The sequence below is a fragment of the Lynx rufus genome, unplaced genomic scaffold, assembly GCF_022079265.1.
Source record: "Lynx rufus isolate CCGP_SWC_20201006 ecotype Redwood Valley unplaced genomic scaffold, mLynRuf1.p SCAF_12, whole genome shotgun sequence".
NCBI lineage: Eukaryota > Metazoa > Chordata > Mammalia > Carnivora > Felidae > Lynx > Lynx rufus.
Window position 1 is genome coordinate 6,454,767 of NW_025814826.1, and position 144,179 is coordinate 6,598,945.

General features: G+C 41.3%; 1 protein-coding gene across 3 annotated transcripts; it reads right to left on the bottom strand.

Annotated features, from left to right (window-relative positions):
- Window positions 1-35,186: 35,186 nt before the first annotated feature.
- On the bottom strand, window positions 35,187-103,813 carry PCMTD1 (protein-L-isoaspartate (D-aspartate) O-methyltransferase domain containing 1). Of its 3 annotated transcripts, none has more exons than XM_047073918.1 (6): window positions 103,571-103,813; window positions 72,516-72,946; window positions 60,582-60,684; window positions 48,629-48,800; window positions 46,677-46,800; window positions 35,187-39,427 (listed from the first exon to the last, which is right to left on the bottom strand). In XM_047073918.1, the coding sequence occupies exons 2-6, from the start codon at window positions 72,820-72,822 to the stop codon at window positions 39,060-39,062; spliced, it is 1,074 nt and encodes a 357-aa protein (XP_046929874.1). In that variant the 5' UTR covers window positions 72,823-72,946; window positions 103,571-103,813; the 3' UTR covers window positions 35,187-39,059. The 3 variants fall into 3 exon arrangements, with proteins under 3 accessions (XP_046929874.1, XP_046929875.1, XP_046929876.1); XM_047073919.1 differs by lacking the exon at window positions 103,571-103,813 and adding an exon at window positions 81,887-82,103; XM_047073920.1 differs by lacking the exons at window positions 60,582-60,684; window positions 72,516-72,946; window positions 103,571-103,813 and adding an exon at window positions 54,229-54,420.
- Window positions 103,814-144,179: the final 40,366 nt, after the last annotated feature.

The window sequence follows — 144,179 nt, forward strand, 5'->3', positions numbered from 1 at the left end:
CTTCACGTGATTTACCCCCTTGTCCGCGAGACTCCCTGGGAGAGGAGAGTCCAGCCTGAAGGAAGCCTCTGTTAGGACCTCTGTCAGCAGGGCTCCTGCCTGACGCTCAGCTTGTGCCTGGAGGAATGTGGCCAAGGGCAGAGAGGCAGACTCACTGAGCCAGCTGGACGCCCAGAGGGTGGACCCGTGGCGAGGTCCTTCCGCGCTCCCCCTTCGGAGTCTGTCCCCGAGTCCCCATCCCAGGAGACGAGAAGGGCAAGCCAAGCCGCCTGCATGCTGCTGGCGTTCCTCCCGGAGGTCAGACGTACCCAGCGTGCTGTGGTTTTACCGTGAGCTACTCTCATCTACCACTGATCAAGGTCAACATTCTGCTAAGAAACCGTGCATTGTAAAACTTTGATACTGAAAAGTCCCTCCGTGAAGCACATGGGAATTAAGCCATTTTCAGCAGCCGTTCCTTCCTCGTCCCTCGTTATTCAAGGCTGCTCACGGAACTGAGTTTTTACGTGTAACGTATGATGGGGCGGTTTGTAGTTAGGTTTGCAAATCCTCTCCTTCTTCAGTGAAATACTCACTTAAATTAGCGTCGTTCCTGGAATTAACAGTCAGAAAATCTTAGAAAACATGTAAAATGGTGTATAAAAAGATAGGTACTCTGAAGAAGATAACTTGAAAAGCCCATCAAATACTGTCAGTGTAACTTCAAGACAGCACTTTGAAATGAATGTCTCCTTTAATCCATGGTAGTATAACTTACAGGAAAGTTATTTAAGATCTCTGCAACATTAATTGTTTCATGGTAATAGAAACAACAGGACTCTTTCATTTCATAATATTCAGAACTTGAAGTGCGTTGTCAAACTGTGGTCTGTCTTACCTGCTACTTTGTTTCGAAAGAATATCAGAATTTTTCTTGCAGCTTGACGGTAACGGTGTTGGACCTCATTAGAGTAAAAGGGGATTCCTTCCAGTGGTACTCACTAGTTAATTCATAAAAATGTTTTCTTAACTGACAGTTTTAACAGCTATTCTTTATTACTTTCCAGAGAAGTATCATCAATGTTACATTTTCTAAATTAGCCAGGGTGGGAAGATTAAAATGTTAATAACTTTAGGTTGATTCGACATTTAAAAGAACCATGTGAACGTCTTGCCTCTGTTAAGTTCACAAAAAAGAGTTTTAAAAAAGATAAATTAGAAGTCTGTGGATTGGGTGGACACAAAAGAACAGACCTTGGTTATTCTTGTTAGAACATCAGTTTGTCTTTTTATCGTTTGGTCTCATATGATACAGGCAAAAATAAAGGAAAATAAAGAAACAAAAAGAATACAATATGAAGTAGAAAATGATGCAACTAACTCCCCCATATTGTTTTATGAAGGTTACGTAAGAGGTCAGGAAAAAAGCATTTAACATCTTAACACACTTTCGTACCCGAGAGTAAGATACACGGGTATTTTCAAGCCATCAAGGAACTGTGCTTCACTTACAATTCACCCAAGTACGAGGTTTTTAAAAATCTATGATTTCAGAGTGATTCATTTCCTCCCCAAAGTAAAAAATGTACATAAGAACAATATAGCTTTTTTGGGTTTTGTTCTTCCATTAATCATGTTGAACATGTCCATACAATAGTTATTTACTTAGGTAATTTGCTTACTAATTAGTATCTATCCATCCACAAAGGCCCTTAGTGAAAATTACAGACTGATCTGATTACTAAAAGAAACCCAAAACTCATCAGTTTAAGAGTAGAAACAAAGCTAACGAAATTTCGTACCCTCAGTAGACATGTATTTGGAGAATAGGTAGAAAATCAATGGTTTTAGCATTTATTAACTTTATCATGAAATTAGTCGTGAAAGAAAAATACCAAAACCGACTTAACACACCCCTCCATCCACTAACATTCAAATGCGTATTATAGTCCTGTCTTCAAGTCTGGATGTAGCACATTTCCCTGATTCCTTATAGGACTCCCCAGTGCCATCCCTGAACAAACTTCAGTCGGGCTCCTTTGAACCCTGCTCTCAACCAGACCCTGTCTTTTACTTCCTAGTCCAGTTGTAGCACAAATCTTACTAAGTCAGTTTCAAGAGATTATCCCCACCCTTAATAGACGATCGTCGTCTTCTGCCCCCAGCAGGAATTCTGTTAAATCAGTTTAGCAAGAATTCCCCTCACCCTTGATGTCTCTTAGCAACACTCCATCTACTGACTCCCTCCTTCTGCTCGAAGGCTGTAAATCCCCAGCTATACCCAGAGGTGAACCTGCTCTCTCTCCCCTATCATGACAGTCTTAGGACCTACCACAGTGCCCCTGAATAAAGTCTTCTTTGCCTTTCAACAACTGTCAGAAAAATTTTTTCTTCGACACCCCCTCTTGCTTTGTTCTGGTTTTAATCTTATCAGCCCAGCAATAAATGCCGTTGTAAACAGCCTACACCATATACCCATTACCCACCTTACCGTCGGCAACTTAAAGTGCTTCACTACAGGTTTTCACAAGCCCTGATTCAAACCTTTAATATTTTCACATTAAAGTGAAAGTAAAGGGGCGCCTGGCTGGCTTGGTCGGCTAGGTGTCTGACTCTTGCTTTCAGCTCAGGTCACGATCTCACAATTGTGAGGTGCTAACGCAGAGCCTGCTTGGGATTCTCTCTCTCCCTCTCTTTCTCTCTCAAAATAAATAAATCAACACTTAAAAAAGTAAAGGTAAATATGTACGTAAAATGCACTAACTACTCCTTTCCTACATGATGTCTTACAGCCACATGCCCATTAAATATATATAAATATAATATGAACATACATATCTGTATTCATGTATATGTATATGTAAGTATATGTATACATATGTGTATCCATGTATATGTGTGTATGTGCATATATAGATACACATTTATATGTGAATGAGAATAGCCTCTAAAACCTCTGTTAAATATCAATGCTTCCTCCCAAGGCAGAAAAACAAGTTCCAATTTTCCACCATTTACCCAGTAAGGTGACTGGTCAAGTCCCTTCGCCTCTCTGAGCCGATTTCCACATTCCTAAAATGGAAATTGCTTTATTATCTACCACATAGAGTTGTGAGAATCAAAACGTGTTGACACATGTCAAGTGCCCGGGATGGCGCTTGGAATGTAATCATTCTCCATACATTTAAACTGCACCAAAATCCTCAAAGGGAGGAAACAAATCCGTGTCTGACAGAGTACCTCGTGCCAGGTAAAATCTCATCAACCATTACCCGAAAAAAGCGATCAAATTTATTGATTACATTCAGGTCTGAAGTTTCTGTTAACTGCCTTTTCTTTTTGGTTTGTTTTATTTTTTTCCACGACTTTAGTCAGTGCCAAGTACTCAACGTTTCATCAGGTCAGGTCGGGTGTAGAGAGATTATCCTTCAGCGTGTACTGGGAGAATGCAGTGAATAGAAATATCCAGAAGTGAGAGCCACGGATGTCAGTAAATGTTCACGAACTCGAGCCCTGAAACGAACACTTACCAACAAGGTAACAAATAAGTGAAGCCACTGCATTCCTTAGGAGAGTTTTCCTGCACCGGGAACAGGCCTGGGGCAGGGACCTCGGGAGGGGGCTGCACGATGGGGCACTCTGCCGTGCCTGCAGCGACAGGTGTCAGGGCCGGGCGTGGCTCGTCATCACGACCCCCTTCGCGCACACAGAGCGACCACAGGGCACGGTCAGTCCATCACCCTCGCCATCCGTCTGCACGGTTTCTTAAATGCACGAGTCACCGAGGGGTCACTGGGGACGCGGCGCCCTGGTCGCCGTAAGCTCATTGTTTGCTTCCCACTCACAGGCTTCCACGTCAGATGTGATTACAGAGGGAGGGATGGGCTCCAAGACACGGAGCAGCTGCCCTAGGCCACCGGGCTGCCACCGGGCAGAGCCAGGGTTCCAACGCAAGTTGTCCGACTTGAAACCCCAGCTCTCTTTACCTGCCGCGCAGCCTCCCTCGCTTCTGCTTTCAGTGAAAGATAACGGCAGTTCTTAAAATAGCTCTGGTGTCTTCTTTTTGGCGTTGCCGTTGCTGCCAGAAGCTATATTTTATTTATGATGCAGTTTTTGCAAGTATTCTGATCCAAAAATATGCTCTTTTACTTTTTAAAGAACCCAGTGTTTTTTGCTATTCGCGGTTCTGAGATTTTGAAAGCGTGCAAACACTACAACCTGGGAATAGCTTGAGTGTCGTTGGCTAGTTTTTATCGAATCTCTACTTTAGTCCTATCTCGGAGTTTGTCAACCTGACCTGGTGCTGAGCTGACTCTAAAAACACCCTATGCGTTTGAAACTGAAAACAACGAAAAATTTTTAAATAAATTAGTGCTAATAAAAAAGGGGGTAAAGACATAATACTGTTAACAGATCATGGGTGAATATTAATATTTTATGTTCGTCGGCTTATGGTCTCTCATCAGTGCGCCAGCTCTGTGTAATGACCCTGTCCCCAAACACACACACACCATAAACCACTGTGTAAGTGTTCTCTAAGCGAGGCCACAAGGAAAGGCCACAACAAAGCACAGTCTGATGCAGGGGGGCAAGTCCACACGGCATTTGTGAGTTTCCAGGGTGTGTGACAGGGAGCCTCCCATCTGCCTCCAACTGCTTATCACCAAATCCCAAATGTAGGGGACACCAGACAGTAGGAACCAAAACAGGCCCGAGCCAGATGATGCAGTGATGGAGGCTGTAGTGAAACCTGAGTGCTGACCTTCCTCGTTCCGTGGAGAAGGCTGTGTATCTGAGGAGGTCAGGCCAAGCCCACAGACGTGAAGGTCGAGCAGAAGTGGAGAGCGTGGGCGGCCTAGAGCTTCGAGTTCCGGTGCACCCTGGGGCCAGGATTCGTCCTGAACATGCATGCCAGTAAATGCCATTTTGCCTCTTCTTCACTGACAAGGGTGCCTGTCCGACAAGAAGTTGCCATCCCACTGCTTTTTTTCAACCGTGACGGCCCTGGCAGTGCAACATGGGTCACATACGATCACTCAGACACAAGGCAGGCAGTGACGCTACTTGAAAAGTGGCACCTCAATCCTTGTGAGTCCCAGACTCACACCGCTGTCCTCACCGGACAATGTGTTGGACATGCGGTAAGCCTTCCTAAGACCTCCCGATCCAGAACGCGCTCTGTAACCGCATCCGCCGGTGATCTGCTCGCACGGTCAGTTGCGAGAAGCACTGAAAGCGGGCGGTTCAGAATGCCAACGGGATGAAAAAAACGCCACAGCTTTTGTCACAGAAAATCCTCAGACCGCCAAGACAACATGTCAGTCCCCGTGACTCCAAGGACCTCAGCTCAGCTCCAAGGACATCCCCTAGGAGAACGCGTCCACGACCATTTACCCTAAACCGATACAACTTTAAACATTACGGATGCGTAGGTTAAGTAACTTACACTATATACAGACAGTGTGGAGGACAACATCTGTAAAGCAAAAGGGTGTTTGCTTTTGTGGTGAGCGTTTTAGGTTTGGGAAAAGGGAAAGTAAGATGCAACGTCTTTTTAGGTTCACTTTGGACGATCTGTGTACACGCATGGGGCACATACACACACGTGGCCTTGACTGGCTATTTTCAAACACGTCAGCAAACGCGTGAAAGAACGGGGCACCTGTGGCAGCCGCAGAAAGGCTACTGATTCGAAGTCACACTCAGTTGGAACTTCATCATCCCGGGGGACTTTGAGGCATGTTCGTTTCCCTGTGACTCTTCATCCAGTCACATGTGATGTCATCTTTTTGGCTCACTTTGGCTTGGCTCTGAGTCTCAGTCCTTCTCAGTGAGAACGCTCACTCCCATCTACTGGCAAATAGCCACGTTCCCATAAAACATGTTTCTTGGGACCCTCTCCCTCCGGAGAAAAGGAACTTCTTAGGGAAGCTTGTCACCAGAGGAGGGGCGGGGGTGGTCTTGCGGACAAGGGGTGCCCGCTGTCTGCTGCTCACAGGAACACGTGAACTCGTCATCCTCTGTGCTACGAAACTTCCATTTCCCGATGCGATGCTCTAATGTCATAATTATTCCAGATCAATTTTTTTTAATGTCAGAAAACAGGTGCATAAGCGTAAGAGTAACTTTCTTTAAAAACAAACCAAAAAAAGGTTTATTTATTTTGAGAGACAGGGAGCGTGAGCAGGGGAAGGGCATAGAGAGAATCCCAAGCAGGCTGTCAGTGCGGAGCCTGACGTGGGGCTCAGTCTCACGCACTGTGAGATCGTGACCTGCGGGCGCCCCTGTAAGAGTGACTTTCGACGCCGGCCTTTGCCGCAGCCGCTCCTGCCTGCAGGACTGTCCTCCTGCTCCTCACCCAACTGCTTCCAGGACATTCTCAGCTACCACCACCATATAAAACATGTTCAGTGCAGAGACTCCAAAGCTAACCACCCTCAAATTTAGTGACTTAAAACATCGTGGTGTCGTGGGTCCGAAAGGTGGGCAGGACACAGCAGGGGTGGCTGGTGTCTGGGGCTTCTGTGAAAACATGGAAAGGCTGACCTCCTGGGGACTATGGTCTGTAGTGACCACACAGGCTTCAGGGAAGCCAGACCCTTATTAGGGGCCCCGGTGCTCCAGCAGTGAGGGTCCCCAAAACTGACCGGCACCACTTGGCCTTTCGAGTGGCCTCAGGATTCCCACCACACGTTGTGGGTTGGAGCAGTCATGATGCCCCAGGTTCAAGGAGAGGAACACAAGCATCATCTTTCAATGGCAAGAAGGTCAAAGAATGAGCCACTGTGTTTTAAGGTCACGCAGAAAGAGCAGTCTGCTGCAACCTGACATGTCTGGAGAAAGTCAGATTAGCCCCTCCAACCGCAGGCCTCATCATGCCTTTCGGTGGGTTTACTTTCATTCTCAGTAGATTACAAGCTCCTGAAAGAATTGACTCATATTCTCCTCCCTTGTTCTTACTACAGGACAGGGCCCCCGATAGTCGCTGATCAAATATTCGTTGAATAAATCATTCCACATAAGAACACGGACGGATGCTTCTCAGTCACCTCTCGTATTTATTGAATTATGCCGAATAATCCCTCCAGCATATGCTCACTGCTTTACAGCACGTTAAACAAAAAGAATTTCGCTCGATAGCTAAACCATAGTAGCTTCTGGCTAACACGTCAAGACACGTACGTATCCGTGAAGCCAAGATTACCAACAACGATCTCCCAGAGTTAACAGAACCTTATGCTTTTTAAATTTTCCTTCCGGGCAGAAAATTTACTTTGGGGATTTATAAATGTCCTGAATATATCAAACAATCTCCCTACTGAGCATTCCCTCTATACTCAATTTAAGAAGCGGAGGGCATGGGGCGCCTGGGTGGCGCAGTCGGTTAAGCGTCCGACTTCAGCCAGGTCACGATCTCGCGGTCCGTGAGTTCGAGCCCCGCGTCGGGCTCTGGGCTGATGGCTCAGAGCCTGGAGCCTGTTTCCGATTCTGTGTCTCCCTCTCTCTCTGCCCCTCCCCCGTTCATGCTCTGTCTCTCTCTGTCCCAAAAATAAATAAACGTTGAAAAAAAAAAAATTAAAAAAAAAAAAAAAAAAAAAAAAAAAAGAAGCGGAGGGCAATCTGAGATTTTAACATTCATGCAGCAAATTGACTTATAAAGAAGGTACAGCATTCTCGGATCTGCGATGGCTGATCATTGAGGTAATGGACAGTATGCAAACGGGTAGAAAGTTTTACAAAATTTGAGTTAAAAAATTCGATATCGCACAGTTACGGCTCTAGGCTTCCTCTAGGGTAAAAATGTACCAAGATAGGTTTAAAGTAGTATAGTTTTAGTTGGAGACCATTTCACTCCAGTTCGTTTTGCCAAAAGATGGAGTTCTTAGACCGCAAGTCATTGGTGTCCGGAACTAGCTGGCCTTGGGTGGGTATGCACACCCCCGCCATCAAAATGGGAAGTGCTTTATTCTCTACACCATGACGAACACAAGGTTGAAATGCCAGTAACCACTGGCCGTTACAGAAAGCCTCTTTATGTTGCTGAGCTCAGCAACACTTAATGCCTTCGTTAACAGAGAATCCTGAGGCAAGAAATAACAGCAACGGAATCACGAATCGTGGCAACGTGTTTTTGCTTGGCTTTCTAGAGTATTCACATCCCTTTAAAACTGAAGCGTTCACACCAGGAGTCAGTAGACCAAAAGAGAACACAGGGAACTCTTAATTTCAATGCTTTCCTATTCATGTCTTATGATAACTAAACTGTGTAGAAATAATACTCTCCTGTCTTCAACATGGGATAAACGGAGGATAATCTACTAGAGGCCATTACTAAAATATGATACGCATCTGATATTTAGGGGAAAGGCCCTCTCCACGCCTTCTGTCAACCAAGAGAAATTCCACAGGGAGTGGGCATTCTGAATTGTAAGAGTTTAATCAGTCAGATGGCTGGGCTCCTACTATAGCACCACCAAAAACAACTGATGCTATCTATGTTCAGTAAGGCTCAGAAGGAGTCCCGTTGGAAAGGAATTGGTCAAGTGGAATTGAAATATTTTAAATCCATAGTGCTAAAACTGGATTCCTGAGATACATCTGGAGGTTCAGTGCTTGAAAATCCCAAGTTGTGGTTGTCCCTCTCTTCTGGGAGACAGACGGACTTTGATTAAATATATTCTCTTTCAAAAAAGTAAATTTGGAAAAACATTAATAACCATTTCTTGGTAGAACAGATAACAGCATAATGCAACTATTTGGAAATCCCTGCTCAAATACTCATAGTTTAGCAGACTGTAAAGTCCTCTGAGACCAAAATATTTAAACCCCCCCCTTTTTTTTGCAGCAGGGAGTAGACATATTTAATAAATAATTTTACTTTCCTCGTCCAGCTCTTGAGAAGGCATTCCAGTGAGACGTGACTTTCACGTCTGTGAATGGGTGAAAGATCCATGTACAACTGCCAAAGAACCGACCTGCAAATGCCAGCAGCCAAAGACGAATCATTTCTCCTTGACACATCGTGCCTTCTTATCATTTCTGTGAATCCCCAGATCAGCATAGTGCACTCCTACCATAATCTCATTCACGGATTTCGTATGCTTCTTTCCCGTTTATTACAAGTACAACACAAAATTATTGTGAGTAGCAAAGAAGCCTCGGGGCCTTTGACAGTTCCTATGACATCGAACAGAAAATCAGGCAGTCGGATGGCCGGTCTGATGCACCCTCTTCTCACACCCCCTCTTCACACCCTCCACTTCTTTCTACAGGAGCCTTACTCCTAGTTGCATCAATATTACAAAGAAGCAAATACAACTTGCTTCTAGTAATAAAAGATAGAGGAATGTCTGAAGACACAACAAACAGTATGTTTGTTCATCGGAGGAGCACTTAGTAAGCAATACAGAACGTTCTCCTGCAGTTAGACACCATCATTCCACATGGCTTCCCTTTATTATGTTGCTATACATTTTATAGCATAGAATGATACATGGAGAAAAGAGCCATAATTTAGTGCCTAAAACGACTGAAAAACGAGATTCAGTTTACCCTTCTTTTTAGTAAGAAGAATTATATTTCGGTTAAAATGAAAACATCTTCATCATGTGTCTCTTGCTTGTTGAAATAACTGAAATACTCCAGACTGCGGTGTTGCTATGATGCGTAAAATTATGAATAAACACCCAAGACGCACTTCTCTCAGCAAATGGTCTCCAGTGAAGTCCTGGGCTCGCCATCAAGATCTTTAGTGGCACTAAATATTTCATTGTAGATAGAGCAAGCTGTTTCTAATATGTTCTTGCATATTGTACTTCACACTCTCTAAAACTTCTCCTCACACTAAGTACAGAATTCACTGCTTGGGTTTCATTACAAACAATGTAATGCTGGCTATTTGTTTTGGTCAAAGGACTTGAATGAGAGAACAAGCAAGGTTCATTAAATAATCCTTGAGATGTGCACATTTATAGTTGTAAGAAGAAAATGGGATTTTATGGCTATTCTGATTAATACAGTAACTACTAGCAATAAATGTTTGTGAATCAGCTAATAATTTTGAGGATTCATGGAAATATTACTCTGGAGCTAGGAATGAAGTTATTCTCACCTAAAATGTGTGGTTGAGAATAGCGCAAGGGTGAATTCTCCAAAGGAAAGGCCCCTGTGGGGGAGGAGCGGGAGAGGGGACGCGGAGGCCCCCACCGACTCATTCATGGCACAGTTTCACAGTTCAAGAGATGATGATCATGTCACTTTAAACACAGATGATGAAGTCAGAAGTAGAAAGTCACAGATAACATGTTGATATTTCTACAAACAAACAAACAAACAAACAAAAAAAACTGGAATTCAGAGAATGCCCTGACCATGATACAATTTGGTTTTTCTCTTCCTGCAAAAAGATACTCATGGGGGCGCCTGGGTGGCTCAGTCAGTGAAGCATCGGACTTCAGCTCAAGTCATGGTCTCACAGTTGGTGCGTTCGAGCCCCGCGTCGGGCTCTGTGCTGACAGCTCGGAACCTGGAGCCTGCTTCCGATTCTGTGTCTCTCTCTGTCTCTGTTCCTCCCCCACTCGCACCCTGTCTCTCTCTGTCAAAAATAAAGATTAAAAAAAAAAGAAAATCATTGAGTTTCGAAAGTGCAAATGGTGGATGAGGGTTTGGGCAGGACACAAGAGTCTCCAGGGATAAGCCGTGATCAGTGTTTAGCAGAGTCTCGTGCAGTTATTGGTTATAGTCTTCAGTTTATATCTTGAGGAGAAAGAAAATCCTGGAGGCTTGGGGCTTAAATGGTTTGCCCAAGATCATGTACTTTCTTAGGGTCAGAAGAAAACAGGTATTCTGATTCATGGCCTTCCACGATGCCATGCCTGTGTAATTTTATTTAGTTTTTCATGTTTATCTATTTTTTGAGAGAGCACGAGTGGGGGAGGGGCAGAGAGAGGGGAAGACACAGGATCCGAAGCAGGCTCCAGGCTCCCAGCTGTCAGCACAGAGCCCGACACGGGGCTTGAACCCACGGACTACGAGATCATGACCTGAGTGGAAGTCGGACGCTCCACCGACTGAGCCACCCAGGTGCCCCCATTCCTGTGTAATTTTAATGCTGTATTGAAACAAATCACGCCACAGGAACTAGGAGCATTATCTTCTCCCATTTTCCCCCTTTTTTGGCTTCCATATGGCCTTCACTAGAAAAAGGCTTTTCATTACGAGATAGATCCCCCCAGGAAGTATCTTTCAGGAAAAAGAGCATACAAATAAAGGGGGTTGGAGTTTAGAAATAAGAACACGTATTTGAAAATGAAAGGGAAAATTGTGTTTCCTGATGTTCAGATTTAGTCATTTTTATAAATGAATTATTGTAACCATTATTATTATTGCCCTAAATGTAATATTTTTCTACTAAGTTTTCCCCTATTTTTCAATTCTGGGAAGTTTATAGCAAATCTAAAACGGAACAAGACTCATAATGAACAAGCCAAGACAGATGCTTTTCTCAAAATGCTTCTAGTGTATTAAAATCTGTGAGATTATTCAAGGTACATTAAATATAGTATTTTTAAAAAGGAAAAAGGTATGATGTAACTTTACGGGAAAAGAAAAGAAAATTATGAAATTAGAGCCAGGGATGGAAATAAATCATAAGATTTACTTCCATTTTAACTTTCTTTTTTTAATTTGTATTTATTTTTATTTTGTTTTTCTGTTTTAAATGGCTATTTTTGAGAGAGAGAGAGGGAGACACAGAATCTGAAGCAGGCTCCAGGCTCTTCACTGTCAACAGAGAGCCCCACGCAGGGCTCGAACTCACCAACCGTGAGAGATCATGACCTGAGCCAAAGTCACCCACTTAACAGGCTCAGCCATCCAGGTGCCCCTCACGTTAACTTTCATTAATAGATTTTTTTTTTTGTACAAACCCCAGTTTGAAAGAAAAGTGACAGAAAGGATCCTGGATAGACAACCTTCTAGAGGCAAGAGTAAGAGGCAAAAAATTCTTTACCAACCTGCATTCAAACAGCAAGTATGATATTTTGTCAGTCACCAATTTCCCAGGTGAAACTTGCCTTAGACTCCTAAGAGTCGATGTTCCCCAAAACCTTTATTATATTGCTTTTAAATTTTGCCGTTAAATTTTTATCTCATTTGTTATTATTTTGGCGGGAGTTCCTACCACTTTTTTTTTTTTTTTTTTTTAAGATAAAGGCGAAGCCTTTCTAAGGCTATGCCTTTTTTTATTCCCTCTTCCCAGGAGCAATCATGTGGAGCCCTTATTTTCCCTCTGAGGGGAGACCCCAGGACTCCTCTGCTCCTTTAGGGAAACAATGGTGGGGAGTCTGCTCTCTCAAACACTGCTCTAGGCTCCCAAGGTTAGTGTTTAAGGGCAAGACAAGGGCCTGGAGACAAGGGAGATGGGGAGTCTTGGCTTAGAACAAAACTAAAACAAAAGCAAAGCCACACAAGGGACACGAAGTATGAAGACCAGTTGCCTGGGTGCAATGATGAAGGAAGGGGACAGGGGGTGATGAGGTCTGGGGACCCAGTCCCAGTCTTGGAGAGAGGCGTCTGGAAGGAGACCCTTCCCCGGAGGGCCTGGGCTGATGGTGTCCAGGAAACCCAGCCCCAGCTCATGGAGAGAAACTTCTGGAATGTGCCGTGCACCACCCTCGAGACCTCAGGGCCCAGGTGTTGGTCCCCCCACCCTGACCCACCTTGCACCTGCACCCCCTGCCGGAGATCTCCGCGTCACCGTCGCGGAAGTCCTGCTGGAACGAAGCCACTCCACGTGCCTGCTAGGTTCCTGCCTATCTTCTCGCCTCATCTGGTTTTGGCCTTTCTTTCAAAGGCACCACGCCGGTCCCTACCTTTGGCCCCTGCTCGGCAGGCTGACCCCAAACCTCGGAAACCCGCTCCTGCTGGTCATTCAGATCCCATGACAAACGTCTCTGCCTCAGTGGGCCTCTGGGACCACTCCATCTAAACAAGCACATCCTCCCGCCCCAGACCCGCTTCTGTCTGTGTCGTGCGTTGGAATGAGGGGCAAGGGCCTTCCCTGTCTCTGTCCCAGCAGGGTGCAGGCTCCAAGCCGGATCTGTACAATGACAGAATAGTGAAGACAACGCCCGTCTCCCAGGGGAGCCGTCAGATCTTCCGGAGGATCTGCCTCCTGCCTTTGGTCAGGCCTGGCAGGAAGCCACTGTTGTTCATGGTAAGGCTCCCAGGCATTTCACCTGACAGATGCCTGTCGAGCATCCCCCAAATTCCGGACACCGTCAGGAGCCGAGGAGAGGGTTAACAAAGACCGAATGATCGCTTCTTTTGTGGAGCTTAAAAGTCATAGGGAAAACGTTAAGTAAGTAAACGTAAACCCTTGTTGTTTACATTTGTTGTAAACTTGTTGTAAACAAGTTGTCAAGAAGCTTGGGGAAGCAGATAGCAGAGGATCTAAAGTTCTAAAATAAAGTTAAATTTACATATGCTTTACTCACATCTCGAATTTTGATGACCACCTGGTCATACTATAAACAGGCCCACACCAGGACGCTTGGTTGCTTTGTAGGCCCGTCCAGAGGCTCCCTTCCCAGACACTGGACCTGGCTTCACTCTGCTCCTGGGCCAAGAGATTTTAGCTCACAGGTGGCTTGCTTTTCCAGCCCTGTGCCCACCCCCTTGCTTCCAGGTACTTTCTTGATCTCTAGAACTTCCCTGCTCCTTTCCAGACTCCTGCGCCGTACCTCCCCAGGGATCTTCTTTTATTTATTTTATATTTTCAAATAAACTTCATTTTTCCGAATTTTCATCAAATTCATGGCCAAACTGAGCAGGAAGTACAGAGTTCCCCAACTGTCAACATCAACACCAATAGCCCCATCAGGGTAGTGCGATTATAATTGAAATACTTGATGAACCCACAGTGACACATCATTACCACTCCACAGTTCAGGTTCGGGTTCACTCTGGGCGTTGTACATTCTACAGGTTGACACGTATCCACTATTGTGGCATCGTAGAGAACAGTTTCACGGCCCTAAAAATCCTCTGGGCTCCACTATTCATCCCTCCTCCCTCCGGCCTCTGACACCCACTGATCTTTTCACTGTGTCCATCTTCTTTTATTTTTAACAACTCTAGAGTTTCAGACTCCTACAGCGGTGTGTGTGTGCACGCACACACAAACAAACACACACACACACGACTTAAGCTTCTCCTCCTTCCCTACACATATCTCCGAGGGAAAGATGAAGAGAGCATTTTCCCACAGCGTAAGTCTCCCGATTTAATACACACTAGAATCTGAGGAAAAAAATGTACAATTCACAATCTACGGTTTTAAGTGGTATAAAACTCTGCTCTAACCTATGACATTCGCTGCCGGAACTAGGAATCGTTTCTGTATTGTAATCAGCGGGGACTTTAAAGAATTTCCCCTTTTCCATTATACAAAGCCGCTTGCTAAAAAAAATAGGGTGGTGGCTTTGGGACCAGAACAAAATCTGAGCGGGGTGACCCTAATGTCACAACAAGTGTAACTCTATACCGGAAAAAAGCAAATCTACAAATCTTACCAAAAGGTTACAATCCACTAACCCTCCTCTCTAGGCTAATGATTTGACTCGCACGTAATTCTCACACCCTGTAAAAACCTGAGTTTCAGAAACAAATAACATTTTCTGAACATCAAGTCATCGTTTCACATACAACCTTAGTAGAGTCATGCTTAAGAGTGTTTCCAATGCTTTCTCAACAAAAGTAAGTTTTTAGTTTCAAGAGACAGGAGTCGGTCATTTTCAGAATCTTTGTAAATAACATTTATATGCTGCCTTACACAAAAGGGAGAAAGAGAAACAGAAGATCTTTTAGAATTGACATCTGTACCTCCAGACTTCAATGGCCATAATAATATTAGTGCTAATTACAGCAAGTAACATTTAAACAGTTCCTGACACATGGTAAGCACTCTATTACAGGGAAGATAGAAGCCAACGGACTTCCGTTACTTGTCCAAGGATGTGCGCTAACGAATCGTGAAAGGAGAATTCCAATGTAGGCAGTCTGTGATCCTCGCTGCTGAGAACAGTGCCCTCAACCGGACCTGTTAGTCTGAAATATATTTTAGGCAAAACATAAATTTACTAAATTTACACACTGACACGCCATGCAGTCATAATGCCTTCAATGGGACTTTATTCCCAGCGTGACTGGAATCATATTACAAGCACCTGGTCCAAACTGGCCGGGAGGTACCGTGCACCCTGCATGGATACGGCATAGCGTCATTCCGAATGACCCCTTTTTAGAAGCAACCATGTAGGACTTGAAGGTCATAAAAGGAAAGGCCATTCTGTAGCAGAGAGAATGCCCAGTGGCTGGGGTAACCCAGGGACCCGTGACAATTCAGCCCAGTGACTTTCTGCCGTCCTGGCCAGGACCTCACTGCTCAAGTCTGCTGGAGGAAGAAAAGTGAACGCTGCACCAGAAGTTTGGCCTAACACGCAGCCCTGCCAGTTTGGGCAATTCTGTAAAAGTCAGAGTGCTAATTTCGACTCCCCTTAGTACAGTTAGTTAGCTTCCTGCTGCCTCTAGACAGTCCAGGTTAGAACTCAACTTGACCTACTGCGCTGGATAAAGGCAAATGGAAATTCCGTCGTGGATACAAAATCCTCCGTATGTTTGGTAATGATCGATACTCTTCGATATCAGATTCTTTGTACAGGTTCCCTCTCGGTAGAATAACCTGGGTGTCTGACTAACATTCGGCACGAGGTTACAACTCTGTTGATGTCACACTTAGCACGGTATTCTGTTCTGACAGAATTCTACTTCCTCTTCTTTTGCGTTCAGTAAGTCCGAAGAGATTAGTATTTAAAAAGAAAAACCTGAGGGCACCCGGGTGGCTCAGTTGGCTACGCACGTCATGATCTCGTGGTTGGTTCACGGGTTTGAGCCCCAAGTCCGGCTCTGCACTGACAGCTGAGAGCCTGCTTGGGCTGCGCTCGCTCCCTCTCTCTCTGCCCCTCCCCTGCTTGCATGTGCTCTCTCTCTCTCTCTCTCTCTCCCCCCGCCCAAATTAAATAAATAAGCTTAAAAAAAAGGAAAGAAAAACATTATCAGAAACAAGTGCAAAAAGGGAAAATACAAGATTTAGAAAAAGTAGATGGGAAACATTGATTTTTGTCTTCTCCTGGAACTAAAAATAGCTAGTAGCCACTCGAAATAGTTTCTAGACAAATGTGAGGTGTAAGTAAATAAAATACTCCTGAAACTAATTTGGAGAAGTTTAAACGGTGTAATGATGGACGGCCCTGTTTTCTTGGGATGTTCCTGTGAGCACTGACAAGAACTCCCGTGGGCCCTGAGTTATAATCCCTAGTTGGTAGCTGCTTTTAGCTGATTTTGAACATTTTAAAAATAAATTCTCAACATTGCACCAGCTCTTCATCTATGCTCATCTTGAGAGATGGTCAAATATAGATGATAGCAAAGTCTGGTTGTCTCCAACAGGGAGCTGGGCGGGTGACACAGGACGGGGAGAGCTCCAGGTGGGAAGGCACTCCGTCCCACGTACGTGGGGTGAAGAAGGAAACAAACCATCTTTTTGTGCACCGACATCTTGTTGGAACCGAGGGGATCCCCTGGAGAAGCGACGATCTTCTTAAGTACCTCCTCCCTGCCCCCGCACTACAGTATGAGTCCGCGCTCAGATAACACACGTCTACGTGCTGGAATTTGGGCCTCCAATTCTCTTCTCTCCTCTCCTTCATTTCCGCCAGAGATGTTTGTGTCTAGGCACTGATTTCCTTCTCTAAGCCTGCGATTAAGTAGCACATCACATAGTGTGCTTACAAGAGTGGTGGTCAACACAGGCGAAGCACAAGGTCAGGGTCGCAGCTGTCAGAAATCATGTTAATCCAGGCCAAAGAGGGCAGTCTGCAGCTTTCATAGAAGGTAGGGCCTGCCCTACGTAAAGTGCCAAATGGGTGACGTTTTCACCACCTCTCCAGTTTCATTTTGCCAGTTGGCTCCTTTACACGTTCAACATATTTTATGTTGGCGGGCCCTCAGAGTTTGAAAAGATGCGATGTAATCTGTCTTCTCTGCCCTGGAGGGACTTGGTCTGTCAGGGAGACAGTTAACAACCCTAATCCCATGCGGCATGTTCCCTGGTCAAGGCGGGAAAAGGATCTCCCAAAGACTGGGAGGAAGGGAAAAGAGATGGAGACCAGTTCCCAGAGACGAGCTCGAGCTGACCTCTGAAGACTAAGCAGAAGCAGGCCAAGCGAGCACAACGGGTGTCCGTTCGTCGAGGGCAGAAAAAGAGCAGCGGGTACAAGGCCTGTTGGGTTCTTGCATCTCCGGACTTCCTGCTGCACCTTCCTAGAAACACAATCCACAGACTTTTTAATTGTCCAGGGGCTACACTCTGGTACGAATTTAATGAACCGATTCCCTGGTCCTATTTGGTCTGTGAGGGCATAACATCCCTGCAAGACAAAATGGGTGCTTTTCACTGGAGTCTTGGGTGATCTAACACAAGGGCAGATGGTGGCAAATGCTGGGATCTGGTAAGCTGTTGGGGAATCTAACTTTGGGATCCCTCTAGGTTTTTTCCAAACCACGTGTGCAGGCAGCTGCCTCGACTGATGACTCGTGGGGCTCCCAATCCAGGTGGCATTGGGAAATGAATTTTAAGATCTCTTCCTGGATTTGCAAAATGGCGGCAGAGTAGGAGGACCCTAGGCTCGTCTCGTACCACAATCACGGCTAGATAACTATCAAATCATCCCAAATACTCCAGAAATCAACCTGAAGACTGGCCAAGAAACTCCACAACGAAAGAGAGAGAAGAGGCCACATCCAAGAAGGTGGGAAGTGCAGAGACGGGGTTTAGGGGAAAAAGAGAGTCTGGATGCTGCAGAGGAGGGTAGCCGTGGTCGAGGAGGAGGGCAAGAGAGGGAGGAGCACACAGGGGAATGCACAAAGAGAACATCTGCCCAAAGCCACTGGTTTGGGAAATGAGGGGGGCTGAACTTTGTGGGTTCTTGCGACCAGCAGGCCTTAAAACTCCAGTTTTAACGGTCAGGGCGCCTGGCAGGGATACAGCCCAGAGGGCACTGCCCTGCCCCCGGAGAGAAGGTGGGCAAAAATTGGGGTGGGGGGTGGGTGGCGGACGGCATGGAAGTAACGATCGGAGGAACACCCGGGGCACACGGCGGGGAGATCGTTCGCTGGTCTCACAGCGCACCCCTGACAGGCAGCATTCACGAAACGCCTCTCTGGGAACAAAGATGCTGGCTGACAGCATTTCAGTTCCCTGCCCCTCAGCACGAGCACAAAGCCACCAGCGCGGCACCGACACTGGCTGCCTCACTTGCTTACCCCAGGCCCCCCCTTACTGTGCTCTGGCAGAACTGCCCTTCTCAGTCAAGCCTGCCTCAGTCCCAGCACGGGGGGCCCCTCGCCCAGAGGACCAGCACAAGCCCCTGTCCACCCCGGAGAAATATAAGGATAAGAGAACATTATGAAAAACGATACGCCAACATGTTAGACAACCTGGAAGAAACGGGCCAGTTCCTAGAAACATACAAACCACCGAAACTGAAAAAGGAGAAACAGAAAACTTGAACAGACCTATAAGCAGCAAAGAAATTGAATCAGGAATCAAAAACTTCCCAACAAATAAAAGCCCAGGGCCAGATGGCTTCCCTGGGGAAATTCTACCAGACATTTAAAGAGTTAATACCTCTTCTTCTCAAACTATTTCAAAAAATAGAGGAGGAAGGAAAACTTCCAAACTCATTTAATGGGGCCAGCATTATCTAACCAAAACCAGATAAAGACTCTAGTAAAAGAGAGAACCACAGGCCAACATCCCTGATGAACGTGGATGCAAAAATTCGCAATAAAATACTAGCACATCGAATCCAACAATACATTAAAAAAAATCATCCACCACAACCAAGTGGGATTTATTCTTGGGCTGCAAGCGTGGTTCTATATTTAAAAATTAATCACGGGCGCCTGGGTGGCTCAGTCGGTTGAGCGTCCGACTTCGGCTCAGGTCATGATCTCGCGGTCTGTGAGTTCGAGCCCCCGCGTCGGGCTCTGTGCTGACAGCTCGGAGCCTGGAGTCTGCTTTGGATTGTGTCTCCCTCTCTCTCTGCCCCTCTCCTGCTCACACTGTCTCTCTCTATCTCAAAAATAAATAAAACATTAAAAAATTAAAAAAAATAAAATAAAATAAAAATTAATCAATGTGACACACCCCAGTAATAAAGGAAAGGATAAGAACCATACGATCATTTCAATAGATGCAGAAAAAGCATTTGACAAAGTACAACATCCATTCATGAAAAAAAAAAAAAACCTCAACAAAGGTTTAGAGGGAACATACCTCAGCATAATAAAGGTCGTATATGAAAAACCCACAGCTAATATCGTCCTTAGTGGGAAAAAACTGAGAGCTTTTCCCGTATGATCAGGAACAAGGCAGGGATGTCCACTTTCACCACTGTTATTTAACATAATACTGGGAGTCCTGGCCACAGCAATCAGACAACAAAAAAAGGAAAGCCATCCAAATCAGCAAGGAAGAAGTCAAACTTTCGCTATTTGCAGATGACATGATACTCTATACAGAAAACCTGAAAGACTCTAACAAAAAACTGCTAGACCTGGTATGCAAATTCGGTGAAGTCACAGGATACAAAGTCAATGTACAAAATCTGCTGCATTTCTATACACAAATAATGAAGCAGCAGAAAGAGAAATTAAGGAATCGATCCCGTTTACAATTGTTCCTAGGAATAAATCTCACTAAAGAGGTATACGACCTATACTCTGAAAATTATAAAACACTGACGAAAGAAACTGAAGATGACACAAAAAAATGGAAAAACACTCCATGCTGATGGATTAGAAGAACAAACGGTGTTAAAATGTCTATACTCCCCAAAGCAATCTACGCAGTTAATGCAATCCCTATCAAAATACCACCAGCATTTTTCACAGAGCTGGAACAAGCAATCCTAAAATTTGTATGGAAGTACAAAAGACCCCAAATAGCCAGAACAACCTTGTAAAAGAAGAGCAAAGCTGAGACATCACAATTTCAGACCTTGAGTTATATTACAAAGCTGTAGTGATCACAGCAGTATGGTCTTGGCACAAAAACAGACACAGTGATCAACAGAACCGAATAGAAGACCCAGAAATGAACCCACAACTCTATGGTCAATTAGTCTTCACCAAAGCAGGAAAGATTAGCCAATGGCAGTCTCTTCAACAAATGGGGCTGGGAAAACTGGCCAGCAAACTGCAAAAGAATGAAACTGGACCACTTTCTTACACCAAACACAACAATTACTTCAAAATGGATTAAAGACCTAAGTCGTAAATGTGAGACCTGAAACCATAAAAATCCTAAAGGAGAACACAGGCTGTAACCTCTCTGACATCAGCCATAGCAACTTCCTTCAGATATGTCCCTTGAGGCGAGCGAAACAAAAGCAAAAATAAACTGTATCAAACAAAACAAAACAAAACAAAAAACTTCTGCACAGCAAAGGAAACAATCAACAAAACTAAATGGCAACCATGGAATGGGAGAAGATATTTGCAAATGACATATCTAATCAAAGATCAGTATCCAAAATACATAAAGAACTTATGAATCCCCCCAAACCAATAATCCAATTAAAAAATGGGCAGAAGGCACGAATAGACATTTTTCCAAAGAAGACATCCAGATGGCCAAAAGACACATGAAGAGATGCTCCACATCACTGATCCTCAGGGAAACCCAAATCAAAACCACACCAAGATACCACCTCACACTTGTCAGAGTGGCTAAAATCAACAACACAAGAAACAAAACGTACTGGTGAGGATGCGGAGAAAAGGAACCTCTCGCACTATTGGTGGGAATGCAAACTGGTGCGGCCTCTGGAAAAGAGTATGGAGGTTCCTCGAAAAGTTAAAAATAGAGGGGCGCCTGGGTAGCTCAGTCGGTTAAGCATCTGACTCTTGATTTTGGCTCAGGTCGTGATCTCGCAGTTTGTGGGATCAAGCCCCGCATCGGGCTTTGTGCTGACAGCACGGAGCCTGCTTAGAATTCTCTCTCCCTCTCTCTCTGCCCCTCCCCCATTCACGCTCTGTCTCTCAAAATAAAGAAAGAAACTTTTTTTAAAAAGTTAAAAATAGAACCACTCTACGATCCAGCAATCCCACTACTAGATATCTACCCAAGGAATACAAACATACTAATTCAAAGGGATACATGCACCCCTATGTTTACTGCAGCATTATCTACAACAGTCAAACTATGGAAACAGCCCAAGTGTAGAAGGGCTGATGAATGGATAAAGAAGATGCAGTATATATTTACAATGGAATATTACACAGTCATAAAAAGAATGAAAGCTTGCCATTTGCAATGATGTGGATGGAACCAGAGAAGAGTATGCTAAGCGAAATTAGTCAGAGAAAGACAAACACCGTATGATTTCACTCATTTGTGGAGTTTAAGAAATCAAACAAAGGAGCAAAGGGGGGAGACAAAGAGAGAGAGGCCAACCAAGAAACTATAGAGATTTGTAACTATAGAGATTTGTAACTATAGAGAAGAAACTGGTGGTTACTGGAGGGGAGGTGGGTGGGGGGCTGGGTGAAATAGATGACGGGGATTAGGGGGACACTTATCATCATGAGCACTGAGGGACGCACAGAATTGTTGGATCACTATATTGTACCCCTGAAACGAACATTACACTGTCTGTTAACTATACTGGCATGAAAATAGAAACTGAAAAGAAAATCTCCCCACCCCCCCAAAAAAAATCTGTGTTCTTACCCTTGGAAAACATTTACACACCGTATTCTAGATATCTATCCTATCATATCCAGCCATTAGCGCTTTGCAGTATTTGAGGTTAAATGAGGGCCTTTGGGTTCTGCTTGTTAAAATAAATGAAGTTCGTAGACTTCGGATTTTTTTTAATATGTTTAGCTGAAATCAGGTTCATATTTTTCTTTTTTCCATTTCAAAATCCAAACATATTTTTTTTTTCTCCTACTCAGATAAGAATCACTGGGAACGGAATGATCAGTCCAAACTGATCAGTCTGAAACAGTCAAACAAGATGACTTTTAGACATAACCCTGTTTTTCACTGCATAGTGTGGAGTCGGACAATAAAACCATTTCGTGTCATCTGTTGTGGCTACTCAGTCGCCCGAAAGAAAGGCAGACTGTTTAAAACGCTTAAATGTTTCGTGTCGCACTTGGAAAAGTTGCCGCGATTCGAATTTCGATATGCTTCATTTTACGCAACAGCAAGAAGGAGAATTGTGAAACATATATACCTCCCATGTATCTCAAGAAATCGTTTATTGTATCTCACAGTGGAAAGGATTAAATAAAGAACACACCATGATGTTTCAATTCGGTCACTAACCTATTTGTTTTTGATAAATATTTCGATAACTTAAACCCGAGTCACTGCTATGGGCTGAGTTCTTGATTCCCCTTCAATTTCACATGTTGAATCCTTAATCCCCAGGGTGCTGTTGTTAGGAGGTGGGGCCTTTGGGGAGTACTTAGGTCACGAGGGGGGAGCCCTCAGGATAGCATCAGCGCCCTTACAGGAAGAGACAGGAGAGAGATGGTCTCCCTCTCCGTCCTGTGAGGATCAACGAGAAGGCAGCATCTCAATGGACCAGAAGAGGCCTTTCATGAGACATCCTGGACCTCTCAGCCTCCAGAACTGTGAGGAATAAATGTCATTTCGATCACCCAGGCTAGGGCCGCCTGGGTGCTTCAGTTGGTTAAGTGTTCGACTCTTGATTTTGGCTCAGGTTATGACCTCGTGGTTCGCGAGACTGAGCCCGGCATCGGGCCTGTTATGACAGCACGGAGCCTGCTTGGGATTCTCTCTCTCTTTCTCTCTCTCTCTCTCTCTCCCCCAGTGCCCCTCCTCTCCATCTCTCTCTCTCTCTCTCCTTCTCTCAAAATACATAAATAAACTTAAAAAAACAAATCACCCAGTCTATGGTATTTTGGTACAGCAGCCTGAGCTAACACAAGCACCTTAAGCAAGTTGACCACTCCACCGAATAAGCAACACTTTAAATTGAACGCAATAAATTAACAGAAACATCCGGTTGCTCAACATCCACTGTCTCCTGAACTGAATTTCTGTAATTCTCACCATCATTATAACGTTCCTCTCTCTCTCTCTCTCTCTCCCTCTGGAGCCAGAAACATCAGACTCATTCCGAGCCTGGGCTGGGACACCCATCTGCCGCAGCCGTGATGGTCTCCAGATGCCTTGGCTCTGAGGCTTGAGGCCTCTGTCCTGCTGGATTTTCTCCCTTCCCGATAAGAGGGTCTGCACCCTGCCTCGTCCATCTGGACCTCAAGCTCTCAGCTACGTTCTCACACTGATGTGCGATGCACGGATGCAGCTCCCCTCGGAGCTGCAAGGTCCAACGAAAACATACCGGCTCCCCCTCTCTCCCGTCCTCACTCCTCCCGCCCGACTTCCCATTCCCCTTGCCTGCCACTCACACGAAGCATCCCCGCCCTCTAGACAACAAACGAGAACAACGCGATCCCTTCGACCTTCTCCTTCTCTTCCAACATCTTGAAGGCACACGTGGCGCTCTGCTATCTCCACTTCTGCCGGGTTTGACCACCCTCCTCCCTCTTGAAATACCGACAATACTCCTCTCTGGGACGCCTCCTCCTTCTTCGGTGGCCGTGTTCCTCGCGGACTCCTCTCTCTTTTCTCCCCAGGGGCAGCATGCCCAGCACGGGGTGGAGTTGTGCAGTGCACAGACCTTGCAACCACAGCTGGTGGGCCGGGCTCCCGCTTACATCTGTTCCCCTGGCCTGCGGGGCTTTCCAGAGTTGTAGCCTAGGCTGCCTTTGCTCATTCTACAAGCGCCTCCTGGGAAATCCCATTTCCTCCTGGCTGAGTTAATGCACGCTCTTCTTCCAGGGACTCTCAGGGCTGCACCCCTGGCCTCCCGAGCTTACGGTATTTCTGAGCCTCTCCCGGGATGCCCAAGCAAAACTCAACAAGGTTTCTCTATTCAGCTGTTCATATACGCAGGAGCTGTCCAACTAGAACGGGAACCTCAGCTTTGCCACCTCGTGTGGTAACTACCCCCCTAAAAGCTGCCATTGTGCAGTGCTTTCCTTCATCTCACATAGAATCTACAGGAGGGACCGAAATGCAGAGCTCAGTGTAGAAAACACTAGTCTACTCCACTCATTTAATCAGCACAGATCGCCCAGGTACAGACCATGGTAGGAAACCCCCCCCCAAGATCACACGGGTCCTGGCATCACTCGGCAATCATGCGTCCCCATTTTGCTGATGAGGATACCGACACTCAGAGGGGGACGCTAACACCTCCTCGACGGAGGCCGAGTTCTGAAATCTGGAAAAGCCGACCTATTACTCCTTAATCCTTGCAGTCTGGCTTCTGCTCCCCAGCTGAAGCTGCTTTTGCCAAGACATCGGCACCGTCCGAGGGTCAGGCTGTCCCTCAGCGCGCAAGCTCAGCGCCGCGGTCGCTGGGTCCCGCCACTCCCGGAAGCGTCGTCTGCCTTCCCTGCAGTGGCCTGGCCGGCTCACTCTCCCCCCTTCAGGGGCGCGTTCCCGTCACACTCCTCTGCCCTGCAGTTTCCCTGGTGGCCTAGGGGAGCGCTCAACGTCACAGATCTGCATCTCCAGGTCAGGTCCCCATAACCACCCGCTGCACTTCAACTGTTTGTCCCACGGGAGACCTCCAAAGTAACACGCCCACATGGGACTCGTTTCTCCCCTAAACTAATTCTCCTGTAGGTTGGCTTGAATGAAGGGTGACTCCCAGGGATCAGGGCCGGGCCCCACCCTGGACAGTGGGGCCGACAGCTGGCGGCTTTTCCCCGTCCACACCCCTGACCTTGCCCTCTCCTCACTGTTCCTCCGCCCCAAATCCTCACGTGGGCTCCACGAACACTCACCGCCCCTTCTAGAACAGCTTCTTCTCGTTCTTCTCTGAGGACCGAGCTGTCCTGAGTCACGAGGGTGGTGAGGCTGCACGGCGTTAGGTCCCCAAGATTGGAGGCACGTGCCGAAATAGTGTACCTTGACTTACGAAGTGGACAATGAAATGGGAAATGCGTTTCAACTTTTAGCTCCATTTCTCTCCCCAACAGGTCCGCAACCGGGGGGAGGTTTGAATTTAGATGCCGTTCAGTCGGGGCCCTCATGCTTCCCTTCAATCGGGCCAAATGGGGGAAGCATCCAGGGCGCCCAGGCCTGCTCACCACCGGCAAGTGACAACTCAAAGCCAACAAGTTACGTCAGTTATAAAAAAGTTATGAAAAATTCTGTTTCAAAGGTCAAAGTCACCCCTGAGGGTTAAATTAAAAAAAAAAAAATCTAACTGGATTGGAAACTGGAAAGAGCTGAAGGAATCCTATTTTCTTCTCGGACAAGATGACATTTTTATCGGCTGGATGAACGCTTTCACGACTGAACGTGTCATGTTCCCACTCGCCACCCCCAGCCTTCCTCCCGAGGTTTGTCTTCCTCGGAGGGCAAGGCGGCTTCATACATAAAGGAAATACCTCCATTAAATAGTGAAAACTTCACACTGTACATACTGGTGAATTTAAAGCTTTGGGGGAAATTCTCATTTTTTCCATTTTTCTAGTGAAACTGAGATGGTTTTTTAGAGTCCGTTTAATCACAGTCCCTGAGTTCCACTGATGCTCACTCTTTCACTCCCGGAAATTCTAAGAACATCTTATTTCTGAACCAGCGACTGAGATTCCGGAGGTACAACCTAATGACCCGGGGCCAAAGTAAAAACGAAAGCTAGGCGGGGCTTCTGACTGTTGAACGGGCACTCCGAAGTTCATTACTAGAAATTTTTTGTTTGCTAATTCCAATTCCAACTCTGAGAGATCTGCCCTGCTAAAATGCACACCTTGAGGAGTGACAGTTGCCAAATGGTAGTGGACTGGGGCGCCTGGATGGCTCAGGCCGTGATCTCATGGTCCATGAGTTAAGCCCTGTGTCGGGGCTCTGTGCTGACAGGGCGGAGCCTGCTTAGGATTCTTTCTCTCTCTCTCTACTCCTACCCCACTCTCTCTCTCTCGAAATAAATGCATTAAATAAATAAATAAATAGATAAATAAATAAATAAATAAATGGTAATGGACTGTTTGCTGATACTTGCTTTGAACACCCAATGATATCTTTATAGATGGAATTAAATTAAAATGGGGGGGGGAGTAGTTCTGTGTTTTTCCATACCTGAAACACTCATTAGCCATAATCAGTCGTTAAGTATAGTGAAGTTTCCTTATCTACGGTTGAGAAGAATATTTTCTGTATTAAGGTTAAAATTTTCAAAACACGTAAAGGCAAAATCAAGAAAATTATACTGCCGCTCATGAAATTTACCAAGCACTCTGGCTACGTATCATGCGACATGTTGTTGCACCGTTCCCACTGTCACAATGACCACACACATCTGAGCGTGGTTTGACAAAAACTCCTGATGCTGCTGCTAGGGGGAAATCTGGCCAGGTCCCCTCCAACTCAGCTTTCAGAGGCTGATTGGGTTTTTCTTCTTCAGCATTTTTAGCTTGACGCAGTTACTCGCGTACTTTCATAATATTGCTCACGTGACCATGGAATCCCAGGTCAGCTGATCTGGGGCCCAAAAGAGGGAGAGCACCGAGTTTCGTAAACGTCACATACATTTCTTGGCCTTTATGCCATTTCTCTAGTAAAGGTCGCAGATGAAAGATCCCGGGATAAAAGGAATCCACAAACGCGTGTGGTGGGGCCTATATGCTGTTGCGTTTCATAAAGAACAAAACAAGACAAAAAACGAGCAAACAACTTAATTATCCTCTAAGATGTAAAAGTTAGGGAATTTCATTTCTGACTTCCGCATCTTCTTAAAAATATGGCAAGCTCATTAACAATAGGCCCACATTCCCACAGGGCAGCCACGAGCTCAGGAGCTGGCCGGCCCAGACCGCTGACCGCCTCTCCTCCCCTCCCTCCCTGCGCCCCCCCCCCCACCAAAGCCGAGCTGTCCCGCACACGACTCACACAGTAGTTTGTCTTTACTGTACCAACCGGTTTCCTGCAGGCCTTTGGGTTTGCAGCTCCTGACCTTAATTGTAAATATAATGACAGTGAACCCTTCCGTGGTGCTTAGTAGGACCAGACACCTTCCTAAGTATTTGACATGCATTAGCTCATGTCATCTTCAGAATGACCCTAGAGGGTGAACACCGTTAGCGTCCCCATTGAATGGACCAGGAAACTGAGACAAGAAACGGAGAACTCACCCAAGGCAACACACATTTCATCTGTAGGGCATCTGCCTCACGGGCAGGCCTGGTCTGGAACCTGAGAACTACTTTATTTCTACATGGAGTGGAAGGCTCTTCGAAAGTACATGCACAGTGTTGGGGCGCCCGGGGGGCGCAGTCTGTTAAGCGCCCGACCTCAACTCGGGTCACGATCTCACAGTTCGTGGGTTCCAGCCCCGCGTCGGGCTCTGTGCTGACAGCTCGGAGCCTGGAGCCTGCTTCGGAGTCTGTGTCTCCCCCTCTCTCTGCCCCTGCCCTGCTCGTGCTCTCTCTCTCAAAAGTAAACACGTAAAAAGGTACACGGACAGTGTGCTTTTCAGTCCTGCCCATTACATCCAGAGGAGAGTGTCTGAGTGCTCATTTCTTCTTTGAAACACCTAAGAAGCAAAATCTTAGGTCCAGGTTGGAACTTAGGTGGCCTTTTCTTTAAGTCCGTGGCACTTGATGAGACAAGCCGTCTCCTCGCCAAGATTCTGTTCCTGTCAGAAACCGTTCCTACAAAGTGACACAGGGATGGTGACGAGGACGAAGGCCCCTCTGGAGCAGTGCTCTGACTGGCTGTACAACGCAGGGGCCCCAGGCTCAAGAATCTGTCTTACTGGTTTTGAGAATAAGACATATTTTGGTATTTGCGAGCAACGAACAAAAGGCTCAATCAAAATTCCTAAAAGCACGTGTGGCAAATCTCTCTCTCTCTTGCTACACAACCACCAACCACTAGCTTCGACTTTTCATTAGCAGGCTAAAATCCTCATTTCATGATTATAACCAACACACGCGCGCGCGCGCGCACACACACACACACACACACGGTGCTGATCTTATCTCACATCTCGAAATTCCGGGAATCTCAGGCTATTTCCCCTCTGCTCAAGAATGGACTGGGAACAGGGAAAGGAGTTCCCTCTTCCACGGACATGACACAATCCACAAAAACTTTACCAGGGAGAACCCTTCAAATCTGTCCTTTCAGCGATTTTCCTCGTCTTGTGATGTAAGGCTTGAAAACTATAGTAACAAAAGATCTGCACTTCACACGTGTTATTTAATTTAACCCACACGTCAGTTCTACGACACAGGCTTACTCTCGCCAGACTGAAGAGAAGGAAGCGGAACTGGAACCCAGGCCCACCTGATTCCCATGTTGCGGGCTATTCTACCATCCCAGAATGCCTCCCGGATGCTGATTAGTCACTGCTCCGGAAGGCTTCCAAGCACTCTGCTCTCCTGGTCCATTCGGAGGGACCGCCCTGGAAAACCAACAGCCCCTCAAGGGCCTGAGACTGAGAACGCCACCCACCTGAGACGCCCAACGCAAAGCCCAACAATGAACAGCAAAAATCCAGGTCGCCCGCACATAATGAATTGGAAGCCAAGTCGGTTCTTTCCAAATGGGACAGATACATGCTGACCTAATTAGGAGTCTGAAAGTTTCTGGAGGAGAGGCTGAAAGGAATAACCTGAGAACCTACGCAGGAAAACTCCTAAACAAAGATGAAAATTCTCCATAGCAAGTTCTGGAAGACGCTGGAAAAGAGAACTGCACCCAGTGCAAATACATTTATTTCAGCTCATCCTCGCTCACATTTTCTAGTCCCACAAAGCAGAATCATTAAGTTGTCTGAAAAGCGGAAAACCCTCTCCCTGCCGGGAGCAGGCACCGCATCAGGAACCCCAGTTAAGAGAGGAGCGCTCAGTTCCGGCAGAGGGCAACGGAGCGGCGCTGCACCGGCATCTGTGTGAACTTACAGGACTGTGGTCGGCTGCGGCACCTGAGGAATGTGATCCAGCAGCAAGTGCATGCAGCGGACGGTGCTCTTCGAGCAAAGGCACCGGCTAGGGCAGGGGAGCGCGGGCGGGCACCACACGACCAGGAGGAAGCAAGTGGTCCAGCAGGGGAGCCTGGGCGCCATCGCTCCATCCGCTGCCGGAAGCGAAGCGGCGGTGGCGGCGGCGGCTGCCGTGCGGGGCCCGTCGTGGGGAGCCCGGCTTGGGAGCCCAGCTACGAGCGGCTCCCGGGGAAAACTCCGCTTCTGGCCAATCCAGGAGCAGGGAGATCACGTTACAGGGCGGGGGGCGCCCGCCGCCTCTAGGGGGCGCCGCACCCCCCGAGGGCCGCGGAGAAGCTCGTCCCCGCCGGAGCCGCTTCGGGAAACGAGCGTGCGCCGCAGGCGGCAGAACGCAAGTGTAAAGCTTTTCCAAAGTGGCTTCCACTGCGCGTTACGTAACCCCGGCCTCCGGGCCCCGAGCTGTCTGTCCTTCTGAAGCTCAAGTGGATTCGTGATGTACTGAACCAGTGCACAACGGCTTTCCTTTTTATCCGGTAATATCGCCAAACCCTAAAGGGCAGGCAGGGTTCTAATTCGCTGGTCTAGGCTCACATTTTCCTGTGCTTCCAGAAATCGGTTTCGTTGCCTCCTGCGCATTCCACTCCTGAAACCCAAAGCACCTCACTCTTGAGATTCAAAGCAGCTACTTCCGATTTCCTCCTTGAATATTTAACGTTCAAGGCTGTGTGTTTAAACCGCGAACTCCTGTACCAACGCGCAGGGGGGACAAGCTGATAGAAAAACAAACGCGCAAAGTACAAGGCCGAGCCACCTCGGGGCCGGGTGCACCACGGCCGGCCTTAGCCTCATTTTTCGGGTTTAACCGGCCACGGGTCCCTGAGGGAAGTGGCCCTGAGACACGGGCCGGGACAGACTTCAATGACCACGCCTTACACACGTGCTTTTTTGGGTCACTCTAAGCAGGTATTTGGGAAAGGTTTTTGGTTTTATCCTTAAAGTTTTCAAACAACTCTTCCCCCTGAACTAGCCCTTTAAAAAATGTCAAAGTAATAGAAGAACATGAAAATGTGGGATGGTCCCACTGGGGCAACCATCCCAGAGAACCAGACTGGCAGACAAATCTAGGCATTGAAGGTCTAGTTTGGTCAAACTTTATCAACCTTATGAGGAAAAATAAATTCACTCGCCTCCTTTCCAGTAAGTTTTCAGTCCCTTTTCATTCTACTGCGGGTGAATACTGCCCTCTGTTGGCAAAATGTTCAAACTTAAATATGCGGGGTTTTAACATTTTTAAAATACAAAGATCAGAAGAAAACTATCTCTATGAACGAGAAGGATTTTAAAATACACTTTAAGCATGCTGACATTGTTCGTGTGTATTTTACTAAGTCTGTTGCAATAAACTAAAAAAGCAGATTTCTTTTCAACCCCACGTCTTACAAGAACTATGCGCTTACCACCAATGTTTGTGACTTGGAGGGCTTGGATGGACGAGGCATACAAATGGGTGCGTTTTCAGTTCAAAATACAATATCAGCTTGTATTCATAGAGCATTTTTCCAGGATGGACTATACACTTTCCATAGGTCTCCTTAGAAACCCAAGCTGCCATCAAATGAGACAATCTACCCATTACCTCCCACGAATACAGGGCAAAGAACCGCAAGCAAGGCACAGAGAACGACGTGCATGACACAGCCGGGACAGGCTGTGGATTCTTTCCCAGAATGCCTTAGAACAACTCCCTTGCAGAAAACCATTAAGATATGTCAAATACCATGAACGTTTTAAAAAATACATCGATGTGCTAAGTGAAAGACACATACAAGGGTCCAAAAATGAAGGGAAAATGAGAAGCTGGCAAGGTAAGAAAGCACAGGTTGGTTCAGCTTCAGAGTATTTGCTTAACCAAGTAAAAGAAACAGATTTGGGGGTAGACGGGAAGAAGAAAAAGCCCTTTCCTACGTGGACCGTGTGGTGGAAAACCTGTATTTTCATCAAGTTCATGAAGGACGAACTAGAAACAATCCACTTTATCCCCTTCCCCCATCCACCCAGAAAATGCAAGGAAAATTGCCTTTCACACTTGAGAGGGGGAGGGAGTAAAACAAATCTCCCTGGAGATATAATATCCCCAAATTAGCTTTTACATGAATTTTCTACCTGAGTGGTCTGAAAACCTTAAAAAGAGGTCATGCCCTAGTAGTGCTTCTGGCTTAGTCAAAACCCACAAAATGTAAGAGAAAGTTATAAAAGCCTTAGAAACATAGTGCACAGGGGCACCTGGGTGGTTCAGTCAGTTAAGCGTCTGACTTCAGCTCAGGTCATGATTCATGGTTGGTGAGTTTGAACCCTCTATCAGGCTCTCTGCTGTCAGCGTGGAGCCTGCTTTGGGTCCTCTGTCTCCCTCTCTCTGCCCCTCCCCAACTCGCGTGCGCACGCTCGCTCTCTCTCAAAAATAAACATTTAGAGAAAAAAAAAAAAACATCATGCACAGAAGCCCACCTCATAAGAGTTCAAGTATATATGGAATATAATAGTAGGGCCTGTAGGTTTAGAGAAATGAATGTATAAATAGCAGAAATTTATAAATATAGAGCAGAAAATTATAAAAACAACCAAACAGGTTTGAAAAAGAAAAATTAAGACATTAAAACCCAACGTAAGGGTTTAACAGCAGATTTAATGCAACGAAAGAGAGAATTAGTGAGTAGAAGATCAATTTGAAGAAATTATTTTAAATTCATTGCTGAGAGACAAAAAGTTGACCAATATTTATAAGGAAAAAAATGGCCAGTTCCAGAACTGATGAAAGACACTAACCCACACAGCTACGAGACAAATACCAGTAGGATAAATGAAAAAATTCATACCAAGGCACATTTTATGAAACTAGAGAATTAATGCCAAGACAAGAATATTTGCAATGTCAGGACAAAAATCTTTAAAGTACAAAGATAAAAGACAGATAACCTTCAAAGGAATGGCTATTGGTTGACTTCTCAACAGCTGTAGTGAAAGCCAGAATGTAGAAACGTAACTCCACTGTTCTATGGGAAATACCATTAATCTAAAATTGTATGGTCATACTTTTCAAGAAGACAAAATTTTTCCAAACAGGAAACAACAACAACAACAACAACAACAAAACAACTAAGAATTAGCAACCTACAGTCTTTCACTAAAAGAAATTTTAAAAGATGGGGGAGCCTGGGCGCCTGGGTGGCTCCATTGGTTAAGTATCCAACGCTTCATTGTGACTCATGTCATGATCTCACAGTTCGTGAGTTTGAGCCCCTTGTCCGGCTGGTCACTCACAGCACAGAGTCTGCTTGGGATTGTCTTTCTCTGTCTGCCCCTCTCCCCCTTCTCAAGATAAACTTAAAAAAAAAATGGGGGTGCCTAGCTGGCTCAGTCGAGTGTCTGACTCGATTTTGGCTCAGGTCATGATCCCAGGTTTGTGGAATTGAGCCCTGCATCATCAGGCTCTGCTGAGTGTGGAGCCTGCTTGAGATTCTGTCTGTTTCCCTCTGTCCCTCTCCCCTGCTCACACGCTGAAATTTAAAAAAAAAAAAAAAAAAAAAAAAATGTATTTTAAGCAAAAGAAAGTTGTAATGACCTAAGACCAAAAAAGGTATAATGAGCAGAAAACAAAACAGTGCAAATGTGGGAGTAAAGCTAATGGCATACTTTAGGGGCTTACATATTTAGAAATAATACATACAATATGTTAGTCTATTAATTTTGAAGTGATGACTTCAGAGCTGAGGTGTCCTACGTGCCTTGCCTCACTTAGGAAGATAGGGTAACTTCAGACTTTGATAAATTAGGTGAGTGTTTTAAAATATTGAGCGGGGCGGGGAAGGAGCACACATAAACAGGAATGGACAAAAACTAAGAGAAAACAATTATCCTTTAAAAAGAGGAGAGAACAAAAATACTGAAAAAGGTGTATAGCACAAAATACTCGGTACTAATATTTAAAATGAATGTAAATGGATGGATTGCTTTAAGTAAAACTCAAACTCTAATTTTTTAAGAGATTCAGCTATATGTTAATAAGAAACCGCAAAAATAAGGATATAGAAGACACTGAAAGTAAAAATTTTAAATGCTACATAAGTATCAAACCAAATGGACTTTGAAGAATATAAAAATATAAAAAGCGTTCCCACATACCATTAAAGGTTCAAATCGCCAAACGGACATAGCAAACCTAAAGTGTAGTGTCATCGTATCAAAATATACAAAGCAAAAATGGAAAGAACTACAACGAACGGACATTCTACCATCAAAGTGAGAGATTTTGCTGAAAATCACAAAAGCACAGAAAAAATGTTTACATAGACTGTATTAGATTTGAATACAGTCAAAAATTTGACTCAAATGACATTTACAGAACACTATACTGAACAACACAATATGTATTCTAAGCACACCATGCCATTTATTTAAAATGACATTGGGGCACCTGGGTAGCTCAGTCAGTTAAGAGTCCGGCTTTGGTTCAGGTCATGATCTCCAAGCTTGTGAGTTCCAGCCCTGCATCAGGCTCTGTGCCGACAGCTCGGAGCCTGGAGCTGCTTCGGATTCTGTGTCTCCCTCTCCCTCTACCCCTCCCCCATTCATGCTCTAAAATAAACTTAAAATTTTTTTTTAAATGACTTTATATGGGCAATAAAATAAGAAACAAGGCTGCTCTTGTTCATTGCTTCTATTCAACACTACAGGAGGCCCCAACTAGCATATATGCAAACAAAAACAAAATCCAAACAAAACAATATCCAAAGGGAAAAACAAACTGTCTCTATAAAGACGATTTGGTTATCTATGTAGAAAATTTAGAACAATCACAACAGTGTTTTAAGTAATGTACAAAAACCAATACAGAGCAAACATAATTTTAATAAACATTACAACAGTATTGAAAAATATAAAACATGTACACATAAAACCTGAAGATGTTTGAAACAAAATTGTGTACCTTTACTAACACACTTAACAAGATGTAAAAAAAAGTACCACCATATTTATGGATCGGAGGACTCCGTATCATAAACATGTTACCTCTCACATAAATTGATCTATAAATTCAGTGTGATTCCAAAGGAAATCCCAAAAAGACTGTGTGCATGTAATCCGAGACGCTGGCTCTAAAATGGTTATCAAAGTCAAAAGGCCCAAGATTGGCCAAGATATTCCTGAAATTTAAGTTGAAAGGACTTACCTCACTAGATCAAGGATTATTGTAAATCTGTAGTAAGACTGTGCAATTTTAGCACAGGAATCCATAAATGACTAAGAAAACAGAAAAGAAAATCTGGACACAAAGCACAAACATATGAAAACTTAATTTATGATGGTTGAAACTGCAGATCAGAGGAGGAAAATGGGACTTGTCAAAAAATGGTGTTGAAACAGTTGATCAACTATGTACAAAAAAAGAACTTATTATTTCTCGCTTTATGCAAATATCAGTAGCAGGTGTACTACAGACTTAAATGTGAAAGACAAAAATCACAGAACTTTTGTGAGAAAATACAGGCTAGTATTTTCATGATCCTGGACCGAAGCTGTGTGAAGGTGAATCTCGCACGATTAAAATGGAAAACGTGGGGGTGCCGGTGTGGCTCAGTCAGTTGAGCGTCCACTCTTGATTTCGATTCAGGTCATGATCTCACGGCCACGAGATTGAGCCTCACATCCAGCTCCACTCTGGGCATGGCGGCTGCTTAAGATTCTCCTCCCTCACCCTCCGCCCCTCCCCTACTTGTACCCGCTCTTCAAAAAAATGGGGGACAGGGGCGCCTGGGTGGTGCAGTCAGTTAAGCGCCCGATCCTTGACCTTGGCTCAGGTCGTGATCTCATGGTTTGTGAGTTCAGGGCCTGGCATCGGGCTCTGGGCTCTGTGCTGATGGTGCAGGAGCCTGCTCAGGATTCCGTCTCTTCTTCTGTCTGCCCCGCCTCCACTTGTGCGCGCACGCACACACACAACTTCCTCTCTCAAAACAAAAAAACTTTTCATTTGTTTAATTGAAAATTTTAATAATTCACTAAAGACACCACAAACAGAATGACAACAGAAACCACAACCTGACAAAAGAGATTTGCAATACACGTAACTGACAATGGGTTAACAGCCAGAAGACATAAGGGACCCTGAAAGCCAATTTCTCGAAATCATTTCCAAAAGACTTGAATAGAAGCTTTACAGAAAGGAAACCTAAGAGCAAGAAACACTCGGAAAGGTACAAAACCTCCATAACCAGTAACAAAGCCTCCGTAACACTTCACACTGCTCAACACGCACAGATCGCCACCAGACGCAGGTGAGGTCACGGAAGAGCTGGAACATGAGAACGTGGCAGGAAGGCACACGCTGTTCGGCTACGTTGCACCATCTAGTGAAGGTGAATGTAAACATGCTCTATGATCCAGCAATTCTACTCCCAGGTGTGCACTGTGTGAAGGCTCCTGCACGCGTATGGTCGCAAGACATGCTGAAGAATGCTGCCGACCAAACCAGCTGACGTGACAACGAATGTCCACGGACAGCAGAATGAGCAGATAGACTGAGTTTGCGGGTGCTGACTCAGCTGCATACAAAATGGATCGATCTCAGAAAGGCAGTGTGGACCGAGACAGTCACCTGCAGAACAAGAGTAGAGCTCCACTTGTGAAGTTCAGTATGTATGAGGCCAAGTGATACACTGTTCAGAGACACGAACATATGTGGTAACGCTATAGCAAAGAGCAAGGTCGGGACTGACACAAAAGGAATACCCCCCAGGGGAATAAAGAGGACACTGTGAAGGGCACCCAGGTCACGGTGATGCCAGTAGTCAAACCCAGTAGTAGGTACACCCGTGTACTTACATGTACGCTGAATTATTATTCCTTGTGTTTTGCATATATCTGCTAAATATCCTTCATATATACCTAATACTTTATAAAATTAAAAAAAAAAAAGCCTACACTGTCTTCAAAGGTGGCAACACTCCAAAGGAAATGAGATGTTCAAATACAGACAATGAACCGTATACAATAATTCAAGCATATATCCATTGGTATAGAGATTTCCTAAATTAGGAAGAAAATGCCAGGCTACCAGAGAACAAAACTGAATTACATGCAACTGCTTATTTAAAATAACGTTCCGAGTCTTCCCATGATTGAACAGGCTTTGCTTCACTTTTGTCCTCTCAAACAGCTAGAAACCAATACTTAACCTTTTTGGTGTTTTAAACGTGACGCATGCTGTTTTAATGCCATTTTTGTTTATTAGGACTAGAACCAAATGTATCAACTAGTAAGAAGTGTAGACTTAAACTGTCTTCTTGGTCGTTATGTCTTGAGGTTTATCAGGTGCTGGATGCTATTTAAAGTCCTCTCCATCTAGCTGTCTGACTTCGGAGACTCGTGCTATCTCCCTAGCCCTCCTCTCTACGAAAGAAAAGACTAGATTATTTCCACTGTTTTATCTGGCTGTTAGAATCCCATGACTATAGTCCTCCTCATCTTCATTTAATTTTACCTTTCTTTGCTGCTTTTTCCACCTATAAAGCGTAATTATTCACACTCAAGTAACCATGAATTCATTAAAAAATAAACACGAACCCAAAATATTCTTGATCATTCTAATATATTCCCATTAATAAAAGGGCTTTCACTTTAATTTTCATTTATTTCTACTTCTTTATTTAAAGTCAATAATAAAGTCACAACTGTAAAATGGATGCATTTAAAAACACAAAAGATACATTTCAATGACAAAAATATGTAATGGCAACGAAAACCTACTGTATACTTTGCCAAGGTCCACAGAGTAAAAGACCATGTGAGCAAGTCAATCTTCAAATATATCCTTAACAAAAACTCTCTTCTGAATAGTAAAATCATCATTTAAGAATATGTATGTTTACTATCTGGACACGAGCTCCAAAACCGACAGAGTGAGTATGGAGAGGGCGGCCGGGGGGGGGGGGGGGTGCTGGATAAATACAGGTGGGCACCAGGAACAATACTAAACTTCTAAAACTAACATTTAATTTAAAATAAAGTGACCATTCCTAACAGATGACAATTGTATCAACTATTTTTTTTCCTTGATAGAAATGAGATGGGACATTTCTTAACAGTAACAGCTTAGCAATCATCTAAAAAAAGAAAAAAATTGTGGAGATAACACCCAACCCCCCCAACCCCTATCACCTAGCCCTATAGTCACTGGTATAAAACAAACACCTTCCATGAAATTATCTTTCCCATTACTAAAATACCCTCATTTACTTGAGATAATTCATACTTAGAATATTTCAAATGCTCATTTTTAAATGTGTAGAATTACCAGAGCTGAGATTTTTTAAACCAACTATGTATTACTAATAGTTGAATCTTTGAAAAGAGATAATAACAATCCTTTTACCAGGTATCAGTTGGGTTTCCTTAAACATAGTTGATCAACTACGGGGAACAGGGATGCTGGTGGTAATAAGAGATAACACTCAAATTTTTCCTTTTAAAAAATACATAATCCATGTTACATGAAGTAGTAAGTATGTTCCATTGTGTACTTTCTTAACAAGGAATGACTATTTTCAGGCCCTAGTGGGAAGAAAAGGAACAAATCAAAAATGGCATTTACTGTTGTATCGCTGATAAGCTATAATTAATATTCAAATGATGGATAGTTTAAGTGTGTGATATTAAGAAAAAAGTGATCATTAGAACTTCACAAAAAACAACAACAACAAACAACCCACACACCGTGAGAAAGTTAAATGAGCACAACATAGGTCCCAAAGATTACACTATGATTCTGAATTGGATTTTCAAAACAAGAGGCATCTACATACAATTCCTGTGAACATCTCCTACACGACAAAGATGAGTTTCTTTCTGAGGCTAGCTCAGTCCTACCTTGTCAAAGACAAAGCTTCAAATGAACCAGAAGTTCCATTTGCTAAAGTGCACCTGCTTCTGAGAGCAACCCAAGAAAGGGGCCGTTACTCAAGCTTACTCCCTACCTGTCTGTCGTATCGACAGTCATACACAACAGTGGATTTTTTTTAAAACCAAACACTTTATACAGTGGACAAGAGAAAAACCCATCCTACACATACTATCTTCTAAAACTCCAGAGAGTAGGATAACCTCATTGTTTTTAAATACTGAAAATGTAAAGGGTCCATACAAATCAAGAACTGTATTGAGTATATACTTTTTATTTAATATTCACTTGATGTGCTCTTAAAATCTCTAGGAGAGAAGCAGATATTTTCCCATGTCTTTTGGCAATAGATTCAAAAGCAAAAGTAGCAGTGCCACTGAACTCCACGAAACTTTTTTTTAAAGCTAAATTATTCAACATCTGTATTGTTATTGCACTCATAGATTGCCCGGGATACTACAGCAACTCAACAATAGTGACTGCAACCAAAGTAAGGTGAGTGGGTCTACACAGCGTTTGATTTCCTAATTCGCTCAGAAGGTTTTCATAGAGGAAAGGAAAACAACTGCTGTTCAAAAACCAGTATATGCTTAACAATTATGTAACCTTCTATGAAATGAAATGTAAGCCTCAGCACTACAAATCTGTCAGGAATCAGAAAAGGATTTACGGTATACAAATCTTGAGTATTGTTGTATTCCACTCTTGAAGTCACTCTGAGTTAAAACAGCCTTTTTTCCAAGATTTAAAGAAAAATATATTTTATAAAAAGGGATTCTTTTTAATTACTGAATACATCATTTTTATTACTAAGACAGAAACAAGTTATACCTTTTCCACTATAGTTCGCTCTGTTGAAAGAATTCGCTCTCTTTTAACTCCTAACAAATGCTACATTTTCAAGACTAAAGGAATTATCAGTAGGCATTCTTTCTTCTTGATCTAAGTTATTTTTCTCTAAAATATGTCAAGTAAGCCTTTAAAGATTCAGGGAGAGGGAGTTTCATGATTTTTTCTCTCAGTAAATTCTGAGGTGGTTCCTCTGGCTTCAGGGCATCGCTGTGATCTTTCTCGTCCTCTTCTTTGTTATTCTCCTCCATTTTCTCATCCTCCTCACTGTCTAGAGGCTGAGGGATAAGCTGATTACCCACAAATACGTAAGTATTGATTCTCTGTTTAACCCTCTTTCTTTTCCTTTTGGGTGGAGCCCTCTGAGGAATCCCCTTGGCCTGTATCTCATCATTTATGAAATTTCGAAGTGTACGTCGGATATAAATGCGAGCCAAGTCTTGGAGATTCCGGACAGCACAGGGAGCTAAAAAAAAGAAAAGCGCAAACAAAACACACACACAGAACACATAAAAAAGCAAAACATTATACACTGCTCATTTCTTCACAGAACAAAATCTTTCTTAGCAAACGTTAGAAACCACCAAGTATAAAACCTCTTCTTTTTCTAACAAAGATTTCAAAGGTGCTCTCTATATGCCACGCCACCATTCTCAATTCTGTGGAAAGCGGGGAGGTGTCAATGTGTAGATATGTGTGTATGTGTGTCCCCAGGTATATGCATGAAAATTCTTTGAAAGAGGAAGTAAGAACTTAGAAACGGGTTCCGTAAGAATGAAGCAGTTAGGGGATAAGAAGAGAAGACAGATTTTATACCACATATATTTTTTTATATTTTTGATGTTGAAAACCATACAAGAGAACGATCTATTCCTAAAACTCAAAGGCAACATTTGAACGACTGCCTCAGTCTGAGCTTTAAAGCTTGTGCATGTGTGTGTACGTACACACACACACACACACACACACACACACCGACTTTTCCTCTGTAAATCAGTAAGTACAACTTAGGCAAAGGCCCGCCAGAAATCATGCTGTATACAATGTAATAGGCCAAAACAGGCCAAAACACTGAGATTTCCTTCAGTTATTGATGTTTACTTCTATCAAATACAGTCGGTCCTCCGCTCCCATCTCCCACAGGTCTACAAACCCATAAGCCCTAGAACACATACTCTTCCTTGTAGCCTGCTCTGTTCCAATGCTTTAGACATAGAGAAATTAATTCTCTCGTCCCACTTGAACTTCATTTCTCCTAGTTGCCATCCCTGTGGAAATAAAACTACCATCAAGGAGCCTTCTCAAATGCCTGAACGAAACAAAACATAACCCTCCTCAGTTAAACAGCACTAAAAACTCTCCATGTATGTTTTATTTCTTTACTTTTGGTACTCTTTTTCTGGATACTTCCCTTGCAAACTTTTTTGTTATAACCTATGAAATCCTGCCTTCTGTAGGAACTCTTTGGTATGTGGCCTCCCTCTACCATCAGACTGTAATTGGCCCCCCTCTACCATCAGACTGTAAGCTCCAGGAACGAGGGGCCATGGCACTTCCTCCTTGTGCTCCATACAGGGGCCTGCAGATACTAGAAGTGCACAGTCTATCACCCTGTCCAAGGCTCCGAGTGCTTCCTTCCCCTAGACCCTATCACAGACTGGATACACGCTGCAGCAAGGGACAGGGTTTTTGGTGAAACTCCAGCATGGGAGGCCTTTCTAGGCTGATTCAACGATCCCTCAGCACATACCTAAGTGGCCCATGACAAAATCTTTTCTTCAAACTTTTTTCAACTCCCCTACTGCAATCTGAAATAGAAAAGAATTCCCAAGGGCCATACTGGGCATGTTCGACTAAAAACCATTTGTTCTACTGTCTGGGCCTGCCCCCAACTATCCAACATGGAAACTGAAACATATAACCATTTGAGTTCAAGTCCTGCTTCTGCCAACCATGAGTTTTGTGAACACTGGTTAAGTAAAAACAGAGGGGAAATCTCATCTCTTATATGTTAAAATGTGTAAACTACCAACCTGTTCTGCTTATCGCCCAAAATTGTTAAGCTGTTTCACAGTCACTCAACAACCATGTGTTAAACTATACGCCAGGTACTATTAAAGAGCTCATTTAGATAAAGTGAACGATTTAGACTAAGAAAGTCCCTGCTCTTATGGAGATTATATATTTGGGGGAGGGATAGATAAAAAATAATTATGACAAAAAAAGAAGATATGAGAAAAAACACCAATGACACACAAAGTAACACGGGGTATGGCTACTTCTGACTGGGTAGTCCCAATGGTCTCCCCTAGGAGAGGCGTGTCTGAGCTAACATCTAGACGATACGAAGAAACAGCCGTCTGTAAACAGCTTCGTGCACGGGGAATGGCGAAACACGAGAAGGTGAATGAGCTTAGCACGTTCAAAGGGCTGAAGGAAGGCCGGTGTCAATGAAGTTTAGAGCAGGAAGCAAACAGTAAGGGAGGTGATCAGGGGTGGTCCTACAGGCCCTGGTAAAAAACGTGCCTTCTATCAAGGGTTTTAAAAAGGCGGGGTCACAATGCGATGAAAATGGCGCTGGGGGTCCGCTGTGGAGTGTGGATCATAAAGAGAGGGAGCAGTAATCCACCTGAGAGCTGACCACACTGTGATGCAGATTAGAGTAAGGGAGGCTGGCAGTAAAGACGCAGAGAAACGGACAAGTCTGAAGCACGCTTTGAAGGCAGGCCGGACGGGCACTGGATGTGGGAGGGTTTTTGGCCCAGGCAGCTCGGTAGATGCGACTGTCAATTAGTGACACGACAAAGAGGAAGAGTAGCTGGGGAGGAGAAAATCAGAACTCTGTTCCGTGTGAAATCTGGAGTGTCTGTGAACATCTCCTGGAAGAAGATTTCAGAACGGAAAACAACAGCGACACGCTGGCCACCATCTCTGTGTGTCAGAGGCCACAGCACGCTTAGCGCTGAGGAAAAGGAAGTAGACAGAAGTGAAATAACTTGGTCCCGGTCACAGAGGTCGTAGGTGACAGGAGGTGGGACCTGAACATGGGCGTTTGACTGCACGGTCTCTGCTCCTGCCCAACCGCAAGCAGCTGAATCATGTGTCTGGGACTCAGGGGCAAGGCCAGGGCTGGGGACAGAAATCTGAGAGCCAACAGCCTCTGGCGAGCACCCAAGGGGGAGTGTGGACACAGAAGAAACCTGTGCCTGAGTGAACACTGAAAAAGCAGGGGTGGAGGAGGCTGGTGGAGAATAAATCTATAAAAGAGTCTTGGGAATTTTAATAAAAGAGCTAAGAAATAGAGCTATAATTAGTCTTTTCAGCTGGTCTTGGTTCTTGCACCTTGCCCTCATTTTCGGTATTCTCTTTTAACACCCGAATTATGTTCGTCCTCTGCCAACACTGCTATTCCAAGGACACTGTTAGAATGATGAACCTTTCAATCCTAAACTGTCAGAATACCTCACTTCATAAAGAACCAACTAGACCCAGAATGGAAAAAGATTCAGACTTAAGTCCTAAAATAGCACCCACAAGAGCTTCATGTAAAGTTTGTCTAAATGATACACAAACTTTTAGATAATTCTCAGAACTGAAAATATTCAAAATCCCCCCGTTATTTTCTATTCTTTAACACTCCCTTGTTTGTAATGCTTCCAGTTATGAGTTAAGGATTTGATACTCACCCTGACTACTATTAAAATTTTATTTTGAATCAAAGCTTTCACTCCAAAATTATAATTAAGGTTATCTCTAACACACACACGGAAGCTCTATTTGTTTCCCAAAAGGTAGTCTCTGCAAAGATTTCACGGGAACCTAGCAGTCAGCACTTTCGTTTTTATTAACAAAGACTGAAAAGGGCATTATATTTAGGCCAATCTCACAAAAGCACTGATTTGGGGCCACTTTTGAACCTACAAAAACAGCAGCTTCTATAAGTGGCCACATAACTGTTGCCACAATTTACGAAGTCTCTTGCCCCTTGAGATTTTGAACAAGAAATATACATTTGGCTTTGCATTCCTGACGGAGCTCTGAAAACACCTGGGGGTTACCTAAGTGATAAGAGCATAACAGGTTCCTTTCAAGCACCCCTGGGTTTATGCTAATAAGGCAACTTTTGGTCAGCCCCTGAGTGAGTGGGCTGGTTGCCAGAGGACTGGAACTTTCACCAGCACCCTCTGGGAGGGGACGAGGGGCTGCAGGTTGAGTCGGTCGTAAATGGCCAATGACTTAATCAATCAAACCTCCATAAACAGCCTTCACTGCAAGGGTTCGGAGAGCGTCCGGGCTGAGGAACACGTGCAAGTGCCAGAAGGGCCCTCAGGGGAGGCGCGGAAGCTGGGTCCTTCCCACAAACCCTCTGAGACTCGATTCCAGCCGGCTGTTTCTGTGCTGGCCCCTGTTACACTACACTGTTGCATACCACCCCGCGAACAAAGGAAAGAAGATGTGAATTGAATCAAAAGCAGTGATAAACCTGAGGAGAATTCTAACTACATTTTAGTAACTATTTATATAGGCAATTTTATAGCTACAAAATACACTTGCCAGAGATTTGCATGTGTATTTTTTTAGTTCTCTTTTTTTGCTAACATTCTTTCGTAACTTAATCCCCTATAATTAATGAAATAATGTTCTCTAATCAGCAATTTTAACAGAAGAAACTTGTTCTTATTTTCCAAACATCCTATTAAGTTTTGACAAATAGTATCTTCAGAACATTTTCGTTCTGTGAACATTATTCATAAAAAAGCTTTTATTTTTTACAAAATCGTAATTCCTGGCTCATCTTTATGCTATTGGGAGCTGATGATTTTTTTTCCCTTTTATTGTAGAGACTTTCGAGTATGTATACAAGTGAGTAATAGTGTAACGAACCCCATGTACCACTCAGCTTGAACCCTCACCATACAGCTAATCTTACCACACTCCCATTTCTTCCTCCCAAATCCACCACAGACTATTGTGATGACAAATTTGGATAGAACGTTTCACCTGTAAGTATTTCACAGGTATGACGGATTTTTTTTTTTAACTTAGGCTCTTCCCCCTTTTATCCCTTTCAACCAAACTTATGCCCCTACTTTACATTCACAGTTATGTCCATCAACCCACAGAGGATAGTCTTATTAACTACCTAGAGCTGTACTGCATGGACATCTTTAAAATGAGAAAGAATGAAAATTGCCCATTTGTAACTGTGTTACTGCAAAACCACATTTACAAACTAGACTCCTCTAAAGGACACTAAACTAGGGAAACTGTCAGATAAAGAGGAATGTCTCGGGCTACAACAGTCTCCATGAGAAAGTGAAACACCTAAATGGCTGATGCACAGAAGTCCACAGGGACCTCTATAAGGACACTTACATATCCTTACAGATATACATTATTACATTTGTGGTTAGGCCACCGTGTCACAGGATTTTTTTCATTACTTCTTTTTTGTGACTCTCTAACCTGTTATGATAGGTTAACGAAAATGGTCATAAATATGACCTGTAATTCTAATATTGGGAAAACAGGAGGGAAAAAATAGTTTTACTTTGTTATTATTATTATTATTGCTTTTAGTTATTGCTTTTAGCAAGGAGTTGAAATATTCAATGATCTTAGTACGGTATGGTCTACTAAATATTATAGTATGTAGTATATGGTATATACATACACCTATATATACGAGGGAATGTGTGTGTATGGTCTACCAAAAAGTATACTTTGAAATCACTGTACAATGCATGTGAATACAAGTGACAGTTACTTGATTCTGGTGTTCCTAGCACCAGTCCCTTTCAGTCCCAGAATACATCTAGCACGTGTCTCTGAACAGACAGGAAGGAAGTTTAAATTCAACATTCCAGCAGAGCAACTTTACTAACAGAATGGATCTTTTTGATAATCCTTTTTTTTAATCATTCTTATTTTCAATTTTCTATATACTCAAGTTTCCTTATGTAATCGTCTTATGTCGCTCTGTTGTGTAGATTGACTCAATTTTGTGAGTAACGTACAACAGCAAAAAGTACATTCGGAAAAAATGGCTGATTAACACTTTCCGAATTGTGAAAGGTTCAAATTTTTTTTTGAACTGAGAGCCTGATTTCTTTCTAAATGAGATTAAAGTAAGAGCACTGTGTCAGAATTGATGCATCTTGTGAATCTGGAAAGAGTGGTCAACAGGTCTCTCCGATGGCAGCTCCCGTTACAGAAGAACGCTAGGAAGCCCTCTCCCGGGGTCTAGGGAAGAGACCCCCCTGCCGCTCACTGCCCCTTACTACAGAACCACATGGGTCTGTCTGCACCACCACATACCTTCGTCCCCACGGCAGGAGGAGTGGTCTGTATGGTTCGTGCGTGCGAAGCAGCTGTCCACGTGTGGCCTTTCCCTGGTCTTTTCTTCTGCTCACCTGCATTTATGGAGCGAGCCCACACGACGGGAGGCTGGCCACTACTGCCTGTGGCTGCGTGGATAGTCTAATTTAAGGGTGCGGACCTAAGCCATATTCCGCCCCAACTCCTTTAGTAGGTGATAAAAATGACGTTTCAATTCCTAGCTATCTGACCGCCAAATCCTTCTCTCCATTGGGAAGAACGTGGAAGAGGGAAAAACAGGCCACAAAAACCACGTAGCTCACAAAAGGGTAAAATAAACAATGAAAATAAAGTTACATGTAAAGCCAGGTTCCTTTGAAATATATTCATTTAAAAAGCAAGTTAAAGCAAGAAGTCTACCATGGTAAAGTTAGTTCATTTTGGGGAAGGAACCTTACTCACCGATTTCCAAAATCATGATATATCACAAGCCAATTAATATCACTCTTACCTCTGTTTCTACTTTCAGCTGCAGTAAGTTTATTACTTTCTCTTTCTTGAAATACTGTTTTTTTCTTGATTTCCAACACAAACACCTCTTCTCTCTCCTCACTCTCCCCCAAGTGCTCTCATCCATTCTCATAGCTGAAAATGCCATTTTTAGGTTGAGGATTCCCAATTTACACCTCCCCTTGTGCAGTGGGTTTACAACCACTTGACTACCTGCCACGTGCATGCCAACAGGAAACTCAAACACGGCCAGAATAAAATACCTGATCTTCCTACACCTATTTCCAAACTATTCCATCGCCAGTCCTGCAAACAGCAATAAATGGTACCACCACTCAGCTAGCCGCTCAAGGCCAAACTCTCCATCCTTCTTTTTCTCTCTACCACCGCCTACAATTCAGTCTACTATTTTTCTACCTTCGAACAAGTCTATCCACAACCAACACTGACTTTACCTTTGATAAGGAAAGCCCTGTATATAATCTATCTTCTATACTCTAGCCAACCAACTTCGACTACCCTGAAACTTGTTTCTGGTCTTAGAACAACCAAGCTCTTTTCAGCTCAAATAAAGGCTGTTGTGTTTGTCATCCTTCTGTGTAGAAAATGACAACAAATTTAATATAATCAGTAAAGTCACAGCTATAATTAATAAATTCATGATTTCTTTGACCTGCCCCTTCTTTTCATATGCCCATGAAGGCAGCTAACTGTGTCTGGTGCAAGGTAGGGGTTTTAACCCACCCCCACAAAAAAGCTGAATAAGTCTGTTGAATATATAACTGCATGTTTATTTGATTTTTCATAATCATATAGTCCATTAAATCCCAACCATAAGAGTTTAACAACAGTCACGGTTCAGGCGGAAAGGACCAACAGTTACTTACGGAGTCCTACAGAATCTGGTTTGCCATTATCATTCTTACTTGGTTGTACAAGTGGAGCAAATGAAACAGCAAGGATATTTTTACTTTCCCAAGTGTTTTGTCCAGTTCGCATAATTTGTGTTAACTATTTGGAGGAAAACACAGAAACAGAATAGCTTAATCCTGGAAATGCGATCGCCTTACAGTCACAATTTTGTTTTCATGGAATAACTGCCAATGGTTGCTATATAATCACCTGTGTTTGAATGCAACCAAATTACTATCATTTAAATACTTACCATAAAATAATACAGAAGAAATCACAAATATTTGCAGCTCAAGATAGATAAATCAATGTATATAGAATATCCAAATATGGTCAAGTGACCCATCATGTTATATTTGGGGTCTGATACCTTCTAGGGGTCTCATTCCAACCCACACCTCCAGTGGATCCCAAATTAGATGTCTCACATAGGTTCAGTTGTTTGGTTAAAGCATTATACAAAGCATTAATAAAACCACGTTCTGATTACTGTACCAATGAGTCAACTTCATGGTTGCCCATGATGGTCATAAAATGCAGATTCTAATTCTAATCGCAACTTAGTATTTCACAAATAAACGTAATTAATCACAAGAGCATTACAAGTTTTACCTACCTGGCAAAAACTCATCCCCAGTCCTTGGAAAAAAAAACTAGCTCAGTACATGGCTTGATCAAGCTGAATTAATATCTTCAATTTCTATTATAAAAATAAGCCCATTTGACATTCGGATGATAGTATATAATTAATATTTAATAAAATACCAATGGGAAGCCCTATCTTAAAAATATTTGGAAAGGTATTTTCAACAGATAACAGAAGATTGTTCATCTGGGAGTCTCAACTCTGGAAGCATTCAAGTAACAATGTTTTTCCAGGAATGTTTTTTAATGAATGTTTTTATATTATGTCTTTTTAATTACGGACAAACAATTTGCTACAGAGCTTAGTGCACGGTAATGGTGAAATCTACTGAGTTGCAAATAACATGCTATGATGTTAAGGGACCCCCTCCCCCAAGATTATAAACTCCAAAATGATGAGGCAAGGTCCCAGTTGTCTTATATAATTTATCTCCTACCGTGTAAACCATAAGGCGTTTTAAACATCTCAAATTTAGGTTAATATGAATATTAAGGATTTGTTTTGAAATACATTTTTATAAAAATTTTTTTTTGAGAGAGAGAGAGAGAGAGAGCACACGTGTGAGCAAAGTGCAAGCAGGGGAGGGGCAGAGGGAGGCGGAGAGAGAGAATCTCCAGCAGGCTCCACAGGGGTTGAGGTCATGACCGTGAGATCGTGACCTGAGCTGAAATAGAATCAGACACTTACCCGCCTGAGCCACCCAGGTCGCTCCATGTTTATAAATTTTTAAAGTAATTTCCTTTTGAAAGAGCCACCCATTTCCTGAATACATTAGTATTTCATACACTTACTATCCCTAATAATTCCAAACCGAAGGCAGATAAATAACTGAAAAAATATTTTCAAATGAGTCTATGTCATACTAAATCAAGATTTAAAAATTTACTTGTTTCTTTAACGGATTTAAGAAGTCCAAACCAAATCCCAAACAGAATTTCTCTTTTCTACGCTCAAAGAACTAAAGAATGTTGGAAACTGAGGGGCTGGTAGAGATCTTCACACCCAACTGAACAGCTCTGGGTACAAAAACTGTGGGAGGAAGCAACTTGGCAAACATCACACAGGCTAAGCTCTGGGGAGACGAAAATCTCTTCAAACCCTAGTAGAAGGATCTCTTCTGTATCTGCTTTGGTTCAAGAGTCTGTTTCAAGGTTTTGTTTTTGTTGTTTTTATAGCTAGATCTGTGAAGAGTACTGCTTCCTTAAAAATCACAGCCTACTTTTCACTGATAGAACATTTCCCACCTTAAACTAACGTGCTTAAGCAAAGGGCAGAAGTTACCTGATCTTCTATAGGCATGACCAGAATGCCTCCAACTTTCAGTAAGATTTTCATGTAGTTTTCATGGTCCTTCTGGACACCAGCCCCACAATAAATGCGGTCATACTGATGACTGTCAGACGCTATCTGGAGGCAATTACCAACCACAAATGCGGGTTCACAGAACTCAAATCTGCACGAAAAAACAAATATATTTTAATTCATTTAAACAAAAGGTTAAATCTAAAAAAAATTAACATAATCCACTTCTTTCAAATAGTGAAGTTACCAAAATTAAGGATAAAATATCAGATTTGATTTAAATATCATATTTATGAAGTTAAACTGATCAAATATATAGTTTTATTATCAATGATATAATTCACATTTTTAAAACAACCTGTTTTTTTTGCCATACTGAAACTTCACTTAGGGCCTAAAAAACGAGCATAAGGAAAAGCTCCTCATGATACCAATCTTGTGATGCCCCACAAGTGATATACACTAAGTTCACCTTCCACTGCCCTTTCCGAAAAAAAAAAGAAAAGCCGATGGGCCAGCGGCCACGAAAAGGGCTCGTGCAGTCCACATCTCTGTTTGACATTTCTGCCGTGGCTAACAGTGGCAAAGCTTCGTCAGGAAAGGACGCACTTCAGCAACCACTATGATTAGGGAGATTTTAGCAGAGCTACGTTACAGGGCTGTTATGTGACTGCTGCTTTGGCCCCTGGGATCTCCCTATGCAACAGAAGGAGATAGGGTTTCAAAGCAAAGGCATCTTGTCCAGGCTGCCTGTTCCTGGTTACAGTGTTGGTTCATGGTATAGAGAGTTATGCTTTTACAAACTATCCTATTTAGACTCCTACTTTATTCCTTAAGGTGTAACAAATCTGTAAATAGTTTCTAACGTATAACATTAATTAAAACCCAATGCACTAATAAAACATATAATCTTTTAGAAAACTAATTCATGGAATATCCTTTTACTTTTAAGTTGATTAACGTTAATATGACCACACGTAAAAGTCAGGCTATTATTTGAGGATGGAATAATCCATGTTAAAAGTTTCGGCATGCGGTAAAAAATGACAAAGATTGACTCATAATCATTTCTACTTTGTAAAACATATCCTGTCCTTTGCTAATTAATAGACTTCTTACATAACAACTTTTCATTAAAATTCACTAAACAACAACACGTTATACTCACTAATGTTTAAAGAAGAGTTTACCAGAACTATGCCCTGTCTTTGGTCCCCTACCTTCTTAGTGGAGGCTTAGAGGTGGGGTGGGAAGGGTTGAGGAGTTGGGATGGGATGACTTATCAGTGTACCCTCTCTTCCCCATACCCCCACACTAGGGTAGAGTCCATGCCTCATTATTTCTTTCACTGTAACTGCCTCGTCGCTGCTCACACTTTTCAGGTCTCCCCTCCATCATTTTGCTCCCTACTGCAGAGGACGGAGTGAAGCTCCTTAGAGTGCCACATGGGGCTCTTTATGACTCTACCATCAAGTTGTCCTGCCAGATTCATTTCCTGCCTCTGCCTTCCCTGCTCTTCCCCCTCACCGCCCCCCCTAACACACACACACATACTGAATTGCAGTTGACCCTTGAACAAGGCGGAGGTTAGAGGTGCTGACCCCCTCCCTGCTGTCAAACATCCGAGTATAACTTATGACTCCCCCAAAACTTAACTACTAACAAACTACTGTTGACCGGAGGCCTCACAATGATAACATAAACGGATGACTAGCACTTTTTAGTTACATGTACTTCATACTGTATTCTTACAAAAAAGTAAGCTAGAGAAAAGAAAATATTAAGAAAATAAGTAAGAGAAAATACATGTATAGTACCGTACTAAAATCTGCATTTAAGCCGTCCTGCACAGTTTAAGCCCATGTTGTTCAAGAGTCAACTGTGTGTGCTTCTAGTTGCTTAGAGGAACTAGCACAAATTGTTTGGAAATCCTGTAGCTGGGTACATGCTGCTCCTTTGACTGAAATACCCTTCCCTCTTTCCTTCCCTTGATAAATGCCTACCATCCCTTCAAGACACAGTTCAAGTATTAGTTTTAGTAATGAAATCTTACCCAACTCTATTTTAACAGTATCTCATTCTTCCTACTAGCATGGTACACATAAAAGTGCACCTCGGTTAGGGCCATGTTTAAATTCCTTTTAAACTCAAGATTATGGTATGACCTATGATTGCCTAAAATATGGCCAACGTATAGTTTCTTGACTTTTAAGTATAAGATACTGTGGATCATGTAGTTTAATCATTCTACGAAACTCACAGTAAACATTCTTTAACAAGAAAACATTAGACTATTTTCAATGAAATCTAAAAATCTTTATTCTTATAAAAATTCATCTTAAATAATTTAATTTTATGATAATTTAAGTCAGTCTTATTTTTTGGGAATTTGTATTTTAAAAATTAAATTATTAAACCTCTTTTATCAAGTCTATTAAATCAACTTAAAAAATATGCTTACGGTTTAAAAAGCTTCCTATTTGTTAAAAATGCATGGTAACTTACAGAACTATTACTTGAGACAACACCATTACGAGTACACAACTTACGATTAAGACCACTTCTCAGATTAGTGACAGTTTATCCGTCCTCATCCAAGCAAAATTAATTAGAAATAATTTAGTGCCTGATTCTAAAATCAAAGGTGTGATTCTGGTCAAATTTCCTAAGAAGCACAATTCATTAAGTGAAATATTATTTATCAAGCCCAGTTGTGTGTAAAGATTGGAAACAGAATGGGAAACACTCAAGCCTACATCTAGTGGAAGAGACAAGAATCAAAGAATGTCACTAATACAGATTTACAGCTATAATAAATGCTCTAAAGGAAAGGAATATGATTCCATAAGACTAAGGACGAAAGGAAATAGACCTAGGGAATCGGAGAAAGGCTCCCTGAGAAATGTCAAGATGAGACAGGACAATCTAGAACCACAGGGGAGCCAAGATGGTCGTCACTAGCCACATGTGGATATTGAGCCATTAAAATGCAGCTAGTCCAAATTGAGCTGTACTGTGAGGATAAAATTCACACGGGATTTCAAAGATTTAGCCCAAAATAAATGTAAAATAGCACAATATTTCTTTTATTTATGTGTAGGGGCGTGTGTATTTCAACAGCCACATAAACTAAAGATACTAAACAAATACCCTTCTGCTTATAATCTCTGACGAGGCGCTTCAAATACTTTCTCCTTAATACAGGCTTCCCTTTGAAACATTCCCCTGGTATTCCTTTCTATTTCTGTGAATAGTTCTTCCGAATTTTAAATGTATCTCCATCACCTATGACAGTCCTCAGAATACATTTACTAAGAGAACCATACAAAAAACATAAATGTTTTCTACCTATCCACTTTGAATAGGGACCCAAAAAATCTTAGGACTAGAAGAGAAACTTGCCCAGAAAGATACAGAAAAATATGTGCCTATGATACTTTCTGTAACAGTACGATGATCCTTGCTGTACTAAACTGGTCACTATAAAAAGCTGTAACTTCATGCTACAGAAGATAGTTTTTCTCAAAATGCCAAAAAAGGCAAAACTCAAATAATTTCAAAAAATCCTCACCTTTAATGAATAAATCAACTGTCCTATAACTGAAAGGTACTTTTTTGGGCCTTTCAGAAGATCTTAAATAAGCCACAATAACATTAGGAAAACGACCTCATCTTTTTTCCCCCTAGAATGCAGATCAGAACAAGTATATTTTGCTTTCTCTTAGGGAGTAATCTCTAAATCTATAAATTTCTACTAATGCAAATGGAACATATATTTCTAACAAATACATACGAGTTCTTTACACTTTCATTTAACATAGTCAAATTAATTTATTTTAACAGAATATTCGAATCTGAAAGTTTAATTGAACCTGAGACGTTCCAAAAGGATTGGACTATTTCTAGATATAACATAGTAAAATTTCAAGGACATAAGTAAAACTGAGGACACTGTAATGTCTTCAAACGTTGGCACTAGAACATCTAGAACACAGAAAATTCATATGCCAGGGGCGCCTGGGTGGCTCAGTCCGTTAAGCATCCGACTTCAGCTCAGGCCATAATCTCACGGTTTGTGAGTTCGAGCCCTGCGTCGGGCTCTGTGCTGACAGCTCAGAGCCTGGAGCCTGCTTCTGATTCTGTGTCTCCCTCTCTCTGCCCCTCCCACACTTGCACTCTCTCTCTCAAAAAATAAACATTAAAAAAAATTTTTTTTTTAAAAAGAAAGAAAATTCATATGCCAAACACATTACCAAAAAATTGTAACACTACCAGTTTAGTGGTCATTAAGAAAAATATCTGCCAGAGATAGTGTCTCATCTGGAGACTCTTGGTTGTAACTATGGCTTAACCTTTTCTACCAGTAATACATGAATCCTTCACATTATTAAAGAACACAAAACAATTCTCAAAATGATTATTTTATACATTGTATCTAAAAAAAAAAAAGTAGGTAATGGACTACCTTTCCTAACAAAGGACTTAGAGATGAGCTTTAGTCCTTCTAACTAGGTACATATTTGAGGATCTTAGACATTCTGTATTCTAACAGTAAAACTGTGGCTTATTTTTATAACAGCATTTCACGTAAATAAACTCACACCAATTCCATGGCTAATGACGTGTGTAGGCCAATGTTTATGGATGTGCCCCCACCCGTGTCAGATGATGCCCAGGCAATATTTACAGAGAGCTGGACGACTGACTGGAGACGTGGATAGTAGCTACCGTGTCATCAGAGTAAATTACAACTCCTATTCATTCTTCCAGTGTTGACAGGAAAATAAAGAAAACATGTTCTCCCGTAGGCTTTCACTATCTTCTGAAAGCTGCATCTCACCTAAGTTTCCACAAACCTCTATAGAGGCAAAGGACATATTTTAAACCACAAATACAATCTGTGTATAATCTGGAAGACTTCAGCAATAAATTAACCAGAGCTTTTCAGTTTACTACAAAACAGTACTACACTATTTATAGATCTATACAGGAAATCTAGGTTAAAATTAGTGAAAAGGAAAACCCAAATTCCATTTTTTCACATCAATCAAAAACTACACGAAACCTAGGGGGGAGCAGGGAGGCAAACCAAAACGGCATTTCCTTCGTGGTTATTATTATTCATAAATTATGGCTCACGTGTGCTTGCTCTAATTTTTATTCTTAATTTAGGAAAGTTCATTAAAATTTTATGTCTGTTAGTAAAGTGAAAAGTAGCAATCATTTTTATTCTTTGAAGAATATTTCCAAAACAAAATTTCCCAGATGGAGATGACTCACGCTCCTAAATTACACTGAATTATACCTAACGATAGAAGTTATCCGTACACAAAATAAACAGCTCTGAAATGCGTGTAATAACTACAAATTTATTCACTTTAGACTTTAATCATTTGTTGATTTAAATCTGCAAAGCCAGGAACTGTTTTCAGACTCTCTTATGCGGAGAGGGAAAACTATCTGGCACGCTCTTACTAATAACGTACACTGGAAATCATTTGTGGGAAAACAGAGAGCACATTATCTTGGCTTACACACGAACACTGGCCCGAAATAACACTGGGATTCTCATCACTTACCTTAGCAGTGGTTTTCTTTATAGGTGCGTGTTGAAATATCTTCATCTGGAGTCGGACAGGTGATTTCCTTCACAGCAGGGACCTTGCCAACTTGCCCATATAATTCTTTTGATAAGCTGCTAGGAGATCAGGGTGACCTAGCCTTGCCCTGCAGCTTCCCTCTTAGACGGATAGTCTAGGTCTAGGAGCTGACTGAGAGTAGAAAAAACAACATTCCCCTTCAATACACTGTTGAAGTGGGGGGCTGACAATTTGCACACCTAGTTTATCATGTGCCACAGGATGCTGTCATCGAAAGTTTAGACAATTATTCCAATGGAATAAAGGATTTCAAGGTCATAGGAAAGAATCCTACCTTGTTCTCAGACCTCATCCAAAACCACCTGCCAAATGAATCACAGAAACCTCTTTTTCTTAAAACACTTAGTCAAAATATACATTTTGGGTCTTGAGAGCTATGACTATTTAGTTAAAACAAGGCAAAACTTCAGAATTTTCCACTGGGAAGAAACATCCAGGGAAATATTATTATCTCTTGCTCTCCAAATGCAGTTATACCATTCAAAAACTCTTACAATCAATAATTAAGCTACGGAATAGTGTAAAATTTAAAAAGCAAAGACTTTACCTTTTCAAGTGTTTTCCCTTCCAATTGCATCAATCTCATCTCAGAATAATTTCAAGCATTATTTAAAGCAAAGTGTGAAGAGTAAGTAAATACAGTGTTTTTTCATTGAAAGAAGCTTTAGGAAAATCCATAGGATCAAAACCAGTCTCTAAACACTTTACAGGAAACAGGACAGGTACATCACATAAAAGCGAGCGTCCAAGTATTTCAACGGTAATTTCTTCTCCTAAATCCAACTTTTCCCCGTGCCATTTCTCACGGATGTTAAAAATACAGAACTGATGAATAGCCCTGATGACTATTTTCAAGCACTTCTGTTACCACCATTTGAATGTATGTCATGATTGAAAACAGTTCACAACCTGTAGTAATTGCTATAAAGCTACCATCTGAGCATTATTAGTGTCTCGAAAATATTCAAATATCTGAGAAATATTTTGAAGTAATGTTGAATGTACATTTATAGATCGCAAAACTACTTCAAGTGTGCCATAATTCTCTGAAAGAGGAAGCAGGACTATTCTAGTGGTAAAGTCGACAGGACACAGAAGCATTTTTCCAAGGCAAATCAAAGCACATGCAACACAAACCTACACTTAAAAATCAAATTAGGCCACTAGACATTGCCATAAGCCAATTACATCTTTGAAACATAAAAGAGTATACTATCTGCACTTAACTAAAACTCATACCTCAACTGCATTGCCTCGCTCACTCATCTCTGCCCCAAAAGTAACTCACACCATAGGTGAGTTTCACCAGTGAACAGGGTAAGTATGCTTTGTAATAAAAATGCTACCGTGCATTTAACCATGTTAACAGCCCTCCTTAATCCTAATCAAAGGGAAATAAATGACAAAAATATAAGCGCTGCTTCAACTTTTGTATCTGGGGCTAAACTGCTCGACTGTCATTCATGGGTAGCTTCCTGCTGGAACAAATATTGGGATAAATCACTGTTTACATCATCATAGTTAATTCAGAAGTACATAAAAAGATGGACATAGCCGAGGTCACAGCCTGTCCAGTCTTCAGTTTTCCCACTTGGGCAACGTGGACACCAAAATGGCCTCTAGGACTGTGGATTAAGCACGTGGAATGTACGTGGTACTTAATGAACAGACAATACATATTAGGTGCTATTATTTTTTATTATCTCATTACTGTTTTCAGTACTCATATGACTCATGTATATAACAAACTATATAGAAACTATAGTCTTCTGTTCAAACAGAATGAAAATCTTCAAATAAATCAAACAATGCTGCACTCATTTGACTACTGATGTTAGACTATTCCCAGAATTGGCTAAAGTATCCTTGAAAGGGAGGGGAGACAGGATCGAGCGATGTATTCCTAGGAAATGGCACACTCCAAAGCATGCATTCTAGGGAGCTGAGTCAACTACATGCGCATGTATATATTACATAAATACATAATATTGCTATAAAAAAGTGTATACCAATTACCAACTCATTTGCAAAGCATTTACAGGATAAAGGTTTACAATTCAGGCTACTTTAACTGAATTATTCTTCCAAGCAACTACCACCAGAGAGATTATTTTGCTTACTGCTCAAGCACAAATACTGATTATAACTTGACCTGGTCCAAACTTCTTCCCTCATGAAAGCCAGACACCTAACGGCCTTTAAGACCTAGGCCCAAAGACTTGTCTAGATCAGAGTGGGCTAAAATAAAGGTGTTCTCAAGAGTGTGAAGATACAAGGGTCAGCAAACAGGCCAAATCCACCCTGCTGCTTGCTTTTGTAAAGCAAGTGTACCTACAACACCTCATGCCCACTCCCTTTCAAAGTGTCTAAGACTGCTTCTGCATTATGGCAGGGTTGAGCAGTTGCTAAAGGGACCATTTAGCCCAGGAAGCCCAAAGTAGTTACTACTTGGTCCTTGACTAGAGAAGTTTGCCAATGTTTTAGAGGACCCTAGGAATCAAATGTCATGTTTATAAGGGAATTTCAACGAATCTGGAAATACCAACGTAGAGCAAGGATAAACCATACAAGAGAGCTCCCCCTCCTGCCCGTCTCCAAATACAGTCAATTCAGAGTAGCCTCTCCAAATTATTTTGTTTGCTGATATAGGAGTAAGGCATGGAAAGAAAATTTTAAAATGCATACATTACAATAAAGACACTTTCTTCTAAAAGAAGAAATACTACTTTCAAGACTCAGGAACCCAGCTTGCTTTATAAAATAAACACAAAAACACACACTTACATTTCTTAAAAGGTCACCTTACTTTATTTATTTTAAGGTTGAGTAGTTTATGGATTTTTTTTCCCTACCTACTGTATTTGGAGTTATGATCTCCAATTGATACATGTAAGAAAATTTAAAAATGCAGTTTAAATCGTGACATAATAGTTTTGAAAAAGCAACTGATTAAAAAAGATCCAACCCTCCCCACCCCCCCAAAAAAGATCCAAACCAATAGGATAAGGAAGGAAGAGTATTACGTTTCAGCTACCTATTCTGTGTTACACATAATCAAAAATAATCTGGTACTAAGGAATACCTAAAGAGCAATTAATTTTCCAGAGTTACTTTCTATTTTATTAATTAAAATATGTATCTTGATGACCTGTTTACAATATAATGTGACTGCTTAGAAATGAGATTTTTAAAATCACTTTGCACAGCAACTTTTTCAAATTCCAAAAGTTAATATAAATAGAAATATCATCCACAAACACCAAAAAAATTGCACAGAAATCATCAAAACACAAGACAGAAAGAACACTATTATATCTTTATAGTTTGTCACCAAAACCAAATAATATAAAAGGACCAAAACAGGAGGCCAATGAGAACTCATCGACTTTGATATCTCAGCTTCCAACCACTCACCACGTTACGTAAATGGAAACGTTTTCCCAGTACCTAGTGCTCTTTGGATGTAAGATACTTCTATATAGAGATCTGAAATATTTAAATAATACTTCAGAACACTACCTGAAAACCAAAAGAGATAATATATCCAGAACTAATTTTTTAGACTAGTTTATTAATGTACGAATCTGCTTTAAAAAGTTGCAATGCTTCAAAAACAACTGTTATAAAGTCTATTTTAACTAAAATAGCAAGACCATTAAAAATTATAAACATTTAGAGAAATCGTATCACCATATTTTCTAATTCATCATTTTATGAATAACAAATCTATATCACAGAGTAACAACAAATTCAAGAAACACAAGGAAATTTTAATTGTTTTATAATTATATGAAAACAATTTTAGAAAAAAAAATTTTAATTGAGACACTTAAATATATAGTGTTCAAGCTTCTCTGTTACGGATTATTTGATATTTAAATTACATCAACATAGGGGCACCTGGGTGGCGCAGTCGGTTAAGCGTCCGACTTCAGCCAGGTCACGATCTCGCGGTCCGTGAGTTCGAGCCCCGCGTCAGGCTCAGGGCTGATGGCTCAGAGCCTGGAGCCTGTTTCCGATTCTGTGTCTCCCTCTCTCTCTGCCCCTCCCCCGTTCATGCTCTGTCTCTCTCTGTCCCAAAAATAAATAAACGTTGAAAAAAAAAATTTATAAATTACATCAACATAGAAATGCTTTAAATAATAACATATTCTATTCTTTCCCAGGCCTAGTTGTCAGCACTAAACTTGAGCTCCAAAGATACCTGTATAGAGATGCTTCAGGGATTCAAGGTTCATCCTTGAGTGCATTCTGTTGGAAATGGATTACTATCTAGTAACACCAGACTTCATGGTAGAACTTAAACACTGGCTTTTACTAATAGTGCCTCTGTATTTTCTAAGTTCAAATGTATTCAAAAGGCCCTTTTGTGTATACTGTTTCAACAACAAAACACATAAAATAGGAATCCAATAAATTCAACAAAATTCTATAGTTTTGATCAACAATATAAAAAATATTCCTGTCCACATCTTAAGCATTTAACATGTTACAAATAAGCAGACAGAAATGATAAGACACAAAAGGATGATAAAACTGAATCCCAATTTCCTATAAAATAACTTCGGCTAAAAACTTTTTTTTTTCTGTCAAACAATATGTTATTCTTGGAAACAGAATATGAACCAACACGGTAAGCACTTGAAAAATGATTCCAATGTGATTTAAATTTTAACTATTTATAAAGACAAGCATAAATAAGAGAAAGGATGGTGTTCCCCAAATTGACGCAGAAAATTCAAATGGCTTGCTCAAATACATGGCATTAACTATAGGACAAAATAAACCTGAACACGTTCCAGTTCACTCCAGCCTGCCCGCCTGAGGTCTCTCATAACCCGATTACAACCACAGCCAGACAGAAGACTGCCCTTCACTGAGGATTTGCAGCAGCAGCGTATCCGTTTTCTATTCGTCAACCAATCGAGTGCCACTTGCCACAGGACAGATACACGCTGGCAAAGGCAAGGGGAGAAAAAGCGAAGAGCAGGGGGACGGAGAGGAGGGGCAGAGAAGGGGAGGAAAGAGGAAAAAACACTCCGGCAGACGTTCGCAGGGCCTTCTCCGCTTCCTTCATGCACTGTCCCGAGGCTGAAACTCTTAGAAAAAAGCCCTCAGCCCTGACTCAGACTCCCAAGTTTCTCACCTCCGTGGTCGTGGCCAGGGCCTAGAGATGAGTGGGGAAGGCCCACTCCCGACAAGCAGAGTTAGAACTCTGGCTTTGTACTAAAACTTTGCAAGAGAAGGTGACCTTGTTCTAAGCTAGTGTTCTAAGCTCTTTAAGGCTTTCTTGGAAAATATGACTAGTTGGAAGATATGCCGTCACGTTTTACACAACTTCGCAGAGCTCGTGTACTTCAGCATAAGACACCCTTGCCCCGTAGCGCTATCATTGCTGAATTTTAGGAACACTGCACACTGAGAAGACTCCCCTGCCAGGCGAAGGACCAAAGTCTGCACTCTCTAAGGGCAAGTCCGAGTTCAAAACACTGTTTTACAAAGCAATGGCTTCAACACAACCTTATCACAAAATAGATCAATATATTTCTATGATAATTAACTCTAGTTATATTACAAGGTAATTGAGTGTTTTTAAGATAGTCCTTCGGGGGCACCTGGGTGGCTCAGTCGGCTAAGTGTCCGACTTCGGCTCGGGTCATGATCTCGTGGTTCGTGATTTCGAGCCTTGCATGGGGCTGTGTGCTGACAGCTCGGAGCCTGGAGCCCGCTTCGGATTCTGTGTCTCCCTCTCTCTCTGCCCCTCCCCTGCTTGTGCTCTGTCTCTCTCTGTCTCTCAAAAATCAATAAATGTAAAAAAAAAAAAAAAAAAAGTAAAAAAAAAAAAGTCTTTTGTATGCTAACAGGTATCACCCTATGTTAAAGAGGGCAGAACTATTAAATTACCGCTCCAAAGGTATAAAACCAGTTTCAGAACAGTATTTTCTAACGCCAGAAAAGGTGCTTGTCTGATTTTTAATGAATGGAACGTAACCCTACCGCCGTTACTATCACTGTATCCGCCAGTGACGGATGCAGTGATACTAATGATTACAAAAGTTACTTTGCGTTTATTTATAATTTACAGTTACACAGAACAAAAATGATAGCGTGATTCCTCTAACTTAATTTTTTCAGTCATTTTATACCACACTGATTTCTGCTGCATTCAGCGGAGCAATTCAGGATCGATGAACAGCACTGAGGAACAGACATGTCCTATTTAGCTGCTTATCAACTGCTTTCAAATCAAAACTATAGATGTGAATACTTACTTGTCAAAGCTGTCACTATTTTTGATGAAGCTCTCCAGTTTTTCCTTGGCATATTCCACCACATCTGAATGAAGCTCAATCCCGTGATTTATTCCAAAAGGACCTGCAATTGTAGCAGCAGCAGCATTTTTATAAAATATATATATTTATAAATACACACACATATACGTATAGTAATATATCTTTACAGAGTTCTTTTAACTTCTGCTCACTTTTCTACCACAGGGGCATTTAAAAGGCTTGAATATGTGAATGTCTGCTAGCCAGATTTAAAAAGCTGAATCGAAAATCTCACTGTTTCCATGGCTTTGAAAGACAGAAAAGAAAAAAGAAAAAGAAAGGAAGAAAGAAAAAAGAAAGAAAAAGGAAGGAAGGAAGGAAGGAAGGAAGGAAGGAAGGAAGGAAGGAAGGAAGGAAAAACGGAAAGACTAAGTTATAGAGAGTTCTCTCGAGAGCAGCCCATCTGTCAGGACAATATTGACTAAGAAATAATCATATTCTTATCTAAAGTTTTGAGTTCTTCACCATTACATTTTCATTTATCACTTGTTAAAAACTGGGTAATTCTAAAGTGCCTGCCACCATGGGCTAACATGGCTATCCTATAAATGTCTCACACATCCCACTATATGCTAAGTTCCTACACTCTATGCCTTCCGGAGCTCCCCACGTCTAGCAGAATGTGGCCACCAGGCGGCAGGACTGCACAGCCGATTTTACTCTTCTGTTCCGGTGTCTCACACTTAGCATTTCTTTCTACCCATAGCCAAGGAGGAGTGACATTCTAGGAATGAAGAAAAGGAGAGCTTTCGGAGCCCCAGGAGACGGTACTGGGAGGGAGACCTGCGACAGTCACAGAATACCGGCAACCGAATTCACATCTCCCAAAGCTACTGGGCGCATTACCGCCTGCCCCGTGACACACAGGACAGTAACACACAATCTCATCTGGGTAGGCTACGTGCTTTTGAACTTCCAAAACTGAGCCAGAGTTTTCTACTCTATACTTTAGTTATATTTTTATTTTGAAATTGGTCTTCTAGGAAAAAAATACGTGTATGTATCTTCCCTATCTTATAGATACTTCTTTTTTGTATCTTGTATCTTAGGAACTAATTAACTGGATATACCCCCTACTGAATGTCATTAAAATACAATACATAGTAGTGGAGTTCTACTGACCTCTAAGATGTTTTAAACAAAAAAAAAAAAAAATCAGTCATCAATTATCATGTTTGAATGCTCAGAGGGCACCTGAAAAAAAATGATGTATGATCTACAAACTACCTAAACTAGAAAAATTAAACCAAAATGTTTGGATACTATCTTCAAGCCAAAATCAGATAATGCTTTAACCTACTGTATTTCTATCATATTCCATTTAATATGATTAAAAAAACCGGTTATACTTGAAAAATGTATTCAGATATGGGTAAAAAGGTACATGATCCATCAAAACACAACGGGTAGAATTAACTACCTTTGCAGTGTTTTCATACTTTTAAAGTAAGTTATGCTGATTGATGCAATCTTAAATGTTCTGTTTTGGTCTCCTTACAGTCAAACAGTTGGGTCGTCTGAAAACTGGAACATCCTATCTGGTATCATTTTAGACCTCTTGTAATTCCTGATTATTACCATAAACAAAAATAACCTGTCTTCAAAAATAAAAGTGGCAAAAAAATAAATAAATAAACTCAGAGAACACATGGGGACATCTCTTTTTTATATTGAATCTGAATACTTTAATAACTTGAATTTCCATAAGGAAACAAAGAATGCTAGGAAACACTGAACAAAGTTTTCCTCACTAAAAAAACTCAACTCATAATTACTTAACATTATGCACATATTGAGGAAAATACTGTTCTAGGAGATAAATTCCTAGGTGATCCATTTAATGTAAAACAAAGACTTCCATATTTTCATTCTTCATTAAGAATCTAGCTATAGTAATCAACTATTCTTATGAGACCAGACCAAACCCGGGCTACATGGATAAGAAATCAATGAAAAACATCCATATTGCTAGAATCTGAAGTTTCCTTTAAGACCAAATGCATAAGCTACATAATAAAGGTGTCATGTAAAGAATCTGGAAATCAAGGCTTCTATTCAGTATTTCACACTGCTTTCTTAAGAGAGGGAGTCTGACCTTGAGTTCTATTTCAAAGGGACTACACAGGTGGTTCATCACTTAAAAGTCTCTTTTTTCTTTCCTTGCTTTCTGCTTATTGTCTAAAACCAAAGTGGCAACTTTTGGAAATAAGGTTAAAGTTCATTTAGAAAATTTCTTAAGGATGTTTTTCACATAACTTGTTTTTCACATTACCTGGGTATAAAAACAATTTCATTAATATATAAAGGGTTTGACCATACCGTAAACAGACGTGCAGAATATATTATGCATTAACTTCTAGTGCAAATACACCATTTACGATTTTTTGGAAACATATCCTTATCACTATTAAGCTGTATAATTAACATATTAAAAATAGTAAATTTAAAAGAATTCATTAATAAAAGACAGAACTTAAATAGCAATGTTGCCAATATCTCATTTATTTAGAATGTAAAATACAACTGGAACATTTTAAATATATGATAAAAATGTAGTGTGATGCTGTTTATTACAACTCATATTTGACACAGGCATTAAATAGAGCAGAAAATAAAACCTAGAAAACTAAGAACACAAACACAGCTACTTCCAAGGAAAGGGCCTCAGAGACCTAGGGTGGGAAGGAGACATTTCTGTCATTACACCCTTTTGTCTAAAGTGTCCAGACTATACCCATACATATAACTTTTTATCAGAAAATAATGGCTAGTCAAAGAGACCACCAAAAAATGGTCTTCAGATTTTCAAATTAATAAAGAATTCTAACAGAAAGGTACAATGGAAAAAATGAAACAGTATCCAAAAGAAGTGTCAACACTTTCTAGCACCATCTAAGAGATAAAGTATAAATGTAACTTTGTATTCAGTAGTTACCAATTCTATTCTGTATTTGCCAATGTGAAGAGGTTTTTCTGTAAATGCTAACGGTTTCATTTTTTTGTATTACATATTAAAAAAATAAAAGTACTAACAGTTGACCATTATCTCTAATAGCTAAACATTGAAGAAAAAATAGAAATATACACAGAAATCAAAGTTTAATTAAGACAAATAGCGATTAGGAAAGCCTAGGGGCTCTTGGGTGGCTCAGTCAGTTGAGTGTCTCTCTTGGGCTCAGGTCATGATCCCAGGGTTTGTGAGTTCCAGCCCTGCATCGGGCTCTGTGCTGATAGCTCTGAGCCTGGAGCCCGCTTCGGAGTCTGTGTCTCCCCCTCTCCCTGCTCCTCCCCCGCTCACACGCTTTCTCTCCCTCAAAAATAAATGAACATTTTTAAAAAATTAAAAAAAAAAATTAAACTGTAGATGCTTGGTTCCCACCCCAGACAGACCAAGGGAATCTCTCAGGGTGTGGCCTAGGCCCTACAGATAACCTTAAACACAGTCCAGGCTGAGCACACTAGCCACATCCTCCTGATTTTTAAAATCTCTTTGGACTATCCGAATCTCTATTCTCATTGGTAAAGTGTTACCAATAAAAGCATGTTGGATAAAACTAAGTATTTACCACAAGAGGGAGCAGGTGAATCAGTTATTTGAGTTGTATGAAACTAGTATAAAGTTTCTCAATAACAACTGAAATATATCATGTAAAAACATTTTTTAATAAGTTCCAATGATATTTTATTACTAATTTTAGTTGTATAAAATAAAGCATTGGGGGAAGATTTATAAGCAACTTTGTAAGAATTCAGAGACAGTAACAGGTAAGAGAATAGGTTTCATTCTCTCTGTAAACATCTTGGGGTATAACAAAGAGACATAAATAGTGCAAAGGGACATAAAGGAAAGGGAAGTAAAAGCAATCCGCAAAAGATTAAGTAATCATCAACTAGATAAAAAGAAATTGATCTCATATATTGCCACTTAAGATAACAATTTCTTATGGTTTTCTGTACATTTTTGTACAAAAAGAGCACGTTAAAGAAAAACAGGGTCAAATGTTTACTGAGTCCTGCCACATTCACATAACCATTCTGAAGCTAGCTGGATCTACCTAACACTAGACTAGACCTGGTTCTCCGCTCTGCAGGTTTAGGAAAGGCTTCATGAAGCAAATCTTGAAAATTTTCCAGAAAGTTCCAGCTCCAGTCCCTCGAGCTCCTCTCAGCTGACGGCAGATTTCTAAGTGCTATTTTTCTTTATTACACTTGAATTTTAGATGTACGTTTACACAAAATCTGAACATGTTGGCCTAAACAGTTACAGAAAATAGATCCGAGCCCTTAAGTAAACTACATGTCCAAAACCAGACGTCACAATCAGATCATTTACATGTTTCCACCCAGCAGGCTAAGAATACACTCAAGTCTAGTATGTTCACAGCAACTTATGACTATCTCACACAACTACGGTGGAACATTAAAATAGAGATTAGGTTTCTACCAGAGTAGATTCAATCAACTGAGAAAAAAACGTGCTCACCTACAAAAACCAGTTTTAAAAGTTAATTTAAACAGCTCTACACTTGATCTAAATTCTTTTTGATGCAATCATTTCCCCTGGAAGCGATTTTCGGCAGCTCTTTTCGCTGCACTGCGTATTTGTGAAATGCCTGAAGATACACTGGGGCCAGCATGGTGACCAATTCACATAACAAACAGTGAACCAAATGAAGAATGGGCCGGTGAAACTGACAACAATGCTTCTACTGCTGGTTCAGAAATGAGACGCACAACTTCAAGTGTACAGGGTGGGTCTCGTTTTCTGCTAGATCCTCAGCAGCCGCCACAGTGTTGAAGGAATAAAAAAGTACAAAAATGGACCTACGCTCCCAAACTGAAAAGGTTCGCAACTCGGACTGAAGCAAACGATGTACACAAAACCTAAAATGTGTATTTTTCATGTCTAAATTTAAATATCAAGTATACTGGCAAAAGTCATTAAGTATACGGCAAATCTATTTTATCTGTTACCACCACAGAACGAGGCACTGCAAGGAAGACTGAGGGAAGTACATTCCATTCAAAAGAAGTCTGTTAACGTCAGCTAGGATGGGAATCTTCTAAAATGCAATACATACTTTCCTTCATGTACCGAAGGAGATTATGACTTCAAGTCAGCTATTATCCGTATAATCATGTGAGTATCATGCACAAGTAGAGGTGTCCCCAACTCTATGAAGTTATTCTTGAAGTGGGGACCCGCCAACTAGACAAAATGGAGAGAAATGGAAAACCTTTTCTTGTATACCTTTCGATTCGTTGGGAATTTTTTAACCCTACCAGTATGTTACCCATTCCACAAAAACTGATGAAAGAGCGAACAGAGTCTGCTGTCTAGGTTTCCACCTGGAAGAATTTGGGATAGAAAATAAAAAGCTACCTCTCACCAGAATGAGCAACAACAGGAAGAAGAAAACGTGAACTGTCTGCCTCGTGTGGGACAGAATAAGAGACGGTGACCCGAGCCGGAAACAAGCTACGCTTCCGGAATCTTGGGCACACCGAAGAGATGCGCCGTAAGCACCATGTATTTAGCATCCAGTGTGTTGGCCCAGCCCGGAAGATCAAGAGTGTCCCCGGTTCAGGAGACGGGCCCGGCCTTGGTGCTAGGAACCGGTGAATCCTCTGTACATGGATGTTACCTGAAGACAGAAGAAAAGATCCACCCTTCACCCTTCGCTAGCCAAAGCCAAATCAGCCTCCCTAACAGGACGAAAAGTGTTCACAAAGGCAGTGGAAGGAGACTTGAAATCCAGGGAAAGAATCTTTGAATGCCAAAGGTGTGGGAGGGTAGCTAAGCCGGCCCCTGCAGAAGCCACACTCCAAGAGAATGTTAAGACAGGTTCCTGAAGGGATCAGGAACTCCAGCAGGCCAAGTAGCCCTGCTGACTCAAGCCAATCTCTGGCTCTCATCTACGTGCTCAGTCCAACCGACCAAGTCCGCTCAGGGAAAACCGTATGAGGAGAGGAAGGGAATAGGCACCAGCTCCTACACTGTGAGATCTTCACAAGTTACTTTACGCATAAAGAGACAAATTCGGAAAGCTTAAGTAATCTTCCGAAACACAGGGTTGACACTCATAACTTACGGTAGTTTACGTTCTATAAACTTCAGCAAACACTGAATTACCAAGTGCCGAACCACTCTAGTAGGGGAGACACGTACACACACACACGTACCTCAAACACATAATAATCTTAAAACCTAACAACTCAATCTGCTTGTTCGCTTTATTTTACAGAAGAGAAAACGAGCTTCCAAACTATTAAGAGATGTTTGCCCGAGAGCATCCCAGGAGGGGCCAAACACAGGCTCCAGAACCAGAGGAGCTGCTTGTGCTGCACTGTCCCCTTCTGTCTTCATCTGCTAGGCTCCTCTAAAAGCCAGCTGTGACAAGAAGGCACAGCTGTCCCCCGTCCACCCCAACGAGGAACATGCAGAGTGACCCAAAGTGTTCACGCCTCTGCTCTCGTGCACAAATGACCTCAAAAGCCACCAAGTACTGATCTGAGAGTTACAAATAAATTTTAAGTAGCAAATTCACAGACAATAGGGAGCAACTAACTGCAAAACAAAGACAATCTGAGTTGGGGAGAGTTCATCCTGAAGATAAATACAAACTCAAGATGTGCAAGAACAACCTAAGATTTTTCACACCAAGGGGACTGCCTTAGAACTCTGAAGAACAGTATGAGGAAGTATAACCAGAAATTACTGTGAAAACTTTGTAAAATTTCTAAAATCTGTAGTTTCCTAATATTTGATGTTTGTATTACTATTTGTTGCCCTATAATAATTAGCAGTAATAGTCCATAAACACAAAATCACGTGGGTACTGATTTTTAGAGGGAGTAAAAATGAAAGAGATGGTTGAGATTAGTAATGACTTCCACTCCACAACCATAAGTGAAAACGGGGAAGAGCCCTAAAGTATAGACTAGTGATGGCAACTCAAGACGGGGTATGTGGGCAGAGGATGCACAGAAGCCTAACTGGGACAAAGAAGGAACAGTTCAAACAGCGATGAGTTTTACTGAATTCAGAAAATATGAGTAGCCTAAATGAAATAAATGGTTCTTTTCAAAACAGATTTGCTCAGAGCCCAAAATAAAGCACATGCCAAGAGCCTTTGTAACTCCTAAAAAGAAAAAAAAAGAAAAAAAAAAGAGAAAGAAAAAAACCAATCCTCACACAAAAAGGGCGGGGGGATGGGGTGGATAGAGGAATAACTGAGGTTTGGTTTAATACAAAATATATTCTAAAGCAAACACTAAGAACCTGCAGAATGTGTTTTGTCTTATCTAAAAGAATGGGGGGTGGGGGCTGAAGACCACTCTGGATTTCCCTGATTCATCTCTGGCTTAAAGTGAGCCAAAATAGATTCCTAAAAGAGGTGCTTAAAAGAGCATGAAAAAAATATTTGAAGACCGTGTTTCTGATAAAGCGTTTGTATGCAAAATGTATAAAGAACACTTAGACATCAATAAGAACACCCAACAGCTAAATTAAAAAATGGGGAAAAGATTTGAAGACATTTAACTAAAAACATGGGTATCACTAAAAAAACACAGGAATAGATTCTCCTCCACATCATTTGTCACTACAGAAGTACAAGGTAAAACCACAGTGAGATACCAGTTTATACCTACTATGATACCATTACAAAAACAAAACACCACACAAGCATCAGTGAGGAAGTGAAGAAACCAGAACCTCGTACATTGTGGGAATAGAAAATGGTGCAGCCACTTTTCTAGAAAACACTTTGACAATTTCCTTAAACGTTAAACAAACTTACCATAGAGCCCAGCAATTCCACTTCTAGGAATCCACTCAAGAGAAATGAAAACGGATGCCCAAAGATCTGCACCATGTCAATGTTCGTGACAGTATCGATCCTAATAGCTAAAAAGTGGTAACCCAAATGTCCATTAAGTGGTGAATGGACAAATGTGGTATGCCCATGTAATAACGTATTATTCAACCATAAAAGAGGAATGAGGTACTAATACATGCTACAGCCTTGAAAACATAAGGACAAGTGAAAAAAACATACACAAAAGACCATCTGTTGCATAATTCTACCTATATGAAATGTACAGAAAAGACAATCTATAGAAACAACGTAGACGAATGGTTGCCAGGGGCTGGGGTGGGGACAGGAAGTGGATTCAACTGGGAATGGGGGATGTTTGGGGGTGATAGAAGTATTCTCAAATTGGACTATGATAATGTTTGCATAACTGCAAATTTACTAAAACTCATTGCACGCTTAAAATGGGGTAATGTAAATCATACCTCATTAAAGAGAGAAGGGGGCTAAAATGAAAGCTAATACTGGAGCATCTCAAGTCAAAGCAACCTCACGGCAGTTGAAGGAGGACCATTCAATGTCCTCTGGTAAACAGAAAAAGAGTACAGAGACGTGACAGCAACACGTAGCCTAACTCATCAGCAACTGGACGATACAGTGTGGGCAGGAAGTTGCCTGTTCAGCACATAAGCTTGCCAACTGTTTTACCTTTAAGTAGTACTGTAAGCTGAGGTAGTGGCAAACATAGTATTGGAATGATTCTGGCAGTTTCTGCAGTCATTTCTATTAACTCAGGAACTAGGCAAGGAAAACATTAAGTTGGATGAACCCCGATACTTTAAGTTCCGTAAGAAACCTGTAACTTTTACATCGTGGGTTATGTAAGAAAATTGGAGGGAATACCTAAGCAAAAAGGATCGGAATGGAGAACCACCCCCACCTGAATTAGAAAGATCGTAAGATCGATTTGCCTTCATAGATCTGATAGTTATAACTCAACTCTGGGAAACGGAGGACTTGGGAGCCCTTTTCTTGCATCCTGCTTTTCAATGGGATTCCATAGGTATGAAAAAGACAGCACTGAGAGGAGGAATCAGTACTTGATTCTTTGTGTCAGTCTTTAGTTCTCAGAAGACTTAAGGAAAAGCCAGAGGAATAAGAATTTATCTTTAATGTGAAGTAAGTTGTCTAAATGAGGCACATTAGGAGTCGGAGTGATCTGTTCTCCAGGTCTGGAGCAAAAACACATTTCACTTACGAACAACTGCTTCAGCCACGAGAAATTTCCTGATACTAAGAAAACCTAACTTCCTCTCACTGAACAAAAGCTCTCGCAAGATTGTAGCCTACGTGCTACAGGTGTGTTTCTGGAGTGGCGGTGGAAATTCCTCAACGAGCAATTTTCTCATCTGTGTTTACCAAACCACAGGCACCGCACTCTCCGGGCGCCAGCCAGGACTCCTCCAGATCAAGCTCGGTGTGTCCTCGGAGGAGAACCACTGCCTATGGTGAGCACCTGTCACCCTCATCTTGTGACCGGGAGAGAAGCATGGCTTAGAGCCATGATGTTAGTTACTTAATAAGGACAGAGCTTCTGGTAATAAGGTCACCGTGAAGCAATGGACCCAAATCCGACTCACCACGCTCGGGTTAATGACAGGGCACGTGGAAGCAACTTTCTTTAGTTCTGTTGTCCTGGCTTAAAGCACTCACAAAGCAAACCAAAAACGGAGAGGCAGGGGTAAAAAGATTAGGCTTCCTCAGAAGCTAGACCAATCCAAGGTTTATTAGCTGTAATCACTGTTTTCCAGACTCTGCTTTCTGCCTTTCCTTCTTTAGAGTGCTTTTATCTTCCTCACCAAAGGACTATTCCACATCAAAACACGAAGAACTTTATCTTGGCCTTCACTCTGTCAGACACAGATAAATCCTGGCATAATGTCCAGTAACCGTCGTCATACATGTAACTAAAGACCATGACACCCTGGAGCCTTGTAACAGGAGGAAAACATCTAGTGCACCATGGATCACTTACACGGGGGTCTGTTTCTCCACACTGCGCTCTGGTATGGATGTAGACATTCAAGACACAATAAAGCTTGAGGTCAGCCTACAGATGCATCTATCTGGCCACAGGAAATGAATCTCTTGGAGAGGAGACTGAGTAGAGCTCAAGAGGGCAATCTCCCTGCTGGCAAGGTCGCTAACTAGTTACGACCCGCCTTCCCCCCAGCCCTTGCGCTACGACTGACCTCCGTCTGCAGGAGCGAGCTGACAGGGCTAGAGAAGTGGAAGAGAGGGTGACAGGTGCTCTGAAACTGGCCAGACAGGCTGTGAGGCCTAGACGCCAGCCTAAAGCTGCCAGACCTGGCCAAAACATGCACGGTTTCAAAAAGGCAACTCCCGTTTCTTGAAAGCTGTCCGGACTCCCTCGACTAATTTCCTTTCATTTGGAGACAGTCTCAAACCCTAGAGACCGGACCTTTTTCAAAAGTTAATCGATGTCTGGGGTCCCCAACCTGCTGAGAAGTTCCTGTCTCAGGAAGGGCAGGAATACCAATTTTAAATGTAAGCTGCTAAACTTCTTTGTTGGTAAAAATTAATAATGGGCCACCCTTTTTTAACATACCATCCCGTATCAAAAACATACTCATCAGTTGTGGGATGAAACAGAATGTTTTATTTATTGGATTGTATCACGTATCACGAACTGACTCAGTTGTTTTTTTTATGAGCTGGATTGCAGGTTCCAGGACTAGGAGACAAAGTAAGGAGCCAGTCAGTGTGTAAGAAAGGAGAATTTCAGGCCTGAAAATGCCTTTAAAGTCATTTAATGGGACTACATAATTGGCTGCCCAAACTAGGACAGTTCAGGAAAGAAAAGGACATTATACATACTGATGCAAGGACAACAGGGATAAACTAGGACTGTCCCACACCCTGAGACACAGACTCCCCCTACGAGAGTATACTCATTTCTCTGTTCAAAATCCTTCAATGGTTCTCCATCACTTCAGAATGAATTTTAAATCACTGTCTCATCACTACAACTTGAGCACATGCCTCAACGATAGCATGTATCACACTGGATGAAAACTGCTGATTTTCAAGTCTCTCCACTCTCATCAGTCTGTGAACTCCAGGGCAAGAGTCTACATGACGGGCCTTGGTGTTCTACCTCAATGTTTGTCACGTAGCAGCACTTGGTAAAAATAATGGCTGTTTCCATCAACATCATGTCTCAGAGCATATTTTCCTCCATCCATGCTTTTTCAACCCACATTCCGTCTTTCCCAGGTGTCACTTCACAGCCATGTGACTTGAGGCAAGTCACTCAACCTCTCTGTGCCTCAGTTTACTCACCTTTATACGCAGGATCCTAATGGTACGTACATCACAGGATAATTAGGATCATTAAATGAGTTACTCTACATAAAGTGCTTTCACCACCACCAGCCAGCTTCCCAAAGGCAGAGATCTGTTCCTTTGGATAACTGCTAAATACTTACACCAAGAACAATGCCTGACGGAACAGACAGCATGTCCTCCGCAAGCTTACTGACACGTACTTTCTTTCTCCAATCCCTTCCTTTGCCTCACCAGTGCCATGTATATACTCTACACCCCCTCTACACCCACTCCTGTGTCTCTATCAGAAACCTGGCACCCTTCCCTTTAAAATGGGACACAGAGGACCACGAAACTCTACGCCAGCCGCCAATCACAGCCCTTCACCTGAAATAGATTACACGAGACTCCTGAGCTCTCTGCCTACCAGCTGTCCAATATTGAACACAGACGATCACCGGGGGCTGAAAAAACACTTCCGAGGACTTCTTCAGTCTAGGATGAGATGCACATGCTGCCTCTCAGGGTCAGGGCTGAGAGGAAGAAAAGACTGCTACTGCCTTGTGTTTCCACACTCAAGTAAGGAGGAGAACTACTCTATTGAGTATATACATTCAAAGGTATACAAATTTACAAACCCTGGAAATCATAAACAGTTATACAAACTCAGCTTACTTTTTAAAATAAAATTTCACAAAAATAAAATTACCTAAAATTAAGCCCACCATTGTACTTAAATATCCGGTTCCACTTCCCAGGTTAAGAAAAGACAATCCTGGTTGAAGTTTCAACGCTTCCATAACTTCAGAATAAATGCAAGGTGCTGACAAGTGTATGTTGCCATGCTTCCAGGCTAAGTCTTTGTACGCATTGTCTCGGTAGCCTTCCAAATAGTAATCTCCGCGATCAATCGCTCTGAAGGCTTGCTCCACTCTTTCAGTGCGGATATACTGAGCTTCTTTTAAGTTATCAATTAAGTCATCATTATCTTCCCCAGCACTCACAGCTCCTCCCATGATAGTATTCAAATCAAATCATAAATCTTAAAATGTAATAAAATTAGCAGAAATGGCTTCCAATAATGGAGTGTGGTTTGCTTTCCCTTTAATATTGCACTTGATTTCCAAAAATAAATTAATCCTGAAAGGGAAGAATAAAAATAAACAGGTTTAAATTAATGCTCAAAGTAATTCCAGTTTAGTAAATATATAATAGTCATCATAACTACCATTTTTCAAGGATATATTTTGTTCCAGACATAGGGTTAAGTTCCTCAAGATTATTATCTATTCATGTAACAACCACAAAAGGTAGCTTAAGTTCGATCTCTTCGGTACCTGTGGCAAATCTTGGACACTGAAGAGTTAAGTCACCTCATACTGAAAGGCCAAATAGGGTAGCCATTAGTCACAGGTGGCTATTTAGACCTAAATTAAGTAAAATTAAATACAATGTAAAAATCAGTCAGGCACCCCAGCCACACTTCAAGTGCTTAACAGCTACGTGCGGCCAGTAGCTGCCACACTGAACAGAGCTGTTCTAGAAAGCGACAATTCTGGGACACAGTTCCAGGTCTTTCCGACTCCAGAAACCATGCTCTTAATCATTAAGGCAGGCAGCCTTCGGAGTATGGTGAGTCTAGTTTAACATGCATGAATTACTTCACTGACTTAAAACTTCCTAAATTTAGAAATCCACTACCACCTAAATGCTAAAAATCTTAAGTGCACCACATAAATTCAAAATGTTAACACAAAGCAACATAATTACCCAAACACTGAATACAAAAACAAAACAAAACAAACCCACTTTAAAACAAACTCCCACATGTTTAAAATACACATACCCACACACAAACATATGTGTGTTCAAGTGTTTTATTTGGTAAACCCTGTGGTGATAAATAAGGAGACCACAAATTTTATTAAAAACTTTAATAGCATAAGCACCAGAACATGTTACACACAGGTACAATAAACTTCAACTAAAAATTTCAGCATCTTCAAATGAAAACATAAGTGCAACTTGATAAACTAAGAATTTTAACACATCATCATGATACACAATTTAATCTTTGATTCAACTACGGTTAATAAATGAGTTTCACGTAACAACTGATTTCTGAATTAATAAGTCACGGGAGGGAAAGTGAGAAATGAAGTGCCCTTAGCCAAAAACGAAAGAGTTTTGACAGCCGGCCCTGGCAGGGCTGTACCCTCACTCTCGACTTTTGAGTACATGAGCAACTGAGGCCTCGGGCTTCCTCAGGGTTCTCAGACTTCTGTCACTGAACTGTCCCAATAGTCCAGGGACAGCTTCCTCACCAGGCCCTGTCCCCACTGTCTGTCTGTGTCCTCTTTTGTCTTTTCCTGTGATCTCCTTAAACTTTCTGAGCAGAGGAAATACTGTGAACTCATGTCACACTACTTAACTTATGGAAACTCACTTCAACAAGTGACTTGGCTGGCTCCAATGCCCCCACAACCCCAAAGAGAAGTAACTGGAAAAACACACGGGCTTACAGAACCATCCTCAATGAGTTGACTTGGCAGCACACGGTGCAGCTGGAGACGTCAACGTGCTCTTCCTTCCACAGGTCTTAGTTTGGGCATCCCTTTCTAACCCAAGCATCTTAACTCGCTGAGCAAAATTCTAGCAATTAGAGATTTGTTTCGTTTTGTTTTTCACGACACGGCCTCTAGGCGTAGGCGAACTTTTCACCTGGTACTCAGAGTGAATGCCTTCCCGGGATGGAAGAAAAAATGGCTACGCTCATCAGTCCCAGCGTGGCACCTATCGCAGGACTTTATGAAGCCTAATTCTGACTCTGAAGACATTTGATGGCTCTCCTCGAAGTGCAGTATTTTACTAGTTTGAAAAACTATTCCCCTTCCCTTTGCTTCCAGGGCTAAGGAGTGACCCAATCCTTCTCAGGTCCTTCTGGACTCTAACCTGCCCCAACTTATCACAGCAAACAAACAAATGTTGACTTCACTACACAGAAGTGTTCACTCGTGGTGAGAAAGGCAGGAGGAAGAATCAAACCGGTAAGAACTGTTCCCATTTGCTGAGCGGCCCTGTACTGTACTCAGTGTTTTCATTAAAACACATGGTCTCCTTAAAAGCTACGCTAAGCCTATGAGGAAGGCAATCCCTTGCCCACTTTCAAGTAGAAGCAATCTGTAAAGGCCTGGCTGGGACACTGCAATGCATGTGACTGCTGCTACAGGAGCCCAAAGGAAAGCGGATCCAGGAACCCAGGAGAGCTTTCTCAAGAAGGCACAGACTGGGTAACACAGTTGAAGGACTAAGGGAATCAAAGGCTGAGGAAATGGCTGGTATTAAAGCGACAGAGTGGATGACCCTTTTAAGAAACTACATGCAGCTGGGTACTTTCGATCACCTTAAAACCTTTATCCCGTCGGCCAGTGATTTTTTTTTTTTTTTTTAAGCCTGGAATCCGATCATACTTTGGTCCTTCTCACTGACGAATGAAGGAAAAGTTTTACGCAGCTTCAGAAGGAGCCTGATTAACAAGGAAGGGAGATTAACAAGGGCAGGAGAATTACACTTCCATTTCAGAGAGTGCAGTGTCATCTGCGTTTCTGATCTACTGCAAGAGACCGGAGAGCAGGTACTTGGAAAGTTGGGAAACACATCACCTTGTCAAGAAGGAGCAGCGCAAGACCTGAACCAGACTTCCGGGACGCTCTGGTCTGATGGGAAAGAAACCCATCTGAACACAAAGCTGTAGGGTATCCAGGAGGGAGGTGATCAGGAAAGGTTTTCTGGAATAAGAGGAGCAATCACCGCAATGCATCATGTTTCCTTAAACATGTAAGGTAAGGATGTGCAGATAACAGTCATGGTGGTCTGCATGTTCATGCTTTGAAGTGACAGCAAGGTACAAGCTTATGCACATTACAGAGACACCTTAGCAACTTATGAAAACTTTCAGCAAAAAGCTGAAGTTACAGAGGACCTGCTTCTAAGGTAGATGCTGTCACAGTTACTTCAAGTGGTCTGGGGAAGCTGTGAATGCAGATGAAAAAAAATGATAAGACACTGTCCCTGAATTAAAACAACATATGAATTAAGGCTATATCCAGGGGTTCAGATTTTAAAATTCTGATGAAAATATACATATGAAAATAAAATTATATCCATAAGCAAACTGTCTTCTAGGGCCTAAATTTCAAAACGAAGATGAACCCTGGGGTTTAAGGCTGTGAAAGACTGAAGGACTGTGATGCCAGGTGCAAATCCCAGTAGATTTAGCTATGCTAGAAATTTTATGAGGATTGCTATTATCTTTGTCTGTCTTTGTCAGTAACCTGGTTATACAGTTGCACAGGTTTTCAGTGGTATGCCCTAAGGCTATTTCTCCCACATGTCCCGCTGTTTGGTGAAACATTAGTAGGTGTTTTCAGATGTTATAGAAAAACCCAGTACTTGACCTCAGGCCCTTGAAGGATCTTAGGAAATGTGAGGGACCACAGATCAGTCTGGAGAAGAGATGGCACGCAAAACTGTGAAATGGGAGAAGCAGAGCCGTGCAAGGACGTTATGGAGCACTCAGCCCAGACGCGGGGACGCAATAAAAGGACAGGAAGATTTTCCTGAAGGTGGAAGACCGGGTAAGCAAGAAGGCAGAAGGAAGGAAAAGTATTCAAAACATGTGGAAAAGACGAGGAGACAAGAGGCCATGCGTCTGCCCCCGGTAAGGCCCTACAAATAATAGTGCAGAGCTGAAGCGCAGGAATAGAAGCAGTGCTTGGTGAGGCAAGAAGACTAAGAGACATGAAAAAGGAAGCTTGCAGGCCACACACACACACAGCGCTTGGACTTCCTCCCACAGACAATGGAGCCAGCAAAGGCTTTTGAGATGAGAGACATATTGTATGACTAATTTTAAAACAAGATGTAAAGGAAAAACCAAAACTGTAAAAGAAAGAGAACATAATTACAATTCGTTGTTTGGTCTGGGGAAGACAATGTTTATACAGTCAGAATAGTGAAAACACAGTGGCTGATTTAATGTGAGTAGTCGCTGGGGCGCCTGGGTGGCTCAGTCCGTTAAGCATCCGACTTCAGCTCAGGTCATGATCTCACGGTTCCTGAGTTCAAGCCCCACGTCGGGCTCTGTGCTGGCAGCTCGGAGCCTGGAGCCTGCCTCAGATTCTGTGTCTCCCCCTCTGCCCCTCTCCTGCTCACTCCCTCTCTCTCAAAAATGAATAAAAACATTAAAAAAAAAGAATTTAACGCGAATAGTCATTTAAGCACACTAGGAAGGATGAGAGGGAAGAGGTGAAGAGATAAAGAGGGATATGGGAGCTAACACCTCATCTGTGATTCCGGAAGCTAAACGCTGTCTAAATATTTAAGAAGAAGAGCAAAAGAATGATCTTAGTTAGCAATGCGGAGGTAACTTCCTTACCATGAAAGAGCTGAACACGTTAAGTTCCCTGTGGAGTGTGAGTCTCCAGGTAGAAACGAGTGAAGCCATGAACTGCCAGGCTTTGTCTTCAAGGGATCACTTGACTTTCTAAATTGTGCACATGCATTATTTGAACAAAACTGACAAGTAAAGCTGAATATAAAGGGTGTGTGTGTGTGTGTGTGTGTGTGTGTGTGTGTGTGTATTAGACCAGATGAATCTAAAGACACATAGAAAATAATTTCTGAAGGAATAAAAATACACTTAATAAAATAGTTTATGGTAGAAAAATCAAAGAACAAAAAAGAGATTATTAACAATTTATACCACAGAGCTTCAAAGGTAAGTCATTTTATCATACAGTTCCTAAAAGTGGGTGGAAAATGATTATAAATTAAATCACATTTCCATAATGTTGACAGATTCAATTATAAAAATATGTGCATTTGCATAAAATTTGAAAACCAAGTAAAATAAAAATGATTCATAACCCTAATATTTAAAGAGCCACTGTTAATATTCACTTTCTAAGCACATATATGCTTTCTTATTAACAAAACTAGTAATATTATTATTTCAAACGTTTGCCAAATAGGTCTTAAGCATTTTCACATCATCAAAAATTCTTCCAAAATCCAGGTGTGCTATCCCACCGCATGGAGGCACCAGAATATAATCAGTCCCCTCCCTGACTGCTGGGCAGTGAATTTTGGATTACACTTACTGTGTATGTGAAGAGTTAGTAAGTTAAAATCTGTAATGAATATTGTGATAATTCAATAATAATTCCCTGACTTGAAATACACTTCATTTTTTATGAGTAAAGCAAACACTATTAAAAAACCATCGCAGCATTAAGTCACAGAAGTGTTTGTCGTTTGTTAATTCTGAGATAATTCCACCTCGATCATGGAAAAGTGCCAAATGCAGGCCAAGAGACTAAGGTCTAGCCTTGGTCCCACTGATAAACTTTGCTGTATGGCTCTGGGCAGCTCTCCAAAACATCATTTCCTCACCTGTGAAATGAAGAGGCTAAATTCTAGGATTCCTAAGGTTCCCCAGAGCTCTAATTTCCCTGCCATTTTGGCATCAAACCCGCATTTGAGGACAGCTGAGTTCTAGTTGTGCGGGAATGTCTGTCCATGCCTGGGCACCTCTGTGACTTTGATCACATTTTTTTGGTGCCCCACTCCTGCCATTCTCTCCAAACATGGAAAAGAAAGAAATGGGAATGTTCAAGTCCTGCATTAAACAATAAAAGCAAACTAAGGAATCGAAGAAAAAGAAAAGGCCAAGGCAGAATAGAGAAACGCCAGAAAAGAAGACTGGACAGCTTATGCAGTTAGATCTTTTGAGAACGAAGTCATCATATCAACTCACGGAACACAATTTCGCTCCCTGGCACTTTCTTTCTAGTATGCGTGCTGGGGTTCGGGGGAATACAACAGGGTGCGTACATTCACAAGAGCTCACCTGAGATGATTTGTAAGGTGTTCCCAAAAGTTGCTTGCCAGTCTTTCAAAATAAGGGATGTGGTTTCAAAGTATTTGGTTTAGGGGAAGATCTACAGAAGGCCCAGTTCAATATTACGGTGTCTTTCAGGCCCCTTAGGGATGTTTTACGGAAGGTTAAAAACAAGTCAAAGGAGGCGGGCGGCAAACAGATGGCGGACAGATGTCGCAGCGCTGGGGAACAGTGAACGCTGACTCACGCTCTTTCCCTCCTAGCGACCAGGGGCAGGCAGCCAGGTGCTGCTCGCTGCTCCGTTCTCTGCAAAGGTGAGGACAGGGCTCACCCGCTTTGGGGGAAAGAAGATTAGTCATCCAAAGGACAACACGCTATTTGAGGGCATGAGCAGAGGGTCGTTCTTCCTCACACCCCAAAGATCAGAGGAGCCACGCACAAAGCCTGTTTTGAGTGTGCAAAGACACGGGGGGGGGGGGAGGGGGGGGGGTTCTCAGTGATGGCAAACAGATCTGATGAGCTATAAATACAGAACAACAAAAGAAAGAAAAGGGAAGGACAGACTAATGAAGGGGTTCAGAACAAGTCTCCCTGAGATGTACCACTTTGGCATGTGGACCATTTTGAGCTGAAGGCAATCAAGACCCAGCAGCCTAAAGCAAAACTGTTACCTCTCTTTAAACCACCTAAAGGAGTTTAGCTAAGGAGGTGGGCCCAGAAAGAAAGCTATTACCAAGGCCATTTTTTTTTCTTGACCCATCTGCAGAGTAGGACAAATATCTGCTCTTACCATCCCGTGAACCTCCCTATGACCTCCCAGACCCCTATCCCACTTCGTAGCTCTCGATGGATGGATGGCATGTAAACCTCAACTGCCCAGCTTCTCCTTGGGTCTGTCTTTGTGGGGGTCCCATACAATTCAAATTTTCTCCCATCAATCTGTCTTATATTAATTTGATTATCAGAGAAGCCAAAGAACCTAGAAGAGCAGAAGGAAAATATTTTCCTCCAACATTAAAGATTCACTACTCATGCACCCAAAGCTACCGGGAGAACATCCAGGTAAGTCTATATCCAATGATAAATACACATCTTAATTTTTTTTTTTATTAGTGATAATATACACAAGCAATTTCCTATGTCTCTATTACATACAGGCTCTGGGCTCTATTTCTTCACCAAAACTCTATGAGGAAGTGCTAACTTCATTTTATAATGAAGAGACCAAAGCTCAGAGCTTGAGTAGCTGAGCCACAACTCAAATCCAGTTTGGCAAGCCATAAAACTCTTCTGAAACAGAACAATTTGCAAAGAGGCTCCTGGCTCATAATTCAAAAGTAAACTTTTCATCCCCTTAGCTAAGAAGATTCAGATCTCCCTCCCTCTCTCCAATTTCCTTTTTCCTCCCCTCTAGTACTCTGGGTTCCAAAAGAAGAATGGGATAGTGGAAATAAAGCATCTGATGTCATGTACTGACTATGCAGCCTCAGGCAAAAGTCTAACCTGTGATCTTCAGTTGCCCTTGTCTATAAAATGGGAAAAATATTAACTGCATCATAAATTTGTAAAGAGTGCACTGCGCATAAGACTTCTAACGTACACATGTCCAATAAATAATTCACTTTCTTTCACATCTAGGACAAAAAAGACACATTCAAAACGTTCATTTTTAAACACAAAGGACCGAAAAGGGGAAACAAAAAAGTGTCAGTTTTGAAATCTAGTGACGTTATCACTTAGTGACCTCCTGAAGACAGAAGTAAGGGTGAAAATGTAAATCCTAAAGAAAAGCCAAGTTACAGTGTATACAGAAGGGAAAGGAATAATACAGCCCTTCGCATGTAAACTGGTTGAGAGGGGTTAATGTAAAAACAAAAAAACCAAAACCACAAACAAACACAAACCAATGCAGTGACTTCTGTCATGCTCTGGGCCATAAACTAGGCCACGAGGCCCACATCAGGACCAGCTGCCCTCTGTGCTCACTTACACGGGCTCAGGAAGCAGGCAGGTACCGAGACTCTCTTTGGTAACTTACTAGCTAACTTCCACCTGTGCTAATTTTCTCTAATGGAGCATTTGTTCCATAAATCAGCAAAAAGTAGCTGTCTCGTATAGTTTTCTTTTGTTCAACACATCTTTTCTATCCAAATTGTAAACTCAATAATAAAGATCAAATAAAACGAAGATAAAATAAATATTTAAAATATTCATCACAGTTGTAAAGGTGTTAGCAAGCGTTTAATAAATAACAAACATAATACACTGTAAGAGCAACTTCGAGCTTTTTTACTTCAGGAAATACTTTCAAATTTGAACATACCTAACAACTACCAGCAAAGTGAAACTGTATTTTTCCTTTAAATTCTCTTGAACTCTGGAATCTTCATCTGATCAGACGGCTGATAAGCCACTCTCTCAAGATAATTCAAGATTGTCGTCTCCTCCCCAACCCTTCAATTCACTACTACACATAGTCTCAAGTAACAAAATAAAGTTCTGTTTAGAAGCAACCAGGTTCTATATTTTGATATTTATCAAGTTGCAAGGTGCCTATATTCACAGACGTAGACTTTTCAGTTATATTCTCAATTCTATTCCAGTCTTGCTTCCTATGCCTTTTTCTTCCCTCTACCTCCCCCCTCATTCTTTTAACTTTCCTATTCTCCTTTGCTGGGGGCAGTGAAGACCAGCGCAAACTCAAACAAGACTGGAAAAAACAGCAGGAGGCGGCTTTACGTGAGTTCAAGGTATGGGATATAAGGTGAGAGAGGAAAATAAAACATTTTTAAAGGACAAGATGAGACAACTCAAGCTGAAATCTTATCATTTTGAAAATTACAGGATTTCATGTACCTCCAAAGTCTCCTCCGCTCCTTTTACTCTAAGATCTGAATATATGACCTCTTAAAACCTGTATGAGTACACCATTAGACATGTGTATCCCTAAACACCACACAAGTATACTCCAAATGCCCTCGATATGCAGTCCCACGTATCTCTGAACTACCAAAATCCTCAGAGAATTACTGCCTCAAAGTTTAGGATTACTGCTTAACATCTTCAATTTTTCAAGAAACAATAAGTGTTGTACTAACCAACCTTAATACTTAAAAAAAAAAAAATTCCTTACAGAAGCTACGGCCCAGAAAAACTTTTCAAACAGAAGAGTTATTTACCTCCTGTAGCTCAGGGAAAGTCTGAGGCAGAATACTGAACCGACACTGGGCTTTCTGGTCTGCTGAACGATGCTCTTAGGATGTCATGAGATCAATAGGGAAGCAGGAGAGAAAAGCATATACATTGTCAGCTCCTCTCCGGTCAGTCTTTTAAAGTTGGGCTTCTTTTATTTGAAACATTTTGAGTTCACAAAGAACAATATTCAAATAAAAATAAAAGAATATCCCCGAAGCAAAATTCCACAATTTGGGAGTTCAGATGATCGGCATCTGTTCCCATCACAAACCAAAACATGAACTCACACCAGAGATATTCTTCCTGCATATCATACTGTGGAATGCAAAGAATGGCCTTGTCACACCATACAATTTTGAGCAAATTGTTATCTTTCCTGGCTTTAGTTTTTTCACCTGGAAGATACTGCTACTAAATCAAATTTTCTCGATGGCACCTGTAATAACTCTAAAACTGTCTAAGCATATTTGCTACACAAAAATAAAAAATGTAAACAGGTTAACTATAAAGTTTTTTGGCCTTATAAAATGGTATCTTTCCAGAGTCCACCATGACCATTTTATCTATGGACAGGCAGTGAAAGCTACATAGAACAAAATACCTCGTTATACATCATTTTAATTTGCAGCGCTTCTATACCAACTCATACAATTTCATTAACTACTCCAGGATATTTACACAGGACAGGTGGTATTACCTGCACTACCCATGTGAAGAAAACCGATTGAGAACAATTTGTTCTAGATTTTCCATATGAGACATATTTCAGTCTTATTCATAGATCTAATGTCATGCATTACCACTAATATTCACATTATCAGAAATAAAACAGCAAATGTAGGTCTGAGACCCTTTGACAAATACACACACACACACACACACACACACACACACACCACATTTGATACTATACCTTCATTTCATTTATTGGGACAAATAACTCTATCCCTGTTTTTACTCATGACCCAGAGAAAGTTAAGGAAGTTCTCAAACTGTAATCGTAAGATCATCACCACAATGTTACAAGCTCTAAAGGAAGTGGTCACCTTAAATGATTAATCTTGTACCAACAGAACTCATTTGGAGAAAACGGTCCAAACTGAACCACCAAAACGCTTGTGAAAGCTTATTAAACTATAGCTCAGTACCTCCCGCCAGGCTTCACTTAAACAACTTCTTCACCACTGGTCCAGCAAGTTGAGCAGGACACAGGCACACTGAGGACAGAAAGTCAAAGAATGGCTTCAGTTCAGTAGACAATCTCTTTTCATGGAAATTAGTCTCTTAAATGGTTAGTGTACTTTCATTAAAAAAAATGTTTAAAAATTACTTTCAATTTGGCCACAATAAACTGACACAACTGAAAGCTTTTAACAATGTAAGGAATTATTTCACACTAATCAGATTGGGCTTCGAACTGTAAACAGCAAACTGCGTACTCGTAACTGAGAATGCTTATTAATAGTACACTTTAAAATACTAAATGCTGTCGCTCTCCATAAAAAAAATTACTCAAACCTACGAGTACTGCCTTCCATTTCGATATTCTAAGTCTTGCACAAAAGACTTCCATTTGGTGATTTCCTCATTCAATTAACAAAACTGGGCGCCTACTTATGCCTCAGGAACTATGGCAGGTACGCAGGACTAAGAGACCAAACTCCAGAAGCTAAAGTCAAATTAGAGAGCTTTCTTATAAGGTAAGAGTTACAGAAAGCTCGCTTCATTTCATGGATAAAGAACTGAGCCCCAGCAGCTGCCTTGTCCAAGATCACACAAGTCATTGGGGCACCTGGGTGGCTCAGCGGGTTCAGCATCCTACTTCAGCTCAGGTCATGATCTCCCGGTTCGTGAGTTCCAGCCCCACGTCGGGCTCTGTGCTGGCAGCCAGAGCCTGGAGCCTGCTTCGGATTCTGTGTCTCCCTCTCTCCCTGCCCCTCTCCCACTCATGTTCTGTCTCTCTCTCTCACAAACAAACATTAGAAAAAAAATTTTTTAACTTAGAAAAAAAAAATCACACAAGTCAGAAACCCAAGTTTTTGCAAGTCATTATATACTAATCTTAGATAAGAGAAAATCTATTCAAACATGAGTATAAAGCCAAAAAGGCCGAATTTACTCCTTTGTTTAGATTTTTTTTTTTTTAAGTTTATTTATTTTGATGGGGAGGGTCACCAGAGAGAGAATTCCTAGCAGGCTCTGCACTATCAGGGCTTGAACTCATGAATGGTGAGATCATGACCTGAGCCGAAATCAGCAGTCGGACGCTTAACCGACAGATCCACCTAGGCATGCCAAGATTTCTTAAAATTAAGTGAGCAGAATGCTTCTTTTTTAAAAATTCAGAAAATTTCCTTAAGTTCAGTATTTAATTACTGATAGCAAGCAATATTACTGAAACCTGACTTTATGACAATTTGTTGGAGATTGTAAGGAAAAAAAAATGCCCAAAATGAAACTACTACAGAAAACAATGTATTAAGTATATCTAGACTGAATCCACACGGGTTATAGTGGTGAGTTAGAACATTAACTCAATGTAAAATTTTGGTCTGAATTCAACAGGATTTATACCAATAGGAATGTAACAATTTTACTCATTTGCTACCCTTAAAAAGATTATTTGTAGAATGAATATTAATGTATCAAATTATAATAATTTCATATCAAGTCGTAGCTTCATTACAAGTGATATTCTAACAGAATGTGCTGTTGTCAACATAAATAAAAATTATACTTAAAGATCATATAACACAGTGTAGGTTCTAGACTGGAACCCTAATTCTAGAACTTCTAGCTATGTGATCTCAGGAACATCATTCACCTCTCAAGGCCTTAGCTGCTACATGATAAAAACAATACTGGTAACAATAATTACCTCACAGGAGTAGCATGAGAAGTATCTGAGATAATGTATGTAAACTGCCTACAACAGTCCCTGTCACATAGCAAGTACTCAATCCGTTACTGGTTTCTATTAACACAGGCTTACTTCATCCCCTCACAAAAGACCATGGTCCCATTTCAAGAAACATTTATCAAATGCATAAAAATCTATATATAATATCTATAAAATACTTTGGATTTTAGGTGTCAATTTTCACCAAGATCTCAATAGCTGGACGATGTTTCTGAGGGAAACCAAAGCATGGAATGACTGGAGAAAGACACTGCGAATATACCTTGCGATGCTGGACAGAATTGAAGGAATCATCAGTATGAGCTCGTTAACTTGACTTGGACAACTATACACACACACGTATAAAACAGAAAGCTACAGAAAACACACATACATACTTTCCCTTTGTTTATGAATGCCTAAAAGATAAACAGTGATTCAAAATAAACCCAAACTCTGGTTGCAAAAGGTGGAGGAAAACATGTTTTGCATTTTTCTCTACTACATCTTCCCATCTATTAACAGCAATCTCCCATTCCCCCACTCCCACCGGAAGACACTCGAGTGTCCACCCTTCCATCGGTAGCAGGAGCCCTGGAATCTCTGCTGCGGTCTCCGCGCTCCGGCTCTCACAAGTAACTGAGCGTCTTCAACAACTACTCGAGCCCCAAAGTTCAACTCCAAGGACCTACTCCCGCCCGCTATCCAACCCCCGGATCCTTATTTTATTCTACACCCACATCTGACATCTAGTTTGCCCATTCTTTTCCTACCACCACACTCATTGTCACTAGTGCTACAGCAAAGATCATCCATCAAAGACCTGAGGGCCTCAGTAAATACCTGAGGACCTGCAGGCCTTAGTTTCTGTTAACAACTACTGAACTCTGTGCCTGTAAGAGCAAAAGCAGCCACAAACGACACGTAAATCAAAGTATGGCTGTGTTCCGAATTTTTTTATTTATGAACACTGCAACTTAAATTATAACACATATTTACAGATACATTTATATATCATTTATATAATTCTCACTTAGTCTTAAATTTTTTTTCCAACTTTTTAAAATGTGAACACCATTCTTAGTTTGCAGGCTATTCACAAACAGGCAGTGGGCCAGGTTTGGGCCATGCACCATAATCTGCTGACACCTATCAATATCACTTTCTTCCCAAACCAAACATGTCCGATAAACATGGCTTCGCTCCATTACTTTCCATTATTTCAATCCCTCGTTCTAACTTTCTGCCTCGCTCCTCTTGTAAACGCCTGACTTTGCATCAATCCAGTATCTCTCTTCTGTGGAGTGTTTTATACCGTGGAGTGTTACAGAAGAAAAAAAAAATCCACCACTTGGATCGGTACCACTAAAGATTTCTGTTCTTCAATCTCAACTGGATTTTCTTTTTTTCAACGTTTATTTATTTTTGGGACAGAAAGAGACAGAGCATGAACGGGGGAGGGGCAGAGAGAGAGGGAGACACAGAATCGGAAACAGGCTCCAGGCTCTGAGCCATCAGCCCAGAGCCTGACGCGGGGCTCGAACTCACAGACCGCGAGATCGTGACCTGGCTGAAGTCGGACGCTTAACCGACTGCGCCACCCAGGCGCCCCTCAACTGGATTTTCAATAGCACCTAGCAATACCTCTGGTCTTCAGTCGCTCCCATCCTCCACAGCAAACGCACTACCACTGCCACCGTCCCCTCAAGATGAATCTCCCTAACAAAGGTGATACTTGTCTGTCTTCCACAAACAAGGTCATGAGACAAAAGCCTCAACTTTCCCAGACTGTCACCTGAACCCCATGCCACCGGACAACAGTATTATTACAAATATACCTGCATCTGTACACACATCCACAAGCAGAGTATTCAGCCTTTGTTCTGAAATTCCATAGGCCTGATTTTGTCCATTATTAGAATTTAAGTACCTTACTAAATAAGTACTACATTTATTAGATGCCTGGCACTCAACCAAGTGCTTTACAATGATTTCTCAATCGAGAAGGAACCCCTCCTCCTAGAAATCTCCTCTAAGCCCACCTCCAGAACACTCAGGGGCCTATCAGTAAGCTAAGGCTACCATAACAAAATACCACAGGCTGGTATTAAACAACAGAAATTATCTTACAGTTCTATAAGCTAGAAATCCAAGATCAGGGTGTCAGCATGGTCAGCTTCTGGTGAGAACTCTCTTACATGGCCTTTCCCTGATGTGTGGTCAGAGAACCAACACTGACATCTCCTCTTATAAAGACGCTATTCCTACAGGATCAGAGCCTGACCCTTTTGTACTCACCTTAATTACTTCCTCAGAGGCCTCATTTCCAAATACACCTACACTCTACACTCGGGGTTAGGGCTTCGACATTAAAATTTTTCAGGGACACAAACACTGGGGCCACAACAGTGCATTTCTTCAGTGCTCTCAAACACCCGTGACTATACCTGAAACACTGCTCCACAAAGTTATTATTTCTCACCCACCTGACTGTAGGACTATTTTTCTTCAAGAGAAAGCTCCACATGCTACTGACCAATTCCTATCACTTACCAGAGAGGCTATCGTGGAAGCAAACAGTAAATGACGAAAGAGACTAAATGAATGAATAAAATAACTTCGGCATGATATTCATTTAATGAAAATGGAAGGGTGAGACCAATATTTGAGTTACACAGACCTCTCAGGCTGTTTCTGCCTTTGAGACTGACGCACCTTATAACAAAGAAGATAATTCAAGACTACCCCCAGTGATCAATTTTGTTTAGTTTCCCAGTAATAAGATATGGGAAGAAGAGCAGAGATATCTGAGTGCTAGACAAGTTATACCCTCCACTGCACTATTACTCTGGTCTGCTTTGGGGCATACTTCGTCGCAGAAGAGAAAAAGCTTACAGAGCTTAAAATTTAGTTGGCGGTACTACAGTTACAAAAAAAAAAAAAGGCAAAATGAATGTTTCAGGAGTTCAAAATGAAAGCAAGTTAACAAGGAATGTAATAGCCAGAAACAGACAAATGTGTGCTACCAAAAATATGTAAAAAATTATTGTAAACAGGGGCACCTGGGTGGCTCAGTCAGTTAAGCAGCTGACTTCGGCTTAGGTCATGACCTTAAGATTCACGAGTTCGAGCCTGGCATTGGGCTCAATGCTGACAGCTCAGAGCCTGGAGCCTGCTTCGGATTCTGTGTCTCTCTCTCTCTCTCTCTCTCTCTCTCTCTCTGCACCTTCCCCATTCACTCTCTCTCTCTCTCAAAAAAATAAACATTAAAAAAATGTAAAAAAAAAATATTGTAAACATACAAATAATCTTCAACAATGTAATGATACTACATTAACCTGGGAGCAGAGATACCACAGTAGAGATTCCAGAGTCCTTAATAAAGGTGGAAAGAGTTGAGGACACTTTAATGCCCTCAGGATGGGAAGTGAGGAGATTACTATCACTAGGAAAAAATAGACACAAAGAGACAAAAAACACAGTGGGGGAGGAGGGCACGGGCAGGGGACTTCAACAAATGTTCTTCTGAATTATTAATGCAATGTGAAACCACAATAAATTTCATAAAAGAAGGAATACTTTAGTTTTGCAAATACTGTAAGTACAAAGAGTTACACAAAGGTTGGTAATTAAAATGTGTTCAGAAAGGCAACCTGAAAGCAACCGGGGCATGGGTACCACATTTTCTACATCATTCACTTTTACAAGACCTTTTGGGCATCTTCCTTACAGCGAGGTACTGTGGCAGTCACAATAAAAGGAGAATAAAATGAGTCAAAAACAAACTACAGGTTTCCTGGGCTATCCTAGAGTGTCCCTGAGAAAACTTTCTCAACCCAAAGGGGCCTGAGGCAAAGGTATTCTCCCCACCCCCAAAGTCTTTCCAAGGCCACTTTGCTTTAAGACCTACATTAGTAGGTAATGGCTCTTTTCATAAAAGTGAAAATTCTCTTCCAATTTCCTTCAGTTAGTGAAAACAGCTACTAATGCAGGTCTTTTGTAAAAGCCAAGTGGTACAATGTGGACTTTCATAAAATGCGGGATACCTATGTACTGCTGACACCTGAAATCTCATTCTAGAATTTAAAGTTTTTAAAGTCTGTAATCCATGACAGCAGAGGCATAATTCATACAGTTTTCTGTGCATATAAACCCAGATAAGATACGGCACTTTGATATCCGTGAAAAGCAAGTCAAGAAAAATAAACTGTAAAGAAGAAAACTCCTGAAAGTATCAAGTTCACCCAGTCACGCACAGGACAAAACTACTTGCTCAAGGCCACTGTGACAGAATTCAAGGCTCCAAGAATTCAAGGCTCCAAGTTTCTTTCCAGTACATCATACAACAAAAGCTCAAAAAGTGACGCCTTTTCTGAGATAACAAGACTTTCTCTGGTTTTAAAACAACAAAACCCCCATAGTGTTAAAGTAAGCCAGGGAAGAAGCGTAGAGTCCTTCCTTAAGGTGTAGACAGAGCTAATTTTTGAGTCAAGGTAGTAAAAAGAGAGAAGCAGTGCTCAAATATTTGGTCCAGGGACTAGGACTGCTTTTTGATATTTAAATGTGAGAGAATACAGGCAAACGAGAAACAGTCAAGACCAGCTGACTGGGAACAAAATATAAAAATAGGAACTGGCCTTTATGTCAAAAGGTGTCTGCCATCATTTCAGTTGGGAGAAATGTTTAGAATGGCACAGGGAAGAAAAGCAATGGAGAGAGGTTTTAAGAGCAGCAGCAGTTAATTGCCCTGATTCCACCAGAGAGAGATGAAGTATAAATCAAAAATTTTCTGGGGCGCCTGGGTGGCTCAGTCCCTTAAGTATCTGACTCTTGATCTCAGCTCAGGTCTTGGTCTCAGGGTTGTGAGTTCAAGCCCCACACTGGGCTCCACAGTGGACATGAAGCCTACTTAAAAAAATTAAAAAGAAGAATATTCTACTTCCAGAGGGTAAAATCATGGTTACCAGGGGGTAAAACTGATGGGGTTTGAGAGTACAAACATGCAAAGAGCAGTTAATAAGTTACAGAGATCTAACGCACAGCGTAATGAATACGGACAATACTGAACTGTAATTATGTCATGTGATAAATATAGCTCGAGGCAGGTTGCCTGGGTGGCTCAGTTGCTTGAGCGCCAACTTTGGATCAGGTCATGATCTCACAGCTGGTGGGTTCGAGCCCTGCGTCGGGCCCTGTGCTGACAGCTCAGAGCCTGGAGCCTGCTTCAGATCCTGTGTCTCCCTCTCTCTTTGCCCCTCCCCTGCTCATGCTCTATCTCTCAAAAAAAAAAAAAAAAAAAAAAAAAAAAACCCAAACACATTAAAAGAAAAATATTGCTACAAAGGCAACCATAAGGTATGAATGTATCACAGTGACACATCACACATATTAAATTTATACAGTGTCATATGTCAAATTCATTCAATTGAAAATAGAAAAAAAATTCTATTTCCTGCATCAATTCCCACTGACGGGTAATGTCTGGCCGGAGCACGAGAGGATGGTGCCGGACTCTGCACGAAAAAAGGGCTTTGCTTCTAGGTCCGGTGCACCGTTCGGCAGGCTTCTGCGGTGCTTGCGGGTTAACAGCCAGTGGCTTCCCCCAGCGCCCTCCCCTGGGTGGTTGGTAGAAGACAGCCTCTGGGAAAACACCTCTCTGTGAACATCTTTCGCTGGTACCCGGAAAGCAGATTTCTATAAAATCCATTAAGGAGGCACCCGAGCAACTTCTCTGCCACCCAATGAGCCACACGCTCTCTCAACGAAGTCTGGATCTCAGCCCTGGGTGGGCCTCTTCCTTGGGTGCTTAAATATGGCCCTTAGGGGCAGAGGCGAATCCTTCTATTTCCATATTCTTTAGAGCTCTCTTTCTGCTGACCAGTCAATTCTGTTAATGTTTCTCTACACTTCTCTACATGGAACTTTCCCTGTTCGTATCACCCTGTGTGGTTTCTCCGGCCTGTTTGGACTAGACTGATACAATGCTGACAACCATGGAGACTACAGTCAGGTCAGTGAGGCGACGGAGAACAAGCAGACAGGCAATAAAATGAACCGACAATACAACAGCCTGAAACTTTGCAGCCAGACATCCACAGTCCCTTGCGTGTGACTTAAATTGCTATCTCCCGCAAACATTCTTGGTTGTTTTTTTAACTTCCAACTCTCTGAGTTTTAGTTTCACGGCAAAATGTTAAACACCTGTCACCAGCTTTTCCGTGCTGCAAGAGCTGTCCCTCCTGATCCCAGAGGAACGTCAGAGAGCCAAGTGACTAAGAGCACTGAGGGCAGTTGCCAATTCCGCCATCTTACACTCCTGCCCAGGAAATCCATCGTGGTCAAAATTTTAGATGGGAGGATGGCTTAGTGGCTGCATCTGGGAGTCAGCTTAAACATGAGCTCATTAAATGCAGCACGTGACCTTTCCGGTGCCCATTTCCCCCCTATAGATTTCAATGATTATTAGCACACTTGGAAAAGGACAAAATCAACCACTGAAAAACTCATTCAATTTCATGTATGCATGTTAGGTAAGCCAAAAATAGAAACCCACAGAGAAATAAAGGAGCAGGTTAACAGCAAAGCCAAATTCTTGAAACAAACGCCAGGGATAAGCAATGGTAAAGGTTACTTCTTCTTGTAAGTGGCGTTTCAAAAGGAAAGAAAAGAGCATCAAAAAATATTTCTTGGAATAAAACAGTCCCAGAGTTGGAAAACCGTAGAGGGAAAACTAAAGATATAAGCAGGCACTAAAGAATTCAACAGATTTGTTGTATCACTCATTTAGCAGAAGACAATTTTGGAAGAATCAACAGTAAATGACACTAAACAAGCCACGCACACCGTGCTACTGTGCTAAAACGCACTGACCAGCGAAGAAGAGGTAACTGCCAGAAAGACAGCCTTACGTTTCTATAGGGCATTTGTTTTATTTTAAGGAGTGCTGGGTTGGGACGTACTTGTGTTTTCGAGGAACAAAAATACTTTCAAAAACAGTAATTGGTAAGAATCTGTCTTATCCCACTACCTTACTCTAATCTCTCCAAACATGTTTTACAGCTGGCAAGCCTAGGGTAGAAATTTATGTATTTACAGTGAATGCGCAGGGATAGTCTTTCCTTTCTACTGAGAACAAAGCACGTGTACAACTTCTTCAAGTACAAGACTCTTGCCTCCCAACTGGAAAGACTCCACATAGCAAACTGACAAGGATCCCAGACTCTCGTCTGCCAGAAAAACAATGTCACGGCTGTTGATTTTGCTTCTGCCTTTCTCCAACATAACTGCCTCAGGGATTCTAGGGCAGGTACGTATTTCTCCTTTCCGCTACCCTGCTGACTCAATCAAAATCCTCCTCGTCTTTAGCACAAATTTCACAGTGCATCTAAGAAGTTTCCAGATTAATTTCACAGGGGATGGGGTTCCTGCCATCGCTCCAAATTGTGTGTGAACCCAAAACCTTCTAGTCCCTCACCTCTCAAACTAACAATTTTTTCAATTACTCACACTCCTCTTTAGTGAGAATGCTATTCTGTCATTATCCTTAGTAATGTTAGCTAGAGTACGGAAACTAACTTCCAGTTGGTCTTCATGCCTGCGCTTCCCCCAACTTCACTAGCATCCTGCACACCATTCTGACCCACTTGCCCAGTACAGCAACTTCATCATTAAAGAAAAGAAGCAGCTCCAGAAATTCAGAGGTGCCTCCAGGAAGCTGCAAAAATGAGAGGAAATCCACTTGGCAGGGGCTCGAGGCCACCACCATTTAAACCCACTAGCACTGGGGCGCCCGGGTGGCTGAGTCAGTCAAGCATCCAACCCTGATTTCTGCTCTGGTCATGGCTTCATGGAATAGAGCCCCACGTGAAGCTCCGTGCTAGGAGTGGAGCCTGCTTAAGATTCTCTCTCTCCCTCTCCCTCCACCCCTCCCTTTGGCGCTCACTCCCTTCAGTGCTCTCAAAAAACGACACACAAAAGAACAAAATCCCAGTAGCACTAGTTTTATCAGTTTTATGAGGGTCATCTTTGTGTTTTATTGGCAGAAGGGACTGCTTAGCAGTCATTTCCCTAAGACAGCAAATGCTATCTACGTACCTACCTTACTTTCCTACCATTGCCCTAACACACCACCACAAACATCAGTGACTTAAATCCACACAACTTCACTACATTACAGTTCTAGAGGTCAACAGTCTGACACTGGTCTCGCAGGGCTAAGATGATGGTGTCAGCAGGGCTGGATTCCTTCCCGGAAGCTTTAAGAGGGTTTGTTCTCTTGCATTTCGAGGGTCTAATATCCACCTACTTCTTTGGCTCACGACCCTTTGCTGAATCTTGAAAAGCCAGCAACATCAGGCGGAGTCCTCCTCGCTCCGCCTCCTGTCCTCACTTCCCACCAGGAACCTTGTGGTTACGCCAAGCCCATCAGGAAAATCCAGCATAGTCTTCCTAACTCAGAGGTCAGGGGATTGGCAACTTTAATTCCCCTTTGCCATAGAAAGTAACATATTCAGATTCCAGAAATTAAAACATGAACCTCTTTGGGGGGGGGCGGGGGAAGGACATTACTTGTCTACTACATACACTCCCCAGATTTTATTTACCCTCTATCTCCAGCAGAGTACTGCTCCACAGGGAATCAAACAAACCCAACTTAAATGTGTAATATGTAACCCAAGTCCACTGTCACCTATCCTATTTTCCCCCCGAGATAGGGGAAAGGAAATAAGAGATCGCAAGAATAATCAGTGTAAAGACACATGCTCGTATCCCTGGACAGAACTTGGAATTCATTTTCTCTTTTTTTTTTTAACATTTATTTTTGAGAGAGAGAGAGAGAGACAGAGTGCAAGCAGCAGAGGGTCGGAGGGAGACACAGAATCTGAAGCAGGCTCCAGGCTATGAGCTGTCAGCACAGAGCCTGATGTAGGGCTAGAATGCACCACGGACCGCGAGACCATGACCTGAGCCGAAGCCAGATGCTTATAACCGGCGAGCCACCCAGGCGCCCCATGGAATTCATCTTCTCTTAATGCATGGTCACAAATCCTCCAACGGAATCAACAATAACTATACCACAGACTAATTTTTAGTAAAAGAACCTCATAGAGACCCTGAAATTCAATTTGAAGTACCAACTGGAAAAACTGCAAAAAATAAAACCATCAACTGTTTGGTCTGGTTATTATTAAGCCATGTAATCATTTTTCTCTTAGAAAATCTATGCCTAATCCTAACCCTTGAACACAGCACTACAAAAAACTTGCAGTGTTTCTAATACTTACACCACTGGGAAAAAGTGTGCCTAAATATAAGCTCAAGCTTAAAAACCTCTTAGGGCACAGGACTGCTTAATTCCTGACCTTACTTTTAGAATTATGGAGGGCTACTATGTAGAGTCACTGAGCGCTTACAAAAATTCAGTTCAGCATGAGTAAGACCCTGTACAACATATACATCTTTTCTTAGCTGTTGGTACCTGCCAAGATTTGTAGCAGATTCAAAACTGTCATATTTTCACGGAGTACCGGGCGCCTGGGTGGCTCAGTCAGTTAAGAGTCCAACTCTTGATTTCGGCTCAGGTCATGATCTCGGTTTGCGAGCCCAGGTTCAGGCTCTGTGCTGGATGTGGGTCCTGCTCGGGATTTTCGCTCTCCCTCTCTCTGTGCCCCTCCCCCACTCTCTCTCTTAGGCACACGCTCCGTGTCTCAAAGTATTTTATTTTAATTTGTAATGTTTATTTTTGAGAGAGACAGAGACAGAATGCGAGCGGGTTGGGGCAGAGAGAGAGGGAGGCACAGCATCTGAAGCAGGCTCCAGGGCTCCGAGCTGTCAGCACAGAGCCTGACATGGGGCTCAAACTCACGAGCTGTGAGATCATGACCTGAGCCGAAGTCGGACGCTCAACGGACTGAGCCACCCAGGCGCCCCTCAAAGTAAGTATTTTAAAAAGAACAAGAAGTTCACCAAGTTGGCGTATACTTAATTTTAAAAAACTTTGGGGGTCGCCTTGGGTGGCTCAGTTGGTTAGGTGGCCAACTCTTGATTTCAGCTCAGGTCATGATCTCACAGTTTGTGGGTTCGAGCCCCACTTCTGGCTCTGCGCTCACTGCGCGGAGCCTGCTTCGGATCCTGTCTCCCTCTTTCTTGCCCTCTCCTGCTAGCGCTTTCTCTCTCTCTCAAAAATAAATAAACGTTAAACAATTTTAAAAATAAAAATAAACAATTTATTTTTTTTACTGTAGTATGATTCCAGATTGACCTCAAGAGGGAGCAGCAACCTTTTAAAAATAGACTGCCTGCAGGTAAATGTTTTCTGTGTCTCACTAAAAACGAATGGAAAGACACACTAGACAAAAAATATGGAGACATTCAGGAGCAGGACTTGATTTTAATAATGTTCTACACAACAGAGAGTAGTAATGGACATTAAAGGAAGCAGGTAGACACTGAACTTTAAAACAAACTTGGGGTGAACAGTGAGAAAAAAACAGAGAATCAAACATTTATGAAGGTCTGAGCTCCTGGCCTTTACCTTAACACTGTTAACCTCACCAGTGCCCATTACCCTTCCTATGGACTATGCCTCAGTTTTAAGAATCAAATGAAATAATGGACATTATTTAAATTAGTAAAATGTTTTTTGTCTAACACGACTGAGAGTAACAAGATTACAGACAACTGAAAGGTACTCATTCTAAGCATTAAGAGGTACTTCAAAGGATTCCAGTATTTCAAAGATGGACTACTGAAACACAATGACACGTAAGCAGAACAAAAGCTGAGTGAGGCGCGTAGCTCTCCCATCACCAACAGAGGACCAACCTCGCGATGGACAGGACATGTGCACAAATCGACAAAGCGGAGGGCCTACCACAGCCTTGGTTACCCGGTGAAGAATCCAGATGGGAGAAAACTCAAAACACATTTTCCACACTTCCATCACCCAATCTATCTGCCTCATGTGGTAGCATGATTTATAAAGCTGGGCTTTTCTAGTTTGTATTCTCAGTAACATAGAAATCTCTCAGAATTAACTACAGGATATACCATCCCAGGGTGGTAAACTCCTGACAATCCTTTGCTTCTTTATCTGTATTTGCTGGGTTTTCTACAGTGAATTCCTACTGCTGTTATATGGAGAAAAAAGTGAAAACAAGCCATCTTTTACTTATTATTTCTACAATGATTAGTAAAGTGCAGGTTAGGTGACCAAAGAGAATCACAGGTGTACAGAAATAAGTCAGTGCAAATGAACCACTGTTCTAAAAACCTAAACCATATGCAGGACCACTGTGAAAAGACCACTCTATCAAACATCTAAAACCTAATTTTTTAATGCCAATCAGAACACTCAAATCCCACATTTAAGACAGAATGACTGCAAAATGACAAAGAAAATACATCACTGTTCAGTAAGCCATATGGTAGTACTTTAAAAAAAATAAAAGTCACAGGCTACACAACTTAAACGACCTGTCAGGGGGCGCCTGGGTGGCTCAGTCGGTTGAGCATCTGACTTCGGCTCAGGTCATGATCTCAGTTGGTGAGTTCAAGCCCCACGTTGGGTCTGTGCTGACAGCTCAGAGCCTGGAGCCTGCTTTGGATACTGTGTGTGTGTGTGTGTGTGTGTGTGTGTGTGTGTGTGTGTGCGCGCGCGCGCACACGCGTGCCTCTCTCTCCCTGCCCCTCCTCCACTCACACTCTGTCTCTCTCCCCTTTGGAAATAAATAAACATTAAAAAAAAAAAAAACCACGACCTGTCAGGGGTAACCTGATAGAGCGGCCACAGAACCTAAGCAGTCGCTACACGTCACAGGACAGTGCTCTGTGTTTATAGCACCCTCGGTCTGAAAGAATCAAAGGGCATTCACTGTTTACCTTGTATCCCATCATCACCTTATTCACTTATTTCACTCAATTGTGACTTTTATCATTCTTACCATTTGTTATTCAACAGGATTCTGACATTCTTAAAATGTATGAATGTGTCCTTTCCGTTTATAAATCTGAAAGGATTCACACCACACTATTAAGAAAACCATTGCCCAAGCAACCTAAGAGGAATAGATGTGGAAGGGGGGAGGCTCACTGAAGAAGGAAATTTTCTTTTAATTTCATTCATTTTAGTAGTTCAAATCTGATCTTGGAACACGCAATAATAATACAATAAAGAAAAAAACCTAACGACCACATGAAATAGACTGCATTGCAGGCCATGAGATTTCCTTCTAGATGATACACAGGGAATTTAGTTCATCACCTGAATGGCTTTCCGATCTATTTTAAGTATATTGTTAAAGGCCACAGTCCCAGAGACCAGTTTCTAGGTATCGAGGATTACTTCTCAGCACTTCCAAACACATCCGGGGCTGACCTTTGCCCAGGGCACACAACTAGTCCTGGGAACTACCCATCAGGACTGCTGTCCCTACTCTACCAATTCAACAGTCGACGATGAACTCCAGCAAGCATTTTTGCACGAACTGTCCTTTTTGCCTTCTCTCCATTCACTTAGCCATTAGTCATCCAGGGCAGAAAAGATAGCCATTTCATTCCCCACCATGAAACATCCATTTCAGCTTTCAAGCTTTATTCTCCCCTACAAGGAAAAAGCTACTACTTTTTCCTTCTCTTCCTTCGAATTGTTGCTTCAAGGGGTATAGCAGTAAACAACTGAAAACCATCTAAATGCCCACCAAGAGAAAATATAGTTAAATTATTACATACACAATCTGTATATGTGACTATAGAGGGCAAATACTTTGAGGCTGCAAAACATATTTTTAAAGAATAAAGCTTTTTACCTACTGATATGGAATGAGTGATAAATTCAGTGAAAAACCACGTGCAGTGTACCTCATCTTTATGTAAAGAGAAAGAGTATTTATTCACATTGACTTGCATACAAGTAAACTCTTACTTTCACATCATGCCAGAGTTGAATGGCTACGTCCCACTGGGGAAAGCAGAAGGCTGAGGAGGAGACATTTCCAGTGTACAAAACTTTTTGTACACTTGAAATTTGAACCATGTGACTATATTACCTAATTTTAAAGTCGATGAATTATTTTTAAACTTGCTTGTAACTTTTATTTCCAGAGCATTTGTGGTTGCTGTGAACACTTTAGAAAGTTGACAGCAGGCAGACTGGCAAATTGATTAGCTTGAGAATCAACCTCACTCCTTTATAATCATGCATTCAGCATCCCCAAAGAAACCCCAAATGTCTCCCCCAACACCATCACCAAGATATCCCACCTTGTTATTATTTAATGAAGCAATAATTACTTAATAAGTTACTAAACTGTAACACGATATGGGACGCAAAGACAGATACCGGAGAAATATAAAATTGTAAATTCTGCATGGTAACCATTAACCTTGATGGGTTCAAGTAAGTCTGAAATTTCACGCAAACTTTTTAGGAAGCAAAGAGTTATGTGTAATTTGTGGAGGACATTTCAGCTAATCGTACAGCTGGGGAGAGTCCCGATATCACCAAAAGGAAGAAAATGACACTGCAGTATAGGGAAAGTTTTATTCTGCCTTCCATATCCGTATAAGCAGAGAAGCAGCTGAGGCCAAAGAATTATGAGAATATTACAGCTCATTTGAAAATCTGTCTAATAGCATAGAAAAGAATTCAAATGTCAAACCATTAATTTTAAGAACTTTTATATACAATGAACTCACATATGCATATAGAAAAACAAAACAGCATTTTTAAAAATAAACTTATCACAATTATCATAACCAATTGTCATACTCAATAAGGATTATCATAACCAAGCTGGAAACAAAGAACTGGTTTGATAGCCTATAACAAGAAAATCTGGTTTTGTTATATATATACACACAATTAAAAACCCCAGTAAACTACTGTTTGTGTCATCTAGTAACTAAAATCAAACCCTACTTAAATGCCATTAAAGGAGCAGATGACTAGTGATCATTTTCATATTCGTCCACATGTATCTCCTGAGCATCCCCTGGGAAATACAACAGTAAGACACGGTTTCTGCTTTCAGGATTTTATAATCCAGTTACAACTGTTAGACTACTCAAACACAAATTCAGAAGAGAAAGCGATTATCAAGAGGTTAAGCAACTACACGAGTAAGGGGAGACCTTACCACCCCGAAGACAGAAAAGAGGCAATAAGCTGTTATCTGCTAGCCTTTTTACTTGAAGGACTTCAGAAGGCAGAGATACTAGAGGGAGAAAATTCCAAGTGGAAATGCGTGAGAAACCAAGAGAGTTTACATTCTTTCTCTTACAGAAAGAATGCAAACACAAGTTTGAATAAAACAAGAGTTAAATTCCAAAAAGAGCGCTGAGACCTGAAAGGCAAACCTAAGGAACAAGAACTTCACTCTAGAGTTGATCAGTAGCCACTCTGGGGAGGAACAGCTGGAAGACACGTTCGGGATTCGAATTCCACCTCTTCTACCAACTAGCAACCTTCCAGGCTTGCGAGGTCTAAATTTCTTCATCTGTAGAGGAGGAAAGTAGTATCTGCAACAGAAAACTACTAGGACGACCAAATGAGAACAAAGCATTAAGGACAAAGGCTGGCCTAAGAAACATTCAAGAAGTGTGTTTTGTTTTGTTTGCTTCTGTCGGGGGGGGGGGGGGGGGGGGACGTGATCAGGATTGCCTTTAGGACAACTAATTTGACAGCAGTATGCACGATGAATGGCAAAACCTGAGATTAGGGATGTCTCCTATTAATGGCAGTTGAGGCAAAGGGATTAAAAGTATTCTGTTGCTGAGAAAATGGAAAAGCAGCAGGAGAACCTGATTTCTGAACCGTAACGCAATAGAAGTACAAAGAATTTGTGTGACAGAGAGAGAATGAAGAATCAAAGGTAACCTTTGATTTTAAGCCTACGTGACTAAGAAAGTGGTAAGACCATTAAAATACACAAGAAAATGAGGGGAAGATTCAATGTGTAAAGAACGCAGTTTAATTCTGAATCTTCTGGTTCCAGGTCACAAAATGAGAGTTACTTACAGAGTTTATCAAGAACAGAAGGCAGGTGTGAAGCTTAGGAAAGAAAATGAGGCTGGCAGTGCACACTGGGACTTCAGCAGGGGAGGGAATGAACAGTGGAAACCATGGGTGTGCGTGCGACTGGAAAAGAGAAAAGACAACTCTAAAAACGGAGCTGTGAACTCAATCTAAAGTAACACTTGCAGAGAAGTGGGATGAGAAAATGCACAAAGGCCACACGAAGGCACAAGTCTGAGATGCTGGCTTGTGCAAGTTACAGAGAAGACAAAGCCTTGCCAGCACTGCGCATTCCACAGCTCTTCAGATGCTCGCAGAACTGAGATTACAAACTGACTTACGATGATGTGATTATTACAGGTTCTAAGAGCCTGCGAGTGACTGAAAAGTGTTAATTATTCCAACTCAAACCCCAGCAAGACACAGCTAACACAGTATAATTATAATTAGATAATTTTCCAGTATCTCCAAGCTCAAAAAAGTGTAACTTTTAAGTCCTCATCTTCCTTGACATCCATCCACACATTTGACTCTACTGATTACCCACTATTTCAGGAAACCCCTCTCCCTCTGTCTACTTGAGACAGCCAATTCCCAGGTTTTTTCCCTTCTATTTTGGCTTCTCTTTCATCTTAACTAGTTTCTCCCCAGAAACAGAACATTGAGGGAACAACAATCCTCTATGAAATTCCACAATAGTTGATTTAAACAGTTTTTAAAACCCAACTACGTTTTAAACTCTGAATCCTACCTAACGCTTCTCTTGTTATCATTAATAGGACCTACGTTGTTTCTTGATGGGGGGGCGGGGGGGGGGGGGAGACACATGAATGTGTGTCTCCAAAAAAAGACTTCAGGCTAAACTGCAAAATAAACTTTCTATTTCTTTCCATCAGCAATAAGATCTATTAATTTTTGAAAATACACACATGCAGCATTGTATTCCCCACCCTTCAACAGCTGAAAAGTCAATAGGTCTTAACACACTCTAAAGACATCTTTCTGGTGCTGACATATTTTTGTATCCCACAACTATAAAACCTACTCGCATTCAGTGTTAAGTTGTCCAAGAGATAGTCAAGAGCAGATCTGCCATTTAGATATGAATCCAGTTACCATCCTTAACAATCACCAAGAAATAAAAGCTCAAATGTTTTCCCATATGTGGGTTTCTTCTCAAATACATGTTACAACTGATCATACTTTATTAACTTCAGTTTCTGCCGTATTTCTTTAAAATGCAACTGTGTGACATATGCGAGGAAACTAAAACACGTACTATATACCATAATATTAGGACCTACACTTTATTAATTTGTCATGATGAGCTTTCGAGAAACTACAAAATACTAAAAATGAGATTTTTTAGGGCCTTCTTTGTACTCTTTTTATCTTAGTAGTTTATAATTCATAAAAATGTTAACCTATATGAGGTTACCCATCCAAGTTTTTAAGAAGACACCTGCAATAACTACAATTTACTATGATACCCAAATTTAGCATGGCATCAGTGACTAAAATAACACAATCCTTCACCTTCTTAATGACACCAGCTCAAGGTATATTTTAATAACACAGCACCAGAAACCTCATCTAAAAGGATACCAGAGTTTCATAATATTTTTAGGCTATTTTTGAATGCATATGATTATACTCGTGTCTCTATTTTGTAAGGAACATCTCTAAGCACAAAGAGAGGGAAAAACTCTAAGCTCAACAATTTTGTAAGACACTGTTCGTTAATGAAAGGCAACACGGCAGAGAAGAAAACACAGGTTCTTGGCTTCATCCTGAATCTAACGCAGCCACCACCACTAAAAAGGTGATGAGATCTTGAGCAGTTAAGTTAATCTATCAGAGCCTGTTTATTAATCCTCAGACTGGAGAGAATGCCACCTATGTTGTTAGAAATAAAAAAGAAAAAGCATATTATTACCAGCAACTGTAACTAAAATGCCATAGATGTTTTGGCTCCTTTTGAGCCACAGCTCCCCCAAAAAGTATACACTTGGGCCTAAGATTTCAGGACATATGCATGCTTTTAGAACCAGACTTCTTTGCGATGATCTTATTCGGTTCTATGTTTTCCCTGGAAGCCAGCAAGAGGATGAACACACAGTGCATTGTTAATAAATACATGCCAGTGATTAGATCAACACGGCCTCCAGCACTTCTGCACACAGAAATACAAAATGTGACAATTTCCCAGCTTTCTGTCTTATTTAATAGCGAACAGTGTAGTATCACCGTTTCACTTACAGCTCACTCCCTAGGGTCAACTATCAAAATATTTAGTCCCTGGCTGCTGGGAGGTTTTGTTTTTTTTAATCTGTTTTGAAATGCAAACTTCTAGGCCACTGGCTTTCTACCTTTTACTTTTTCTTCACATGAGCAGGTTCAAGTTTAAGGAACTGAATTTATTCTCAACTGACCATACGGAATTTAAATCTACCTTGAAAAATGCACGTACCAAAAAACAAAAAAGAAACTACTTTAGAAACCTGCTTTATGGAGTCATCCAAGCTTCATGTAAGCTACCATAAGCTCTGTGTAAACATATTACTTAACTTGCCTAATATGTAAGTATCCCCATCTGGCCTTAGACAATCTTGAAGTTTTACCACATTTGTTTCAAAATAACAGCTTGTAACCCTTGTTAAAAGCTACTTAGTAATAGTTGAAACGTTACAGAAAAACTGGATACAACGTTCAGCATTAAAAAACCAACATAGCTATGTAGCTTTTACAAAGAATGAGGTATGTAATAAAATGGAGGACTAAATGTGAGTACCCTTGGCCAATAAAAAGCATATATACTGTGGATGATCCCAATTTTCTTCTTAAAACATACTTACATGCATAGAAAAATCCTGAATGGCTAAACACCACACTTGTAGACTGGTTACCCTGGGTAGTAAGAGGGGAAAATGGGGGGTAGGGGGTGGGGAGCAGACGTCTTCATTGTTTAGCTGCTTTTTTTCTTAAAGAGCACGTAGTAATTTTGTTAATTAAAAAAATAACCGGGAGAAAATAGCCACTGGTAAAACTGTACTTTCTCCTCCGTACCCAAATACTTCTAATGTGTAATTTTCAAAACATAGTTATGACTTCTCAGTTTAAAAAAAAAAAAGACCTACAAAAATACAGTACTAGAAGTTAAAAAAAAAAAAAAATCTTGCATTTGCAAGATTACTCCCGCTGGTTCTACTCAGGGCTCCTCTCTACGTCAGTGTTCGAAACGCCCTAAAAAACGGGCACCACACTTGAACGGTAGTAAACGCTCAAACAAAAAAAACCCAGAAAGTAAGAAAATGTTAGCGCCTGCTCTAGCCTCGTAAATCCCTTCCCAGCCTCAACCCCCAAGGCTTCCCCGAGCCTACGTAGGCTGGATCCTCTTCCTTCCAAATCAAAACAACAACAGAAAGTCACGGGGTGGAACTGAAAAGGCCTTGAAGGGGCCCGTGGGTGTCTTGGGACCGCAGCGTCAGGGAGTCCTGGTCCCCGAGCCCGGGTCAGAGCCCAAGGACCATCCGCCCGGACCTCCCATAACCCTTCGACCCCTCCAGACGCCCTCGACCGCCCTCGACTCCCGGCCCCTGCGACCCTGCCGACCCCGACCCCCAACCTCCCGGCCCCCTTCGAAACCTCCGGCCTCCCTTGACTCCCCAGCCCCCGACCTCCCCGACCCGCCGCCACACTCCAGCACGCGGGACGCGCCGACCCGCACGACCCCGAGTCCGCAGGCAGCGGCGTTACCTGCGGCGAGACGGTCCGTCCGGCCCGCCGCAGCGACGCGCAGGGTCAGGCGCTAGGACTCGGCGGGCTCCACGGCAGCCCGCCGCCCCCACCGCCACCACACCACCGCCGCCAACGCCGCCGCCGCCGCCGCTGCAGCCCGGAGGAGGGGCGGGGCCCGGACCCGCGGCTGGGGAAGCCCGACCGTCGCGGCCCCGGGAGTCGTCGGGAACCTAGGCATGCGCAGAGCAGGGGGCGCGAGAACTGCTCCAGGAGGACGCCGGAGTCAACAAGGCTTCGGGGACGCCCCCATCCGGCTCCGCCCCTCCCCCCCACAGGCATTGCTCCGCCCCCACGCCCAAACAACGCGAGGTCTTGAGGAGACTTGGGGACGGCCCCGGTTGAGAGAGATCCCGCGAGAACAGGGCATCGCCCTCCTCGCCCCCTTCCTAGCGTCAGGACGCCTAGGGGCTGAATAGGTGAGAGGCGGTCCGCGGCGGCGGCGCTGGAGTTGAGGGAGGAGGCCTGCCCTCGGGGAGGCCGTTCTATTACGCCGCGCTTCGGGACGGGGCGTCTAGGTGTCGGAGCACATGCGAGGGTGCGTCCCCGCGGGGTAACTATACAGAAGCTTTTGCGGAACGTGCTCACCGGTTTGTCTGAAGAGCAAGGATTTTCCACAGGATTGTGCCGCCTTAAAGTGACGGCTTAGAGCTCCAGAAGTTACCCCACCGCCCGGTGTTAACGCCTCCGCCGCCGGGCCAGCGCCTTTCCCTGCGTTCTCGGCCTGGCTCGGGCGTTGGGCTTGCCCCCACAGCTAACGTGTTCATCATTTTGCAAATTGAGCACTTACAACCGGTGACACGTGTGCCAAGCAAGTTCCTCGTGGCTTGCGTAAACATCCCGTAGCGCATAAGCGGAGAGAAAGGGTTTTGAGGGAGAGGGGTTCGAAAGTTGACACAGGGAAAGGAGACGAGGGTCCGGAGGGCTGAGAAAACGCTGCCCCGTGAACCTGGGCAGCAAGCAGGCTGGTCACACTTCGAAGTGACGTTTAGTGTGCCTGCAAGTCAGTATGTCTCCTCGTAAGTACAGTGAGTTTTTTGTCAGGGTTTTTCTTTCTTACTCCCAAGTCTCTCCGTGTGTGTGCCACTCCCGCCCCCAAGTAGGCTTGCGTTGTTTGAATTCTGCCCGGTTTTGGTTTTCAGATCGTTAGTGGTTTTCGGGTACCTACCTTTGTAGGTTGCCCCCTGTGAATCAGAATGGCCTCGGTGCCCTGGTTACTGTTTCCCACCATAGCTGATGGCGTACAAAGTCGTTAAGTAATCTATGCGTGAAAGGAGAGCTTGCGAGCCCGGGCAGAGCTGGCCTCGCGAAATAAATGTTGCGAACGAGAGCAAAGTTGCTGCTACGGTGGTCGGCCATCAAGCCACCAACCTGGTGTTACTTTAATGAACTTTGTGTTGTTTGATGTGAATGCAAATACAGGGGGCGTTTTGCTCCGAACTACAAATCTCTATTCGCTTGCCGTCCAGATTAGAGCCCTTGCACAGATTTTTTTTGGCCCTTGGCCTGGTCCCAGCGCACTCCTGACTGTGGTGAGATCATATAACAGTCTTACAGGATTAGCTTTCTGCTATTCCAGGCAGAAATGTTAGCACGTGAAAATATCTTGCCATAAGCAAGTTAAGTAGGAGTTATGAGAAAAATAGTTAAAATCGTTAAGCAACTGCTAGGACTGCCCCCTCTTTTCTCCCCTTCATGTGTGCATTTACTTTCCCCATTCTGCTGTGCATTTTTCAGGGTCCTGGACCCTTTTCTTTCTCCTCGTACTCTATTACATTTAAAGTTGACCACAGATTATTTTTAATAAGACTACTAGTAAGTACTTTGTTAATAAGTAGGACTAAGTGGTATTTTGTGGGTTAGTAGTTGAACAGTAAATAAGCCATCCACTGTATCTTCCGTGGTACGCATGTCTCACGGTGCCACGCCATCTATATCATTTAGACCACTTCTGATTATGCCTCCATTGAGCATGTTTCATGTATAGTTTACTTCTGGTGAGCGTGTGTCTTCCGAATGACTGATAATCCACAAAGTCTGGGCACATGGCCACTGTGTTCGCTATTACTTAACAGTGGATAGTACAACGTCTGCTGAAATGTCGGTACTCTCCGTCTGTGGAATGGACAATTTAAGTTACTCCATCATGCAGAATTGTTCAGAGATTTATTTAGCCCGGGATGAATTTAGATAACCCCCAAACATTGTATTCCTGGAGTTGCCGGTCCACTGTTGTAGCAAGTCTGGTCCTGGCAACAGCAAAGCCTCGCTTGCTGTAACAACTTAATTCTCCATACCAGGTTGTTTCGCTTTTAATGTTAAGTGGACAATACCAAAGTGGATACTTGTGAATGCAGAGTACTGGGCAGGTAGGGGCCTTGTAATGTCAGAGATGCTCTGTTTCTTGAATGCAGAAGACATCCAACAAATATTTACTGAATTAAGCGAGACTCAGCCTACGAAGTACTGTCACCTTCCTAGGAGTTCACCATCCCACAGGCATGGCATGGTTGCTGTGTGTTTCTTCAGCCTCAGAATTTGAGGTCTCCATGTGTTGCCCAGATTAACACATCATCTGGTTTTGGAAACACCTGTGTTGCATAATAGGCCTTAGTTTTGGTTTATCGTGCCAAGGCTGGCCTGTGAGGCCTGAAAAAATTTCCTTACAGCTTTCATTTAACCTGCACTGTCTGGGGAAAACCCAACACTAAATCCTACTAAATATGGAACTGTTTTGTTCTACAACTTTATTTCCTTGTACTATTTTCAGGACAGTTACAAGTCCCATCACCTCCTGGCTACCCCTCCCCCCAGAACACAATAAAAACAAATTTTTCCTCTCTAAAAGAGGGTTAGTCTCACAGTACTTGTTTTTCTGTTTGAAAAACAAAACATATCAACATTTCCTTATGTTGATGACTTTAAGAAGCAAAAATGTATTTTGTTGGGAAGATGATAATGTTTTCTAGAGTAGGACTAGTATTTGAAAATGAAGGAGAAAGCTTAACCCCCTACATTCCGGAGAAGTAATAGCTATGTAATTTACAAATTGAGGAACTAGAAAACAGGCTTAGAGCTGACCCATTAAAAGGATTCTTCTAATTTATATCTTTGTCTATAGCCATTAGCACCTTTTGTAAATCACAAGATTTCTCCCTTGTATGGTATCTCACTGTGGGGGATTCCACTTATGATTGCTTCACATCCTGAGCAACAGTATAGTCAAAATTAAGGATTAAGAGCCCTATGACAAGATAAAAGTAGCTATTCTCTAAAGAAAAGTGAAAAAGACTTTGTTTAAACTAGTGGTTCTCAAAATGTGATCTGGGATCAGAGGCATCAGAACATCAGGGAACTTACTGGAAGTGCAAATTCATGAGACCCTGCCCTAATTTAATACATCCTCTGGGCGTTTCTGATAAATGCTAAAATTTGAGAACCATCGGTTGTAATCATTAAATGTACATAGTATGTTGTTTATTTAATATGTATAACTCATAAGTATGAAATTGGGTAAAAATATAGGCTTCTTTGGTGAAAATACTCCATTCCTTGTATTCCCAGTGCCTTTACTATGATCCCTCTCTAAGGCAACTATACTCATTGCAATTATACCCACCCCAATATTTTTTCCTTTATGAGCCTTTCTCAATCCTTGAAGTCATAATACAATGATGTTTTGTTGCCTCACATGTAAAGATGGTATTTGTGATTGTGGGTGTGGCTGAAAAGACTGCCCAAGCAATCCTTTCCATACTGGGAAGTTGCCCAGAATTGTGCACCCCTGCTGCATTATTGGGCCTTCATGTTTAGCAACTGTTTATTTTCTTTATTTCCACCATAGGAACTACCTAGCCAAAATGCCAAGTTGATCAGACTCCAATATTTTTTGTAGCCTTTTCAAGCTATTCTATATTCTCTGAAATTTCCAAATGTGTTTTTGAAAGCTGTGATAAAGTTTATATAAAATTATAATAGAATTTTAGAAAATAGAAAACTTGGAAAAAATAGAAAAAAGAAAACTTGGAACATCAAAGAATAGAACTTGTGTGAGACCTAACAAAATATGTAAATACACGTGACTTGCTGTGTTGAGCCACCTCCCTCCACCAAAAGTATTCATAGCAAAATACTGAAAAGCAGAAAAGTTGCTCTTAGCCTCTCAAATTCACTGACCATTAAAATGTTAAACATAAAATTGTACTTTCCCAAAGTCATTTGATCCTATTCTTTAAGGGGATACTTCAGAAATTCCTGCCCTGTTTAATATTAAAAATGAAACTTGTTTGTCCAGAGTATGTCCAATTAAGAATGAATTTTAATTAGAGAATTACTCTCTAGCACTTATAAACCATTATATATGTACATATATGTTATTTCTATATAGAGATCCCTCGTATACATAAAAACATCAACGATATTTAAATAATTGGTTTAGGCCTCATTTCTTTTTTAGGATTTGCTAAAGTAACCTATTTAGTATTGATGTAGGAATCAATTGTCCATTATAATGGTCCATTGTATGGACAGTATGTCCATTATAATGGACAATTGATTCCTACATCAACTCTTTCTGCTGGCTGGGGAGATGTCATTATACTTAAAGAGCTATACAGATAATCCATTTGATCATCCAGGTTGAGAAGTCTTAAGGTTACTTATCTTACATTTGTCAAACGCTATAATTACTAATGTAATATTAAATTTGCCAAGTGGTATTTAAAATGATGTATAATATCCATTCTATTACTACGTAAATTGATATTCAGTGAAAAAAAGGAAGAAGGACTAGTATGAGTCTTATTGAAGAGAAAATTTTTCATTTATGAAATGATTTGAGAAATTGAGTTATCTAAATGCTGTGTTTATATGTTTTGATGTCCTATGTCTAAGAAGTTGATGAATTAGGTAATTTATTGCTGTATACATTTAAATATATGAAATAATTCGGAAGTAATAACATAAGTACTTTTTTTTTTCGACTCACTTAGACTAAAAAACAATTTATCCATTTCTCTCACCCTCTACTCCCTACCTCTAGCTACCACCAATGTATTCTCTGTGAGCTTGTTTTCTATTTATTTATCATTTTTTAGATTCCCCATATAAGAGATCACAGGGTATTTGTTTTTCTCTGTCCGACTTATTTCACTTAGCATCACACCCTTGAGATCCATCCATGTTGTCACAAATGGCAAGATTTCCTTCTTTTTTATGGCTGAATAATATTTGCTTATACACATATACCACTATTACTTTATCCATTCATCCATCAGTGGACACTTACCTGGTTTCCATATCTTCATTAACGTAAGTAATGCTGCCATGAACATGGGGTGCATGTATCTTTTCAAGTTACTGTTTTCACTTTCTTTGAATAAATACCCGGAAGTGGAATCACTGAATCATATGGTACTTCTATTTTTAATTTTTTTTAGGAACCTCCATACTATTTTCCATAACGCCTGCACCAATTACATACCTTCTTATCAACACTGTAAAGTGTTCCCTTTTCTTCACATCCTTGCTAACACTTGTTATTTCTGGTCTTTTTGTTAGTAGCCATTCTTTTCTTTTTTTGAGGGGGGTCTTGTGTTCATTACAAACCCCTTCATAATAGCCATTTTTCAGGTGTAAGGTGACATCTCGTTGTGCTTTTGATTTGTTTTTTCCTGATGATTAGTGACGTAGAGCATCTTTTCATGTACCTGTTGGCTATCTGCATGTCTTCTTTGGAATAATAGATCTTCTGTCCATTTTTTTAATTGGATTGTTTGAGGTTTTTTCACTATTGAGTTGTATGAGTTTTTAAAGTATATTTTGGATATTAGCTGCTATCAGTAATGATTTGCAAATACTATCACTCAGTAAGTTGCCTTTTCATTTTGCTGATGGTTTCCTTTGCTATGCAGAAGCTTTCCAGTTTGATATAGTCCCACTAGTTTACTTTTCCTTCTGTGGCTTGTGTGTTTGATCTTAGATTCAAAAATCACTGCTAAGACCTCTATCAAGGAGCTTACCATCTCTTTTTCTTTCTAGAAGTTTTATGGTTTCAGGTCCTATGTTCAAGTCTTTAATCCATTTCAGTTCATTTTTGTGTATGGTCTGAGATAATGGTCCAGTTTTACTCTTCTGAATGTGGCTGTCCAAGTTTGCCAACATCATTTATTCAAGAGACGGTTCTTTACCCATTGTATATTCTTTCTGGTTTTTGTTTTTGTTTTAGTAATAAATTGACCACTTATGGGTGAGTTTATTTCTGGGATGTCTGTTCTGTTCTATTCATCTGTGTATTTGTTTTTATACCACAATGTTTTAATTATTATAGCTTTGTAATATAATTTGAAATCAAGGAGTGTGATGCCTCCAGTTTTGCTCTTTATCAAATTTGCCTTGGCTGTTTGGGATCTTTTATGGTTCCACACAAATTTTAGGATTGTTTGTTCTATTTCTTTCAAAAATGCCTTTGGGATTTTGATACAGATTGCATTGAATTTGTATGTTGCTTTGGGTAATACGAGATTTTAACAGCATTAATTCTTTGAATCCGTGAGTATGGAATATATTTCCACTTATTTTGTATTTTTTTCAATTTGTTTCATTAATGTCTTAGAGTTTTCAATATCCAGGTGTTTTGCCTCCTTGGTTAAATTTATTTTATTCTTTTTGATGCAATTGTAAATAGATGGTTTTCTTAATTTCCGTTTTTGGTAGTTCATTATTAATATATAGAAATGGAACAGAATCTGGTGTATAGACTTTGTATCCTGCAACTTGGCTAAATTAATTTATTCTAATATTTTTTTAATGGGGTCTTTAGCATTTTCTGTAAATAATATGTTATCTGCAAATAGTGACAGCTTTTCTTTTTCCTTTCCATTTTGAATGCCTTTTATTTCTTGTTTTTGATTAATCGCTCTGGCTCAGACTTCCAATACTGTGCTGAATAAAGCTGCAAGCGTTCTTTTCTTCTTCTTGAACCTCTTTTTTTCAAAAATTTTTTTAATGTTTATTTTATTTCTGAAGGAGGGAGAGAGACAGAGCATGAGTGGGGGAGGGGCAGAGAGAGAGGGAGACACAGAATCCAAAGCAGGCTCCTGGCTCTGAGCTGTCAACACAGAGCCTCGAACCCACAAACTGTAAGATCATGACCTGAGCTGAAGTCGGACAGTTAACCGACTGAGTCACCCAGGTGCCCCATAAAGCTCTCAACTTTTTTTAATTGAATATGGTATTAGTTGTGGGCTTGTCATATATGGTGTTTATTATGTTGAGGTACATTCCCTATACCTGCTCTGTTGAGAGTCTTTACATAAATGGACATTGAATTTTTTCAGATTCTTTTTATGCATCTATTGAGAGGATCATGCAATTTTTATCCTTCATTTTGTTAATGTAGTATATCACATTGACTGGTTTGTGGACATTTAACCATCCTTGCATCCCTGGAATACATCCCACTTGATCATGGTATATGATTCTTTAAACGTATTGTTGGATTTAGTTTGCTAATATTTTGTTGAAGATTTTTGCATCTGTGTTCATCAGGGATATTGCCCTGTGATTTTCTTTTGTTGTGGTATCCTTGTCTGGTTTTGGTATTGGGGTAATGCTGGCCTTGTAAAATGAGTTGGAACGGTTCCATCCTCAACTATTTTCTGGAAGAGTTTGAGAAGGATTGGTATTAATTCTTTGAATGTTTGGTAGAATTCACCAATAAAGCTGTCTCATCCTATGCTTTTGTTTGTTGGGAGGTTTTGATTACCTGGACAATCTTCTTACTAGTAATTGGTCTGTTCAAATTTTCTATTTCATCATGATTCACTCTTGGTAGGTTGTATGTTTCTAGGAATTTATCGGTTTCTTCTAGGTTGTTCAGTTTGTGAGCATATAATTATTTAGTATAATCTCTTATGATAGTCTTGTGCTATCAGTTGTAACATCTCTTTCATTTCTGATTTTATCTTATTTAAGTCCTCTTTTTTTTCCTTGGTGAGTTTAGCTAAAGGTTTGTCAGTTTTGTTTACCTTTACAAAGAACCAGCTCTTAGTTTCATTTGTCCTTTCAATGGTCTTTTTGGTAATTATTCATTTATTTCTGCTCTTCGTTATTTTGTTACTTCTTACTAATTGGGGCTTCTTTTGTTCTTTTTCTAGTTTCTTCAGGGTAATTAGGGCACATAGATTGTTTAGTTGAGACTTCTTGTTTTGAGGTAGGCATTTATTGCTGTGAACTTCCTTCTAGAACAGCTTTTGCTCATCCTATAAACTTTAGTATGTTACAAATCCAAGGGATTTTTTTATTCTTTGAAAAGGTGTTTGGTTGTTTGGTAGCATGTTGTTTTAATCTGCACATATTTGTGAATTTTCTTGTTTTCTTTGTGTAATTAATTTCTAACCTCATATCATTGTGGTCAGAAAAGGTATTTGACATTATTTCAATCCTCTTAAACTTATTAAGACTTGTTTTGTGGCCTAACATATAATCTATCTTGGAAAATGTTCCATGTGCACTTGAAAAGAATGTGTATTTTGTTGCTTTTGGATAGGACAAAAGAACTTTTTATTGCTTCATCTTAAACAGTTGAAATAATTGTATACTGGGTGTATCTTTGCCCCCTTTTTCTCTTGCCCTGGAACTTGTCTTCCCTCCATATATCAGATTTTGCCTCTCTATAATAGCTTTAAAAGGACAAGTTAAAACATTTCTTCATGATGAAATTTACATTGTTTCTTAGTTTCAAATTTGGCAAAACAGACTGGTTTCTGGAACTCAAATATGAATACGGTAAAAGCTTGAATTGCGAGTGATGTGTTCTGCGAGTGTTCCACAAGAGGAGCAAGCATTTCTAATAAATTTTAACTTGATGAGCAATGTCTTGCAATACGAGTAGTACGTGATGCCAACTGAGCCAGTGGTTCCTCTTCTTCTTCTCTCTCTCTGTCTCCCTCGCTTGCTCGCTGTAGGATTGTGGGTGATCGTCTCCTACGCTCGGATTCTTGGTGTCAGCCCGCAGCGTTTGGCAGTAATCAGTGATTTTTCAGAACGTTGGGAGGTGCCCACAACTGGCATTAGTATATTTTTTGTCACTTCAAAGGCCTATGGACAGTCCTTTGATTTTCCATACGAGAGTAAGCTTAGGAATGCTCTGCTTCATCCTAAGTCAGGCTGCCTGCAGATGTAGACCCTTTCTTCTGCTGCCTTATTGCCACTTACATTATATACTTATTGTTTATTAATACTGTACTGTAGTCAACATCCATGCAAGCGTATACAATGGCCCCCATGCATAAAGAGGTTGAAAAGAAAGACAGTAAGAAGATGATCACAGCAGAAGTTAAGAAGGAAATCATTGAGAAGTACAATCGAGGTATGCGAGTGCCCGAAATAGCAAGATTTTAGAAGAGGTCTACATCTGCATCTCATCGTCTGCAGAGGAGGAGGAGAAAAAGGCAGAGGAATCCCTCACTTCAAATGAGATTAGAGAGATGTGTAAAATGTAGGAAACAGTACAAAATTTTGTAGAAAAGCACCATCCAAATAAGGCTGTAGCAGTGTGAATGATGAATCTGTTCATGGACCGTGCAATGTCACATTTCCACGAAATGCTCAAAAGGAGGCAAAAGCAAATGTCATTGGATAGGTTCCTTGTTAAAACTGCATGAAAAGAAAAAGATTCCATTGAGCCAATACATAGCAGTGATTCTGTCAGTGATAGTGAAAGTCAGCCTACACAATAACCCTCCTCTGGTCTCCCTTATACCAGCCACAAAGGTTTTCAAAGGTAAGTGCAAGTTAATTTCTTTATTTTTCTTTATATTTTGTATTTTCTTTATTATTTTGTGTTATGTTACATTATTATAATCATTTTTATATGAATTTTTTGGGTTGTGGAATAAATCATCTAAGTTTCCATTTCTTATGGGGAAATTCATTTGATATTCGAGTGCTTTGGATTACAAGCATGTTTTGGAAAAATTATGCTCACAAACCAAGGTTTTACTGTGTTTTACTGTCATTCATTAGAATAACAATTTAGGGAAGGGATTGTCCTACTTAGGTAATAACTATTTTATAAGTACACGTATATTTATGTATGTTAAGCTGTTAAAATAATAAGATATAATAGGGATGTTATTTTATTGACAAACAGCATTTAAGATACTCTGTAACCATGAAAACTTTCAACTTCTCCTTCTTTTTCCAAGTTTTCATTGTCACTTTCCTCCAGGGTATCCAAGCACTAATAAATAGGAAAAGTAGGTTATTCAATTTTCAGACATCATTAATATTTAAGAAAATAAATATAACTGTCATCTTGGATCTGGATTCAGATCCATTTTTAGATTTTTTTTTTAAATATACCAAGGCTTATTTCAGAGAACCACATATAAACTAATTATAAACTTGAAGAGTAATGTCATGTAACTTTCAAATTTGTTGATCTCAGTCTTTTACTGAGGAATGGGAGAGAAATACTGGAAGTATATTCATTTCTATATTTCCTATTCTTTGGTACCATGAGAATTATAATCTACAAATGTTACATTTCTAAGAAGGAGGGTGACAGGGAGAGGAGGAGGGAGTACAAGGGAGGAAGAGAGCAAAGGGAGGAGAGAGCAAATTAAAACCTGTCAATACCTCCCATTCTCCATTTAGTAAAGTTCGTATCGGCCAAATTAGTTGACCGTTCTCATTCTTTTGTATTGCCTTTTCCATATTATTTTGTTTTTAACTTCTTTTACAGCTGTGTTCATATTTGTTGACAAGCCTTTCTAAATAGCTTGTGAGAAGGTTAATAGGAGCCTGGGGCCTACCACCATGGCCTACTCATGATCAGTGCCCCACAAAAAAATGTATTGAGTAGAATTTCCATAATATATAAACTTCTGGGGAGGGAGGACAAACTCATTCATTCATCAAGTGTTTATTAGGATGTAAGATATGCTGGGTGTGGGAGATACAGCAGGTAGTACGTCAGCAAAGTCCCTTGCCTTCTTGAGTACATATTTTAATGCAGCTGTATGTAAAACAGAAGATGAAATTATGGAATACTAGTATAAAAATTTTAAGAACTGAACGTTACCTTAGAAGTCATTTGGTGAGCTCCTCATGTTTTGCAGATGGATTATTAACTGTAACTTGGCAAATGTATTAGATTTAACATTGACAGGATCCTGGAGACTTTTCCAGTAAAAGGAAAATATAAAAATTCTCAACAGAAGGAATTTCTTGTTTTTTTCCTTTAATTTAAATTCAAGTTAGTTAACATGTAGTGTAATAATGGTTTCAGGAGTAGAATTTAATGATTCATCACTTACACATGACACCCAGTGCCCATCCCAACCAGTGTCCTCCTTAATGCCCATCACCCATTTAGCCCATCCCCCCACCCAACAGCCCTCCAGCAACCCTCAGTTTGTTCTCTGTATTTAAGAGTCTCTTATGGTCTGTCTCCCTCTCTGTTTTTACCTTATTTTTCCTTCCCTTCCCCTATGTCCATCTGTTTTGTTTCTTAAATTCCACATGTGAATGGCATCATATATTTGTCTTTCTCTGACATATTTTGCTTAGCATTATACACTTGTTGCACATGGCCAGATTTCATTCTTTTTGTTTGCCAAGTAATATTAAAAGGAATTTCTTTTAGGAAAATAAACATGTCTAATTTATTGTGTGCAGTAAATAGTGGCTTTAACTCTTAAAACCATTATGGTTTTTTTTTTTTACCCCTCCCCCGCCACCCTCCAAAACCATTATGGTTTTTAACCTACGTAGATGCTTTCCCTTCATTAAAATCCTGCTTATAAACTACATGCATCAAAACTACAGATAAAAATATTTTAAATTTTATGTAACTCAATTTTCAATTTTGAAGAATATTAAAAATTCAATGAACATTTTCTTAAAAGTATGATGCTAAAGATGTACAACAATATGTGACATTATTGCTTTCTTAGTAAACTTGTACTAAAATAATACAACAAAGAAAGTGACCCATGACATAATAAAAAGGGTACGCTGCTCCATGGCAGAAGTCAAATTTGAATCAAGATCTGAAATTTAGATAGAATTTTTACCTGACAAAGATGAAGAAAGCAGTCATTTTACGAAGGGAATAGCATAAAGAATAACACTGAAATAGAAAATTCATAGTGCATTTTCGAAGAGTGGTGATCAATCTCTTTTAGCTTGAAGTACATAAAGTACAAAAGGGATAATAGGAGCTAAGTGTAGAAAAGTATAAGACCAGATATTGATGGTCATGCATCAGACAGTGGGAAGCCATGTTCATTTTTATTTATGTGTAATTAATTCTAGTACCTTATCTCAGAGCTAAAAGTCATAGTGTACATAACTATTGCTATGAGGTCAGACCATTTGAGAGTTTGCCTTAGTGATTCATAATATACATGAAGTTACTGTGTGTGTGTGTATTTAAGCTATGACATTAGAATTCTGAAATGAAGACGATAAATTACTTGGCCAAAAGCCTGACTTACTTGATCAGATTCTGAACCACAGTAGTGAGTCCAGGCACTGACGTGATAACTAGCATTTATAGACTCTTTCTCCTCTAAATAGGTTGATAATGTTGAACACCATAATTATGAGGAATTGCCGAGAACTAAATGGTCTTCCAATAGAGTGTTTTTTAAAATCCCACTGAATGGAATTATTTGCCAAAATCAATATTAAAAATAGGGTTTGTGACAGCAAATCCATTATTAGGACAAAACAAAACCTTTTAAATGAGAAATCCTAAAGCAAACCCTTGTCCTAAATAATCAACACCATTTTTTAGATGCTGAGTAATATAAATGCTGGATAAATCAGAATGTGATTTAAATTCACTGTCCTTTCAAGGAGACATTTAAAGAGTCTGGTCAACACCGAACCCTCTGGAAAAGTGTTCAGTGTTGCCCAACTTGAAGGTCGTGGCTAAGTGATAAAGGCAATCCAAAAAGCACAAATGGTTGGCTCCCCCTGCTTCCACTGCTCCTGCTGCCAGGAGCAGAGTGGGTCATAGTTTCAGGGAACAGTGCAGTCATGCTGCCTAAGGCTGTGTAGGTATCCCTCTAGAGTCTCATCCGCGCCTTGCCCATCTGTATTGTCCTACGGCCCATCCTTTTCTCTGCTTCTCAGCAATGTGTCCTGTTGAACCCAGAACTCAGCTAGAAAGACCACATGATAAAGGAATTCGTACCAAGATGCTTCATATATAAAATCAGCTTTATTTCTTTTCAGGAATATATTTAGGCAACTCTTAAAATCTAAAATTATTACAAGGGAATTAAATAATGATATTCTACCAATGATAGAGAATTTTTGGCCTCAGTGGTAAGCAACCACTAGATTGTTATACTCTGGAGGACTTTTTGTTTTCTTAGCTTCCTTCAGTTTCTAATTAAAGGGCTGCAAGATGAACTACATCTCTGAACCAGTCGTTTATATTTTTATCTGACAACTTTTCCTTTTTTATTAATCTGTTTTAGCAGGTAGCCAAGTTGTATGGTTCTTTGCCTTGTTCAAGAGGTAAAGTATTGGCAAGGCAGAAACCAGACTTTGCTTACACAAAAATAACCCTCCAGGCCCTTCCCAGAATGGGAATGAAACAGGTGACCCTGCATCTAAGGGGCAGCAAAACAAAACTTTTTTTTTAACCAAACAGTGCCCCAAGGAGGGGGCAAAACCTCAAAGAAAGTGGATGCATGGTATATCCAGGGAGGCTGGAGTTTTAGAATTGGAGTTAACAGTTTTACTACATTTTCTCATGCCCCAAAGGTAGAATGGAATCAGTAGGACCAACAGAAGTGAAGGGTCCACACCAGCTGGCACAATGGGCATTTCAGCAGTAACCACTATGAACTGATGGCTTATGGCCAGCAGAGCCTCCTCAATGATTTCACTTTCTATAAAAACTGAAAATCCCAGAGAGAGGAGACCTGAAAATACAATTCAAATTAAAAATTTCTCATTTGTTTTATAGAATATGAGCACAAACTCAAAATTAATTGGACTAGAAAAACATTTTGACTATATTGTCTTATGATCTAAAACTTGCACAATCTGCTGTGGTTTTAACCACATTCCAACATGCCACTAGAGAATGTTCTTGGAGAGCTATCTGATGGTCAGATGTTCCCAATACCTCTGCTTTTACTTACCACATATTTGAGGTGACCACACATTTTGGTCACCCAGGACAGTGCCAGTCTATGACTGTTGTCCTGTTGTAATTATGAATAGTGTATCCTTTTAGACTCAAAGGTGTCCAGGTTTGGATGATAAATTATATGGCTTCCTGATACATAACTGATTCCACTATATCAGTCTGAATAAGCTAGATTATGCTGTTCTAACAACACAAAATTGGCAGTGGCTTAGCACAACAGAAGTTTATCAGGTGACGTTGTAGGCAGTTGTCCTCCTTGGAAAGGTTCAGTATTCCAGACACCACCATGTTAATTTTCTTTTTGAGAGAGAAAGAGCACACACGTGAGTGAGCAGGAGGGGGATGGGGCAAGTGGAGAGAATCTCAAGCAGGCTCCATGCTGAGCATGGGGCTTGACATGGGGCTTGATCCCATGACCCTGGGATCATGACCTGAGCCAAAATCAAGAGGCAGACATTTAACTGACTGAGACACCCAGGTGCCCCCAGACACCACCGTGTGGAACATGTGCTTTGCACGATTGTTATAATGGGAAAAGATAGCTCTTGGAGTGTCTTACGCCAGCAAATAAGTGGTCCAGCCTGGAGGTGACACACAGCATTTCTGCCCAGAACTCATTAGCTAGAACCTTTCATAGGCTCAGTCTATCTGCAAGAGGGTGGATGATTTTCCCATTTCCACAAAGAGAAGACGAGTGTGAAAAGTCTCACTGTGACTCTTCTGCTTGCTCATGTCTGCTGTTGCGTATTTCATGCATTTATTGTATTCATGAGCTCCAGAATTTCTGTTGGGTTCTTTTTTTTTTATGATTTCTGTCTCTTTGTTGAACTTCTTGTTTTGTTCATGTTTTCATGGTGTATCTGTGTTCTCTTGAAGCTCACTGAGCATCTTTAAAGCTATTATTTTGAATTCTTTGTCAGGAAAATCTGTAGATCTCCATTTTTTGGAGTTATTTATTGGAAATACATTGTTTCATGGCGTCATGTTTCTTTGATTCGTGTATGTGTGCGCGCGCCCACGCCTCGTAGCTTTGTGTTGGGTGTCTTTGTGTGCACGCCTTGTAGCTCCGTGTTGGGTGTCTGCATTTGAAAGAACAGTGACCTGTTGCAGACTTTGTGAATTGTCGTTTGTGGGGAAAGACCGTCGCCAGTAGTAGGTATGAGGTTGCCTGCTAGGTGGGGTACACGGCAGTGACATGTCCAGGGATATGTGGGGATGCCACTTCTGGGGGGGTCTATAGGGATGCTTGTTCTAGGAGGCCTGTGGCGGCACTGATTCTGGGGGATGCGGGGGCACCAGGGCTGGAGGTGTGTGTGCAGCCGTGGCCCCAGCTGAGTAGGAGTAGTGAGTGCAGAGGCGGCTGCAGCCAGGAGAGCGTCCTGCTCAGCAGCAGGGTCTTCAGGCAGCTGCGTGGGCATCAGCAAAGACCGGGTGGGCCTCGTTGGCAAAGGCAGTAGGTGTCTGTTGCGGTGGTGAGGGCTGCTGGGGTCCTCCTGCTCTCACCACCGCTCCCCGCCCCCCTTCCCCCCAGGAGAAGTTGCAACTGAAGGGATCCCTCTCCCCGCCATGCTGTGCCGGGCTGGGGAATGAGGTTGACACAGATAAAATGCTTCCTGAACTTTTCTGTGCAGCTCCTCTTGGTTTTTATGCTCCAACAGGTGGCTGCAGCTTCTTAGTTGTGCACTGAAACTTTCCCAAAGCTGTTTTCTTCCATAGGTAATTGTTCAATCACTGGTTTTGTTGCGGGGGAGGGGTGGCGGTGTGGGGCTGGGACCTCCTTATGTACCATCTTGCTGATATTGCTTCTGTGTGTATGACTCTACATAATTTTATTACTTGTGTAGGTTCCTGTAACCACCAGTGCAATTAAGACATAAAACTATTGTATCATCAATAAGATCAGCAAATATCTTCCATCAACCACCCCCTTAGTAATGACAGCCACTTTCCCACCATCCCTAACTTCTAATAACCACTAATCTGTTTTCCATGTCTAATTTTGTCAGGTAAAGAATGTCACAGAAATGGAGTCACACAATCTATAACATTTTGTGATTGGCATTCTTCACTAAAGATAACGTTTTGATATTTACCCAAGTTGTCGTGTGTATCAGTAGTTTCTCCCTTATTTCTGAGCAGTATTCCATGGTACAAATGTACCACAATCAATTGAACCATTCGCCTATTGAGGGGCACTTTGGTCGTTTCCAGTTTGGAACTGTTACAAAGAAAACTCCTATGAACAATCGAATACAGGTTTTTCTGCAAGCGTAAACTTTCATTTCTTTGGAATAAACACCAAGAAGTGCAATCGCTGGATCGTATGGTAAGTATATGTTCAGTTTTTTTTAAGAGTCTGCCAAACTAGTTTCCACAGTGATTGTACCGTTTTTACATTCTCACCAGCCATGTACGAGGGAACTAGATTTTCCGCATCCTCACCAGTCTGTCGTATTGTTGCTATTTTTTTTGTTTTAGCTTCTCTTAATAGTAGTGACCTTGAATATCTTTTTTATGTGCTTACTTGCCATTGGTATACTCTCTTTAGTGAAATGTCTCTTTATGTCTTTTTTCATTTTCTAGTTGAATTTTTGTGTTTTTAATGTCATTCTTTGAGAGTTCTTGACATATTCTAGGTATGAGTCCTTTGTCAAAATTGTGGTTTGCAAGTATTTTTCCCAGTCTATCGCTTGCCTTTTCATCTTTCAGCAGGGTGCTTCACGGGGCAAAAGTTTTAATTTTGATGCAGTCCAATATATCAATTTTGTCTATTATAAATCCATATTTGGGGATCATGCCTAAGAACGCCTCCCCTTCTAAAAGTTTTATGGTTTTACATTTAAATCTATGATTCATTTCAAGTTAATGTTTTATATTAGGTATGAGTTTTAGACTGAGTTTTATTTTTTCCTATAATATTCAGTTTCTCTAGCATCATTAATTAAAACGATTATCCTTCCTCCATGAATTGCTTTTGCACCATTATCAAAAAACAGTTTGTAGTATGTATATAGAACTGTTCCTGTGTTTTCTGTTCTGTTTCATTGATTTATGAGTTTATCCCTCTGCCAATGCCACATAGTCTTTATCATTCTAGCTATATAAGTTTGTTGTTGGGCTTTTTGTTTTTTTGAGGGAGAGAGAGGACACAAATGAGTGAGAGGCAGAGAGTGAGAATCCCACAAAGGGCGGAGAGAGAGAGAGAAGCAGGGCTCACCCAGGGCTTGTGTTTTACCTGAAGTAGGGCTGATGTTCACCCAAGGTGGGGTTTAAACTCACCCAATGTGGGACTCGAACTCATGAACTATGAGATCATGACCTGAGCTGAATGAAGTCAGATGCTTAACAACTGAGCTACCCAGGCTCACTAGCTATATAAGTTTTTAAAACAGAACAATTATGCCCACTTTGTTCTTCTTCAGAATTCTTTTAGCTGTTTTATTGTTTTTCCTTTCCATATAAGTATTAAAACATTCATGTCCACGCCTACAAAACTACATTTCTGGGATTTTCGTAGAAACTATATTAAATCTGTATCTCAAAATTTGGAGAGAGTGGACATACCGTGTTGAGTTTGTCCATTCATAGGCGCAGAATATCTCTCACTTTGTAAAGTGTTGATTCTTTCAGAAGTGTTTAATGGTTTTCAGCATACAAATCCTGTACATATTTTGTTAAATATGCAACTAGATATTTCACTTTTTTGAGCAGTTGTAAATGGTATTGAATTACAAATTTTGGTTTCCACATACTCATTGCTAGTATATAAAATGCTGATAGTTGTATGTTGTCCTTATATCTTGTGACCTTGCTGAACTCACTTATTAGTTGTAGAACTTTGGTGTGTGCATGAGTAGATTTCTTGGGATTTTTATATAGACTGTGTTGCCTAAATTTCCAGTTCTGTTGATTGTAAGTGGTTAGAATACGTATACTTCCTTTTTCCTGATCTTAAGGTAAAACAATTTAAGCTTTCATCATTAAGCATACTGTTACCTGTAGGGTTTTTTGTAGATGTTCTTTATCAGATTGAAATGTTCCTATATTCTACTTTGTTTTTATCATGAATGGATATTGAATTTTGTCAAAGGCTTTTTCTGTATATATTGATACAATCATGTGATTTTTCTTCTTTAGTCTCTTAATAGGGTAATTACATTGGTCGATTTTCAAATATTGAACCAGAATTGCATCTCTGGAATAAACACCATTTGGTTATGGTGTATAATTCTTTTTCTATATTGCTGGATTCTATTTGGTAATATTTTAAGAATTTTTGCATCTACTCAAACCATTATTACACTATATGTTAGCTAACTTGGATTTAAATTAAAAAAATAAACAACAAAAATGAATTTTTGTATCTATATTCATGGGAGATATGAATCTGTAGTTTTTTTACTGTTTTGTTTTAATATCAGTGTAATATTGGCTTCATTGAGTGAATTAGAATGTGTTTTTTCTTCTAATTTTTGGAAGAGATTGTGTAAATTGGAGTTAAATTTTCTTTAAACTGGAGTTTAGTAGAATTCTTTGGTGAAACCATCTGAACCTGGAGATCTCTTTTTTTGAGAGACAGAGAGAGAGAGAGAGAGTCCACGTTCATGCACGCATGTGCAAGTGGGGGAGGAGCAGAGGGAGAGGGAAGGAGGGAATCCTAAGCAGGCTCCATGTTCAGCATGGGCTCAATCCTGGCATCATGACCTGAGCCGAAATTAAGAGTCAGACATTCAACTGACTGAGCTGCCCAGATGTCCCTGGAGATTTCTTTTTCAGGGGGTTTTTTAGTTAAAAATTCAATTTGCCTAGTCATTACAGAACTGTTCACATTATTTCATACTGGATGAGTTGTGGTAATTTCATTTAAGTTGTCAACCTTATGTGTGCAGAGTTTTCTTTGTATTCTTTATTATCATTTTGATGAATGCAGGGTCTGTAGTGATATCTCATGTTTCATTAGTGATATTAGTAATTTGTATCTTCTCTCCTGTTTTTTTGGTCTTCCTAGAGGTCTGTCAGTTTATTAATCTTTACCCAAAAATGTCTTTGTTTCACTGATTTTTCTCTATTGTCTTTTGCCTTCAATTTCGTGGATTTCTGTTTTTATTTTTATTTTTACCTTCTGCTTCCTTCAGTTTTAGTTTGTTCTTTTTCTAGTACTTTGAGGTGAGAGCTTAGCATATTTATTTGGGACTTTCTTCTTTTCTAATATAAGCATTGTAGTGCTATAAATTTTCTTCTTAAGGCTGGTCTGTGTTCTACAAATTTTGATATATTATGTTTTTACTTTCATTGTTTAATTTTTCTTATTGTCCTCAAGATTTTTTTTTTTTTCTGAATCTATGGGCTGTTTAGAGGTATACTGTTTAATTTCTAAATTTGGAAAATTTTTTCTGTTACCTTTTTGTAAATGATTTCTGGTTAGATTCCATTATACTCAAAGAACATGCTCTTTATGACTTCTGGATTCCTGTCAATCTGGGACCTGTGAAACTAGAAAACAAGAAATATGATGATGGAACAGGTGTAGGATACCAGTTATTGGCATTCCCATTCCCAAGAGGAGAAAATGGAAGGTGACAAATCCAACTTGTCAAACTCCATTAGGTTTTAAGGCCTGGGAATAATCATCTGTGCTCATGGATTCACCTTTGCCCTTGGCTCCTGGCCCCACCCCTGGAGTCATCTTTCTTTTTTCATAAAAAAAAGGTAGCAGTTATTTGCAGTCAGGTTTTACCAGCCTCTCTCTCATCTCTAGGACTGTGGGAGTCTGACAGCGTGGACAGCCTGTCTTTATTTCCTTCTGCCTTGGTCCGTTTCAGTGCAGTGTTTCAGCCAAGCTCCTTGTGGGTCTCCCATGTATGTCTCAGGGATTCACTCCATTAAGCAATAGGCTTCTCCACAAGTCTTTCCTAGATAATCCCATATTTATTCCAGGGTTTTGCTCAGATGGCTAAGGAGATCCATGAGTCAGATGCCTACTTGTCACAGAGCCCCCTGTTGACTGAATACTCCAACCTTTCTGTCCTTCTGAGGCACTACCAAAAGGTTATCCAGCCTCACTCTTGGCTGTCTCTCAGAGCATGCTTTCCTGACAGCGAATCTCTCAATTTTAGCATTTTTGACAGTCCGGATAGGATGAAAATTTCCTAAATCATCAAGCCCAAATTCCTTTTTGCTTAACAGTTCTTTCTTCAATTTATCTTTTTTGTCTCACATTTTACTTATAAGCAGTAGGAAGGAACCAGACTTCACCGTCAACACTCTGCTTGAAAATCCCCTCAGCTAAACGTTGATAAATTCTCTCCAACGACCAAACTTTAGTCAGGCTCCTCAGTCCTGTTTTGACTAGGCCTTGCCCTTGAGCTCTGTCCTTGGCCTATTTAGTTCAGTTTTAAGCAAGAACCTTGCTGGGTCAGTTTAGTGAAAATCCCCACCCTTGATATCTGATCACGTTCATCCCCAACCTTTGTTAGCCTGTCTTCAGCAAAAGTCCCCTCAAGTTAGTTTAGCCAGAATCCCCCTACCCTTGATGGTTCCTCTTAGTAATTTTCCATCCACTGACCTCTACCCTGCTCCTTGGCTATAAATCTCCACTTGTCCCTGTAACAGTTCAATCTCTTGTTTAGCTCAATCTCTCGCAGCCCGTCTTTAGTGACAGCCTGTCTTTAACAAGTATCATGAAATTTATTTTTCTTTAACGATGTGTAAGTCCAGGGGCACCTGGGTGGCTGAGTCGGTTAAGTGTCTTTGTGATCTCACAGATCGTGGGTTCAAACCCTGTGTCAGGCTCTGTGCTGACAGCTCACAGCCTGGAACCTGCTTCAGATTCTGTGTCTCCCTCACTGCCCCTTCCCCGCTTGCACTATGCCTCTCTCGCTCTCAAAAGTAATTAACCATTAAAAAAAAAATTAACAGTGTGTAAATCCATCACTTGTAAGTTCTGCTTTCCACATAAAAAATAGGAAACAGCGGGATGCTTGGGTTGCTCAGTTGGTTAAGCATCCGATTCTTGATTTCCGCTGAGGTCATGATCTCCCAGTTGTGAGATGGTGCCCCGTGCTGAGTGTGGAGCCTGCTTGGGAGTCTCTCTCTCCCTCTCTCTCTCTGCCCCTCCCCTGCTCACACTAGCTTGCTCGCTCTCAAAAAACAAAAAAAAAAACACACACACAAAATTAGGAAACAATTCAGCTAAGATACTGCTGTAAAATAAGGATCCCTTTTCCTGTGATTCCCAGTAACATTCTTCATCTCCTTCCAAGCGCTCATGTCTTTGTTCTATTCACAGTCTATTGATGATATTCTCTAATACTGTTATCATTTTTTCTTAACCCTGTCCTTCATTCTGAGTTCTCACTAGCAGAGCCATTAACATTCATATTTTAACTAACAATGTATTCAAAACAATCCAGTCTTCAGGGCACCTGGATCGCTCAGTCAGTTGAGCATCCACTCTTTGATTTCAGCTCAGGTTGTGGTCCCAGGGTCCCAGGGTCATGGAATCGAGCCCCGTGTTGGGTTCCTGGCTGAGCTCAGAGCCTGTTTAAGATTCTTTTCCTCTGCCTCCCTTCCCCACTCATGCTCGCGCTCTCTCTCTCTCTCTCTCTCTCTCTCTGTAAAATAAAATAAATAAAATAATAATAAAACAGTCTAAGCTTTTTCCCGTCATTCTCCTGAAAATTCTTCTAGCCTCTACACTTTACCCAATTTTAAAGCAACTTCCACATTCTTAGGTATTGTTTTTACCGCAGCACCCACTCTCAGTACCAAAATCTTTATTAGTTTCCTATTAATGCTGTAAAAAATTACCACAACATTAGTGACTTAAAACAACAGAAATTTATTATCTTACAGTTCTGAAGGTCAGAATTCTGAAAATCAGGCTCCTTAGACTACAATGAAGGTTTCAGCAGGATATTCATTCCAGAAGGTTCTATGGGAGAGTCCCTTCCTTGCCTTTCTAGCTGCCAGAGACTGCCTAAATTCTTTGGCAGTAAAGCAGTTATTGTCTAAAGGTTTTCTGTATTGCTAAGCTGTCTATTTCCTCAACTTTTGACTAGATAGCAGGCGTAGGTTGTGACTGTTTTTGTTTTCTTTTGTTTTTATTTTTGGCACAATCACATTTGTGATTCTGGGTCGCCAGCTTCTCCAGTCTGGGAGAATGAGGTAAAAAGAAAACCCAGGAACTCACCACCGGTTTGTTCCTTAGGTCCTAAGGTCCCTATCCTGTTTGTTGTCTTCTCTCCAACTTTCATAGTTTTCTTATGTTTGTTTTTATATGTAACGTTCAGGGATTTTTAGTTAGAAGGAGAAGTAGGGGGAAAGAACCTTCTCTCATCTTTTAAGACTATAGTGTCTCTTTTTAGGCTCTTCAAAGGCCCTGCACATATGGCTGACGTATCAAGTACTTGAGAATCCTTCCGGCCGAGTCTCTTCTGTGATGCCCTGTGGAGGCAGCTTCCTGTAATTGGGGTTATACTTCCTAGAATTATGTGCACCTAGAGTCATTCTTCCTTCTCTGCCAGTGCTTGTTCTGTTGATTTCTGGGATTCAGAGCTTCACGATGGTTGTAGAAACGACCATAGAGCTACTAAGACAGAAGGCTAGATGTTTCCTCAAAGTAGAGGGTTCAGTATGTACTAAGGTAGTTAGAAACCCTCAGCTTCAGAGTCATAAGGTAAGCACTGGGGGAAGAAATAAGTCTCCCTTTGTTTTGGTGACGAAACATGTATTGCTTATTGTCGTTCTAGTAATGCTTCAGGTGTTGTTTTTGGAAATTCCTTCTAAGTTATTGTGAGATACGCTGCCAGTCTTAATTTATTTTTGGTGTTATCTTGTTGCCTTTTTGTGAATCTCGTAAGTGTCGGAGAGGTTATGTTGTGGAAAGCCCATCAGCACACTATTAACAGCACTTCCAGAGGAATGGTTCTGACTGCCCATTGCATAGCTCTACCCACATGTCCTGCGGGCACATCACCTCAAGCTCAGTACATCCTAGATAAAGGCAGGCCTGGGATCCAGCATTTCTTCTTACCTCCGTCTCCTCAGAGCTTTCTTTCAGTTAACGATAACACTAGTTACTCAGTTGCCCAAGCCAGAAAACTGCAGGTCACAAATTTCTCCTTGCACTTCACCTCCACATGTTTTATTTCTTGGGTCTTGTCAGTTTTCACTGGCTTTGTCTGGATTGGGCCTATCGGTCTGAGTCCCCGCAAACCCAATGGATTCCAGTCGAAGCCCCCTTCAATTTTTCTTCACTCTGCTACCAAATATCTTAAAAGGCATGTGTTGTCATATTGTTCTATTTAAAATTCTTTAACGGCTTCCTTCTCTGTACGTATAGAAAAACAACAAACAAAATATTAATAAAAAGCAAATTCTTCACAATCCAGCCCAGTGGTTCTCAAATCTGGATATTCCTGGAATCACCTGGATAGCTTTGAAGACTTAAAAGTTCCTGGGCCTCATGCCGGAAAATGCTGATTTAATTGGTGTGGGCTGATGTCCAGGCTTTGTTATTATTGTTGTTGTGCCTTTTTTGTTGAGGTGAAACTAACATAATATAAAATTAGTATTTTAAAAGTGACTAATTCAGAGGTAGCCACCTCTATTTAGTTCTAAATTCTTTATCACCTCAAAAGAAAACTACATTCTCAATAAGCAGTTATCTCCCATCCCTCTCCTTACCCAGCCCCCTGGAAACCACCAGTCTTTGTTCTGTCTCTATATATTTAACATTTCTGGATGTTTCATCTAAATGGAATCATGCAATATGTGATCTTGTGTGTCTGAATTCTTTCGCTTAGCAAATTATGTTCAATGTTCTTCATTCTTTCCATGGCTGAATAACATTCCACTGTATGTATACATAATTGTTCATCCATTAATCCATTGATGGACATTTGGCTGTTTCCACCTTTTGAATGTTGTGAGCAGTGCTGCTATGAGTATGCATGGCAAATGGATTTTAGTACCTGCTTTTAGTCCTTTCAAAATGCATGGGAATAGAACTGCTGAGCTATATGGTAATTCTATGTTTAGCATTTTAAGGAACTACCGAACTGTTTTCCACAGCAACTGAACCAGTTTACATTCCTGCCAGCAATGTATGAGCAGTTTATCTACCCTTGCCAATACTTGTTATTTCCAGTTTGATTTTATTATAGCCACTCTACTAGGTGTGAAATGGTACCTCATTTTGGTTTTGATTTGCATTTCCCTAATGACTAATGAGGTAGGGCATCTATTCATGTGTTTGTTGGCCATTTGCATATTTCTTTAAAGAAATGTCTGCATATTTTGCCTAATTTTAAAGTGGGATATTTGTTATTATTTTGTTGTTGAGTTGTAGTTCTTTATATATTCTGGATTCTAGACCTTATCAGATATGTGATTTATAAATGTTTTCTCCCATTCTGTAGGTTGTATTTTCACTTTCTCGATAATAATGTCCTTAAGTGCGCAAAAGTTTTTGGTTTTCAAGAAGCTGAATCTATCATTTTTTTTTTATTTTGTTACTCGTGCTTTGGTCGTATCTAAGAATCAGTCCATTGCCAAATAAAAGTCATGAAGACTTTTACCTCTCAGTTTCCTTCTAACGGTTTTATGGTTCCAGTTTTTTGAGTTAATTTTTGCCTGTGGTGTGAGGTAGGGGTACAACTTCATTCTTTTGCATATGGATATCCAGTTGTCCCAGCCCCATTTGTTGAAAAGATTTTTTCCTGCATTGAACGGTTTTGACACCATTGTTGAAAATCAACTATCCATAGACACATAGGTTTATTTATCAACTCTCTGTTCTGTTTCATTGGTCTGTATGTCTTTCCTCATGCCAGTACACACTACTTTGATTACTGTATCTTTATAATAAGTTTTGAAATTGGGAAGTATGAGTCCTCCGGCTTTGTTTTTCTTTTCTAATAACATTGTTTGGCTATTCACAGCTCTTCACAATCCATATAAGTTTTGAGGAAAAGCTTTCAACCTTTGCAGAAATTTTAAAAAAACAGTGGTGTTTTGATAGGGATTTTATTGAATCTGTAGATTGCCATCTTAACTATATTAAGTCTTCCAATCCATGAACATTGGATGTCTTTCCATTTATTTAGGTTTTCTTTAATTTCACTTTCATTTCAACTATTGTACTTTTCAATTCCAGAATTTCTATTTGGTTCCTTTTTATAATGTCTATGTCTTTACTGCTATTATCTGTTTGTTTATACATAATTGTCCTGACTACGCTGGATTTTTTTGCATAATTAAGGCAGTTGATTTAAAGTCATTGTTTAATAAGTCCAAATCTGTATTTCCTCAGGCAGTTTCTGTTACTTCTGTGAAGGGCCATGCTTTCCTGTTTCTTTGTATGCTTCATAATTTCTTATTGAAAACTGGACATTTTGAACAGTATAATGTAGTAAAACTGGAAATCAGATTTTTCCCCTTCCTCAGCATTTGTTTTTGTTGTGTGCTGTGGGATGTTTTTGTTTAGTGACCCTTCTAAAGTATTTTTGTAAAGTGTGTGTTCTTTGTTATGTGTGGTCTCTGAAGCCTCTTTTCCTTTAGGTTGTATTCAGCTAGTGTTTTGAGAGTAATTTCCTTAAACACCATGAACTAAGGGGGAAAAAAGGAGAAGAACAAGAAGAAGAAGAAACAAAAATGCCAAGAACACAACACACACACACACACACACACTCCTCTCCCAGTCTTTGCAGTTTGGCTGTTTGCTAGTGCACTCCATCAGTATTTAGCCAGCGCACTTAGAGTATTGTCTCCATGTTCTTCCTGAGTTCACTAAGCCCAGAAATCAGCCAGAAGGGAAAGCTTAAGGCTTTCTCACTCCTTCTGTGAATATATATCCTGTCTTGGCTGTATGCATAGCCCTCTAAATTCCATAATGTACATGGAAGATTTTGCATGCCCTTCTTCCCTAAAGACACTCTCTTTCCAGCTTTCCCTTTAAGTTTTTGGCACTCTGTCATACACCTCAACTGTAATCTTTCGTCCAGGTGACTACAGGCTGCTAGTTCATTTTAGAATGATTTGAGGAATACCTACTGCCTTTCCAGCCTGAGCTCTGAGGTGAAACAAAAACAAATGCTTCCTGTCCGTCCTTCAGATAGCCTCAGACAGATTAATACATAGAGACCCAATTCTTTGCAAATAAGTTCTGCTCTGCTCCTTCCAGAGCCAGAGACCAGAGTCCCACACTGGGAATGTGGGTGGCCTTCTTCAAGACCACCCCTGAGCTGGAGGGGGTGCGGCAAGGGCAAGTAAAAATGCCATGAAGCTTTTCTGCCATTTTTCAGTTTTTACCTTTATTCAGCATTTAGTAATGGCTGTTTTCCAGAGCAAAGGTAGCTCTGATCGTTTCCCTTTGATTTTTTTTTTTTTTTAATGCTTCTGTGGACGGATGAGTGCTTACAATTGCCTACTTCCTCATTTTCACTGACCGCTTACTATTTTTTAAAGTCTTTTTTAATTATTTTTGAAAAGACGATTCTAGTGAGCAGCCTCAATGAGAACGGCCACAGCCACGGCTTCCCCTCCATGGTCATCTATCACCACAGTCTCCCTAGTTCCGTCAGAGTGCTCGTAGCTGCAGCCAGTGGATCGCTTAGATCCTTGACTTTCCATGCACAGTGCACGCCCATTTCTAACTTTCCCAGGGAGAGTCCGACCACCTCCACCACTTTCATAATTGTCTACCGGTTTGCTCCTCTAACTGAATTGTAGCTTTGAGGGCGAGCATTTTCTCTTCCTCACCTTCCATACCGCGGTGTCAGACACATATTAGAGGGTCAACAAATGTTACAAGTGGACCACAAACTGTGCTTAGTAAGTCTTGCTAAAAATATGTATGTTGATTTAAAATATTGTCTGTATATTGATCTCAAGGAAAACACTGACAGTCTTCTCCCCGTCCTTCTCCTTCCATCATCATTTTCTTTCTCAGGCAACACCAGCCCCAGCAAGGAGTATCCAAAGACTGTGAATAAATAATTGTGTTAGGAGAAATAGTCCTTAGCCCCCAGATCTCACCAGTTCAATGACTAAAGGTCCTACTTCATTTCAAATGCACACCGTCGCTTGGCAGTGTCCTGGGATGGGTGCCTCTGATGCCCACCTGCTGCAAGCCTGGTGTAGGTTCTGTCATCTCTCTCTCTCTCTCTCTCTCTCTCTCTCTTTAAATTTTATTTAAATCCAAGTTAATATACAGTGTAATAATGGTTTCAGGAACAGAATTTAGTGATCCATCATTTACATATAAACCCCCAGGGCTCATCCCGACAAGTGCCCTCCTTACTGCCCTTTACCCCCTTAGCCCATCCTCCCACCCAGCATGCCTCCAGCAACCCAGTTTGTTCTCTGTATTTAAGTCTCTTATGGTTTGTCTCCCCTTCCATTTTTATCTAATTTCTCCTTCCCTTCCCCTGTGTTCATCTGTTTGGTTTCTTAAATTCCACATATGCATGAAATCATATATGTATCTTTCTCTGACTGACTTCACTTAGCGTAATATACTCTGGTTCCATCCACATTGTTGCAGATGGCAAGATTTCATTCTTTTGTATCTCTGAGTGATACTCCATTGTATGTATATACACCACATCTTCTTTATCCATTCATCCATTGATGGACATTCAGGCTCTTTCATACTTTGGCTGTTGTTGATAGTGCTGCTATAAACATTGGGCATGCATGTGTCTCTTCAAATCGGCATTTTTTTGTGGATAAATACCTAGTGGTACAATTGCTAGGTTGTAGGATAGTTCTATTTTTAATTTTTTGAGGAACCTCCATACCGTTCTCCAGACTGATTGCACCAGTTTGCATTCCCACCAGCAGTGCAAGAGACATCCTCTCTCTCCACATCCTTGCCAACATCTGTTGTTGCCTGAGAGGTTAACATGAGACATTCTGACAGGTGTGAGGTGGGATCCCATTGTGGTTTTGATGTGTATTTCCCTGATGATGAGTGATGTTGAGCATCTTTCCATGAATCTGTGCGCCATCTGGATGTCTTCTTTCAAAAAGTGTCTATTCATGTCCTCTGCCCATTTCTTCACGAAAGTATTTTTTGGGTGTTGAGTTTGGTAAGTTCTTTATTAGATTTTGGATACTAACCCTTTATCTGATATGTCCTTTGCAATTATCTTCTCCCATTCCATCGGTTGCCTTTTAGTTTTGCTGATTGTCTCCTTCACTGTGCGGAAGCTGGCTTATCTCGATGAGGTCCCAGTAGTTCATTTCTGTTGTTTGTCATCTCTTGACCTTAACTGCTGCTCCTCTTGCTCCTGCAGACTAGAGATGGGCCACTTCTCCCTGTCACTGTCAGCATGGTGCAAAGTGCTGTGCTCCTCACTTTCCTACTGAGGCAGGGGTTCTGGTAGCTCCCATTTCAGGTATGTAGTAGCCGTGGGTTCCGACATTAACTCTAGCCCCTGCATTCAATTTCAGAAGTATTGTCTGTCTTGTCACCTCGGATTTTCGTAGAATCTAGTGCTTAAAATACTGTAAAGACTTAGTCTTATGACATTCGTATCCACAAAAGCCTCTTGTGTTAAAAATGCTCTTTGTCACCGTCCTCCTGTCTCTTAGGTTCAGAGTCAGTGGTTCTGAGTTGAGCTCAGGGATTTTACTGTGTGACACGTGCCCCAGGTGATTCTGGTGCTGGCTGTCCTCAGGCAGCACACTGGTCATCAGTGCCACAAAGGCTATTTATTGCGTCCTGTCGTGAGCTTCTAAGCACGAGAACAGTGTGCACTTAGAATTCACTGACAGGTCCACTGGTCCACATATTTATTTACAACGATGCCTGGAAAGTTTTTTTTTTTAATTTCCATATTTAAATTGTATCGAAGTGAGGTGTCTCATGGTTAATAAAAACCGAATCTTCCTGTAGAACTTAAAGTCACCAGTCCTTTCTCCCATCCTTCCTTACCCCTGACCCACTCTTCCCATGGGACACTACTTCTAACCATTCCCTTTAAAATTTTGGTAGTGCCTATTTCCTTATTCTAAAATTATGCATGAACTGCCATTTATTGATTGATTATCATCTAATCTAGACTTCATCATCCTCTTCCAATAATGGATATGGAAATTGTTCCCTTCACTATTACTTCTCTTTTATTCCTGTGAATTTATTGTTTCTATATCTTCTATCTTTAGAAAAATCTATGTAAGCCTATGTTTCCTGCTCTATCCAGCATAAACAGCCTCTCAGTTTTCCACTCTGTAAAAGGATGGCATTCACTTCCCACTTTCTCTTCCCAACTTCCAATCTCTGTGAGCTCTCAAGGTCATATCATTTTTATTATTTGTAATAAAATTATAATTGTAATTAAATTAGATGGGTTGTTCAACCTGGGACTTGATAAATATGGACTATAAAAAGGATTTAATGGAAGGACTACTACAGAATGAGAATTGTGTAGTTTACAGTTCAAGTATGCATAATTTTATGCAACAAATTTTGCAGAACATACATTAATGTTCTTAAATTGGTGTTTCTAAATTAGCTTTCAATATTTCTTCATTTAGAACTAGTACAAATTTCAGCAAGCTGGGTTTATCTGTTGCAGATTTTCCTTCTTGTTGTGTGAGTTCTGTTGACCCTCTTCCCAGTTTTTGCTTCATGCTGTTCTGCACCAAATGCCTGGGCTTCCTTGTAGCTGAGCCTCAAGTGGTCACTTGTCATTCTGTTGCTGCACCTCTAACTGCTCTGTATTTCAATTTCTAGTAATAAATTCCCTTTGATCTCTAAGAATACCTAATGCTTCCAAAGTAGGGTCAGTCAAATACCTGATTTTGGTTTCATATCATCCGAAAGCCTTTTCTAGATGTGGTTACATGCTTTCTTGAATCTTACTCATCACAATTCTTACAGATATATAACATAACACATGCTGTACAGTTTACATTTTACTGTCATTTGCTGTCTCTTATTTGTCGTCTGAAAAGTTGACTTCCCAGAGTTTTCCCTCTTGCCCCTTCCCCCCATTGCTGTGCTGTGTAGCCAATGCACCTGTTTTATTTTCTTTGTAGCACTCCTCTCTATGAGAAGTTGTGCCATTTATGCATTCTCAAGTGTTGCCCTGCCCTGGGAGTGAGCTCCATGAAGCGAAGCAGGTGCTTTGTTCTTTCTCTCCCTCACCGACCTATCCCCTGATCTATCCTGAGAGCCAGAGCAGTGCCTCATGCAGACTGGCTGGCTTCCTGAAGATTGCTACAAATCTTCAATGCAACAAAACCTACTCTTTGAGAACCACTGCACTACACTATGCTGTCTCTCAAGCAGGCTTTAACTCCTGTATTTTGCTTGGATTGTACTGACGGGATGAATTATACCATGCTTTCTGTGGGTGGGAAAGGGGTAAGTGTCACCTCTAGATTGAGGTTGAGGTATAACAAAAAATATTCGTGGGGAGCCTAGGTGGCTCAGTTGGTTGAGCACCCAGCTCTTGGTATCCGGTCAGGTCGTGGTCTCGTGTCATGGGGTTGGGCTCCACACTGAGCGTGGAGCCTGCTTGGGATTCTCTCTCTCCCTCTCTCTCTCTCTCTGCCCTTCACCAGCTCATGCATGTTCTTTCTCTCCCTCTCCCTCTCCCTCCCTCTCTCTTTCTCTCTCTCTCTCTCCACCCGCCCCCAAGACAAATAAACATTTTTTAAAAATATTTGCTGAGGCAGTAGCTCTCAAACTCTAATGTGCCCAAGAATCACATAGAAAACTTGTTAAAACTCTAAATTGGTTCATTCTCTTTCCAGAGATTCTGATTTAGTAGATATGAATGGGGCACATTAATTTGCATTTCTAATAAGCTCACAGGATCAAACTGTGAAAACAGTGTTCTAAGACAGATCCATATGTGCTTCCTGATTAGTACCAATACATCTGTGTCTGCAGGAACTGAGAGATTTTGTTTTTATGTTTTGTTTTACTATTTAACTATTTAGCACTTTCACACAATTTCCTCCGAAGGGAGCATGGGGTATCGCTTTCTCTTCTGTCAAGTTATATGAAACAAGTGTACCCAGGTCAAGGGATAGTTGAGTAACAAGGTCCACCTTCTCAAATCCACGTTCACCTTTGCCCCCGAATGGAGCCCAGAGACATTCCATCTTTCTCCTGACTGAGGACAAGCACTTGCCCACCTTGGGCACAAGGCAAACTATTTGAAGTGGTCTCTATATCCTCTTCTTGTTAGAGTCTTAATCTGAGTTCTAGGCATGCCTGGTGAGTTACCTCTGAGATTAAAGCCCTGTGCATTATGAGTCCTGTAGGATCTCATTCTGTAAGGATTTCTGGTTGCCTATTCTGGCCTGTGAAAACACCAGTATAAACGCAGATTAGGAGTTGACTTTGGGACCCTAATTCAATTGGGAAGGCATGAGTAGGAAGAGAAGAAATATTTCCCATTTTGCACTTAGAATTAAATAAATATGGTGAAATAATTTCTTTTTTCACACAGCTGTAAATTTGGAGTTGAATTACTTACAGGTCTTGCAAATAACATAGGATGATAGGAACCACTTTTACTATTATCTACTTTTTGCAGAAAACTGAAAAGAGTAAGAAATGCAAAATATGCATCAAACGTCAGATTCTGAAAATAACGCTAGAGCACTTCTGCAGGAAAGGCTGTACGATTGTAAAATAAGTTTTCCTGGCCCTACCCCATTGCCCATCCCAGGCAGTGTGAAGGATGGTGAAGAATTCTGAATGGGACTGCAGGGCCAATAGAGAGACCTCAGGGGGGAGAACTGGGGGGCTGTGGTCTCCCAGAACTCAGAGAAATAACAAAACTGCCAGAAGCCTTGCTTGCCAACAAATGGATGAGGAGTCACACGGGCTGAGCCTGAGCGTGAGCTCGGCTCCATCAGCAACGTGAGCTGTATCTCCATGACTCTGTTTCCGTGTCTGTAAAATGGAAATAATAGAGTACCCGCTTCCCAAGATAGGTTCGAGGACTTGATGATAATGTTTGAGAAGAACAATGCCTGACACATGGCAGTGCTGTGTGTGTTAGAATAGAGCGAATTCACTCCTAAGTGCCAGGGGTGCTTTTTGTTCTGGGGGTGCAGCAGTGAACTCTGATACTTCTCAACCGTGATGTGGGGGCCATCCTTTACACATCTCTGATTTTAAGATGTTTCATCTTTAAAAACCTTTCTAGTTCCAAAATTCTATTTAAAAAGGGAAATGTTACTAAATCAAAGTACCCATCAACACATTGATCATTTTCCTACTGTGATAGTTAATGTGGCAACTTGACTAGGTAGGCCATTGTACCTAGATATTTGGTCAGATACCAGTCTAGGTGTTGCTGTGAAGGTATAGTTTAGATGGGATTAACATTTAAATCAGTAGACTTGGAGTAAAGTAGATTATCTTTCATCCTGTGGGCAGGCCTTATCCAATCAGTTGAAGGTCTTACAAGAAAAATGATTGAGGCCCTCTGAGAAAGAGGGAACTATGCTCCAGACTGCCTTTGGACTTGCACCGCAATATCAATTTTCTCCTCATCTCCTGTCTGACAGCCCACCCTGCTGAGTTTGGATTAACTGGTTCCCACAATCACTTGACCAATTCTTTAAAATAAATCTCTCTCCCTTCTGCACAGCAAAGGAAACAATCGACAAAACTAAAAGGCAACCAACAGAATGGGAAAAGATATTTGCAAATGACAAATCGGACAAAGGGCTAGTATCCAAAATCTATAAAGAGCTCACCAAACTCCACACCTGAAAAACAAATAATCCAGTGAAGAAATGGGCAGAAAACATGAATAGACACTTCTCTGAAGAAGACATCCAGATGGCCAACAGGCACATGGAAAGATGTCCCTCATCAGGGAAATACAAATCAAAGCCATACTGAGATACCACCTCACATGGGTCACAGTGGCTAAAATGAACAAATCAGGAAACTGTAGATGCTGGTGAGGATGTGGACAGATGGAAACCCTCTTGCACTGTTGGTAGGAATGCAAACTGCTGCAGCCACTCTGGAAAATAGTGTGGAGGTTCCTCAAAAAAGTAAAAATAGACCTACCCTATGACCCAGCAATAGCACTGCTAGGAATTTACCCAAGGGATACAGGAGTACTGATGCATAGGGGCACTTGTACCCCAATGTTTATAGCAGCACTCTCAACAATAGCCAAAATATGGAAAGAGCCTAAATGTCCATCAACTGATGAATGGATAAAGAAACTGTGGTTTATATACACAATGGAATACTACGTGGCAATGAGGAAGAATGAAATATGGCCTTTTGTAGCAACGTGGATGGAACTGGAGAGTGTGATGCTAAGTGAAATGAGCCATACAGAGAAAGACAGATACCATATGTTTTCACTCTTAGGTGGATCCTGAGAAACTTAACAGAAACCCATGGGGGAGGGGAAGGAAAAAAAAAGAAAAAAAAGAGGTTAGAGTGGGAGAGAGAGCCAAAGCATAAGAGACTGTTAAAAACTGAGAACAAACTGAGGGTTGATGGGGGGTGGGAGGGAGGGGAGGGTAGGTGATGGGCATTGAAGAGGGCATCTTTTGGGATGAGCACTGGGTGTTGTATGGAAACTAATTTGACAATAAATTTCGTATAATAAAAAATAAAAACCCAAGATTTTATACAAAAAAATAAATCTCTCTGCCTCTTCTGATAGATAAATAGGCAGGCAGACACACAGACATGTTTATAGATATGTTAAAGAGCGTGTGTGTGTGTGTGTGTGTGTGTGTGTTTATAGAGAGACACATGCATATGTTTTTATTGGTTCTTTTTTTCTAGAGAATCCTGACTAATACACCTAGAAAAATTAATTTTAGGCCCGATGTTTTATCATTTGGGGATCATAAACAATGTCACATCATTTAAAATGTAATATATATTAGCTGATATGAGAAACTCTACTGACTGCTCTTTTTTAATTGCCCGAGTCACTAAAAAAGGAGGTGAATGCATCATATAATCAACTGTTAGGAGATGTTGATTCCTTTCCACAGTCCTCCCCTTCTCTATGAAATGTGGAGATTACAAGGAGTTAAAAGAAAAAGTCTGACACACGTTTAATTTTCAGATACGCCCTTCCAGATCCACCTGGAGTGGACAGACACCACAAGTTTGGCTGCTTGAAGCTGTGTCCTCCTGAGAGGGACTTTGACGTGAGTTGTGCCCTGTTCTCCCTTTGCCAATTTGAAGTCCGGTTCTCATGCCTCGGAACAATTTAGAGAAATATTTAACACCGTGATTACAGTTTACCATTGTAAACGTGAAGCGCAGCTTCTGTGGATGACCACATTGCAAAATATTGGCTCTTTTATTAAAGATAAAAGCCTTAGCTTAAGATAATAGCCTAAGCTATTGCCTTAGCTGGTGTTTGCCTGTCATTGGGGCTGCAGAGGGGACTAGGAGCCTCCTTGAATGCAGCTTGGCCAGGCCGTAGGGAGGAGGGGACTTCCACCTAAGTGTTTGGAGGGGCGAGGTCTCAGGCAGCGCCCGGAGTTTCAGGGGTGACATCTCTTTCCCTTTGGTACGTCCCAAATTTATACCAGAGCTCTAAGTAGGACCCCCAGCAGAAGAATTTTTCAGTAGTCTGATTTTCCATGCCCAGGAACACTTCAAGGAAATACATTTTAGGCACCAATTTCTCCATTTTCTACTTTCGCAAAGTTTTTTGTTGTGTTTTGTTTTTTGGTGGTGCGTTTCAAAGTTCCGAGAACTTGAGACACGATGCTCTCAAGAGAGGTGACAAAAAAAAAAAGCGTTCATTCATAATGTGTCACGGGGATAACAATAACACCTACCTGATAGGCTTATCTAGAGGTTTGTGTAAGTCAACACTACTGGTAAAGCACTCAGAACATTGGCTAGCACATGATGAGAGCCACGTAATCAATCGGCTTGTTAAGTAAACCCACAGCCGAGCTTGGTAAAGGCTGCCTTGCCCCTGGCGAGGAGACACTCGGCCCTCCTTTATACCATCAGTAGCACTAAATCACAACTCCGACTTCCTTAGTGGAGAGCACTGAGGGAAGAACGGGTCTGTATTGTAACAAAAATAGAACAGAGTTTCAGGCACACAAACTCTAGAGCAAGATGTAAAGATCAAAGAACATCTCGTGTTTTTGTTCTCTTTCTGTTTTGAACCGTATCTCACCAGACTGAAAGGGGTGCCACATGTTCCTTGAGGCAGGTTATCAAGGCCAGATATGCAGAGGTTAAGGAGACCTCTTTTCCCACGGCAGTAGAGCCCACGCTGTGGGCTTCAGGAGTACTCAAGTGTCTTGTGGCACATTCGGGAAATGGCGTTTTTGATACACATCTTAGATAATCCTGATGCGGGTGTTTTGAGAATCGCCCTTGGAGAAACACAGTTCCAGTCCATTATTAAAGTACAAATTCATAACTTTTGAGGTACGCTGGCATTGAATAAGCTACCTGATGTTTTGCATTTTTTATAATTTTAGACGGAATGAGAATAAAGAACCTAGTAACCGTTATTCCGGATTCTCACATGCAAAATGCATGTTCTTTGAATAGCAGTTTCCTTTATTTAACATTTCTGACCTAACCTTTAATATCACATTAGAGTCCTTAATTCTTTTTCTGTTTTGTAAACTACTAAGAAGCAGTTGAGTGGTTCAAGCAATCCAAGAGCGTGTATTCCAAAAAATAATACCGTTTGGGTGTGAGCGTGGCACGTACGCCACGGGTAAAGCTTTGTACGTAGGGATTTTCTTCAATGCTTCTGCAGTGCACCACGAAGCAAGGTTCAGCAACGTTTTAGCCGGCTCTATCAAAATTTTTAAAAATCGATGATAGATCAGTCTATTAAAATAACTATGCTTATAGCCATAGGGTGCATTACAGTACATGAAAGTATGTTTTATTGTTTATTCATTTTTGAGTTGATAAATGTAAGAGTGTGGATGGATTTTATCTGCGGCTCAATATATAACTTTTAATTCGTGTGTATGTATTAGAAAATGGCTCATGTTAGATGACTTTCAAACAACTTTTAAAAACAATGTCATTAATAAATGTCACATCTCATGGAAACCATGGTTTTCCCAAAGATGAAAATTACAGGAAACAGGACCATTGAATTCTAGGAAATTAGTGTCTCTACCAAGGACAATGGTCTTTTAAATTTCGACATTCCTTTGAAGTCATGCCTTTTCAGATAAGCATGTGGGACAGTAGGTGCTTATATACAGTGACTTTGGGTTATGTTGATGGTATTATGAGAACTCTGGCCTTTTCCGAATGCTCAAATTTACCGTGTTCGGTCAGCATTTGTTTTCCTGAAATATTTTTTTTCCTAAAGAGAAGAAATGTCATTTAGTGTTTAAAGACATCACCTTTCTGTCTTCCAATATAACATAACAGGGACTTTAAATTTCCTTTCGTACTAGTAAGGTGAAACCATCATTTGCTGGTTAGTATGATTAATTCATGAAAATACCAGATGGTAAGGAGTGTGTATGAAAGACAGGAGCTCTAGAGGAACCACAGTGTTACATTGCATGGGGGAGAAAAGAGAAGTTATGACCTCTATCTAAAAGAAACCCAAGGAGTGAAAGAAAAACCCCTCAGAAAATGCACATGGGAAGTGATTAGTGGCAGTTGAACAAAGGGCGGATGTTAAGTGAAACATTTTAAGGACTAAGTATATGTGAACTCGGGCCCTGAGTGATTTAATAAGGATGATATTCATGGCCTAAGTGTAGAGCCATATATTTTTCCAAGAGCCCAGAACATTCTCAGCGGCTGTGTCATAAGTGGGGGCATTGTCTTTCTTGCCTAACCTATTTTTACAACCTCTTTTAAGTGGACACTCTGCCCACCTTCCACAAACCCACCATGGCAACCTCCTACATAAATTCCTCCATATTTGGACCATTGCTTGGAGGAAAAAAAAAAATCCACACTTCTTAATAATTGTAAGCTACAACTAAAGTTACAACTCTTTGGAACCAAAAGATCTAGGTAGAATTGGACGAAGCTTGGCAATTTTGTAGCCTGTGGAAAACTAATAGCCCTAAAAGATTTATGGGAACTTGAGGGCCTGTTCTACCTCTTTAGTTGTGTTTCTGCAAGGGCTGGTGGGTTGTCCCATGTGTGAAACCTAGTTCCTTTATGAGATCTCACACACACACACACACACACACACACACACACACACACACAGATAATCTACTCACAAAAACCATGGATCTACTCAGGAATATGCAGGCTGCTGAAGGTCTGTGGTCCTTGGGGAGAAGCTACATTGTATACGGCAGACACAAGAGTTCTTCCCCTTGCCCTTCTCTCTCCTCACATTCTCCCCTCCTCCTCTGAAGCAAAACAAACTTCTCTCATTGCTGCCTGTGCAGGCACTAAAATGATGAACATCTTTGGTTGTCGGGTCATAAATTTGGGGTTTCACCATCCATCTCAAGGTGCTCTGTGAAGAGTTTTTCCCACTACAGAAAGTTCTCCTGTGGTGGGTCTCTTCTCATGGTCCCTCAGAATTTTGTCTGTCCTGCCTTATGGACCACATCAACAAAAGCCTCCCACCTTAGGCTTCCAGTTAAGATTCAGCTAGTGGGAGGCCCTGAAGATGATAGGAGGCTGGGGGAAGGGGAGGTCGAGGCACACCTTTCCTCCGTGGCCTCTGGGAGATCCCAGGGTGGGTCGTGTCCCTCCTCATTGCCCTCTCTGGGTCTGGCCTGTCTTCTATTTCCTCTTCAGGCCTAGGCTTGGCAGAGGGTTCCCAGGGAGTGACGTGAGCCCTTTTTGGTATCTTTAAACCCTGATCCACCTTTGTGAATAGTCTGTTAACGCTACTCAAATTACCCAGCTGAGTGTGCCAGGAGTCTGACTTCCTGTGTTGAATTAGGTGCCGGCTGTAATCGTGTAATTTCTCCACTTGAAACCACGTGGTGTATGAAACTTAATGTTCCACCTTTCCTTGAACCTAATAGTGTTGTAACTCTGTGCCTCTGTGCCTTCCTGTGTTTGCCCTCCTGCAGTATAATGCTCTTTTTCCTCCTTTTCTGCCTGGCACATCTCTCTTTAAGATCCCTCTCAGATATCACTTGTCTGGGGCGTCTTTTCTCTGGCCCCCTGCCCAGAAGTGTTGCTCCAAGTGTTTTGACCTATTTGTCTCTCTCCCCCGGAATTATGCCTTCGTTCATTCACTTATTTCCCCAAACAATTATTTACTTACTTATCTTCTACATTTCAGACACTGTTCTCAATCCATGGGAACACAACGTCGAACAAAACAAAGTCCCTGCCCTCGCGAAGCTTATATTCTTGTGGGAGAGACAAACAGTAAATCAGTGAACAAACAGGTTTATGGTACATCAGGTAGGAATATATATTATGGAGATAAACAGACCGGCTCAGGGGTACCCTGTGTTGGAACAAGAAGTCTACAAAAGCATAGTTGTTGCCTGGAAGGCCTGAGGGCAGAGGTGGTATTTGAGCAGAGCCCTGAGCGAAGTGAGGATAGTATCTGCAGGTGAGTCTTTTAGCCCAGGAAACAGCAGTGCAAATGTCCTGAGGGAGAAGTGTGCTTAGCACTTGCAGGGTAGAGCATGGAGCCCAGTGGGCTGCGGGAGCCCTAGGATAGGAGATGAGGGACTTCTGGGGAGAGGTGAGCTCAGGGCAAGCCTCATGGCCGAGGACCACAGATTTGAAACCTCCTGGGGAGCTGTAAGGAGTGCCCTGACTCGCCTATGTATTTTGTGACCCCCAGTGCCTTGCACCGTGTCTGGATGGACAGGAGATTAAGTTGTAGTAGTTGTCAGTTAATTCTGTGATCCAACCGTCCCCCGCCTGTAGCCAACACAACTTCCCTACGTGTGACAAAGATAACTGTCCTTTCTTGCAGATGTAGCACCTTGCAGTAGAGCTGACATCCAAGGTGACAAGGCTGGGGAGAGGCCAGCCCTGTCCCAGCTAGTCTCTGCCTGTCTGTCTGTCTCTTCCTCATGTGCGAAGTTCTGTTCAAACCACAGGCACCGAACAGCATGCAGCATACGACACAAACTTGGTAAACTTGAAGCCAGGCAACAAAGATGCGGCTCCACGGCTGTCAGAGCTACGAGCTCATTTTTCACAGATTTTGGCTGGTTATTTCTAGTTTCTTAGGTCAATTTTTGTTGAATTAAAAACAATGAAGGTCTGGGGAGCCTGGGCGGCTCAGTCGGTTGGGCGGTCGACTTCGGCTCAAGTCATGATCTCGCGGTCCGTGAGTTCGAGCCCCACGTCGGGCTCTGTGCTGACACCTCGGAGCCTGGAGCCTGTTTCGGATTCTGTGTCTCCCTCTCTCTCTGACCCTCCCCCGTTCATGCTCTGTCTCTGTCTCAAAAATAAATAAACGTTAAAAAAAAATGTTTTTTTAATAAAAAAAAAACAACAATGAAGGTCGGTATGACTTTCACTGAGGAAAACAGATACTGATAATTCATGTATTAACAGAATTATCTCCTCACTTAAAGATTGGTTTGTGAAGTGTTTTCTATTCCCGTTCATGAATCAAAATATGAAATTACCCAAACAAGATACTAATTTTTTCTTTTTTCAGTTTTAGCATAATGTAGTTAACTTGGGAGAATGAGGAATTAGATAAGAGTGGAAAAGGCTTGACCTCCAGTTCTGCATTGAATATTTATTTTAGTTTCCAGATAATGCAAATATTTGATCAGAAGGAAACTGTTCTGGAAGTACTGAATCGCTTCTATTATACATACTTTGCAATCGAGCATTCCAAAAGGAAAAGTTAGAAAAATATGTGTATTTAAATTTCACAACTTTGCTATTCTTAATCTTTTATTCCTAAAGTACATAGCACATTAAGAAAGCAAGTTATAATTAAACATAAAACAGATTGGTCACAGAAAGCTAATAAGCCTCTGCCTTAATTAAATGCAGCCAAGAAACACAGCTCTCTAGCAGGATGGGAGTGTGGCCTGGGAGCAGATGGTCCTTGTTTTGGTAACATCACAGGGATTTACCTAAACCACCGTGACTGCAATGCAGCCAGAGCTCCGTGATGGAAAAGCTTCAGTCTCAGGAATTCACTTTGGCTCTGTTCCAGTCATTGTCTCTTGCCCTGCGAAGGAAATGAAAGTTTGTGCAAATTTCAGATGAAAATTGCTTCCTTAAAGATAGCTGAATTGCCACATTTTTTTTAATTGGGGATATTGAATCATCTTTAATAAAGCAAATACAACAAATCCACTAGACATTGAAAAAGAAGACATGAGATTAAATTGCAACGTGAGACATTTGGTTTAAGTAGAAGAAGGACCTTTGTAACAGAAAAAGTACGTAGACATTGCAAACAGGTTAGTGAATGGCCATGAGAAATATTTCTACTTTAATATATAGAATAA

Excerpts from the sequence above, each read along its gene's own strand:
- PCMTD1 (XM_047073918.1), bottom strand. The coding sequence starts at position 72,822 with ATGGGAGGAGCTGTGAGTGCTGGGGAAGATAATGATGACTTAATTGAT. Across the intron at positions 46,801-48,628 it reads TCATGCCTATAGAAGATCAG|TTAACACAAATTATGCGAAC; the intron begins GTAACTTCTGCC and ends TCCTCCAAATAG. Across the intron at positions 39,428-46,676 it reads ACCAGATTCTGTAGGACTCC|CTCCCTGTGCTGTCCGGAAT; the intron begins GTAAGTAACTGT and ends TCTTTTTTTTAG.